The sequence below is a fragment of the Gymnodraco acuticeps genome, unplaced genomic scaffold (genome assembly GCF_902827175.1).
Source record: "Gymnodraco acuticeps unplaced genomic scaffold, fGymAcu1.1, whole genome shotgun sequence".
Lineage (NCBI taxonomy): Eukaryota > Metazoa > Chordata > Actinopteri > Perciformes > Bathydraconidae > Gymnodraco > Gymnodraco acuticeps.
Window position 1 is genome coordinate 2168363 of NW_022991187.1, and position 136922 is coordinate 2305284.

At 40.1% G+C, this 136922-nt stretch overlaps 3 protein-coding genes across 8 annotated transcripts; 1 reads left to right on the forward strand and 2 right to left on the reverse strand.

The window, feature by feature from the left end:
* Window positions 1–522: 522 nt before the first annotated feature.
* On the reverse strand, window positions 523–62376 carry LOC117561005 (phosphatidylethanolamine-binding protein 4). Its single transcript, XM_034238169.1, has 4 exons — window positions 62316–62376; window positions 39868–39966; window positions 4527–4572; window positions 523–3872 (listed from the first exon to the last, which is right to left on the reverse strand). The coding sequence occupies exons 1-4, from the start codon at window positions 62316–62318 to the stop codon at window positions 3691–3693; spliced, it is 330 nt and encodes a 109-aa protein (XP_034094060.1). The 5' UTR covers window positions 62319–62376; the 3' UTR covers window positions 523–3690.
* Window positions 62377–62929: 553 nt separating this feature from the next.
* On the reverse strand, window positions 62930–78114 carry LOC117561003 (rho-related BTB domain-containing protein 2-like). 4 transcript variants are annotated; one of them, XM_034238162.1, is made up of 10 exons: window positions 77821–78114; window positions 75838–76039; window positions 75539–75642; window positions 75263–75448; window positions 74233–75173; window positions 74033–74151; window positions 73193–73343; window positions 73009–73097; window positions 66990–67095; window positions 62930–66670 (listed from the first exon to the last, which is right to left on the reverse strand). In XM_034238162.1, exons 1-10 carry the CDS (start codon window positions 77880–77882, stop codon window positions 66465–66467), a joined length of 2166 nt encoding a protein of 721 aa, XP_034094053.1. In that variant the 5' UTR covers window positions 77883–78114; the 3' UTR covers window positions 62930–66464. The 4 variants fall into 4 exon arrangements, with proteins under 4 accessions (XP_034094053.1, XP_034094054.1, XP_034094056.1 ...); XM_034238163.1 differs by lacking the exon at window positions 77821–78114 and adding an exon at window positions 77625–77720; XM_034238165.1 differs by lacking the exon at window positions 77821–78114 and adding an exon at window positions 77044–77608.
* A 5799-nt stretch (window positions 78115–83913) lies between these two features.
* Window positions 83914–87188, forward strand: ido1 (indoleamine 2,3-dioxygenase 1). Of its 3 annotated transcripts, none has more exons than XM_034238369.1 (10): window positions 83914–84074; window positions 84511–84606; window positions 84684–84803; window positions 85216–85334; window positions 85438–85452; window positions 85533–85632; window positions 85766–85883; window positions 85962–86013; window positions 86112–86260; window positions 86343–87188. In XM_034238369.1, exons 1-10 carry the CDS (start codon window positions 83988–83990, stop codon window positions 86738–86740), a joined length of 1254 nt encoding a protein of 417 aa, XP_034094260.1. In that variant the 5' UTR covers window positions 83914–83987; the 3' UTR covers window positions 86741–87188. The 3 variants fall into 3 exon arrangements, with proteins under 3 accessions (XP_034094260.1, XP_034094261.1, XP_034094262.1); XM_034238370.1 differs by having other exon boundaries at window positions 85219–85334; XM_034238371.1 differs by having other exon boundaries at window positions 83940–84074; window positions 85295–85334.
* The last annotated feature ends 49734 nt before the right edge of the window (window positions 87189–136922 follow it).

Below are 136922 nucleotides of genomic sequence, written 5' to 3' on the forward strand. Positions count from 1 at the left end.
CCCCCCCCCCCTTAGGGGAATTCATCCACAAAAAAAACACTGGACGCTGCACTAGGTCAGAAACCAGAGGAGACTGAAGTCCACCATAGACGGACCACTTTTGGACAAACGGTTCTTTCCATAAAAGGCAGCTCATTGTGGAATAGCCTCCCAACTAAGACACGGGATTGTCCCACTCAACAGTTTTAAAGGTCAACTCAAAGAAGGGTTGAGAAACACACAGACGTGCAATCACCGCTAAATGCACTTTAACACAGGGGTAACTCATCTTGCTCTTGTATCTTCTCTTGCACTTTATATGTCGTTGCTGCTATATTGTACTGCCATGTGGTAAATACTTGTGTGTGCTGCTCTTGCTCTTTTGCATATCATGTATTTGTTTTTGCTATGTTTGTAAAATGTAATTTTCTTAAATGTTTTATGTGAGCGACTGCGGATGGAAATGAGCTCAAAGCTAAATCTGGCATATTTACGCTTGACACATTTGATCCTTTTAAGTGTTCATTTATGTGCATTGTCCCTGCTAAACAAACGATAAAAAAGTGACTTTCATTACAGATGAATTTTTCCAACAGTCCAAGGTTACGTCATTGATTTCCATATTTTATCTATCTGACATTTCAAAACTGAAAGTTGTGTTACCCTTCACGTATGTCAAGAAAAGCAACAAATGGAAGATAAACAAAAAAATTAAATATAATGTAAAGATGTAGTCGGTTATCCTCTTGCCGAGTGATTGACTGATTGTCTCGGCTCTACTTTGAGTTTTCATTTCAGCAGTAATTACCAATACTTTGAATATGGATGAGTTTAGTTAGAGGGAAACATCGAAAAACTTTTACCTCAAACCTGACAAGCATCTGTTAAAAAAAACGAATAAATAACCTAAAAGCAGCCAAAATTCAAAACGTCAAAGTGTTCCTTTAAGGCAGCCGACTCCTGGCTGAAACTCAGGCCTGCTGTAGCAACCAAATCCTGGCTCTCTTGACTCCACGCAGCTCTGATTAATGGTAGAGGCTGTGGGTGGGTGGTAGACATGGATCTGCCCATTACCACACTGCAACATTGCAAATGGCTTCAATTACTGTGGAGTGTGCTGAGCTGGCAGTAGGGGCTCTAGGAGGCAAGATGAGCAACGTGCAGCATCCAGCAGCTAACCCCACTGTGATCCATTCATTCACACAGCATCATCATCACCGCGGACATCCTCTGTAATTCACTTCAGCACAATAAAAGGTAGAAAAAGACAATAACTGCTCCCTTTTTTGTATTTTTAGCCGATAATTCTGATGCTGTTCTTCTTTTGTTTCTAATCAATCCACAATAGAGGAGACATGTCATGAGAGAGGGGGCTGGATGTGTGAATGTAGGCTGAAACAACACTACATGGCCTCTCCCAAGGCCTCAGTTTCCCTACCAGGGAAAACGCTAACACTGTTTCCCTTGACAAACTGACTCGGCAGCACTTAACAGTAGCAGGACAAACTGAGGGGCTTGCCAAGTGGCTGACAAGTATCACAAGGGCCTGTGTGCCCACGCCTGCCCCCCACCCTGGCACCGGGGCAGCAGCGAGTCAGGGACAGCCTTCCTGAGCCAGAGCGAAGGGGATTCCCTACGATCACGCCCCTGTGTCCGGTGCCAAGAGAGCAGCCCCCCTGTAGCTCCTCTTGTAACGAACCAGCTGTCTCCATCAGTTCACTGACCCACATTCATAACCTTATCACAGGAGGCAACACCAGACTCCCACAACAGCCCTGCTCCACCTCTCATTGTTCACCTCCTTTACAACTTAAGTGATGGGCAGAGATGAAAGCAAAAAACGACGACGAATTTGCGATCAAATTGAGTCAATGACTGCACTACTGGAAGTGGAAACTGATCATTAGGAGTCTCCCACCCACGACTAAATGCTCTCCCTTCGCAAATCACATCAATTAATGTCATGGGCTATGAAAAATGCTCTCTGTGTCATACCACATGGAGGGAGGACAGACGCTAATAAGTGAACATACTTAACGGAGGAGGTGGGGAGACATGGGATTCCCTCCGTTCCTCTTGTCAGTACGGGAATATCGCGCTCATGATCAAGTGAAGGCCATAAATAATACAGCAGGTACATTGGATTCAACCAAACCAATAATAACTGTAAAATGTATTATTTTACCATCTATAAACCCTTACTACATGGAGGTTTTCATTCTTAATATGTCACAAGGAGTCTATTACGCTCTTCACAAGGGCTGTTATCCTCTTCACAATTGACCCATCAATCGAGACATTTGATTATCCAAGAGTGCATTTCTTAATTTCATTTCCCGTTGAATAGAACAACAGTGTGCAGGAGAGAGGAAGTGAAACAGCGGGAGTTAAACTCATGCAGTGAATTAAGGATGGGTGGATCCACTCAGTTCAATCACTTCATAATGTGGGGGCAATGTGTATTGGAGCCGGTAGCTGAAAATGCTCCGGTTTGTTTTGTTCAAAAAATATATTCAAATATTCTAAATAGCTGACTATTATTCATGCCTCAGCTTAACTAGTTCTGACACTGTGTATACCCTGACAATACCTTCCCAAATGTGAGTTCTGATACCCAAAGAAATACTCCGAAATACATCTATTCTTTTTCCAGAGATTTCAACATCAAACAGACATCAGCCTAATATGCCCCGATTGTTTGCTGACATAGCTGTCAAAACTTCAAACGGCGGAGACTGGCAACATCGCTCATTCACGGACGTGGCGCTTGAAGTCTCACACCGCCCTGATCTCCCCTCAAATCACCGGCTGTGACCCGGAGTACAACAGACAGACGGGCACGCCTCCTGTGAGGTAACGTACTGTACATCCAAGAGCGGTCGCCCACGTCCCACCAGGGGAGGAAAAGTCAGAAAAACCCTGAAGTATAAACAAAACAAAAACTCTGCTTTCTGCAAGACAAACAATGCTGTCTTTTGAGAGACAAACTTAGAGAATTATCTGGTGAAAACTATCAACAGTAATGAAAGTTTATTTAGACTGCTTCTGGTTGATAAGGATTTCAGGCGAACTAGACGAAGGTCAGGCAGACTCGTGCAGGTGTGCGTGGGAGCCAGCCAACAACACTCGCCTTGACCCCGCAGGCATTGAAACTGCAGCAGACTTACGCGCTAACCTCATTAACATATCCCTTGTTAAGTTGAAGCACAAATTATCTTTCTAAGGCAACTCTGAATGCTTCGATTAAATGCTCGTAATTGTTTGTGAATTATGCTTAATGACGTGTCCTGAGAAAACACAAGTCCGCAGACCAAAAGCTTAAAGGTGATTAGATGGTGGAGCATCTTGGGACATTATATAATAAATCAAATCACTAATAATAGAAGCTTCCGTCTAGGACACATTTGTTGATGCCTTACATGGAAACATTTCAACCTAAAGGATGGGTTTAGCCCACTCAAACAAATGAGGCAATACCAATTAAATATTGTAAAATGACACAACTTCCTCCTCAGGAAAAAGAATAATCTACTTGCTCGTGATAACAAATATATGTGCAGTAGCCGATATAGGGTCCTGAAACAGAAAACCCAAAACAACAAAAACTTGTAAAGTGGTTAATTAGAGCTTAAATGTTTTGAGTTTGAATGCCTTGGTGTAATCTTTCTATTGCTGATTCAACAACTACAGTAAATGTGGCAGTTGTGTTGATCAGTGTTGGTATATGATAGATGATACTGCAGTGCTGTGAAGATGCTGAGGAGCGGGGTCGTTACCGCGGGACGACTTCTCCCCCTCACTGAGAGACACCGGTGCGTCTGGAAGCTGCTCAAACAACAGGAACTGGTAGCGGTGATAGCCAGATTTCTGAGGCGGGGTCGGAGGATGATAGTCTGCGTGGAAAAATAAAGACTTAAAATCAGGAGAGCTGAGATTAGAAAACAATATGCTGTATGCATGTGATTATCCCAATGATGCAACTCAAATCTATCAGTGGGATAACCAAGTGATGAAATCCCAATTATTTACATTCATTCATCCTCTTAGTGCATTTGGCTTATTTTCTACATACAAATAAAACAATGGTAGCTGTGGTTCTGTCAAACTGTAACCATTAATTCCTCGTGTTCTTCAGTCACTGTGGCTTGTGGGTATTAAGTGGGCTTCAGTTTTTCATTTGGATCAAATAAACACCAACGCTTGAATACAGTAACAACAGCAAACTTCACGTGTTTTAGGGTTCAGGTCTGACTCTCTAATCTACTGTTCTTAATCCCTTTTCACTCACTCGTAAATGTTTGCAGAGTGGTAGAATTATACATTGGGTCATTAAGGGGTGAATAAAGGTAACTTAAACAGGATAACAAATACATGGAATTGAAGTTAAATAGCTGAAAAAGGCAATGAAATGGAAACAAATGACACCAAATTTAAATTGACTTACCAAGCCAAACTAAAAAACAGCTTACACAACATCAATGCGTCACTTCATTCAAATACAATCAATCATGAGATAGTGAAGGGTCGAAATCTAAACGTATACTTACCAGTCAGGGTCGCCCCCTGTGTCTGTCCTTCCCTGAGTGCACTGCCCTGTAAATCAGACAGTTTGTCAGTCAAGGTATTTTTAAGAAATGTATGAAGGATAGGTAATTTCACCAACATTTGAAATACTAATACAGTGGGTCGTTACATTGCTTTCTACAGCACAATAAAATGCCCCTTTTTAGTTTTGTGCTACCACAGACAAATATTGTGCACCCCAACTAGAGAACGTGTAGTTTTGTTAGAGTCTAACCAGCTGAGATTTGGCAAATTAGACATATATTGTGATGAGCGATTTTTTGCAAGCACATATCCAAAAAACAGAGACTTTGGTGATGATTCGAAAAAGACAATCATGTCTCGCTAGTAATCTAAAAATATAAAAAGACAGTTCCCATGCAAATTAAACAACCGAGTGGATTTCCAAGTAGCAATTTCCCATATTATTAATTGTATATTAGCTTCCTGTTGCCTAGAAACAGCCACATGTCACTCGATGTGAAGCGCAGATATTTTCACAAGGATTTTCTTCTGTATATTTGTCAGGTTAAACTCCCTCATCTCCAGAAACAGCACACAGTCAGGCACCTCACGCTGCAAATTGCTCACAGGGATGTTTGTTTAATAGACTGCGAACCGGCTGCATCCTTGAGTAGGAGGAAAGGGACTAAATATGTTGTCTGTGAAACGGCCCAAAACCCACTTGAGGTAAGCGTGGAAGTCCCCATCACAGGCATCAAATAACTGCTCTCAGCACCTATTTCTGTTCTCCTTTCTGCACACACAGGCTCCCCCCACAGGGGGACAGAGGTACTGCGTTGCTAGACAGCATGCAGGGACAAAAGACATGCAGGACAATATTAAGTTGTATTTCTTTTTAGAGATGTAGACCTGAACAACTAAAAACACACAATGGTATTTTGTAGAGTTGAGCTTTTATCACTGGGACCAGCTGAAACATATTTTGCATTAAAAAATGTTTTTTTAAAGGGAATGACATTTTGTATTTGTTAGAGAAAAAATGTGATCTAAATTTCAATAATACTCTGCGTTTAGTTTTATTGACAGTAAGATGTACAGCTTGTTTGCTTCCTAGTAATATGAGGAGCACAAGGAGTCCAGCAAATGCAGTTTGGAGTCGGTACAAAGTGCCAATTAAAATGTTTCAACCCAATTTCCAAAAGTACAGTGTGTCTGTGAATCTGCACCAGAATGAGTGAGATGCACTTTGTAATGCATTATAATTTTAGCATTTATATTTGACTGTTTTATAAAAAAAAGTAGCTGCAGCAAAGCATGTGTCTTCTGTTGTGCATCATCTCATCTGTAATCCTGCTGTTTAGGAGGTGAAGCATCGAGTCTTAGAGAGCAGAGCACCAGCGTTTACACAGACTGGTAACATTCAGAAGATTAGCTTCGACTGTGAGCATCTTCATCCACTGATCAGTGAGAAAAAAAGCTTTATTTAGAAATAGCGAGAGTCCTGCAGCCTGCAGGATCCAAACCCATTGCCATAGCAACAGGTAGTCAACATTTGAGCGTGCAACATTTTCCTACATCTTAACGCTCGGCTCTCGCTCGCTCTGCACGGCACCCTCTGCCCTTTTTATTTCATTATGATACATAGAATAAAAACAACAGAAAATTAATGCAGAATTGAAATTCAGCCAAACAATAAAAGACAAGTCAATCATGTGCAGAGCTCGCGGAGAATCACGTCTTTGAGAAATAATAATCAGTTCGATGGTGATGGGGGTTTTATCTGTGCTCTGTCACAAGAGGTGGGAAGTAGTGGATTACAAATACTTCGTTACAGTACTTAAGTACATTTTTCTGGTATCAGTACTTTACTCCACTACTTATTTTTCTGACAACTTTTTACTTTTACTTCTTACATGTTGAACACAAACACCTGTACTTTCTACTTCTCACATGTTGAACACTAATACCTGTACTTTCTACTTCTTACATGTTGAACACTAATACCTGTACTTTCTACTTCTTACATGTTGAACACAAATACCTGTACTTTCTACTTCTTACATGTTGAACACTAATACCTGTACTTTCTACTTCTTACATGTTGAACTCAAATACCTGTACTTTCTACTTCTTACATGTTGAACACAAATACCTGTACTTTCTACTTCTTACATGTTGAACACAAATACCTGTACTTTCTACTTCTTACATGTTGAACACACATACCTGTACTTTCTACTTCTTACATGTTGAACACTAATACCTGTACTTTCTACTTCTTACATGTTGAACACTAATACCTGTACTTTCTACTTCTTACATGTTGAACACTAATACCTGTACTTTCTACTTCTTACATGTTGAACACAAATACCTGTACTTTCTACTTCTTACATGTTGAACTCAAATACCTGTACTTTCTACTTCTTACATGTTGAACACAAATACCTGTACTTTCTACTTCTTACATGTTGAACACAAATACCTGTACTTTCTACTTCTTACATGTTGAACTCAAATACCTGTACTTTCTACTTCTTACATGTTGAACACTAATACCTGTACTTTCTACTTCTTACATGTTGAACACAAATACCTGTACTTTCTACTTCTTACATGTTGAACACAAATACCTGTACTTTCTACTTCTTACATGTTGAACACAAATACCTGTACTTTCTACTTCTTACATGTTGAACACAAATACCTGTACTTTCTACTTCTTACATGTTGAACACAAATACCTGTACTTTCTACTTCTTACATGTTGAACTCAAATACCTGTACTTTCTACTTCTTACATGTTGAACACTAATACCTGTACTTTCTACTTCTTACATGTTGAACACAAATACCTGTACTTTCTACTTCTTACATGTTGAACTCAAATACCTGTACTTTCTACTTCTTACATGTTGAACACAAATACCTGTACTTTCTACTTCTTACATGTTGAACTCAAATACCTGTACTTTCTACTTCTTACATGTTGAACACTAATACCTGTACTTTCTACTTCTTACATGTTGAACACTAATACCTGTACTTTCTACTTCTTACATGTTGAACACAAATACCTGTACTTTCTACTTCTTACATGTTGAACACTAATACCTGTACTTTCTACTTCTTACATGTTGAACTCAAATACCTGTACTTTCTACTTCTTACATGTTGAACCCAAATACCTGTACTTTCTACTTCTTACATGTTGAACACAAATACCTGTACTTTCTACTTCTTACATGTTGAACACAAATACCTGTACTTTCTACTTCTTACATGTTGAACACACATACCTGTACTTTCTACTTCTTACATGTTGAACACTAATACCTGTACTTTCTACTTCTTACATGTTGAACACTAATACCTGTACTTTCTACTTCTTACATGTTGAACACTAATACCTGTACTTTCTACTTCTTACATGTTGAACACAAATACCTGTACTTTCTACTTCTTACATGTTGAACACAAATACCTGTACTTTCTACTTCTTACATGTTGAACACAAATACCTGTACTTTCTACTTCTTACATGTTGAACACAAATACCTGTACTTTCTACTTCTTACATGTTGAACTCAAATACCTGTACTTTCTACTTCTTACATGTTGAACTAAAATACCTGTACTTTCTACTTCTTACATGTTGAACACAAATACCTGTACTTTCTACTTCTTACATGTTGAACACAAATACCTGTACTTTCTACTTCTTACATGTTGAACACAAATACCTGTACTTTCTACTTCTTACATGTTGAACACAAATACCTGTACTTTCTACTTCTTACATGTTGAACACTAATACCTGTACTTTCTACTTCTCACATGTTGAACACAAATACCTGTACTTTCTACTTCTTACATGTTGAACACAAATACCTGTACTTTCTACTTCTTACATGTTGAACACAAATACCTGTACTTTCTACTTCTTACATGTTGAACACTAATACCTGTACTTTCTACTTCTTACATGTTGAACACAAATACCTGTACTTTCTACTTCTTACATGTTGAACACAAATACCTGTACTTTCTACTTCTTACATGTTGAACACTAATACCTGTACTTTCTACTTCTTACATGTTGAACACTAATACCTGTACTTTCTACTTCTTACATGTTGAACACAAATACCTGTACTTTCTACTTCTTACATGTTGAACACTAATACCTGTACTTTCTACTTCTTACATGTTGAACTCAAATACCTGTACTTTCTACTTCTTACATGTTGAACCCAAATACCTGTACTTTCTACTTCTTACATGTTGAACACAAATACCTGTACTTTCTACTTCTTACATGTTGAACACAAATACCTGTACTTTCTACTTCTTACATGTTGAACACACATACCTGTACTTTCTACTTCTTACATGTTGAACACTAATACCTGTACTTTCTACTTCTTACATGTTGAACACTAATACCTGTACTTTCTACTTCTTACATGTTGAACACTAATACCTGTACTTTCTACTTCTTACATGTTGAACACAAATACCTGTACTTTCTACTTCTTACATGTTGAACACAAATACCTGTACTTTCTACTTCTTACATGTTGAACACAAATACCTGTACTTTCTACTTCTTACATGTTGAACTCAAATACCTGTACTTTCTACTTCTTACATGTTGAACACTAATACCTGTACTTTCTACTTCTTACATGTTGAACACAAATACCTGTACTTTCTACTTCTTACATGTTGAACTCAAATACCTGTACTTTCTACTTCTTACATGTTGAACACAAATACCTGTACTTTCTACTTCTTACATGTTGAACTCAAATACCTGTACTTTCTACTTCTTACATTTCCCAAACAGCTGGTTCCTTTAGTTTGAATGTGTGTTTGGTGGCGTGATCATTATTCTTTAGAGTCATTGCGTGCCTATTGATTTGAACACGATCCGTGTATCCATCATTTCCTGGTCTTCTCTAAAGAAGAGGGACCAATGGAAACGTTGTCATGTTGCCGTTGTTCAGCATGGAAACATTCATTAGCTAACAATGACATTATTGTTCTATTAATATAAAGGGAGGTCAGGTCCTCTTTAAAACAGCTGCTAGTTATGGGTACTTTTTACTGAAGTACATTTCAAAGCTCATACTTCTTTACTTTTACTTGAATAAAGAAGTTTAGTCCGTACTTCTACTACTTAAACACGATCTGTACTTCTACTTGAGTAAAGGATGTGTGTACCTCTGCCATTTCTGCCCGTCACAGGAGCTGACGGGGCGTGTCGAGGTCGCTGACTCCTGATGTTCACCGGGGACTCACACTAATCTACAGGACATTTTCACATGGTGGGCGGCCCCCCCCTCAGGGACCCTGCTGTGGGGGCGGGACACAAGTTCTGACCACTAAGTGATTGACAGCCGCTTGCTGTGTTAATTGTGTTTTGTGGATTAGGAACGGTTCAGCTAAAAGCATGGTCTTGAATACATACAAAAAACTGCATCTCTATAAAAAGAAATATAATTGCAAAGTTGAAATATTCAGTTGCATGGATACATTTGTTGACAAAAACAAACAGCTTATATAATAAATGAGATTTGAGATGACTGCAATGGTGCATTATTTGAACAGTTGGATTTATCATAGTTTGATCTATTGCATCTTGACCCTGTTGAATGGTTTTCTTGGTAACCCCACCCTTGCAAAATGTGGAAATGATGATGAAATAGATTAGGGATATAATACAATTACAAGGATCACACAATGTACCCGCTAAGGAGCTGCCTAACAAGCACTCACACGGGTTTCTCCTCTAAAATACATTTCTCTCTGCATGGATGGTAGATGTCATGTCATGGCTGCTTGCATCCCTGAAAGTTGTTTATGTAGTGAATCTATCACAGCTTTGTTAGTGGGAATCACAAGCCACAAAGCGTATTGATGAAGGTAATCTAAGATCAATGATATCCTCAGATAGGTAGATACTCTGAGCTCAGGGTTAGAAAAGTCAAAAGCGCTGAGACTCCACACCCCGGACAGCAAAGCTCCCCAGTAAAAACAGCACTAATTCACCTTTAGCAGAGATAACTATCTTAACAATGGGTACATGATGTATGTAATGAAACAAAGTATGTGCTATACTTTGTTTCATTACTGTTTCATTTCATTTGTTTTCATTAATGTATACATATATAGTTAAATGACTACATGACCATACCATCACTGTTTATATTCTTGTTTTGTATTCTATTTATGAATTTGTGTTTGTATGAATTTGTGTATGTACATATGTATATATATATATATATATAAATATATATATATATATATAAATATATAGAGACCATTCTCCTAACTTACCTGTATATATTATATGAATGATTATATAAATTATTCAAGGTTAAAGTATACATTGATATTGTATGTTAACATATATTAAGAAAAAGGGAGAAGGGGTCGGATTAAATCAGTGTAAACTTCTTCCGACCCCTTTTCGGACGTGTAATTAGCTAAAGCTTTGTCGTTTATTGATATCAGACAATGATACTACAGATTATTCAATTATTAATTAAATATTTCGTTTTGTTATTGCATTCATTTGTATAGTACTGTATCATGTCTGTATCATCTTTTGTTTCATTTGTATTTTCTTTGGTTTTACAAGCTCGAAAAAATAAATAAATAAATAAACTAAACATGTATTAAAGGGTTTGGTGAAAATGTGATGCAAGGCAAGTAAGATGATTACACGTTAGTTCTTATTAAGTGTATTCTGAAGTATATAATGGGATATATATGGGAGGCGTGTGGCGCAATGGACTGCGTTGGTGTGCAGGTTCAAACCCCACTGCAGTCAGCATGTCGTTGTGTCCCTGAGACACTTCACCCCAAGTTGCTCCCGTGGGGATTGTCCACAGTATTGAGTATGTAAGTCGCTTTGGATAAAAGCGTCTAACAAGTACCATGTAATGTAATGTAATATAATACCAGTGTCCAAACAATAAGGATCAATATTATACAATTCCACAACAAATTGTGTAACTCTCTTGCAGTACAATACATACTGACCAACTGCGAACGGTTTTATTTTTGGATTATCTGTGCTGGCCTCAAGCTGAGGATCAAACTTACATTACATAAGGCAGATGGTAGAGGGAAAAGTAGCTTAGAATAAATGTTACAGTATTGTTTCCTTATAATACAATTGCAAAGCATAGCATATAGACACTAAGTCTAAATCCACTATTCTCTGTAAACAATGTGTTTCATCTGAAGCACTCAAATGAAAAGCAGTAAATATAAAAATATGTATATTTACCACGGCTGCTCTATAGCGTACTCCCGGCTGCTGTCTTAGTGTTTCATCTGTTGGAAAATGTGCACATTGTCATTTCAACAGATGAAAGTTGTAAACTAAGAGCCGCTTCATCATCTATGTCCTGGATGGATATCGTCGTGGATTCATCTTCCTATTATACACACATGCATTTCCAAACATTTGGACTACCTATGTTGCAAATGTATTATCTATTCAATTTACACACGGCATCTATTGCACGTCTGTCCGTCCTGGGAGAGGGATCCCTCCTCTGTTGCTCTCCCTGAGGTTTCTCCCATTTTTCCCTTTAAACTGTGGGTTTTCTCCGGAAGTGTTTCCTTGTACGATGTGAGGGTCTAAGGACAGAGGGTGTCGTATTGTCATACTGATATTCTGTACACACTGTGAAGACCACTGAGACAAATGTAACATTTGTGATATTGGGCTATATAAATAAACATTGATTGATTGATTGATTGATTGACTATGCAGTTACCAAGGAGCCCACTATCAGTGTTTCTAAATATCTCTATAATCGCTAGATTTTTAATTAATATGTTCATCAGTATGAAATTCAACATGTTGTCTAGTTTCAATCATTAACAGAGATTCATCTATACAATACTGCCTCATTTTATGGTCAGATTGTATATTTTGGAAAGTTCTGCAGTCATTTTTATTATTTATGATAATTTATTTGTATTGATTTAGGTTTTTTACCAAGAGAGTTTTCTTTCAATTCTGTTTTATTTAACTGTGAATTAAGCAAAAGGAGAATAACACAAATGACCTTCATGGAGTTCATGTGAGAGTTATTCAGTCAAACAAAATGTGACAATGTTTTGCATCCTTGTACGAGGGGAATACCCATTCTCGTGGCTGTGGTAGTGAATCATGCTCCGAGCAGTGTGGGAGAGGCAGAAACTGACGGAGATAGAAACACTGAGGGCATCAAAATGGCTGTGTATTATTTTACATTCTTAACAGGAAAGAACAACGTAGTCGGAAGGATTGAGTTGTGTCATTTGTATGAACAATGAACTCGACTGGGAGACATATTATGGCACTTGAATAGGAGGAAGGTTGAACTCTATATAAGTCCTTGTTTCAGCTGTTAATTCACACACAAATATCTGATAAAAGACACAATCCAGACCGAACTATTGGCTTCGTATTGGTTGTACTGTGTTGACACTGCTGGAAACTTTCCAAACCTCTTTGTGGCAGCAGAGGGTGCAGAGAGTAGGGACGCCACCTTTCAAATAGAGGGTCTGAGTTCAAGACTCTGCAACAGGAAGCTTGTGGTCTGGGAATGAATCAATGAATGGTCCACGAAAAGACAAAGTCTCCACAAGCTGCTGACCGTGATCTCTGATCTGTCTGAGGAGGGCAATCATGGCGAACCACAGTGTGCCTCTGAAATCTAAAAATAAGCGTACCATGAATCGGTTACATTTATCACCCATTGCTAAATGGTACATTTATTCATTTTTCTCTGTTCTGTTCAAAAGTAGAAGCAATCTACCTCTTTAGACATCAGATGTAACTAATGTGAGTTCAGCTGCGAACACATTATCCTCCCTGTTGTTAATCGTGGCCCAGCTTGCCTTCATGTTTTACTGACTTTGTTTCACACTGTGACTCAGACAAAAGCAGAAAGGACCCTGCACAACCTACACGTTAAGAGTGATATATAATTCGAAAAAAATCTGTAAAAAGCAATGCAGCAGAGCTTTTTTCTGTGGGTCACGTAAAAGCCTGACACTCCAACCACTGATATTCAGCCCAAACAACTCGTGCTCTCTGTGCCAAGTGAAGCACAACCAAGGATGATCCGAAACTACTAATGTATCAGCATCGACTTTACATCAGAGTTATCATGAGATTCTTGGAAATGATTATTGACGAGACATTAACCTCCCTCGGGTCTTAAAAGCAGTGGTGGATGAAGTACTCAGATTTCTTACTTAAGTAAAGGTAGCAATACTAAATTGTTAAAGTACTCAGTTACAAGTAAAAGTCCTGCATTCAAAATCTTACTTAAGTTTAAGTACAAAAGTATCAACATCAAGTTACTATTTTATCCGTTTTATTTGTTCTACGTCCTATACAGTATATATATATATTCACGTTGCACTGTTGGAGGAGCCTGTGACCTACGTTTTTCATTGCCATATCTACACTGTAGCTAATAGACAATAAAGCCCTGAATCTTGAATCTTATACTTAAAGTACCAAAAGTAAAAGTACTTGTCATGCGGCCCCTTTCAGAATCATATATATTAATTAACTGGATTATAATCAGTGGTGAAAGAAGTACTCGGATTAATAATATTGTTACATCAATTAGCATTTTACTGTTGCAGACAAACAAACGTTTGATGTTAAGAACTTTTTGTATGATCTTGTATAATTTTACTTTTTTGTACCTTAAATGGTTAGTCCACTAATTTACTCTGAGATGCATTATGATATACATTAAGTTTATCACATGTTCTTTAATGCAAAATATTCATCTGAAAAGTCACTAAAGCTTGATAAATAATACATTAATGAAAAAATGTAGTGGAGTAAATTACCTACATTTCCTTTAAAAGTAGTGGAGTCAAAGTACAATTAGCATTACATTGAAATACTTGAGTACTGTGTTACTTTCCACCACTGCTTAAAAGTGGCAATGTATCAGGGTGAACTGGCCCAATTGAGCTCAATACTGTACACACACTGTTAACTTCTCCAGGCTTTGAAGATGAGCTGTGAGTTTGTATAATGCGTCAACATAACTTCCGCTGGGAATCCTCTGACAGGAGGTAGGAGTCCACGAGGAGGTGGTGAGTAGGTACCGGGGTGCGGTTTCACCAGGAATACCCGCTCGCCCAACAACCCTTCTCCTTCTCTGTGTGGGTGAGTGCTTCCCTTTGTCAGTTACTCATGCACCTCCTTGTATATACACACCACTTCCCTCCTCCTCCTCTTCTTGCACACCCTGTAAACCCACACCTACGACGATCCGCAGCCCACGTCCTTCTAATGCAGTTCTGAGAGCATCATTCTCCCTTTTACTTGCAGTCAGGCTAACAGACGGGGAGAGAGAGCATGACAGATGGTGTTCACAGCTCTATTTCTGAGGCTGGACTTGTACCGCCACAGCCACCCCTCCCCTCCCCCCTCGTCTATTCCACTCAAGCCAAGTGCTTATGACTGCCTCCTCATCTTCGCCTCGGTAATCAGCCCATTCATTTGCAGGGTTATTGTGAATTAAAAGTCTGTGTCTCACAAGGAACATCGCCGTTTACAGGTTAAACAGTTTCTTTTTTATACCACAGAGAATCACATCACGGCTCAACTAGCAGACTTGGTTATTTTGAGGAAGAGAAAGACAATGAATTCATGTTTTTAAAAATGTCATTTCTTCTAGGATTGCAGTGTATTCTGCCACTTGTGAATTTAAAATCACTATATTGTCTTATTAGTGAAAAGAGACCTGTATGATGACCTGCGTTTACATTTTATCACACAGTATGCAAGATGTTCCTGTGAAAAGAGTTAGTTACTCATATAACACATGAGAGTAATTAGATACTCATGATTTCATTGTTTTGTCCTCTCATATCAATAACTGCCACCCACTGTCTTACCAGGATATCCTGTTCCTGTTCATATCCAGGCTTTTCCCAGTGTAGAGAAGTTAAACTTGTATGCCGTCACAGGTGTACAATTTCAACCGGTGCCCACATTTTGAGGTTCATCTTAAGTGCACATCCAAAAGTTATTCCTTTAAATGCATTGATGTTGTACAGTACACTTTCCCTTGGTGTTGCCTATGTGTGCAAGAAGCAACTGGTGCAGTGTTAACTGATGTTAAATGCAGTTTTGTTACAAGTGGAGTTGTTCTCTAGTGCCAGAAACTCACTGCCTACACTATAGAGTGGTGCAGTGATGGCATATTCTAGCAGGCCGACCATGAAGTAAGAAACGCAAGGGGGTAGCAATGGGATTTTCTATTGGATTTTGTAACATTGCAGAAAATAAGGTCTCTTCAAGATCAATATGTGATACTCGTTCAACATGATAATCTCTGCATTTTAACACATCTTTAATGATTGAGAGTGTAAAAGCAATCGTGGCTTCAGTTCACCAGCGCTAAGCTAAAGGCGGCTAATGTTCGCTTTAGTAATCGCTTTCTTATGACACAGAAACTTCGAACATTCACCAGCGGGGTAGTTACCACTAGTGCTGGGGGGAAACGATTATTTTGAAAACGATTAATCGGGCGATTATTTGATCGATTAGTCGACTAATCTAACGATTATTTTTCTGTTGTTCAATTCATAAAAAACGTAATGTAAAAAAAACGTAATGTAAAAAAAAATGTTTTCACGATACTGTGTCTTAATATTAAGAACCTATTAATGTGTTATACCAGATTAACGGAAATAATCTCAGCTAACTGACGATACAAACCATGTTTACCAAAACAAAACACAAGTCTCATAAGAAGCATCTAAATGACCCCTGAGCGAAAAATGCTAACGGACATTGGCACAGAACTCAAGATAAAAGTACCCTTATTACTTATCGTAGCTGCACATACAATATATCCGATTAAAGCTGAGACTCCACAGATTATGTAGGTATATAGTATTATCACTGAGTGATCCGGACTTGCGACAGGGGAAGCAAATACAGTCATCACAACACGTACCTTTACAGAGCTTCTAGGGAGATCGTCTCACCACCGTAGCTGTCAATCTGATCAAAAGACGTGTTCAATGCTATGGTTCAATGGCATTAAAATGAGAAAAAACGCGGCTGAATCGGTTAATCCATAGGTTTTTAACGTCTATGTATAAAAAAATGATTGAATTTATAATCCATAATTCCATTTTTATGTAAAAATCGGAGAGCAAATGCTAGCTGCTAATGGTAGCCACCACAGCTAGCTGCTGCTTCCGGCCTAGGCTATGCAGCAGTCTCAGTGAGATATAAATATATAAATATCTTTGCGTTTTGGACTAACTTTAAAATATTCCCATGCTTTTGAAGACCTAGGGCGATATGTTTTCGTTTGGGGGCTTCGTGCGCAATCCTGTGAGGAGGAGGTGGTAGCCGTTTCAGTCTCCATTGTGTTTGAAGTGCGATTGCGAACTGCTTGTTGCTTTGGGTGACCCACGTGTGTGTAGTGATGCGTCGACGCGGAAATATGTCGTTGACGATATTTTGAAGTCGACGCGTCGACGGTCGCTACAGCACTAGTTACCACTATTTTGTTTTAACCACAGATGTTATTTTAGGCATCTTTCCAAAAACACATTCAGAAAACCATTCAAGGCCATGGAACTTGAAGTAATATAAATGCTAACCCATTTACTGGTTTTAAGACTCATTCCTGCACCACTATATAGTCCTAAAAGACGACAGGAACTCTAATCTGGTGTAGTTGGTACTGTGAGCTTTGCATTGCATGAGCTATGTCTTCATCGTAGCAGAGCCATGCTGTACAATAGAGTGGAAATGCCCCATTTTATCTCTTCTTCTCCTACACTTCCAACTGACCTTCAACCAGCTCCTTGCTATGTGGTCTTCAAAGATCTCAAAACATCTAGTCAGGTTCTCCATGAACTTCTGAACCGAAGTAAAATCTGTATGGCCTTAGAGCAGGGGTCTCCAACCTTTCTTCATCTGAGAGCTACTTTGAAAAAATGAAAGTGGCCAAGAGCTACTCATCAGTTGAATACTTTTGTACACGTGTGAAATTGCAATACCTAAAGCTTATCAACAATCTTAACTTCACATCAAGGTCCAAGAAAACAACACTTTCTCACATATCATTATGGCCCACATAGTAAGTACATCACTGAGAATTCACATAAATGTCCTTAATCACCACCTTACAAGCATCTTATGGCACATGTGTAAAATAAGTGCATTCACTATTTTTCAGTTAGTGAGATGAATGGCACTGCATGAGTCCACCATAGAGGTGTATGCTGGAGTGCACTCACTTAGGTTCACTCTAATGGAGTCATTTAAATGGTCATCAGTCAGCCTTGTTCTGTATTTAGATGTCATTCATGTCAGAAAAAGCCAAATAAAGCAGACATGTTCAGTGCTGCTTGGTGAATGTTCTTAGAGTTTTCTGGAGGCTCCAGAAATGTTGTGAGTTTTGCTGAGACTTAAGCTAAACATGATTTTGGAGATTTATAACCTCCATCTCCATCTCCACAGGATTGACACTGAACAGTTCAGCCATCTTTTTCTTCTTCTTCTTCGTCTTGACATTAAATTATAAACCATAATTAATCAATTGTATAGGTCTAGCCTCCCTATATCTGTGTGTGAAATTGTTCCATCCTCAACAACTAAAAACGAATACTTCTGTAGTCTAGCTGCAGCTTCTAGCTACGGTCTTCTGTTAAAAAAAGGACACTGAAGGTCCTCCTGAATGTGGCATCACTAACATGACTTAAGTCTGAACACAGTAGACAACAGGAGTACAACAGCATTATAAAAACAAAAATAGTGCATGTGGGTGCACACTTACATTATCTGTTTTACTGTTACATAAATCCCATGAATGTATGACATTAAGAGCTTCATCATATCTCAATCAGTGATTTAGTGATCAGGTTACTATCAGCCTGTCACTCGTAATTTTCAGGAGGGGGGGGCGGGGTTTGGAGGAACAGTGGACTGAAATATCAAGAGGACATTCATACTCTGCAAACCAAGACTTGATTAAATCTACCAAAAACCTGACATGACAATAGTGTTTTTCAAAAAACACAAATCTCTGCTGTGTGTCTCTGAGCCGCAGCGACGCGGACTGATTCAGAGTGGGTCATTCTGCTGTTGGTTCTAGACTGGTGTTGCTGGTGTTAGTGGATAAAGCAGATTGCCCCGTGTGTGGTGTCGCTGTCACGTCTGTTCCTTGATTTCTGCGTCACCGACCAATTTGATATTCGTGTGACAAAAACATTCTAAAATAAAAAAACGTTATTGTCCGGCCGCGGCCGAAAAATCATGAAGCAACGTTACTACACTATAATCGATAATCGAGCGGCGAGCTACTGAAAAGCTGCCCGCGAGCTACCGGTAGCTCGCGATCGACGTGTTGGAGACCCCTGTAGCAGAGTAATGCCGTACGATGCAGTGGAAATACCCCATTTTATCTTTTCTTCTCCTACACTTCCTACTGGCCTTCAACTAGCTAATCTTGCTATGTGGTCTTCAAAGATCTCAAAACAGCTAGTCAGGTTCTCCATGAACTTCTGAACCAAAGTAAAATCTGCATGGCCTTAGAGAGTGTGCATCAGCTGCAAAAATACATGCATCTCCAGGCTGATGGAGGTCAGCAAGGCATTATAAAGTTGAACAGTGATGGTATGGTGTTCTCATGCCATTATGGGGAGCCACCTTCCTACCAGGACCTGGGAGAGCATGAGACCACTTTCACAGGGAGCTCGATGGTGTAAAATACCACCAGCTTTTCTGTGTGACTTTCACACTTAGAAGGCTATAGGGGGTCTCTGTGAACTCTGCATAGTCACAGATACTTTTTCTTGCTGATTTCTATTACCATAGATAGACAATGGCCCACAGTTCATCCCTGAAATGCACTGAGTAAAGGGGAATCAAACCCATATGGCTCTGTAACTGAGGCAAAATAAGTGTGAAGAGGTTGAACCAGGTGCTGAAGAATGACAGCGAACATATGGCTCAACCTTTTGAACTGCAATGCAAACCCAAGCTATCATCTCTGCAGAAGATGATTTGTGGCCTTTGCAGGTCACACAGAACTTGGCAAAGACAAGTGCTGCATGCACTGGGAGAAACAACAGCCTTTATTTTTATAACGGGCAACCTTTACTGCGCCATTGAGCAGCTGGTAGATGTGTATGGCATTATAGCATGCACGTACAAGGTATGTTTTATTCATGTTTTCAAGTTGTGATGTCAACAAACATAGGGACATTTAAAAATACCAATGAATCAAACTTCAATTATTACATAAGTTAACATGTAAAGTAAATAATATTTTATTGGTTGATTCCAAATTTCACACACATTTGCTAGTCATTTTAAATCACCAAAATAATCAGTTAAATGTCTTATTTTGGCCCGTGCATAATTTGTAGTCTGTTTTGTAGTGCGGCAGACCACAGTTCAAATCTCTTTAATGAAGGCTAAACTTGCCAAACAAAAATCTGTAAAACTGATTACATTGAACCCTATTAGATTCAACATAACCCCTAACAATCCTTTCTCTCTCTCGATACGGTACATGAGCCCGTGTTATGAAAAAGCCTAATGGGCTCGAGTCCGAGTTGATTGGTTGGTGGAGCGACCTAATGGTGATCAGCTGAGCGGGTGGATTGGCCTCTGCAGGACAGGGTGAAAGCCAGTGGGGGAGTCACCAGGATCTGCTTCAGTGCCTCAACAAATTAACCCACTTAACAATGGCCATGCTGGACTAATGGCTTTAGTAAAGAAGCTCATTTGGCGTTGGTAATGAACTGAGTTGGAAACATAAACAGTCCAGTTATTAAGTGAACTCCAGCCATCACTGACATCACCCGACACACTGCGACGCACCAAACCTACACTTCTCCTGCCGTGCTCATTAGTAAGGGAGCATACCATTACTCAAATCACTGATTTAAGAAACTAGCCACCAAAACTCATTATCACCCTCATCTATTCAGTCTTAATTTGCATAAATTACACATTTTCCTTAACAAAGTGGCCGTGCTGGGCTGGTCATCTTATTCTTGTGGAGCAGATTGGGCCTAACGGGGCAGAGTACAGGCCACGGTGAGAGCGATTTAATAAGATAATTTAATCCAACATGGGTGCTGCTTCACTTACACCTCCTGTGTGTGTATGGGTGCTGATGAGTCTCTACTTTAGTACTGTTGAGGGAAGCCCAAGCCTGAGTTCCCAAGGTAACAGTCGGTTTGAGTGGGGGCTGGCTGACTCATTTGGAGGGAATCCTGGAACCTGAACAAGGCTGCCCACTCGCCCCCACCCCCAGCTTCATCAGCACAACAAGCAAACAAGGCGCTGACATGTCCCCATAAAGGGCTTCCCACTGACGGGGGTGGCACTGGAAAATCCCAGCCTACCGGTAGCATCAAAAGACACACAGAAACACGAGGCCTCGCTGCTCCATGCACAGCAACTCAAATCCATGGAGATAGTGAATTAATATAGGCTATAATGGAGCTGTATGAAGACAAATAAATCCAGGCAAGTGCTGGATTTTGATTAATACATGAGAGGATGGGGGTGGAAGAGGAATAGGACGATTACATTTATTAAAACAGTCGATGACATAGTTTGAGTGTGAACGGTGACACAAAATAAATGAGTATTGAAACCTTGTAGGCCTGGGAGTGGAGGAGGAGGAGAAAGAGAAGTGAGAGGATGAAGGAGGAGTAGGTGGACAATGGAACGAACTCTTTGCCCACACAAGTAATCTAATTATTGAGAAATTAAAAGAGATCAACAGGCGTGTAATTGACCAGTTAATTAGTTCAAGGTCAGTCTTTTACTTTTTGATTTGGAAGGACGTTGGTGCAACTAGACGGGGATATTTTAGTGAAATATCCTGATATTTGCCCTGATTTTTAAACTACGGTAATAAACAGCTAACCATACAAAAGCTGGATTGTTATCCATTATAGTTTTATGTAACTTTAATCCAGTATTGGGGTATTCATAGAAAACAAAGACAATTCAAAAGCTGAATCATTATTTTGAACAAAGTAAAATCAGGCCATCAAACAAAAAGAGAGCATGTAGTCGGTAATGCCGGCTGATAAGAGCAGCCATTTGATATGCTTCTGTCCGCGGTTATATCTGTTGATAAATCCATAGTTCATTCAGTGTCTTTAGTCATTAACAACTGAGAGCTGGTACAAAGGGATTTAAGAGGCAGCATTACTGTTTTGAATAGTTGGATGTTTAATTCTTCTATTATAATTGAGGTAGGAGCGAGACAGAGGTTATGGTAACTGCTGGAAACCTGTCCCACTTCACAGAAAGGTTAATGAACCTTACAAGTCCTATGGGAGATGGAGTATGCTGTTAATTTGACAAACGTGGGAAATAAATGCTTTTATGCTTTTATTGACGGTGACCAATAGCGGCCTTTGCTGAAATGAAAGGTTTTAGTCTTTTGGGTGCTTTGCTATGAGGCAAAACAATAATGTGGAATGCATTTGTTGGAAGAAACTAAGTACATAATTGTTTGAATAGCAATTTCAGGCCAAAAAAGCATCTTCATTATTAATTCCTACTTTTGTGGAACATATAATGCGCAAAATGTACAGTAACCTAATTCACGTTATGAAACATCTGCCTTTATTCTGAATACATTAATGGCAATGGGGGATTTTAAAAGCTGCATTTTAAAATCTACATATTTCCACAATCCATTTTATACACCGCTGGTCTGGGTTTTAACAGGGCACCGAGGGTATTTTATACTGACAGCTGGAAGAAGAACATGTGCAACAATGTTGGTGCTAACCTGAATTGGTCTGTGGGTTAGAGGATATCATCGTAAAAGGTGGTTGTATTACATATGAACAGAACAAGGGTTTTAGGCACAGGTCCAACTATGTATACAGTGTGCATGATTAAGAGATTAAATGGATAATCTCCTTCCCATTCAATGAGCCTGACGGAGGCAGGGATCTGGTTTCTCCAAGATAGACCTTCACCAAGGCTTACATCAAACCAACAGTTCACATAGACATTCGTCGGTTATTTAAAGCTGTGAAGATTTAAAGAATCTTAGGTGAAACAAATGTGGTGTGTATTGGAATATCCAGGTAAATTATATAGCTCTCTTTTTGTTTTGATGGCCGTTGTGTCCTTGGGCAAGACACTTCACCCGAATTTGCTCCTGTGGGTATTGTCCACAGTAGATGACCATTACATATCTGTATGTGTAATGTGTATTTGTAAAAGCGCTTTGAGAGTCATTGATAAAGCGCTATAATAAATATAAGGATTATTATTATTATTACATAGAAATCTTCCTTGCAGAATTAAACAATACATTCACAAACAACTAATTGTTATGATCTGCTGCCCTTATGATTATGAGATAACATAATTGTGTGTGGGATTGTAACAAAGCACATGCACTGAAGTACTGTACTTAGATATACTATTGAAGTACTTGTATCTAACTTGAGTATTTTCATTTTCTGCAACTTTGTATTTGTATTGAATGCAGACTGAAGTATTTTACATTGTGGTATTGCTAATTAAATTAATTTGGAAATGTTTTGAAATCGCAATGTACAATATCCAAATTTAGGAGCTGCAACATTTTTACAAGGCAAATGATGTTACAATATACCACTCTCAATGAAGTGGTGGGGTAGTACAAATATGCCCTGGCCTCAAAAGTGTATTCTACAGACTTAAGAACAAATTGTTGTTTGGAAAAACACCCTAGGATGATTATATTATTCAATTAAAATTAGAATATTAATGCAAAAATGATCATTCCCTCCAATGTCGTGACTCACATCACACCTGGAACGTCAGTCAAAAACGCATGTAGACATGTTTGCCAAATCCGGTACCCCATATTCACTTTTGATTTGCATCAAGCTTTTCAACTTCAGCTTTAATATATTTGCCTTTTTTTAACGTGCTGTGATCGCCATTTCCCTTGGATGAGTGGTTATGATCTGGCACAGTGAACAATGAGAATACAATCAGAAGGCCTCTGCAGGTACAGACACCACCACACATGTCGAGTAGGTCATAAGTAAAAATTGAGACAGGATATTTATGTTTGAGCCTATACATAGTTTTTTAGGATAATCACTCTGCCTTTAGAGAAAACATCTAAAGGCACCTCTGATTTTAGTCATGATTTAGTTAACCCATACCGGCTGATCAGAAAACGCCATAGCTCACTTAATTCGGGAAAGATTCAGAAAAGTACCATACTTTAAAAAAGGAGACATAAAGATGGGTCATTCAAATGTTTAAAATAGACTAACAATGCTGTCAAAGATTGCATCAGTTGTCAGCAGTTGCCATAGGAAAGACAGCGTCCTAATATCAGTCTTTATTCTGCAGCTGTATAACTGGTATTGAAGTCGTCTAAGAGCAACATTAAGACTGTCCTAACCTTATAGGCCAGTCTAGCATATCTTCGTGAAACCTGTCTTGTTCTTTGATACCCCTTCTCTCCCGAGCCAACTCTCTCTCTCTGTCTCTCACTCCTTTCTTTCTCGCAGCGATACTATGGGCACTGCTTCCTGTGCGCCAGAGGAACACACAAGAATCCGAGCTCCACAATCCCTCTTAACCTTTGACCTTGGCTTATTGTTACCTGTGAGCAGCACTGTGGCAAACATGTTGTACAAGTACTGCACAGCCCTGCAAGCTGTTTGTGTTCTGCAAGTATGGAGGGCAGGGGAGGAGGGAGGGAAGAGAGGGAGCTATTTAATCCCCCCCAAAGGAACTCCCCTCTCAACCCGTATCGTGAACTCACAGGCAAATCGCGTTGCTTGAAGGCACACCACACACACACTGCTGTCTTTTTAATTTCATCAGCTGAAAGAAATCTATACAGTGCTTTGGAATCAGACTGAGCTGCGGAGAGACGTGAACTATACAGCACCCTGGAATGTAAACAGGTTTCTCACCAAGTGTAGCATAAAAATACCACAATGTAAAAAAACCTCTTGGCTATGATATTGGTCAATAGTACAGATCAGAGGTCTTAGTAGATGTTACAGTTGTTAGTCCTACAGCATATCAATAAGAAGAAGAACAAGTTGAACAAATCGGGAGAACAATTCAGAGGAAATGCAGCAACGCTACACAAATTATTCAACTGATACAATTCTGGCTTCTACTGCAAAGCATTGTCTTGATGGTGGCTTTTTCGCTTGCCATTATGAAAAGCATTATCTACTGAGAATATGATGAACGCTGTTATTAAATCCCATGCAGTCAGCTGCTTGATTAGGAACAGATATGGGCAGAGAATGTACTCATCTCTTGTCCAATTGTAATTGTCAACTGAAAAATACTCACAAAAACAGGAACAATTGTAATTAAATATTCATAAAACTGTGCAAATATCTACATATAATTATCAAACCATTAGCTAAGTTTGGAAACGGTGATGGCCAGAGTTATGTGTTCTGGTATGTGAACGCTCTTTGTTTTATTATACAGAATCTAATTATTTGTTCAATAACAATAAAGTTCTTTGTCATATCCTGTAGCTTTCTAATTTTATAGTTTGCTATAACTTTTGGAATACAAACAATCCTAATAAGTACGTACAGTTAGACAGGCCACCATAATATCTGCCAACTTTGCATTCATAGCTGTCACACTTAATTATCGTGCCAAAAAAAAGAAAATACATTGGCTGCAGGAGGTCTTTTGTGAAGTCTTTGTTTTTGTGTACAATTAACTGGCAAGCATGCTATATACTTAAGTAAGGGCTATTTTAGGTGTGCATAATTGTTAGTGAGTTGTTTTTATCAGCATGCCTCACTCCCCCTTCACCGCACCCTATCAGGAGACACCCCTAAGAGGAAGCGTTTTCCACAGCCGCAGCCCCAGCAACCCCCCACTAACCCTGACATTTGTCATTTTCCCGCCCCTCTCTCCCCCCCCCCCCTTCTGCTTTCCATGCCTGCTTTGTTTCCTCCTTGTCCATGTCTGTCAAAATTGACCAGTTTACAGGTAGGTAGGCAGACTCCGGCAAGCCCCCCACCTGTACCCTGAAACGCATGAATTTGCACACAGGGCTGACTGCCAGAGATCCTGCTTTACTGACTGAAGTGGAGGGTGAGGAGAGAGAGGGGGGGTATGACAAAGACGACAGCTTGTGTGGGGGAACATTGTCTGCGGCTGCGACTAGAAATCTTTTCAGGAAAAACAGGATTTTATACACAATGGTCGTGGGTGTGAAGAAAGGGGCACATATTAAAAGAAGCGCTTTATGTGTGCAGAGCTACTGGTTTTAAAAATGCATTTAGATGGAGAAGGTCCAATCTGTTCTTTTTTTCTCCCTACTAGGCTATAGTGTGACAGACTGGATCAAAGGGGCTTTCTAGGATGTCCTTGTTTTTTTTGGAGACTAATCGGGATACAGTGTGCAAGGTACAATTAATGTAACACACCAACACGCTATAGGCCTACTTCCTTTTTTTTTTTTAAATGTGTGAGAGAATTAATTAATTTATCACGGAGAAGGAAACTAAAAATGTGAAAGCAATATGAATTTAGTCTTTCTTATAAAAAACTATTAAAGGGGATCTATTCTGCTCATTTTCAGGTTCATATTTGTATTCTGACATGTCTCCATGCTTTAATGTTCAAAAAGCGCTTTATTTCTCTCATACTGCCTGTGCTGCAGCACCTCTTTTCACCCTCTGTCTAAAACCAGAGCCCGCTCTGATTGGTTAGCATGGTCGGCTCTGTTGTGATTGGTCAACTGTAAAAAACTGTAAATTATAGTGTCCGTCCAACATTTTTTTTCACTTATAGTGAAAACTACCCTTGGATGATGGTAAGGTAGACTAAAAGCTTTAGGAATCCAAAGTACAACATATAATAAGTACCCTGTATCAAGATTGATGCAAAACAAGTGAAATTTGACCTTTTTAGAGAGGTTTAGTTAAAAAAACTGGAAATTGGCGTTTTTACCGTTTCTCTGGAACCCATTGGTCGATTTTGGTGATTGACATCTCTTCTATACCGTTAGTTAGGGAATTTCCACATACACACACACACTACCTTTGAGAAATGAGAGCTATGCGCACACAGTTTTGCATGAGAGCGAACCTATCTCTCGCTCTGACATCTGGAAAAGGAAAAGCAGGTTTATTGCTCATGGATTATCAGAAATCATTTCAAAGTGACACAGACACATTGGATCAACCTATGGACTAACTTCAGCAGCGTTTTTATCGTTTTAATGCCATTGAAGACCACTTTTGACCAGACAACGACCAAGGTAAGCCATTTTGCCGTTTTTAGCTACCTAGCGCCACATGTTTTGATGTCTGTTCTTGTTAATATCTTTGTGAGTTCTTATCATGGAGTGATGATGTATGTACCTATCGATTCTGTGTCATCTCACGATGCAAATCGATGGGTTGGACGTGCAGCTACGATAAGTAATAAGGGTGTTATGAGCAGTGCTTGAATTGGAATGAAAAAGGTGCCAGTACTCTAAAATCAGCAACTTTTTCAAGTCAATTTTATATATACAGCCCACAAACAAGAATTTGCCTACTATAATGCTGGTGGGTTTGTCTCTTTACTACTGTATATTTTAGAAAGGTTCACTGTACTTAACATTTTTTATGATAGGCAGCGGATATGGCTAAAGCTCAGTAAGGTCAATATTAACTGAAAATATAGCAATCAAAGTCTAGATCTTCTGCTGAAGACACATGAAGCAGAGACCTTTCAGGTGAGAGTCCCTCTGGTGGTGTTCAACATTAATGACAAGGAAACAAAGCTCTGGTCAGAAGCATTTTTTATAAAAAGCTTTAACAAAATTAAGTATTTCTGTACATTTTGAATGCAATCTAACTTTCCAACTCAGAAAACGAAAAACGAAAAAGTGCCAAAAGTCTTCTCACATGGCTGAGCTGCTTTGCAATATACTTCACCACTGAAGAATACAAATATGTATAAAGTAAACTATGATGCAATCTAACTTTCCAACTCAGAAAAATGATAAAGAGCATGAACAAAGAACATGTAAAAACAAGTGCAAAATTTGCACAATCTAAAATGAGAAACTGTAACTGCAAGTAACAAAGTCTGAGCCATGGTAAAGTGTTACATTGAACACCAAGCTGATCAGATAACTCCCTGGTTGGTCTGAAGTCCTTCTATCTCCAGGATCTGTACAAATCGGCACATTATGCCAAAAGTCTTCTCACTGGGTGAGCTGCTTTGCAATATACTTCACATTGTTAGAAAAGGCTCCAGAAGGCCTTGGGGACATCAGTATCAGGGGCTGGAGCTGGACAGGCTCTTTCATCAGCACTTCTCCTTCCCTTTGCCAGCCAGGACCTCACATACTGTTCCGGATTGAACTGTCCTAGTGATGGTCCATTACATTTAATGAAAACCAGGCTGGACAGTCGGCTGACAGAGAGAGCATTCCTTTTTGCAGTAAGGATATCGTTCATGCAGCTGAATGCCCGCTCACACTCACTAGTGGAGACAGCGATGGTTCGGACTGCTTTCAGTAGAGGCTCCATGGCAGCAGGTGTACGGGATGCCCTGGTTTCCTTGTATTCGCGAAAGCCTTGAACAGTCTCTCTTCTGTCCACTTTCAGCACTTCGCACAAACGTAGCACCTCTACGTCCCCATACTGTACGTCTAACTCCTCTTCAGGCCAACTTCCAGGATGGATAACTTTCATGTCCTGGATTAGCTGATTGTCCCGGGCCTCCCGGCCATGTAATGGGATTTCTCTTGTGCTGACATGAGAGGAGGTTGTGGAAGTCATTCTGTGTCTCAGATTCTCTACCATACTGCGGAAAAAACTGACCTGCATGAATCTGTACAAGCCTGCCATTCTCACGCAGGGCAACACCCTTGAAGGACTTCTCAGCTAGAGCTGTATGAACTGTAGTCATGTGTGGGCCAGGCATGGTGACCATGGATTCAAAAACTCGTATTTCTCGAGTTAAGAGCCTATCTGCTGTAGGCAGTGTCATCTCTCTTTTTTGGAGTTGCCGAGAGAGGTCGCTGAGCTCTGTGAGCGCATCGTACATCAGTCCCAGATTGCTGACAAACGTTGCAGATGTGAGCACATCATCCAGGCCCTTGTACTTTGCTCTGTCTCTGGAATCCCTGCTCGTGTCGTTTGCAGCATTTGTGAAGTGATCATGAAGCACTCGGTAGTTTTCCCAGACTGCTCTGACTCTCCTTTCACTTGAAGCCACCCAGCGGATGGACAAAACACGCCCTATCACCAGGAGACGCTGTCCGACTGCTTGCGCACACTGCGCTAACTGCCTCTGATTTTTGGGGGAGGCATGGAACAAGGAATAGAGTTTGTCAAAAAAGATCTGGAAATGATTGAGCCCTGAGACCTCCTTGACCACATCCCCAACTGCCAGCTCTAGACGATGATTGGAGCAGTGCCACACAAACAGGCTTGGGAATTTACTACACAACTGGGTAGCAACGCCTGTTCTCTTCCCTAGCATGACTGAAGCCCCATCACATGCAAAAGAAACGAAACACTGACCTAAAAAGTCCTCGTTAAAATCTCTTCCAAGACACTCCATTAACGCCTTTGTGATGTCATCAGCCGTTGTTCCATCCAACTCGATCAGCTCCCAAAAAAACGTTTCGGGCTCAGCATCAGCTAATGCTGAGCGTAGACACACAACAAGCACCGTTTTACCACTAATAGTGGTAGATTCATCGACCAAAACACAGAGTTTTCTTTGGTTTTCTGTAATGTCTTTTGCCATTTTTTTCTTCAGCTCATGAGCTATGTGGTCGATGATTTCGCCACAGGTTTTATTGGAGTGCAAAACCCTGCCCACGTTCAGCCCATTCAGTTTCTGTACATTCAAATCAATTGGCATGTCTGTGAATGGCCGGCTATGTTTGCCAATTTTATATGCCGTTCGAAAAACTCTGATAGTGGTGTCTAATTCGGATTTATGCATAGACTGCACTTGATGTTGAATAGTTTCACGTGAAGCAGATGTAAGGATGTCAGCAGCTTTTACATGGGCTTGTGATTCTTTATGTTCTTTGATTTTTTTTCTCAGGCTAGCTTGTTGTTTGCCCTTGTCAACACCGAAATGAGACACTGCACACTCACCCCATTCAGTTGACAGTTTCAGTCCTTGTCCAGTGTGTATTCCCAAAGATTTGACATCTCTGCATATCCGACATCCTAGCTTCTTATCTTTAAGAAGGAGCCATGCATTGGTCTTGCAAAAATATTGCACCTGGTCCGTTGTCCAGCAGTCAGGTGCATCGCTTTGCCCGGTGTTGGTGGTGGCAGTTGCGCCAGCAGCAGCTAACGTTAGAGGCTCTGGAGGAGGCGGCGGAGCTAGTGCTAATGCTAATGCACTAGAACTTGGAGCAGGAGGATCAACCAAAGAAAGCTCCCCATCAGACACAATTTCCAACACAGGCACAGCATTCTCTGTATTTGAAGTTTCTTCCGGCGACAACCGCTGTCTTTTTGCACTTTTATTAATCCACGCTAACATTTTAGAAATGCTAATTTGTGACGTGACTTGCTTTCCTTCTCTCGGGGGCGTGCCTGCTCTGTTCTATCACTCTACATAGCCACCCACTGGGTGGGAGTTGCACTGCATAAACACAACACACGTGCATCTAGGTATGTAAATTGTAAAGCATTAAAACATGGTTTTACTAACAGTTTTCAGTATGTTGTTACTTCGGCATTATTATTATTATTATTATTTTGAAACGTGTATTACTATTAAATCACGGTCAAATAGGTTAATTTTGACATAGTCGTTTCCACCACAGTATGTACATGGAGAAGATAAGCCCCCGCCCCCTCTCCAGCACGTTCTGTTTGAATGACAGGAGTAAACAGCTGACAGCCGCTGTGAAACTCCAGCGGTTTAGAGCGATGAGAATGTCCGTTCGGCACCTCATGACGCATCTACTGAGTACCGGGCGGCTGTATATATATATATGGATGTATAATAAGAACGGCGGGAGAGTGTTGAGTACTGGCACGGTGCATGAGTACCGGAGTACCGCCAGCATGCCGGTACTGAGCAAGAAGTGCCGGTACTCCATGGGTCAGAACCAGAAGTGCCGGTACTGCGTACCGGTGAGTACCGGCCCAATTCCAGCACTGGTTATGAGTGAGTTTCTGTGCAGTAAAGCGTTAGCATTTTTTCGCTCGTGGCTAATTCAGAGGCAGAACGTTAGCTTTGTGGGTTTAAAAAAAAAGAAAGAAAGATCAGTTAGCTGAGTTTTTTCCCGTTACATGGATATAAAACATTCATACTTTATTGAATATTAAGATGCCCTCAGACGCTGCTTCCTGCAGATGACGTGTTTTTCCCCCCCGGTATCGGGGGGGCGGTGTAGAACAGGTTAATAAGTCTCCCCCTGGCCCACCTACATTTCTCCAGGCCCACCCACACAATAATTCCTGGCTACGCTACTGCCTCAATCATCTCACCACGGCAACCACAGCAGGAAGGTCAGTTGTAATAGAGATAGCAAAAGGCTTGGTAGGTTATCAGATACAGAATTGTGTGTGTGTGTGTGTGTTTGTTGTATGTGGACGGGGGATGGTGCTGACAATTGAGTGGAGGATTCTTATGTAATTCTCCCTTTAGGTGGCAGAGAACAGTGAGAGCAGCAGCCCACACTGAAGACTGGAGAAGAGCCTGTTTGCTAATAAGCTGCAAGTGAGTATTAGTAGTTAGAAACGTTTTTAACAGGCTGTTGGACCAGGAGGAGTCCAGATGTAGCAAAGCGTTAGACACAAATCAATGTGACAGCAAATTTAAGTTCCTGTTTTGCACTAAGATCCATACACACTGACAACACCTAGACTACTAAAAAGTATGTTCCCATACAAAGAAACTGAATTGAAAGAAAGAAACAACTACTTTCGGGGGAAAGTTAAAGTTAAATTTGGACATTTTACAAATACAGTTATAATCGAAGTTTGTGTAGAGAGGAGATTGGGATGGACGGATGTGCTTCACCATGGGGATCGCTGTTAGTGACCTATTTTAAACGAAAAGTAAACGCTTACTCATGTAATAAATGTACTTAATTTAGGCCAAAAAAATCTTTGACTAAATTTCACCAAGTAGTTTTGTTGCCTTTTTGTTTTGTTTCAAATCAAGTTAAAGGGGCCCTATTACGCTCATTTTGAGGTTTCATGATTGTATTTTGGTTCACTTACATGCACAAAAACGTCTAACCCAGGGGTGCCCAATAAGTCGATCGCAAGGATAGTGTGGGTAGATCGCATGGCATTGAAAAAAAACAAAAAAACAATTGTTGGTATTGTTCAACTAAAATTGGTTACGCGGCTGGCAATACATCAAACTTGCACACTCATTTGAAAAGGCATCACCCGAACGTGAATATCACCGGTACCAAAAGAAAAAAGACTGAAGTGCAAACCCAACTCCCGCTAGCATTTAAGCCTCCACCACTCGCAAAAAGTTCAGACCGAGCCAAAGCTATTACAAACGCCAAATATCCTTAGGTTGCCATGTTAGCAAAGCGCTACCTGGCTGTGTCTGCTACCTCTGTCCCTAGCGAGAGGGTGTTCTCCACAGCAGGAGACATTGTTAGTGCCAGCAGATCTGCCCTTTCGGCAAGCAATGTGGACGAGTTAATTTTTCTTTTTTAGCAAGTCCTAATGTCAAACTAGTACAGTACAGTCAAAGTACAGATTATTTCAGTTCATCGAAATGCTGCACTTTAATGTTTTTTATTTTTCAGTTTAAGATTCCCCCTGTAATAGATGCAAAACATGTGATGGAGCATTACTAACCTGACTCAGAGGGTTTGTTTCACCAAACCATCTAGGAGAGCTCCATTGGAAGCCATTTGGAAAAGTATTTCAAAAATACTTGGCAGGTGATTGGATCAATCTGTCTATCACCTTCTATCATGGGCCACTTCTGATTGGTTAACAATGACTGGTTCATGTGGAGCACAGCACTTCTGATTGGTGTGGATGACTGAGACAAAAGAAGAACCAAAAAATAAATAAATCGCAGGCTTTGCGATTTCATAATTGCATCATTTCATAATTGCATCATTTCAAATTGCGATTTCGATTTAAAATCGATTAATCGTTTAGCCCTAGAAGAAATACAATTCCCTCAATTGCGAATGAAGCTTAGTTGTATTGGAACACCATTTTAAGATTAGCAGACAGCAAACACATACTGCCACACATAAACCTTAAAAAGGAAAAAGAAAAGACGAGCCAGGCTAAAACCAAAAAAAGCCAAACTAACAAACACTAGTGTCCTAGGGAAGCTGAGAGGCTGTGAGGAGAGTCAGATGAGCTTTAGTGAGGGAATGACTTCCACAGGCTGAACTCCATGCAGTAGCACCTCTGACATTTGTCTGGCTGTAGCTGACAGCAGGATGAGCACCGCTCTAAATGTTAAGCACCTCCAGCTGAGCCTCCATGTTAAGGGCTATTGTTGACTTGTACCGAGGGAGGTTTTTGGATAATTTATGAAAAAAGCATAAATGACCTGCGTGTAAACTTTATCCGGCTCAAAACATTTCAAGCTGCAATATAAAAAGTACAAAATACAAGTTTTCTGACTTCTTGCTCATTTACTAAAACATTTTTGTAAGTTCTGGCACAACTCCTAATCACATAAACACAATCACTTAGTTTACTTACTCCTCACACATATCATTAAGAACAATCTGTTCTAATTATTTAAGCACTGCACACAATGAACATGTGTTCATGCTGTCAGTTTAGGTTTAAACAAAAGATGACAACAGGTGCTCAGAGTGGAGTTTAGACACGACTAAAGTTGCTTCATATGACTTGGAGCCTGTGTAAAAGTTTGTGAAACCACAAACAAGCCAACTGTTAACCTGGGTTATGAGCATGTTCAGCAACTTTGGAGGGAAAAAAAATCACATTAAAAAAGGAAAATTGTTCAATTCCTTTGCGCCCACCCCCTTGTCATAAGATATGGATGTCCCGTAAGGTTATTTGTGTTTGCTGGGATATGAAGTGCTCAACTGGATTAAAAACATACTGCATATGTTTGGAAATCTGTTTCCCTGGGCGTATGAGTGGAGTGAGCGAGCGTGAAGCAGCAGCTTGCGTCTCCTCCAAGAGAGAGGGCAGACACTCTCATCATTAGCTGGGCTACAATGTGCTCCTCTACCTGCTCCAATCTGCACAGCCAGGCTCCTCTCTGACGCCAGACAGATGTTCCCAGCACAAGGTGCAAAGTACGGAGAAGGGAAACGAGAGTGAGCAGGAGAGAGGCAGAAGAATGGAAATATTCAGCAGAGTACACAATAAGAGTTTAATTATGAATAATACCAATGCTTCTTTGTTCTCACAATGAAGCTAGCTGTGGTTCGTCTGGCCTTTGGGAAAATGTTTTTGGCTTCCATATGGGGGCAGCTGTCTGTCAAAAAAATAAACGCTTAAATCATAACATCCCACAGTAGGGATAATTACAGGATAAAGAACAATGCAAATGTGTATGTTTATTTGCAATAGGTATGTTTTAAAACAGACTCTTTGACTGCAGAGGTTAAATAGTCATTTCAGGACTGTGTACTATCATCTGCTGCTGCTCCGAAACTAATCACTAATGACTGTTTAATTCATTCTCTATTGTTTACAAGCCAAAGGAGATGTGACATGAGGAAGGACAACGCTTTAGCTAGGTGTCGGAAGAGTGTCGGACTTCATGCCAACAATTCAGAAGTCATAAAGGGAAACAAACTCTGAGTTCTCTAACGAGTTCATCGTGGCCTTCTTCTGAAAGCAGCACATTTTTGTTTCCTTAGTACTGTAAATACTAGTATTTTAAACTTGAGATGAATCCTGAATAATTGTAACTAATCACAGGTGTTTATAGTGATTAACGCAATTTAATTATTTTTAACAATTGACAGCAATACCTTTTTTGTTACTGAACTTCTAAAAACATCCACTGAAAGACTGAAACTACTGAATATTGTCTGAGAACTCACAAAGTAGTGTTGTCTTGTCATATTACAGAGATGTGACTTACATACATTAAGGACTGTTCTGGATGCACTTTTTGAAGATAAAACACATCTTAATATTCCTAAACATCTACCGAAAAGACCTGTAGAAATAAATATATGAAGAGCCATTACATTGGTTGAAACATTGTATTTCTTCATTATAATCAGGCTACACAAACAATACTGTTTTGTGGGGGGGTTGACTTGTCGATGTGGGGAGTTAGGAACAACAAAGAGACCCCTTTTTTAGTAAAAAACATTGAAGGAAATGCAATAAAGGGTTACACGCCTAATAGTTTGCAGTTAAAGGAAATCTTGAGGTGTGGAGCAGACGATCTCTGCAGGCCGCAGAATTCACAAACACAAAGCCAGCTGGTGTGATACCATCACAATACTTCACTGTTTGTATTTGCCTGACCAGCAGTGAACACAGCTCTGCAGCCCCTTTGGGAGCTGCTACAACAGAGAAGGATGTTAAAGCTTACAGGTCCCTCATGCACCATAATAACGAGCACAGCAACTGTCCAACTGGCCTTCAATTAGCCGGGGAGCTAACAAACATGAGGGCTTCCAATCCAAAGACCGTATTGAAGAAATTAGATAGAAAACGGAATGAGCACAGCTTGAACAGATTAAGACTGATCACCAAACTCTTGTTTGTTTTAATAAGATTGCTGCTATCCAGAGGTGGAAAAAGATTATTTACTTAAGTAGAATAACTTATCTTAACACTGTAAAAAATACTGAATTTCAAGTAAAAGTACTGCAATGAGAATGGTACTTGAGTAAAGGTATTTAAGTACGATTAAGACAATGTACTAGGAATAAAAGTATTATTTGGAGAAAAAATGATATAATACAATTATATATTAAATATGTTTACGCAAAAGCAGTATCTTCATATTTAAGAATCTGGAACTACGAAATATATAAAATATAGTTAGCAAAGTGGGTGCCATTCATTTTTCTTTTAACCCACTCATCGTTTTAGTTACTTAATTATAAGTTGGATGGTTTAATCAATACCAAATGATCATATTTTAAACGTTTGTCAGAACTATTTTGTATCAAAACCTGAATGTATAAAGTAAATCAATCTGTAAAATAAATGCAGTTGAGTAAAATGTACTGAATTGAATTCCAAAATGAAGTAGAATAGAATAATAAAGTAGTATAAAATGAAAATACTCAGCTAAAGTACAATGTGTAGAGTACTTCAGTAAATGTACTTAGTTATTTTCCACCACTGCTGCTGCTATCCCACCCATCAGATCCTTGCCTTGTGCTTCTATTCTATATACGCAAATAAAATAAATGTATGTAATGGAAAAAATGTTTCATTTTTACAAATTGAGGCAAACTGTCTGGGAGATAAATCCTCAGCAGAGTAACTTCCTACATCATAAAAAGTAAGAATAAATCCATATGAACCTAAGGCTACACATCAATATTTAAATGGGTTTTCACAGCGATAATGAACACCTTGGCTTTTCTCAGAGCAGAAAAGAGCTTTAGCTGGGGCACACTCTCGCAAGTTCATATTGCATCATTTGGACTCACACACTGCCAAAAGTATAATGAGAGAATAAGTATTAACAACTAAGAGTAAGACCCAGTGCTGCATTTATATAAGCCGCCTCTATTCAGTTACTAATGATTTGCTTGTTACAGTAATCATCGCTGCGAGACCATACCGGAACATCTGCATTGATTCAGACTCTGGGAGCGCAGAGAGGGAGGGAGATGCTCACAATCTGGATCTCAACTTCGAGAGCGAGACAACAAGCTGTTGATGGTTATTTTGGTAATTGTCCATAATTGATGTAAAACACAGAGTGCGTTGAAGAAGATTCTGAATGATGGTTTCTGTAGCTTGAGAGGTCAGGGGAAATGGACAGTTGTGATGAAAATGCACAAACATCTTCTAATAATGTGAGTTTTAAATGCAACAGGACAGCTGGTGGGAGCAAATGAGACACCTAGCAGCAGTTTACTCTTAACTGATGGAGTAAATCGTTCTTGGCAGTCGAAAGCAATGATGTCGTAAATTATACAGTACATCCAGTTAAATGCAAGATTTGACGTCAAACATTAAAATATTATTGTTTTACACATCCAGCTGGGCAGTAATTGTGCATATTTATCAATATGTTGAAGCTTAAATAGATGAAGTTACATAATGTAATGTTTAATTTAATGTATTATATTGTGCACACACATATGCCAAGCACACACTAAAAAGTACAGTTGTAGTGGTTAAACATTTGACTTTACAGCCAAGATGTAGTAACATGGCCCACACATAATACAATTTATTTTAACATTATTAAAGTGCTACAAAAATGCAAAGTAGTTCTTTCAAAAAAAGGTTTTTCCTATATCAATGAGTTAGTTCTGCAAAGTCTTCAGTTTAAATTGACATTAAGATGAAGGTATTACATCCTCTCTATGTAATCAGCCTAACACTTAGATTACATTTTTCTAGTTGCTCTCACCTTTGTAGGGCAAAAAGGTCCATAGAATTTTATATAAAAGATCAAATGTAATCCTCCTGAAACAAGTTCTAACTTTAAAGGCCACCTATTATGCAAAAATAACCATGTGTCCCCTTTGTGTAAAGAGATTCTGAAAGTTTCAGGAACAAAGATTGTCTCTCTTTTTGTCCTGATCCATTTCTATAAAAACCTGTCTGAAAATGAGCTGATCAGATTTTGGCCACTTTATGATGTCATAACGATTTGTTGGCTTGTGTAACCGTTAGCCAATCAGCAACCAAGGTAACCCCCCCCCCCACCTTATCACCTGAATCTCCACCTAGAGCACCTTTATGTTCTTTGTAACCAAATATCTCTCAGAGGGGCGTGGGGAGGGGCTCCTTGTTTTCATCTAAAGTAACAGACAGAGAATCAGCACTTTTGAAACAGGGCTGAAACAGAGAGGATTATGGGTAATGCTGCAATGATCTGTTTGGTATTTGGAGCCAAACACTTCAGAGACATGTTTTGTATATATCTGAGAGCTATAATATATTGATGAAAAACAGTATAATAGGTGACCTTTAAGAATCATGCATCGAGAAATACTCAGCACAAATTTAGAAAACAGTTGCCTGTAACTATACAGTAGCTAATGCTCAATGCTGCTTCACATAAGGCTCCACACTGCAGTTGTGGATGAACACTATATGTAATTGAGACAGTGTACAGTATGTGGCAACAAATATCACTCTCTCACTCTGTGTTTAAAGAGGGTTTTGGCATGGCTGACACAAAGTGAGGAGATCCTGAGCACATGTTTGGATAAGTGAAGAGCGAGCTACATAATTCTGCTCAAAGCAAGGTGAGTGATGACTCTATAACACAAGTCCAGAGTGTCCTTGTTCTGTTGCCATCGCTTCTCTAATGAGACCTCTCTGAAGAACCAGAGTGAATCTCCAGCACCGCGTGGCTCAGTCCAGCTTGACCTCGCTCCACTCTCGGTAGAATTAAAGAAATCTTCTACCTTCTTGACTGTGGCTATGGATAAAGAATACACACTAATTATAGAAACATCTACGAACTAGGGCAAAACTGCATGACCTTGGACTAATGAATATATATGAAGAGAAAATGGCTGCTGCATCTTGTGCTGTTTGACGAGCAGGGATCAAAACGCTGATCCGTTTGACATGAAAGGGCATGACCTCTGACTTCAGCGAAATAAACTCAGTTTTCAAGAACAACCAACACATTGACAGAAATAACAATTGAAATGCTAAACATGTCATGTACAAGCTTCACTAAACAAAATAACAGAGAACCAAAAAGTGTTTCTTATCATATGTCCTCACTAGTTTAGTCTCTATTTTGAGTTTTATATATATCTGCATTGATTCATAAACTGCCCTACATTGCTTTCAAAATCTGCCCTGGAACAAAAACCAATGCATTCACATGGACCCTTGAAAAAACAAAACGCAGGTTGTGGGATGTCACCTCGCCACCCCGGTCAATTAAACACCTCCCACTACAGGTTGGCTTCACTCAAAAGGCTCATTAACCCTTCTGACCAACCACCAGTCACAATCAGAAAAACATCCGTCACATTGGCCAATCCCTACATGGGCAACGCAGGTCAACACCCACACAAGTGACAGGGAATTGAATTGCTGGAGAGAACGTGGTTTGTCCGTGCACTTGAAAGACATTTGTTTATTCACAGCGGGCCACATTGACTTGTTTTTTTGTATATAATTGATATGCGAGTGATATGAGGTAAATATTCTTCCAGGCAAGCATCAATGCGGTTGCATAAATCATCTCTAAAGCTGAATCACTACATTTTAAATTCAAACCCATTGAAAGGTTTACTAAAATAAATATCCCAGATACATCACATTTTGAAATCAATGTGGCATTTACTTTAAAGTACAACTACGCCTTATGAAACTAAACGGGAGCAGCGATACATCTGAAGCGTCTTTGTGTGCTTGTTTTTTTTCAGACCACTAGTCTTAATCTACTGGGTTGATCTCCCGGTTCCCGCGGGATTATAAAATGTCTGCAAACCTCAAAATATTTGAGGCAATCAACAACTCAACACGCATTTGGCGTTAGAATGCAAGAATGTGAAAACACACAAACGAATGGATAAAAAGGAGTGAAATATGAAGAGAAATAAGGGGGATCGGAGCGGTGCCCATTTCGGGGGTGTAAAATATGGAGAAGTGTGGATCATTGGGGGAGCTGCTCTGCCTGGGGGAACAGATGAAGGGAGGACACTCTGCCAAGATCTCTCCACTGGAGGGGGAGCTGAGGGACTGCAGCTCTATGGGAGGAAGAGTGTGCGCCTCGCATGCTGCTCTCCTCAATCTCAGTCTCACACGCCTGCATCGACACGTCGTCCCAGGCTCTCGCAGCAGAGGGAAATTGCCGCTGACAGGGCCTTGCAAACTTTCACAGCCATTTAGAAAGACTTACTCCCACACTTTTGTCACAGGCATTTATTGCACAAGATACATGATATGAAACATTTACATTTTTTGAACTTGGCATCCCTTTTTTTTTTTTTTACCAAGTTAGGCTTAAAAACCATTCATAATTTTTCAGCCTTGCGATCGGGCCCCAGTGCAGATGTAAACACAAGACATGCCAAGTGAGACCCCGAGATAATGAAAATGCAATTTTCAAGAAAGGAAATCCAAATGCTACTTCGTAAATTCGGGCTCCAAATCCAATCATGCTGTCCCGTGTTACTATCACCGAAGTACATGAGGCTGTCTTAAGTGAGATCAGAGGTTATTGTTCTGTACCTTTACGTCCACGAGCAGCCAGTGTCTCCAGAGAGCAGAGGTTGGTTTGGTGCGGCTTGGAGCATGAGGATCAACCATCACCAGAAAATAACTCTTCTTCTGCAAACAGAAGGGTTTTCACATATTATTATTCTAAAACAGACAAAGTGCTTAACTTCACTACCACACACGGTGAGATTGGCCCAGAGGAAGTGAAACAGTAACATCAGTAGCTGATCCCTTTTGCTTTTCTAAATGCAGCCATGTGCTGTTCGTGCATCACTTTGCCCAAGGCTTGAGAGCCATCTCTGCAGCTAACAACACTTTGTTTAATACTTCAAAACAGAAGCTTCATTTCACTTTCTTAGCTTTCACTTATAGTAACTAAAGATGCTGCAAAATGTGATTTTTATTGTGTATTATTGTGGATATTTTTTAAATAGTTACTTGATTTATTGAGTGGGTACACAAAGCTGGGCAACAGTTCATACCAGAAGGTTGGATTTGCCTTTTGTTGGCTTGACGCATTATCTTAACACTGCCTTACTTCAGCTGTCAAGGCTGAAATGTTGCTTGGAAAACAAAAAAATACATGTGGCAATATTGTTGTAAAAAAGCTTGAAATAAAACTGTTATTAAAAGGTGACGATATACATGAGAAAGTGTTGTGTAGCCATGCTGAACACCAAGTACAGCACACTCCTATTGCAAAAATACAGCTATTTTCTTCTGTTATTCCCTAGACTTCATATAATTACTGTGACATCAATAAAAATGACAAGATTTTGGATCGGATACAAAATCTTCTCGTTAACATATTCGCTGTAACTTTCTGCCACTTAACCAGTATCTTTGGACCCCTCAATCTGTCAATAGATAAAGCGAGAGAAAAAGCATCTTAACTAACACTTGATTATTGGACGTTAACTTGGCGGCTTAACTGCTGGAAAATCTTCATTCTGTCTGTCCCTAAAAGTTAGAGAATTATGAGAGCAGATTGAATTATTGCGAGAGCACATTTGTCATCCCTGGTCCTGTGCCCAAAATCTGCCAGACCATATGATGGGCTTTTTTTATTTTGTTCACTTCCTCTACAAACAGAGACATTAATCAAGGCTGTTTCAATCCACGATGTCCTCTTACTGTATATATATATATATATATATATACACTTTCAACTGAAAACCATGATGATAATACATTAAAAACAGATGCAGCGTATCTTACATTCCTACGCTGTCTGCCAACAACACGTCTGTGAAACATTTAATAGAATCAAACGCTCGCATGTAAACATAAACCTCAAATTTATGTTTGTTGTGTCTTATCAAGACATTCTTAAAGGCCTCTGAAAATTATCGTAAGCCGATGTTCTTGAATGAGATAAAGAAATAGTCATGTATTTTTCTGCAGATGCTCAGTTTTCAGAAGGATTCTCTGCCTACCTGACAAGCAGTAATACGCGTAAACAACTAAGCCTAATAATAGGATAATACTGTAGTCTCAGCGATAGTGCCTGCAGGTAGCATCCAGACACACCAGCAACAATAGAGCCTCCTCCACAGCCTGTCAAAAGTGACTCTATATCAGTGACCCCCCCGGGCAGCTTACCAACCATGACCTGTTGCCTTCTCAGGAGTTGTAATCCTCATTTGTACATATTTGCTACCAGGCAAATACACTGTGATAATGTAGTTACACTAATATTCAAGTCAGGCCCCGATGCATTCAGAAATAGCATGGTTTCAAATACCACACACACACACACATGAAATGAGAGCATTTAATTTCAAAATGACCTCCAGTCACAATTATCGCTGAAAGAAATAGCACTTTATTGCATATTTCACGAAAGTTACCACGGATGAAGATAAACTGAATAGGACAGGCTTCCCAAAGCCAAATTTAGAACAAAATTAAGTAGATTTCACATTAATTTCCATCAAAAACAACTGAAACATGGTGTATTTATGGTGGGCACCAGATTTCAATGATTTATGCACACATTTTGTGCTTGAATTTCTACCTGTAAGAATCTGGCGGGTCCAGCTGGCTCGGGCAGCAAATAATACAAGAGGCTCCCTCCATGCTTGCACTTCACACATTGTGGCATGTACCCTTCTCTCTTACATGGACACTTTTTCTCTCCATCTGTCAAAATCCACATTAATTACGCACAGATATGTGTGAAAGACTCCAGGGAAAAACAGATGCATATTCTGCCATCTGAAATAATTTATCATGGCTTGAACAAACTAAATGTATATAAAAACTGGAAACTGAAAGGAACACATTTCCTAAAATATGTTATGAGTACTAACCACTTTTAGTAATGAGATAACATTTGAGCCTTCATGATCATTTGAGATTTAGATCTGCTGCAGTTTAACAATTCTCTGACCAATGACACATCTTTTTTAAAGTTGTATGTCAGACAAAGCTATTAGTAAAGAATTATTTTAATGATTTTCATAAAGAGAATTCACTTTTTTTTAAAAAGAGTTAGAGGTCAGCAGCCCACTCTTTTGAACTCGGTAATGCTATCTAAAGGACTTAGAAAATATCAGAGAAATCTGATAGCAGAAGTGAAATCTGGGTAGGTGTCAGCCACAGACCGCAGAGCTTCATGGGGTTATACAGGAGGTTTCTGGGTGTAGGGTGTGGGCTGGAGGTGGGGGAGATTGAGCCAGCGTTCTCCTGGGATTAACCTCCCACTGCCTGCTTTGATCGCTGCAAAACGGCCCGATGGGAACACACTTCAGACACCAGGCGGCTGGAATAAACCTGCAGCCCACTGGTCGTCTGTATCACCTCACCTTTGGCTGCCAGAAAACTCCCAGCTTCATATTTTCTTTAGTTTTTCCCTTTCAATAACCCTGAACAACTTGCAAATATTGTACTCACACTGACTCACTTTAATTACACTTTCATTTTATTTAAAGGGCACCCAGTATGCTTTTTGGGTTTTCCCTTTCCTGTAGTGAAAAACTATTTGATGTGCATGTAAAGGGTCTGCAGAGGCTAAAATCCCAAAGTTCCTTCCAGAGGGAGTTTCTCTCCCACACACTGCCCCCCTGCCTGAAACGCCTACATTGGACTCCGTAACATAGTGACATCACTATGTAACACAGGTGCTTCTATTGGCAAGCGTTGCAACACATTGTACGTGATAGGCTAAGGGGGCGGGACATCTCTAAGTGGTTGACCAATCACAACAGAGCCGGCCAGCTAACCAATCAGAGCAGACTGAGCTCTGGTTTCAGACGGAGGGTGAAAAGAGGTGCTGCATGAGAAAAATAAAGAGCTTAACATTAAAGGAAGGAGACATGTCACAGGAGAGGAACTAACTACAGCTATGAAACCTGTGAGCATAATGCAACTACTATGCAACTTACTTATATGGTATGATACATTTTAATATTCTTGTTTTTAGAAGTAGGTATTATAGAGTAATTAACTTATTCTGTATATTTTATATTGTGTAACATTTGGATAATATTTTGCTATATTTATTTTCTACTGATGATAAGTATACATTTACAGTTTTTTTATTGTATTCTATAAGTCTTTTTTATTGTAATGATATGTTTAACTAATGTGTAATGCCTGTAGACAAGCTGCTGTAACAAAGGATAATGGAAGTATATCTAATGTACTCCAATTCACTGTTATCTCTGGTCAGTGGTGTTGAAGAAGGGAAAAAGTGAAGAGCTGGCTCTACAGAGTTTAAAGGGGGAATCACTTGCAGTACACATGTTTTGAACTCAATACCTGTTCATGATTATGTATCATAGAAATGCAGGTATCATTTTTCTAAAAAATGTTTATATTCCCAAACAATGACATGAAACTCCCACTCCGTGTCAATAGGAGTAGACTATTTGCAAAACAGAAGACGGTGTAGAACAAAGGCGGAGGAATACCAGTGTCTCTGAGGATGTGAACTACTGGCTTACCTTTGAGTGAACTCTGCTGGGGATGAGAATCAGAGAGATGTCTAATCGCTGCTTTCGTATATCTGCCTGGGCTATCGAGCCCCGCTCTGCTAACTGATGACACCACGAAGGGCGAGAGTGAGTTAGCGAGAGGGAGGGAGGGAGGGAGGAGAGGCCCCTCGGCGAGTTTACAAGTTCATACTTTATCCCTGACCCAATACCAAACAGTGTCATCGGTGCAGCTGCCTATTAATATACCCATTGCTTTATCCTTCCCCGTTATACATCCACGTCAGCCGCTGCGCACAGAACCAACAACGTTTCATTAAATGGTCAACTGTGCTCACCGCTCGACCTGGGGCAACGCATCGATCTCAAATCCCGGTTTAAGTAGCAAAAATATTTGAACTCGTTTGGTAATTAACAGGTATCTGTGTTGTGATTAAGACACAGCGATGGCTTAGCAATCATCGACTGCAGCTTAGAACAAGGTTGGAAGATCGAAAATAAAAACACTAAGAAGAATTTTCTAGATGATGAAAAAGTCTATGTTGGTTGTTTTTGCAGTAAGTTTTGATAATAAACTGAATCTGTCATGTTAATGTTAAATGTATAGCGCAGAGATGTATGACTTTTTATATAAAAGTCAAATTTCTGAGGTAGGATATGAGTAAGATTGGAAGAAGAGAAAGCGATGGGGAAGTGGTTCTACTGTCAGGGTTCATCCTGTTGGAGAGGAGGTCAAAGGTCAGCCAGACAGCAGTAATTGAATCCTGACCGGAGAGTGGGGGGCCGTAGACCCAAAAATGAGATGGAGATAGAAGGGGGGCTGAGGCTCTCACCTAGAGGTCACCATCCTCTCAGGTGAGGAGGTCCTCGTTGGTCATTAATAATAGTCGCTGAAGCTTTGAAACCTCATTGTTCCTCACTACAAGCAGCATTTTAAAACCTTCTTTAAAGAAAGTCTAAAGGGCAGAAGGGTCATCGGCGGACAAAATAAAAAACTGCATTTTTCTGAAAATCTTATCAAACAATATGTCTTTTTATTCCTAAGGTCTTGAATATGGAAACATAAGTCAGCTATGATATCTACAACTGACCAGCAGGTGTACCAAACAGAAAGTAGCTTTGTTACTAAAACAGACTTACATGATGACTAATAGTAGTACTATAGTATTAGTAGTAATCATATTATGTCTTAGTAAAATACAAAAATACTCAGTGCTTTTCAATTGTGAACTAAATGGCTTAACCATTACATAAACTATTTATGAAATCCATTGATATCAGGACAGTCTAAAAAAAAAAAACCTACACATCTACACTGCAGCCTGAAAACCCCAGTTTTCACTTTGCCTTGGCTGATAAGAAAACGAAAATACTTCTGACCGTAGAAACAGTTTGACTTGTACGAAGCCACAATGGTTTGGCTTATTGAATGCTGATGTTCTCGCAGGATTATTGCTTTTGAGTTTGTTTCTTTATTGTTGAACACACTTATTGTAAGTCGCTCTGGATCAGTGTTTCTCAAACTTTTTCAAACCAAGGACCACTTAACCAATAAAAAAACACTCGCGGACCACCTAACTTCACAAATATCCAAAATCACATCGTTTTTCTAGAACAGATTACAAATCGCCTGAATATGGTACAAACAAGTGGCAACATGTGTGATGAAGGTGTTGCGCTGGGCTATATCATGCAATTGAAAGTGAAACTTAAGCTCACTCCATTGCGGAGATATTCCAGCGAGAGTGCGGAAAACTCTAATTAATTAATTAATTTCAAATGTGAAATGTTACCAATATACTCACGGACCACTAGGGGGCGCTCACGGACCACCAGTGGTCCGCGGACCACACTTTGAGAAGCAATGCTCTGGATAACATTAAATTGTTGAAAAGCTAGAAACATGCTATATCTTGATTATATATTATATTAGTCTCGAGATTTGAAATGACAAACATCGGGATAGAAGATTTGGGCCATATCACCCAGCTCTAATCCAACACATCAAATGGCTTCACTCTCAAACGTCACCTTTGGCTTGTAATGTGTGTGTGTGTTTTGTAACATTGTTGGCACTAAGTGTTGAGGGAAATTATAAAGCAAATGAGGTCATTCCTGCTATACACTTAATAGGTTGAAATCTATGCACATAAATATAGAGTAATCAGAATGAGATTGTATTTGACTATATGCTTGTTTTGATTTTGTAACCATGCATTATTAAACTCCATAACACATCATCTCAGTTCTTCTTACCACTTTGGTGCAACTTGAGTCCTATTGCTGCCTCTGAGACGATTATACAAGACGATTCGGGGGATTTCAGAAGAGCCAGTAACAACGACAGTTACTGGTTTAACACATTGATTATTGACACATGTAAATGATATGCAAAGAGAATGCCAATACTCCTCAGTGTGTTCTTAAGCGCCTCACACAGTGCGGGCTGCTCACTACCTCCAAACCTGCCTATTTTTAACTCAGCCTCCCTCCCACACAGGAGTGGAGTGTGAAGTGGCTTATAAATCCACACTTGGAAGAGCCACATGGTCAAAAAAAAAAAGTCACATGTGGATACAAACGCATATTCTAGGCCCAAAGACAACACAGCCACTCGATCCCGGCCAAGGAGCCACACAGAGGAGTGAGCTGCAGCTGAGGAGGCAGCAGTTCACATGGAATCAGAGCAGATATCAAACACAAATTCAGATTATTACATAACCATGAAAAACACAAGATTACAATGCAAAATTAACACACGAAGGTAAGACAGCAATATGTTTCAAAGCTTAATGATTCTGCACTTTCAATACAAATCTTGGTCTATGTGTTACATGCAAGTTCTTCCATACATGTTGGCCAATAAAACCAAAAAAAGAAAGTGCAATGATAAACTTAACACGGGCAGTCTGTCCTGAACTCTGTTTGTAAAGCCTTGTGTGTTCGTGGTGCAGTTTGCCATGAAGCCATAGCTAACATTACGATGGTTCACAGTCTGATTGAAGCTTGAGGGGGGTGAAGGAATTAGCAGCAGCCTAGGGAACCATTTCTGCATTTCTCTCAACATTGAAGACCTCTTTCACCGCGCCATGCTTGCGAACACAGCCGTGCTCATGTTAAGCTTATTAGTCACCCTGGATGCGATCTTGCTAGCTGCGGCTTTCAACACTTTCTAGTGGTGGCTTTACACACCTACTCACTGCCGTGAAAGCATTTCTGCAAATGCACATGCTCAAACACAGTAACTACCACTAACAGGTACTCTAAAGTAGCGAGCAGTCAGGCTAAATGAGGCAAGAGGGAAATATTTGTGTCATGTAGTTTGGCTGCTGAGAACACAACACAGTCACACGGGGCACATTGCAGCACTGGACTCATATCCATAATTAGTCTGTCATGCATGTCAAACACGGAGAGGCACAGATCTGCCGTTTTACCACCAAGTGCAGCCTATAAAAGTTAATGGTGAGCTTATACTAAATACTTCACCAGGATTTGGGAATCTAAATCAACTATTTTGATTCCAAAAGTACATTTTGGAGAAAGAGAGAGAGAGAGAGAGATTTTTTCAGGATGGTTATCAGATTTCATGTGCAACTGAAAACAGGAAGTTGTTCAAAAAGCTGTAAACACCTAAAGCTCATATTTAACATGTGCTCTCCAAATTGACTTTATCTGGGTCATTACATTTTATTCTGGCAGCTTCTTCATTCTTGTGGAAAGCAATAGTTTGATTTTTTTTGTTTGGAGTGAGAAGAAAAGCTTGAGCTAAATAATCGGTTATTTTAATAGGAACATAATTGCTATTGTTGCATCTGTTTTGACACTTACTGCCGTCTATAATGTAATATGTGAAAGGCTTGCAACAGTTACACTTCCTGGGGAACCATCATGCAACACAATTCGGAGGACGGTGGGATACATGCTGCCATGACGGGAGCTTAGTTGTAAGCACTCTGACACTCATTCCTATTTGGCCACCAGAGCTGTTAAAGGTGTCAGGCCTGTTCACAGGCACTGTGTGTCTCACCAGCCAAGATGGCTTCCACATTTTTTCTATCATGATTAATTATGGTTTCTGATGGTAGTACAGTGAGAAAGTGTAAATTATTCCCACATTTTCCTGTGCCCTCCGTTCAGTCACTGTTGTGTAGGAAGATGCTATTGACGCCATTCATGGATGGCGACCAAAAGGCATCTACATGGGGTGGCAAACTCTAGAGCTTATTAAGGGGTGGGATTTTTGAAGGGAGGAGGGGCGCTTGGCGTGTGGGCTGAACCTAGTCAAGACTGCCAGTTGACAGGGCCAGATTTTCCAGTATGGAAGAGTCTTGTTTCAGTGGGCGAAGCTGGGTGTTGGGAGACTGGGAGAGAGGACTGCCCAGGGCTTGGAAGCTCGAAACTGAATATTTCAAACAGACAAGCACCGTCTGTGTTCCAGTGTCACCAGCCCACCCGTCTGACAATCAGGGCCATGTCATCAAACGGCTCTGAGTAATGCAGGGAGCACTCTTACCACCTTACAAGTTGTGGCAAACTAAGATGTCAGAGCAGTCTGAGGTCCCAGCAGCAGGAAAGAGGCTGTGAAAGATATACAGCACAAGGTATGAAAGACAGAAAAGAACAGTCAACATGTTCACCTACAGGCAAAACATTAAGAGCATGAATAGCAACGCTGGGAGAAACACAACCACTATACTGCGCTTGGATTTGAATCCTTAACAAAATCCACAATATGTCCTAAAAAATGCACACTGCACACACAGCATTGAAAATCCTTAGTTTTGGAGAACTGGTTTAAATAAAATAATTCGTCTGACAGATCATTTTGTGTGCGTAGATATATTTAGTGCTGTCAGAGAGGACATCACAGAGAATGGCACTTGTATCACAATGCGGAAACTGTTATCAGAGGAGGTACAGGTTTATGGTTCAAGGGCTCGTCCATTCATAGAGAACAAGCTCAGCCTCTCTGCCTGACACCCTGATAAAGACGGCACAAATAAAACAGCTCCACAGCTCCATCTTTGCCTCTCCCCAAGGGAATAATATATCATCCATCTGAATGTGGCACATATTGAATCATTTCCAGCGTTGATGATTCATTTGAATAAATCAGCCTTTTTTATTTTGCCAACTTAAAATGATACTGAATTAAGGAAACTGGAGTCACATTGTGTGATATGAGGAAGGACAGGTGTTGCCAGTCTTCTATAGGACTGGTAATCCTAATCCCCCTTTCAAGAACCAATTAATGACTACAGCAATAATCTTCGCATATATGTTGTTGCAATTCCTTTTTTGACTGTCAACCATAACCTGCCTAGCTCACATAGAACAAATCCAGGGGGATATGTCGCTGCAGGCAGATAGGATCTTATCCTGGATTTGCATAGATAAACGTACAGCAATAATTCAAGAAGCACACGGGACAGATGTAGTTCTGACCCAAGATATATTCTCAATCTGACCGTACACTATTGACAGGACCTGCTCTCGGGAGCTTCATTATTATATATGGTTGATCCAGAGAGGTCCTCTTGTTATGCATTAACTCTTAACAAATATCAAATACTGCCGGGGAAGAAAATTAAATATGGAGGCTTTCTTAACAAAAAACTTTCAATGTCTTGAAAAAAAAGAAGAAGCTACGGATGTACAGAATCAGCCTATCGGCAAATTTGAGAAATCAGAAGCTTGTGCAATGAAAGGGTTATATCCGCATTCAAGCTAAGAGACATATACACAGACACAAATCCTGTTGAGCTGAGCCGAGCAGAGATACCCTACCAGCCCTCCAAGGCACAATTAGGATTTCACGGGGGGAAGAAATCTACATTCCTGCACACATGAAAAAAGTCCTTTCTCCCTCCCCACAACAATATCAACTTTTTACTCAAGGAAAAAACCTGAAGCACCACTCGATAGGATTTGGACAAAGAAATATAAAAACAAAGCCAGGAGAAAAAGATCTAAATTTAAGCTGCAGTTGTTAAAGAAAAAATATTATGGTTGAGGAAAATCCAGTCCTAAGCCTCCCAGTTCCAATCAATTTCCCCTATTCTCTGTGATATGAAAAGAAGCAACCACTCATAGTTTGTTTGAAGTGCTCGTCTGTGTGGAGCTGCGCTGCGTTCAACAACATTTTGTGTGGACAGCCTCAGTGTATGATTTTAACACCTGGAAATTCAGTCCGAGTACAGCAGGTCAAGTACCTCCGTTTGAATAGGAGGATGGATAGAGCAATTCATTTTACGAGGTGTCCTAATAAGTGGACGCATTTACAGAAACACATCGTAGTTAAACCATTACGGGACAGCAGACACAATATATGTTTATCGACAGTATGTTTTCTGCAACTCTGTGCTGTTTGCAGGTTGTTATGTTGACCAGTTCGCAGCATTTCCTGCAAACAGAATCCAATGCAGAATAAATGATGTCTCTATCTACCAAGGTTGGATGTATAGGATGTGGAACACATTTTCTTACTTCAATAAAGTATATCGTATCGGTTCAGTGATGCAAAAGTAAGGGACTAAGATTTCATTAAAAGAATCTATTATGCGTAAAACAACTACCATTATTTAGTCAGATTAATAACTGTATTTTTTTCCTATCTGCAAATAGGGTAATTTCAAGCACAAATATATTTGATCAGGTTCTCAATGCATTTGTTGTTCCTACAATGACAGTAGTCTGAATATTATCAACAAATCAAGCAAAGATAAGATGGTACCCTGCGCTTTAGGTCATTAGGATACTGTAGACATTTTAAAATAGTTTCTGATATTTTAAGGACAAAACTATTCATTGGATAATCAAGATCATGTTACTTGATTATAAAAATACATAAAGATTATCACGGTAACAGACGAGTCCATGGCCCTAGTGTTGAGCTCCTTTGCTCTGTTGTGTTATTTTTGATGCTTAACTCTTAAACATGGTTTTCTTTCTTTTAATTATTTTGTGTGTTTTTGTATTTCTTCTCACTTTGACCATCGTAAAAATGTATTGTGTTTTATCTGTTTGATCCTGTAAAGCACTTTGAAATGCATCACTGTATGAATTGTGCTATACAAATAAATTGCCTTGCCTTGCCTGGATGCATCTCAAAGTTAATGATCTTAAAGCCACTAATGATCTTAAAGCCACTAATTAGAGTCATAACAGACTAATATTTCAACAGTGATCAAGCCAATAATTGTGAAAAAGTGAAAAAACAGCTAGGTGGCAAATACACTGAACACAAGTCACATTAGACATTGAGAATGAATAATATGCGTGGCTTGACATTGCCGTCTTAATTTGGTATCGCTTTGAAACTACTCATTTATCCATGAAATAAAACATATGAAAACAAATGCCTTCATAGTTCAAACAACTCTTCAAAGTCTCATGAAACAAAGTGAATCATGGTTGTAGCAGAGCCACATTTACTTTGACCCCTTCATGTCTGATTTAACTTTGAAAGACACTAAGCTAAATACCATGGAGACAATAAATGGACTCAGGCTTCAGCCAGAATAAATGTTTCCAAGTTTGAACGTACAGTTCCACTGATGCAATCTGGCAAAGCTAATGCCCTGAAGCTCATCCATAGAGCATTATGCCAAATAAAGACATTATCACTACTTGAGCTTGAACAAGACCTTTAGCTGCCCGGCCTGTGAAGTGGTGTTTTAAGGAAAAACACATTGTAACCGTCACTACTGATTCTCAGATTTGTGTCGCGTCTGAAGAAAAGGTTAAGCACATCATCTCTCTGAAAATGCCCAGATCTGCAGTCAGGCATAAAGTTGGCGCCCAGATAAATCGTGCCATCACTGAGCTTCAGTGTTCTCATTATCCATACCTCTCATGACATTCACAGAAAGAAACAAAGCATCCTGCCAACACCTACCCTGAGAGAGAGCTCTTTCAGTTCAGCTCTAAAGCTGAGAGCTGCAAACCTCCACACCACAGTGTGGGCAGTGCTGGCAGAGCCACGTGCCTAAGAACACTGACTGAGCGCAACAGTTGGACTAATAACAGAACAAAAAAATAAAATGGACACACAGCGGGGACAGCCAGAGCTCCACAGCTGAGTAGCAGGTTGACTTCTGCCCACTCCCCTCTTATTCCAGAGCGAAAGACGTCCACAATGCCTCTGGGGTCTTAGTGCCATGAGGGGCGTTGAGCTCACAGCTTCAGCCACTTCAGGGTAAAGCAAATCACTTTAATATGTTAAGAAGATTAAGCTGGATAAATGTCTAGATAATTTTTTTTGAAAAGCCACGTAAATCTGTAGTGTTTTTATTCGGGGAGGAGCGGTGTGTGAGTCAGCTGAGACGATCAACACAAGCCCACCAAAATGCGACGCGATTGGCTAAAAGGAAATTGGGTTTATTTGAGATTTTGCATTTTAAGCTTCTTGAATCTAAGACCATCCCACCTCTTTCTTATTATTTTTAACACCAACCTTTGGGACAACAAAACTATGGGAAAAAAAACAGTGGTCACACTTGCATGTGCCACAGCTTTCTCAGCTTAGACTTAAGACTCAAACACAAAGAAGAAATGTTAAAGTTGAAGGTTTTCAAAGTGAAGGGTTTTTAAATGTCTTGGTGCATTCTTCAGGTATATCAATCAGGTCAAATGCTTTAATTGAATCAAGTTTATATTACATTTTTAAAACGAAAAAATCTTAAAATGAAAGAATCTGAGGGTGTCCGCCTGTCAGCTCGCTGTGCTAGAAATTGAGTGTGAAAGCGAAAGGGAGAAATGGAACAAATAATGTAAAGGGATTAACAAATCATTTGCATAACATTTTCTCTCTGCTTCCAAACTACAGGATCAGGAAGGCAGCATTATGATCCCCTGTTCTCAGATCAATCAAGCATCAATGGACCTGATCGCAGCTACCATTAGTGACAAGCTTTTAAAGAGAAAAGGGAAATGAATCACCGGTAGCATATCTTGAAAAACAGACCCATGAGGTAACGAAAGCTGAAAGGTAACACAAATCATCTGATGAAAAGCATTCACTAAAGAAGAGGAACTTGCATCTTTGAAAAGATACTTTACTTCCAGCGTGCCAAACGTGTTTTTTCTTAACACTCTGTCTCTCCATCCAGAGTTAAGACAATAAGACCACTGAGGAGATGAAGGGGATGGCATTATGGAGAGTTAAGCATTATGAGCAGCCCTGAAGCTGTTCCTAAAGAAGGTGAATCAGAGGATTGGGACACAAGTGTAACTAAACCCTGCGCCGGACCACAAATGTGAAGCACAAAACATTTTGGGCAATGTGCCACTAAGCCATGGCATCTGGGTCTTAAGTAAACTTCAAATCATCACTCACTTACTTAGTTCTAAAAGAAAAGAAGCTGTCAAAGAGAAAATAAGTTAATTACCTCAGTTTAAAACTTAAGCACCACAGTAATCCTGTCCATAAAGTCCTTAAGAGTTTCTATATCAAAACTCTTATTTAAGGGAAATTATAGAATCTTAAAGAAAGTTTAGATATCCATTTTTCTATCCTGAACTTTCTTACAAACAAAGAAACTTGGTGAAAGCCCGGAGATTTCTTGCAATCATAACATTTCATTTTGAAATGTTGTTGTTTCCGCCCATGTAGGTGACTTTTTTGTATTGTTTGGAATTTCTTTATCTTTCAGTTTGTAGTAATTTTGTGGTCATATTTGAGACCTTTGACCAGGGCGTGATTTAGTAACTCAAAGGAGAGCAATTTTTTAAAATAATATAGGCGTTTTGCTTTAGAACTTACATTGTTCTCTTGTAACTAGTCTGTTTAAACTGTCTATATTACTATTCAATTAGTCTCATACTCCCTGTGCTGCAGCACCTCTTTTCACCCTCTGTCTGAAACCAGAGCCCAGTCTGCTCTGATTGGTTAGCTGGTCGACTCCGTTGTGATTGGTCAACCACTTAGAAATGTCCTGCCACGTACAATGTGTTAACCAATGGAAACGCGAATGTTACATAGTGATGTCACGGAAACGCATACAAACGGGAGAAAACAAAGGAGTCTAATGTAGTCGTTTCAGGAAGGGGGGGGGGGGCTAAAAACCATAAAAGGGGCTCTTTAAGTGTAGGTGTCTATCTTCACCTGACAAAAACACAAGTATGGGTATTGGCTTTCAGGCAAATTGTTAATTTAAAAGTAGGTAACATAATTGCTGGACACATCTCATTATGGGAGGCTGTGGCTCAGTGGATAGTGTGCTGGACTTGGAATCAGGGGGGTAGCAAGTTCAAGTCCCACTGCAGTCAGCATGTCGTTGTGTCCCTGGGAAAGACACTTCACACTTGTCCACAGTACTGAATGTATGTAAGTTGCTTTGGATAAAAGCGTCTAACAAATTACATGTTATAATAATAATAATTATTAAAATGCACAGGTTTCATACAGTGCAAGGTGCGGCCGAGTCTTCCCCAGATCTTACAATGACTCCATGGTAAATGTTAGGTTTCTGTGGCTCATATAAATAGAAATGTAATCTTGTATGTTTGTCTAAGTATCCATAGCAGCAGATGCACTTCCCATGCAGATTATGAATCTCTGTTTGAACAGATCTCGCCGTCAATGTATATGAACTGACAAGATAGAATCTCTGTGTGAATACTGAATAATAATCAGGTTTATTAAAGACCCGCTGCTACTCTAAGTCTTTGTTATTGCCTCTGTGCTGGAGCTTCTTTGCACATTTGGATCTAATTGAGGAATTTTACAATTGTAATGCATGTGTCAAGTTTGGAACCCGTTTCCAAACATTTTAACAATGTATGATGCATTTTTATGACTTTGGCAGAATGTAGGTGAAGTTGACCTTTCCATTTATACTTTAAAAAAGTTTCAATGCATTACAGCAAAGATTTGAAACATATCCGGGTCTTTTGAATCGGCTTTACATGTTGAACCACCTCCTTTCCTCATTTTCTCCTATACCGCTGTTTTCATAGAAACCTGACCATTGTCATCCATAAGAGCATCTCAGAGCTCCCTTAATCTGCCCTTATCCTCCCATTGATAATACAATGCATGTTCATGGTAATTGAAATCATATTTTACACACATCCACAGAGTAAAAAAAGTATTGCTGCCTACGCTCTTCAACGAAATGAAAGGTGAAGGAATACCATGCTACTGCGACAACAGGGCACAAAAGGGTCGCTTTAAAGAATACATATAGACAGTCGGTGTTGTGTGAACACATGGAAGGGGGAGGGAAGAAGAAAACAGGCAAAAGAGATTAGAGGAATAAGAACATGTACAAATACAGTGACTTATATACATTTTTCAGGCGCAATCTCACTTATGCACAAGAGACGTTTGCACATATCCTTTCGAGCACCTGCCCCAGTAGTGGTCAGTGTCCCATAGCCATGCTTCACAGAGTGCAAATGATTATTCTCCTGTGTGGAAAGGTGGCTTAGCCTTTTCCACGCAGAAGAATAATCATTTAGGTTTATTGCCTCTCTTCATTCCACTGAATATGCATAATCAATCCAGCTCCTGGTAGCAGAAGGGTTGTAATTCTTCCCTCTTCAGGAAGCTTGCATGAATCACATATGTTGTGTAGCAATGGGCAACGACTGAATGGAGCGGGACACGGGTCAGCTTAACAGGGTGTTATAATGACAAAGGGGAACATTAGCTAAGGAAATAAACTCCCTGAATCTCGGCCAAACACGCTTATTTAATCCGGCGCTGCCATAAACACCCACCTGATGACACTGAATATGCAATTAATGGATATTACAGAACATGCTTCACTTGTTGACCCTCACTGTCAGTCAAAGGCTCAAAGAAGCGTCTCCTCTGTTAATCTAAATATACATCCGTTTGAATGGAGTCTATCGCCTACTGAAATAAAAATCCCTATCTTTGCACTCTCACATCCCCAACATGAAGACCTATCAGGAATCCTGCATGGGTGGACATGTAGGCTTTCCTAGGAATGACAGGGTCTTCTGAAGAGGAACCCCACCCTCGCGTTCTCCAGCATGCCAACCCAGAGGAGAGTGGGCAGCGCTGAGACGGCAGCCTGCCGTGGGCACTGCCAGGCTTAAATCTGCCCTGTCGTCATCATAGGCTTGCAGAAAAGAACGCTGAGATTCACCAAAAAAAAAAAAAAGAGGAGGTGGATCGTTGCATTTAAATCCTCTCTCAACGCCCCCACATGTTTTAGCAAAGCATAAAAATCATTCACAGAGAGAGAAAGCAAAAGAGAAAAAGATAGAGGGAAATAGAGAGGAAACAGCTATTAGCAGCAGTAAGCAAGCTCAAGAGATCATAGTGAGGCAGCTCTAATCGCAGTAATGGTTAAACCCTCATTCCATCCACCCAGATGCAAGAAACGTCTACCCAAAAACAAGGCTTTGAAATCCCCCATGTCTAAGAATGTGCCCTGTGGCTATGGTCCTTACTAAAAAGAAATAAGTCAACAACAACTACAGAACTGCCTCCACTTCTGGAGTAAACTGTGAGGTAAAGATAGCTCCTGTGGCCTGTGTTGTTTTACAACTACATTGAGGAATGACGAGCATGCTTGGGTTCAAATAAAAACAGTCGCGATCTGAGGATTAAACATGATAATGTACACAAGAACAAGAATGTCAATATTTAGTTGATTGTATATATAGACATTGCTTTTAGTTAAAGAGGTGGCTTACTTTTGTATAGCAGGCCAAGAGGCTTTTGAAGCACATATCTGTTTTAAACAGATTGTTGTTCTTTTGAAAGGTTTGTATAATTGAATTGCTTAAAATGGTGTAATGAAATGCTGAAGCCCTTGAAAACACTTCATTGTATTGAAATGAAGGTGCCACAAAACACATATTACAAACAAAAACATCGGTGGGTTTTGGCGTTCAACCACATTTGTAATTTAAACATCAGTAAAAATAGGCGAATCCATAAATGAAACATTCTTTGGTTGAGCCAGAAGCACACCTAGATGAGCTTCTGTGTGAGCACAAAACTAACATGCTTTTTAATCCTTTCCTCCAGGAGTTCAGAGTTCTTTGGTTATTTCTGGATTTTCTTAATCTCCTAATTTCTTTGATTATTTTCTGCAGGTGAAGCAGTGCACCCGACAGCTTTTCTGTCCAGCAGCCAAGTTTAACAATTGATAATCAAAAGTAAAGTTGTTATGGTCGAACACAGAAAAAAATGGTTTCATGTTTCACAGCAATTCGATTTTCTGATCCCTGAAACCCAATTTACGGTATAATAACACGAGGTTGTGATTGAAGATATTTGTCTTGTGATAGTCCAGTTAGAGCTTTAGCTAGAAGTGTATTTACAGACTAACGGTAAGACACTTATCACCAGATATATGTTCTTCTTTGTAAAGGTCAGAGGTTATTTCATTCATAAAAATGGGTCTTTTAAAATTCCGCTATCTGTACCTTTAACTTATTACGAACATTTCTTAATATGTTCCCATTAAATAATATTCTCAGGTCTGCTTAGTTTCCAATCCTTATTACACTTACTTTATATTGATGATACTAACTGTAGCCATTAGCCAATAGATGTCCCACTTGTTTTGAAGGCTTTGAAGTATAAATAGTATTTCTAAAAATGCATCACCAGTACACATGCCAGGTTTTGCTAACACATAAGTTTGAGTGTCAAATCACTGCTCTGAAGTTTGAACACAGTAATGTGCAGTTTCTGTGGCCTTTTGCTTTTGTTTTTGGTTACGAACACCTATTTAGAGGCGGGTTTATGGGATTACTGCCCATTGCGCTCCATTACAATTACTCAGCAGGCATGCATCCCGTCCCCGTAATGAAGTGGGTGTTGCAGTGGGTGGATTTGAAACTGAGCGGCCACTATTCTGTATTCTAGCTACTGGGTACACGGGCTGAGTGGCAGAGAATAGCAGCAGCGATGGCAAGCGTGGCACGGGACAGAAAGCGTGGTGGACCAGAAGACCAACCGCAGAACCAGAGGCAACAATCTGATCCTTCAAACGGCGCACGCTTATATAAGTGTCAGGAGAAATGGAGAATTACATTTCAAAGCCCAGTAAATAAAGTTGTATTGATTTAATCCAAACATGTAATCTGTTTTGCTGTCTGACACTGATGCTGGCAATAAAAGAGAATCATGTAAGACAGCATTATAGATAATACGACCATAGATCAAATGGAGTTTGGGCAACAGAAGGGCAATAGATCATGTTCAAGCTAGAGTGCTTAGCTGTGGAATTCATAAACTACCTCCTAAATCGAGGTGGCTTTCAATTTAAGTTTTCAATTTACAGAGAGAGGATATAGTGTGCGCTTGATGCAATTTTATCGTCAACTTCAGCAGGGGGTCTGCAGATTGGGAACTGTGTCTCTCTCAATTTGTCCCTCAACCGTAAAAGAACATGATGCACTAAAAAAAATGCACGTATGAAAAACTATACATGCGAGTAAATCTCGGTGAAAATGTGATATGTGGCATAAAAAGACTTAGTACTTTTAGAAGAGAATACTACATGTTATTAAAGCCTGACTACATGTACTGTAAACCCATTTTCCACACGGTTTTTTTTCTCTGTTGACATGGTATACAAGTTTTCGTAATGTAAATGCCATTCTGTTCTCGAAAAAAAAAATACGTTTGTCCTCATCATCAGCAAATATCATTCTGACATTGCAATGTATTTCTTTTAAATCATATTTTTGCACTCTGAGCGTCTAATCTAAATCTAATATTGTAACGCAGAATGTAAACCTCAAACTGTAGTTTCACTGTATTGCTTTCAGTTAAACCAAACCTTTACAAATAAAAAGGTATGGTTTAATAATTATGATTAGTAGTGTATTTTTGTTTAAGGGTCATTGTTTGAGTTTCTACATAAATAAGAAATAATTCATTAAACGTGAGTAAGCACTAAGAAATACTAATTCACACACTGGTTTATTAAAGCACACACACCTTATTGCGCTTCCTGATGAAATTAATAACAGTTTTGACTCCTAAGGATGCAGATGGTTTGCCTGTAGCTTTACTTGTTTGAAAGAGTCATTACTGTGGAGGAAACTTCTGTGTAGCAATGCAGTGGGAGTCACCGACTCATGAAGGAGACACGGGATGAGCAGGAGCTTTGATGTCAAACACTGATGGTTTATTTGGAGTTTCGGCCGGAGAGTTGACAAGACATGTGTTGTGTCACGAGTTGACACAGCGGTTGCCAAACCAATTCTGAAGAACTATTCTGCAGCTCGAGGTTTTAACTAGTTTGGAGTGTAATAATCAACATTCTTCATCAGTGAGACTAAACAAAATATGGACCCTGAATCTAACTAGAGCCCTCGTCCATAGAAAAGAATGTGTGCCAGGGAACCTTCGTCCCTGAACAGTAAACTACCTCATAGCGGCTTGTGCTCTGTCATAGACTGGCAACAACAATGTGCCCAAGCTGCTCCTCCTTAAGAGAGATAGCAGCAATACCCAAGGCCGTAGACCTATGCCATGGGAAAGGAGACAGTGAGAGGAGAAAATGATGAACTGTGTCGAAGGTTGAATACCTAAGCAAATTATTTCCCTAACAATTACAATAGTTATAATTCAAAATCAGTAAGTAAATAAAAAACTTAGCTGAAATCGTTTTTTTACTTTATAATTGATGTTATCTGATTTTCTGAATTGTATAAACTGTAGCTTCGTTTATCAGTTGCTTCTTAAAGGGCTGCAAGTATGATGTGCTAGCACCCCCCTGTGGTGGAAACGTTCACATGTGTGTCAGTAATAGAGCTACATAAGATAATGCAGGGGTGTCAAACTCAAATACACAGTGGGCCAAAATTAAAAGATGGGTACTAGTCGAGGGCCGGACTGGTTCAATGTTCAGTGCAGAACGTATTGAGATGAACTCATTGCACATATTAAACCTGGAACTAACAAAGCTTAAATTATTGCCTATAAAAACAACATTAAACATTAAATAATCAGTTGCATTCATTTCTTATGGCTCTATCTGCAGAGTCATTTCTTATGATTAAATTTCTCCACAGGCCAACAACAGCTTCAACAAAACTATTTCCCTCAAAGAACAAAACAAACACTCCCTGTTGTCTCAAGAAACAAAGTGCAGAAGGAAACATCCATTAAACTCAGTTTGCTCTGTGATGCTAGTTCAAGCAGATACTTGGCATCTCATCTTGGGTGCAAGGTCATCAATGTTTGGGCTCAGGCTCTGAGCTGAGGAAACCCTCAGGGTTGAGTGAAGGTGTGCGTGCAATATACCGGCGGACCAGATCTAATAGTATTTAGAAATTATCCTGCGGGCCGAAATTAAATCCACCAAGGGCCTGATTTGGCTCCCGGGCCTTGAGTTTGACACATGTAAGGTATAGAATATAGAAGCATAGACTCAAAACTTAAGCTGATATTTAAAATATTGCTGAAAATATATTTAATGTTTATACGTTTTCTAAATGCTCTGAACCTTTTGTTCCTTGTGCCAATAAGTTATGATCTGTTGAGGTTTAGATGCAGCTTGTTTTATGTATTACTGCACTCTAGTGTTAAAAATAAGCACATGCACTACACAACGGAAAAAAATTACACTGAAAATCCAACACAAAATGGAATACAAACTCTTGTCTGAGGTTTGAGGAGTATGTTTTTGTTTAAAAAGAGACAAGGGGATGATAATCAGAAACATAAAGACGAGGATTTATTATAAAAACTGACTAAAATCTGCTGTGCAGGGCTACAGTATCAAAGACGTCCGGATCACTTTGGAATTTGTATAATTTGTTGGTTCTGGTTCAGTTCGGTCTACTATTTAATAACAAAAAGGTGGGAAATCTTATATTTTTAAACACACATCCATCTCTTACCTCCAGGGAAGTAAATCATGGCGCTTTCCAAACTGTGCTAACTTTTTCTCTCAGGTCCTTTGGAATTACCAGGCAATTGTCAATCTGCAGTGGTGGACAGATGACCTCTAATCTACCACTTTATTGAAAAGAGATACAAAGTTAAATGTAGTCTACATAGTTTTGGATTACATTCTGTATTGAGGGCTAAGTGGACTAACATCCTGAAAGGTACAGATGCTGCCATTAGAAATAAAGGTGGTTATAGGTTGGAGTCTGCAGAGTGAGGAAATGTCAAAACAAACAAGAAACTGTATTGGCTTAATCGCAGACTCCACCTATACGTGGACTGTAAAATATAATCTGACTGTAACAAAGCCAGCTGTCACTCAAGGTTAAAGGAGGCTTGTCCACACTGACAGCTTGTGAAGAATGTATTACAAATTGTCCTTTATATTGAATGAGTAACATGTCATGCATCTTTCAAACAGTACAGTTCTTGAACATTAGGCTAAATAAAAAACATGTTCAATGGAGGATAATAACTTTGACTGAAATGCTTCTTACGTACAGCTTTTATTAAGCATCTGTTGAGTCTATGTGTCTAAATAGTCAAACAAAATTCCCTAAAAAATGTCCCTCGGAAAAATATGTGTTCTTTAAATGTGGTATGTATTTCTATCCGACAACAAAATGATTTTAATATAATATCATATATGTAAAACAAAAGCAAGGACACTTACTGTTTAAGAACTGGACTTACTAGGACATAGTACACATTCCTGTCTTAAAGGTCCCATGTCATGGCCATTTCTACTGATTATAATTCCATTGTTGAGGTCTACTAGAATAGATTTACATTGTTCAATGTTCCACAAATGACATTGGTTTCTCATACAGCATCTCTGTATAGTATATGTATTCACTCTCTGTCCTACAAGGCTTGTTGGAGCTCCTGCCCCAAAATGTGTTGATGTTGATTAGTCTGTTCAATCTAATAAATAATGTGTGCACTTGAGTATAATATCATATACAGTATGTCAAAGAGACATTAGAGAAGCTATATCTTTTGTAGAACAATATACAGCTTAAATAAAAATGATATACTGTATTACACCTAGTGTGCAGTGTCTTATTTACACACCTGTCCCTGCCTAAACCTGACTGACTGGAGTCTGAACCACAGACAAATTAAGTCTAGACGACAGCTGCAGCAAACGTGATGAGAGGAATCCTGGTTTACTTAACAGAAATAGAGCTAATTAAACAATGTCCCTACTAAATTACCATATGTAAATGTGTGTCACGAGTTCCTATTTTACTTTAAATTAAGGAGAAACGCAGCAAAAATAATGTATTGTGCTGCTAATGCGTTACTATATTTAACAACATTCGGTTTATGGCAACGCTTGACTACATTGTTTATTTTTAACTGACTTATCTATGGTTGCACAGACAAGACACAACGCTCTCATTTAACTTGGGAAGACATTTTTAGAAGTAGCACATTAGCTTAAAGTTAGCCTGCACTTGTTTTAGCTTGTTTATATGTAGGCCTATGCACTGTCACGCGCTTTACACGTCGACACACAGATGGTGCAATTTAGGAAGTGTACGTTAAGATAGCGAGCAGACATTAAATATATTCAGTCTTGCAGTTTTCATAGTTCAGCTACATGAATATGTTGTGAACATTACCATTTCTCAGGAGTTTTCCACTTGTGTTTTCTGCAGGTGTCTTCCTCTGGTTCATGCGCAGTTGCGTCTGTGAGGCTGCACAAGTTTCATACAGCTAAAAGAGGTGAAGTACCAGAGTGTAGGAATACTATGTCAGAAGTAAAAGTCCTGCAATCATAGTTACTCAAATAAAAGTACAAAAGTATCATAATACACTTAAAGTACCAAAAGTACAAGTACTCATTATGCAGATTAGTCCATTTTAGAAAAGTATATTACATGTTTTGATTAGAATTATTGATGCATTAAAGTGTTATCGAACTGGTAAAGGTGCAGGGTAGCTTGTGAATTTACTCCAGGTGTAACTAAAGTGTTATTTAAGTGTTAATTATGGCCCACATTATTTATCCAAATATGTGAAATAACTAAAAGGTATTTATAAATGTAGTGGAGTAAAAGTACACTATTTATCTCTGAATTGTAGTAGACTAGAAGTACAAACTAGCAAACATTTAAATACTTAAAGTACAAGTAGGCTACTCAAAATGTACTTAAGTACAGTAGGCTACTTGAGTAAATCTCCTTTGTTTTTTACACCACTGCTGAAAGGGCTTTTAAAAAGACTGACGCAAATGCACACGTTGCTTCTTTTTATTTAGTAAATATTATTTACACATTTTCAAGAACACATGCTACAGAATCTCAGATTTACAGCTTCTAAACAATAAAAACAGCTCTTGAGAACAAAGATACCTGACGACTAAGGAAAACGTCATCCAGGCTTTGAACACTGAGAAAACATTCAAGTTTTTTTCTTTTGATTTATCGTATGTTTTTTAATTTAATTTTCAACCATTTCTGAACAAGGCCTCTTAAACTATGCAGTAGTGATTGTGCAGCATATTTAATATATTCCTGGTGCTGCTAAAGCTCCCTTTGGTTTGTGCTTCTTTGCAGCGGTGAAATTAGCACCCAAACATGGAAAAGGACCCCAGTGACAACTTCTTTGTAATTTACGATCTAATTTTTTTTACCTGATGTTGTCTACATATCTAATAATGATGTTGCTATACCATCTAATGCAATTTGAGTAGAACCTGGTGCTACAAAGCAGTGCAAGTTTGTAATTTCAAAGTCATTTCAGTATGCATAGTACAAAAAACATTATATGTTAAACTATGCAATAGCTTATATCAATTGCTAGGCCAAAGTTGAATTGCAAGTCATCACACATTTGCTATTTACATGTTTGAGTGACAATCTAATTTCCAATGACCACCCTGTCCAAGCAGTTTGTAATTATGCAGACCCCAAAGTTGGAGATCATTAGCATAAAGCAAAGTTAAAATAATGTAACAGATTGGAAATCCCTGCAAACATTTCGTGGGTAATGTCACACATTAATGGTTTGTCATTATGTCAGTCTAGTGTTGCCTTCATGGTCAGAGTGTTACATTAGTTTGGTGTTTAAAAAAGGACATAAACCCTCCGCAGTGTTCAAAGTAAAGCACACTCATCGAATTGATCGTACATCGATTCCTTTTACATCCAAATGATGGATTATGTACATTTACAGGTACACACATACAACCTAGAGAGCACCCTGGTAACTGAACACAGAGGACAAAGTAACACTCTCAAAGTAACACTACTTTACATTCAATACCATACACTACACTGTACATTAAGGCATGAGGTGTCGTTGATGCTAAACATCAGCAGAAGACTCATTAAGAAATGCAATGCACTGAGGAATGAAATGCATGTTTATGAAATGTATCACTTACAGCAGCAAATTATAACAATATATAGACCCTCCTGCTGTTAAACATAGACAAATAAAGTGTATTTTGTGTGACATTTTTATCATAAGACAATTAAAACATTCTTAATTAGAAAGCTGGCTCTAAATTAAGTTCACCCTTCACTCTAATGTCTGACCATGTGTGCCAAAAATATTTAATCAATCCAGATGTTTAAAATGACAGCTCTTATATTTAATTAGCTAGACAACAGTAAATGTAATTGAGAACAATTTAAAGCTACTGCTTAGAGCACTAACACCACTACTCTATATCTTACTCTTTAAATGACAAGGAATACACTTCATCTATTTTGGCGAGCCTTGTTCATGCAGTGTAGTTATTAGGGAATAAATATATTTTATGAATTGATTCTTAACACTGAATCATTTTAAACTCTTTGTTGGGCTCTACATTTTGGTATAGTCAAAAACTGTATGGAGAAGTCTAACCAATCATATGCAGGATTAAAGCTAACCTTTCTTTAATATATGCTGCCATCAGAATATACTCTTTTGCTTTTAATAACAATGGCATGTTTTATGGATGTGCCGTAAGTCTTTATATCATACATTTGTTCTACTTTTTTTCAATTTTTCACTGTAATCCTAGTTTACTTTATATAACAGATGTATCAGGAAGTCAGCACAATGGGAATCCACTTATTTTCAGCAACCGTTTGTAGCTGCACAGTAACTGAATGCAAGTCAAGTCTATATTTAGTATATGTATAACTCAGTAATACTGTACAATTTTGCTCACTGCCTGCAGTGCACAATATTAAATAACAGCACATTTGAGTTATGCAAGTTACTTGCAGTTGGTCTAATATGTTGTACAATTTACAATACTACTCATCACTGAGCACTATGCTTAACACTGCAGACCATCCTCCAATCAGGTATAATCAACAGTAGATGACAATCTTGAACACGCACTGTGAGGTGTGCCAAGCAGGTCAAGAAACATGATTTGTTTTCAAACTCTTCACAACCTCTTTTTTTAAACATTTTAAATATCATGTTTTGGTATCCTCCCAAGTTCCCTTTTTTAAATTTGCAGCAGTGTGTCATGTCACCATACTGTCTTTAGGTGCCGTTCACCAGGATGCTGCCACTGGAGGTTCTTGTGTGTGTCTCTGTGGAGAAGAGTCGGACAAAGTGCTTGGGGTGTGGATTACTGCACCATGCCATGAGGAAGCCTCCTGCATGCACAAGTCTGACACAGCCAACTGCAGGCATTCAGCGGGCATCCTCTGATCCACTAAGAAAGGAAATCTCCAAAAGCCAAATCACCAGCAGTGACATGTCATACACACCATCACAGAGGGATGATGTACACGATGAACATGTGGTGTTTTCAGCTCCGGAAATGCTGCCATTAGCCCAGAAATGCATTATGTGTTGCTTTCCAGTATGACAGTGATCAAGCTGATGGAATCATTCAATGTGAAACCGAGGAAATGTGTGCTAGAAAGCAGCAGCAAGCATAGGAAATAATAGCGACCTGGTCTGTAATTGCTGGCATTTTACAGAAATGACCTATGCTTGCTTGATTCGGGATCTCTTGTGTCTCAGGACACTGAATCTTTCATGTAAACTAAAGCCTCTTTGTTTGACAAGAAGCCACAAATCCCAAGATCACAATACGTGAATGCTGATCTATATTCACCGCATTTTAAGCTGTGCAAGCCGTGCACAAAAATCAAATACAATGACTGTACACAAATGAACAGGAGCAGCTTGCCAGTATTTTTCCTTTATGCTTACACGGTCATAATCAGCATGGTTAGAGTGAATGACTTCAATAATTCATTCCTGTCAGACCATACTATCCTTACATCCTGTTGGTAAGATCATACTATACACATAGTTTGGTAGATTGTACAAACACTTAAGGGCAAAGTCTTATATCTCTGAGACGGAGGAGTTCTGTGTTGGTTTGCTGGTTGTTGCAGCTGATAGGCAGCACTTAGTTATCAGTTCAGGTTGGTTGAACATGGTTATGAACATCTGTGGAAAGTTCTGTGCCACCAGAGTCCTGTTTTCAAACGTAAATCTCAGGTGGTGGAACAGTCAGTATGAGTTAGTATTTACGCCAGTTACACTGTGCCATTTGTCAACAAGATTCATATCACCGAGTCTAAAAATCTAAAGGAACAAAACTCTTACTTTCACCACTAGATTGGGCTGACCTTGCAGATCGGGAGGAGTGCTGTTTGACTGCAGCGGCAAACAAACGGGAGGAGAGCCTGAGTGCCTGAATAATTGGGGCGTAGCTAGCCAGCAGTGCTTATCTTCTATTAATACTTTTACAACCCGCATCCACACTGATGTACTTCAGAGTGGACCTGGCCTTACCCACGTGGTCAGATGACAGCGGAGGAGCCAGAAGAAGGAGAGTGTGAGTTAGGAGAGGAAGGAACGTTCCAGAAGAGCCACTTGCGTTTACACTGCCGTCTCTGGTACAGGTAGTCCTCCTTGTCGCGCTCTTTGCGGGCTCTTTGGTAGTGGTCGTCCTCTTTCAGGAACCACACTGGTGGCCAGCGATGTTTCTCAAAATACTCTTGGTTGTCTGCATCAGAATACACTGTCTTAGGAATCTCAAAAAGATATCTAGGCATTTCAATTGCCCATTTTCAATATCGCATTTACCACAATGGTTAGTCCAACATTGTCAAGAAAACTAATTGCAGCACATATAGCATAGATCTTATTGATATTTGCATACATCTTACAACAACAATTTTGCTAGAAAGGCATTACAGAGGATACATTTATACAGTGTATACATTTATACAAATATTTTTTAACCTAAAAACTCATATACTATAAGTAGACCTGAGGGTCAAAATGTAATCTAAATGTGTGTTGCCAGATTACATGCATGTTACCTGTAGACTTGGACTTCATCTCTCGGGGAAACTTGCGACAGACACTGTTGTAGTTGGTGCAGATGTGGTGAAGACACCAGCCAGTGAGCTGTTGGGCGCCGTGGAACTGTCAACATACCAATTATTATTATTCATTTATGTATCTGTACATTTAAGATGGTCTTTGTTAGCTGTATTTAATACATTTCAGGTATTGCTGCACTGGAGTTTCACCTATACTTTAACAGGGTTGCCAACTTTGGGTACCTGGCTGGAGTGAGATTTTGATATCATGGGTTTAATTACATATGCGCACGAAATGACTGCTATCGTGTCAGCAGCAGGACCTTAGCATAGCCTATATATAGGATATATATACAATATATACAAATACACAATATTGGACACAGACTATAAAAGGCACAAAGTTTCATTCACTAATGAAAGTCAAACACATGTTTGTTTCCACTGTTTTATTGTGTGCCTGTCGCGATAAGCAATGCATTGACGTATCGTACGATAAATAAAAATGAACTCGATAAATTGCCATTTACATGAGGATGTGACTAGCAGTTTGAAAGGATGTACTTGAATTATTATTATATATTATCGTTATGTCAGTGGTCTAAAATGGTCATACAACGGTGCCGACAATATTATCGTTTATCGCAATAATTTCCGGGAAAATGTATCCAACACAATTAATTATCGTGAGAGGCCTACACATGAAACACACACACAAACAAATCTACAGACTTACTCCAAACTGCCAAATATGTTAATTAACACACTCTCACTCTCATATACTCTTTGACTCTATTTTGGCCTAGTAGAACAATAAGCAGCAGACTTTAACATTTTTATAATTTCTACTGGTTCTTAGATCTGAGCATGCGCAATACGGGTCGGCAGTTGCGAGAGAGTATTTTTGTTGGGTAATCTATGGTAGGGCTAACCCATACAGTGGTGGGGCTCATGTCAGTATTTGCAATGTAATTACATACACGCTCCCCTTGACAGTGAAACGCCACGCGTGAGGTTTAGATTATTTCCCTGTCTCAATCCAAATTGAACTGTATGAAATAAAAAGGCACAGTTGTCTTGTAGTAAATAAAAAGGGCGACCTGGAGCCAATCCTGCAATCTCTCCACAGGTGAAAGAGTTGACATGCTGAAAACCCAACCCCTGCAGGGTGGTCTGGGGGGATTCTCCCCCAGGAGATTTTTTTTGTTTTAGTTTTGAAATAGGTTACTAACATAAAATACACATTCTGGTAGCCTACTCTCTTGAGAAGAAACATAAATAAATCTATTACTACACGACATATTTTAAAAAGTAATGCCATTTTAGTTTTGTGTTACTTTGTTCTGAAAGCTGAACCTGCTGCTCCTCACAGAGAGAAGAGGGAAGAGGCTGTGTGAATTACTTTACATTGTGGATAAGGGTGGATAGGCCCCATTGTTCTTTGTGTCAAAATGAAAGACAGCCCACACACCTATCCAGGGACGTGCACAGACATTTGGAGGGGCTATTGCTCTAAACTGGAAAAAGGGCCTCCCGTTCACTAAGCGGAAAAACATAAGACCTTTTTTTAATGTAAAATAAACCAAATGATTATTACATCAACTAAATTGAACAGTAATTCACATCTTATAACAAAATAAGCTAAGGCGACTACTTAATTTCAAAAATGAAAATCAGGGACATTTTTTGTTTTGCGGTCCATATCTCATTAAAATATCTAATGTTAGTAACTATTAAAGACAAAATGGGGACAATTCTGTTCTAATGTAGTTTGACTATTGTAACTGCTGTGCAGTCCAGACATACTGATAAAATAGGGCCTCTAACCAGGGGTTAAATTGGGCCGGGGCTGTCCAGGGCTGTCCGGGGCTCAGCCCCGGCACATAGGACGATGCTCTGACGTCATCGCCCTCGCTCATTTGTTTAAGCCATAATGTCAAAACATCTCTCGTTCTTAATATAGACTTTATTTAGGGTCGATATGTGTTGACTTTAAAATTTAAAATAGCAGATCTCTGTGACAGGATATCGTTTTTCCGCTTAGTGAACGTATGTCTCTGCTCCGATCAGGAGCTGCAGCACCGTGGCTCCTTCGTGCAGAGAGTCTGCAGCAGTGTGTGTGTGTGTGCAGAGAGTCTGCAGTGGTACCGCCAAACCCCCGACCCGTCTTGTAACACGGAGCCCGTTTCCTACACCATCAGGGCCGGTTCTAACCAATTTGTTGCCCTAGGCGAGATTTTAGCTGGCGCCCCCCCCCCTGCCAGAAAATCGTTCAGTAGAACAAATAAAAGTATCCAAGGAATACACAATAGAATATATAAAAAGTAAATGAAAAATCTCTACAAAAGACCAATGCACTACAAAAACAGAAATGTATTGACATAAGTCATATACATCAAAGGCTTCAAATGTATTCAGTATTATATGAACATGTTTTAATTGGGGTGAGGACATCACATCCTCTAGGCCGGGGGGTCCGGGGGTATGCCCCCCCGGGAAGAAATGTTTGAACATTTAAAGTAAAATTCTTCAATCTGGTGCACTTAGAGCACACATTACTAGAGACCTGATCTAGGGGGTACAACTCTAACGGCCCGTCCACACAGCGGCGTGCGTTGAAGCTTGCCGGCGGGCGTGTCTGAAACTCGACCAACAACCAATCACATGAATCTCCCGCCCCTGACATACAAGCAGCGGTTTGATTGGCTAGAGCTTGTACTGGCATATGATTCGATTGGCTGACGCTTCTGCCGTGGCTTCAAAACTTGAACATTGCTCAACTTTTGCAGCGAGCCACGCCAGCAAAGTGACGTCACCCCATTCAAAGTGAATGGTGAAGCTTTCAACGCACGCTGCTGTGTGGACGGGCCGTAAAACACCCATATGAAAAAGATTGGTTTACATTTTAATAATCAAATAAGTATGTGAACATAACCAATAGCAAATAAATGCAACTTATTTTATTTTTGTTGTTCATTCATATCTTATTTGACCTAGTTAACATTTATTTATGCATATTTTTGTATCTCTCAAGTTTTAAAACAATATTTTTGGTTTACTGTCCTATAGTATACATTGAAATGATTTCAAACCTGTTTACCCCAATAATTATAAAAGAGTGCCTTGGAAATATGTGTTTACATAAATTGCATTTATCTCACTCGCTCGATCCCACACCCACTTTGGCTGTGAGCTGCGGACGCCTGATAAGCCAACACCCCCCACTTTCATCAATTACAGCGCCCATCGTACAGGGCAAATGAAAAGTGTAACCCGGGGTGAAAAGGGTGTTACCTTGACTTAATTATGAATGCTGTTACATCAAGGCCGAAAATTAGGATGAGCGCAAACAGTCAAAATGTTTTTTTCCCTCCCAGAGCTGCCAGCGCAGCGCCCCCCCCCCCAGATCTGGCGCCCTAGGCGACCACCTATGTCGCCTATGCCAAAAACCGGCCCTGACTTAACCTAACAACTTATTTAATTTGTTTTCACAATTACTAATGTCATGTTTTTTTTTATTCTTGAAGAAAATGTCTTTTTTTCTGGCATTCTTCCAGGATTAACAAAAATAAGAATAACATTGCGAACTATCTTTGAAGTAAATGGCTGTTGTTAAACGCTTCCCACATTTACTTCAATCATACAATAGAAAAGCTAAAAGTACCCAAGGAATACACAATAGAATATATAAAGAATAAATGAAAAATCTCTACAAAAGACCAATATACTACAAAAACAGAAACGTATTGACATGTTGGTAATATACATCAAAAAGGCTTCAAATGTATTCGGTATTGTATGAACATGTTTGAATTGGGGTGTGGACGTCACATCCTCTAGGGGGGACCGGGGGTATGCCCCCCCAGGAAGAAATGTTTGAACATTTTAAGTAAAATGCTTCAATCGGGTGCACTTTGAGCACACATTACTAGAGACCTGACCTATGGGGTACAACTCTAAACACCCATATGAAAAAGATTGGTTTACATTTTAATAATCAAATAAGTATGTGAACATAACCAATAACCTACCATAGCCAATAGCAAATAAATGCAACTTATTTTATTGTTGTTGTTCATTCATATCTTATTTTACCTAGTTAACGTTTATTTATGCATATTTTTGTATCTCAAGTTTTAAACGATATGTTTGGTTTTCTGTCCTATAGTATACATTGAAATGATTTCAAACCTGTTTACCCCAATAATTATAAAAGAGTGCCTTGGAAATATTTGTTTACATAAATTGCATTTATCTCTCTCGCTCGATCCCACACCCACTTTGGCTGTGAGCTGCGGACGCCTGATAAGCCAACACCCCCCACTTTCATCACTTAAAGCGTCCATCGTACAGGGCAAATGAAAAGTGTAACCGGGGTGAAAAGGGTGTTACCTTGACTTAATTATGAATGTTGTTACATCAAGGCCGAAAATTAGGATGAGCGCAAACAGTAAAAATGTTTTTTTCCCTCCCAGAGCTGCCAGCGCAGCGCCCCCCCCCAGATCTGGCGCCCTAGGCGACCGCCTATGTCGCCTATGCCAAGAAGCGGCCCTGTACACCATGCTAAATATGTCTGCATAAAGCTGAGTTATGATCGGTCATAATAACACAGAATTTGGTGATGATTAAATAGTTTACAGTGAGATTTACTCCCATACTTTTGGCCATACTCATGCAGCCCTACAAATGAATTGAGATTTCCAGACAAATGTTCTTTAGCAAGTGTGCAGAGCAGTGTTGATTTAAAAAAGCAATTTGAAGGTTGGATATTTGTAAACCTTTTTTTTGTGTATATATATATATTCATAATTTAAGATGTAAATGAATTCCAGTTTATTTGTAGTAGGCCTACTTTCTATTTTTATTTTTGACATTTGGTGGCATCAATGTCTGCATTTGATACAGATAATGGAGCAGTTGCTTTAGGGCCACAGTGTAGGCCTATATCCCTTAAGGTCAAACAATGAGATCCTCGATCATGTTGATTCGGCCACAACAGAAAAAATAAAAATAAACTCTCGCTCTTTCCAGAGGGGCAGGTCAGCCAAAAAGGCCAAACGGGCCGTTGCCCTGGCAACATTAGCCCGTACCTGTGCACGTCCCTGCACCTATCAATCATCAAACCGTGGGGTCTTATTTCATTACGTGTTGATTTCTATCAACACGTAATGTTGTATCGATGTATATAGTCTATAGAGATGTACTACAGCAAAAGTATTCTCCGTCGGGACTTCCTGGAACAACACCACGCCGTTATCTTGATTCTGATTGGCCAGAAGACATTATCAAAGATGTTCTATTGAGAAGACGATCACTACCTGACAAAAGTTTTCAAAACCGTTTCTAGTCTTCGGAATTCTTGTTTTTGGCGTGAGAATAGTTTGGGCAGCGTGAGAGCGTGAGATTGAGAGTGAAAGCGTGTGTCACACGCCAGATGCGTGAGAGTTGGCAACCCTGACTTTAACCTTCATACTAACATTAGCATGCTAATTTGAGCATGCTAGAATAAGTATGCCATATGAGTACATATATGGTTCTTCTATAAGACAATGCTTCAAGATTAGATAGAAATGCAGTGCACAAAAAACACCTTCTTCAATTGTATGTAATGTTTGTGCTTTAGTGGTGCATATTACCAGATTAATCAAATGAACATGTGGCTCCTGAGCATCTTTGCACAGATGATAATCTAGCCTTGCATATGACACTGAAATGCTGAAGCTAAAGATAAAATACAGCTGAATGATTAAATGAATCATTCAGTGCTGAGCCTGACTCGGTATATCCAAAATGCCCACTGGCCCAAAGATCCTGTCCCATTCATTCTGCCTGAGAGCTGACTTGCACTCTGAGAAACATAGCTTTTTTGGCTCCACCTTTAAGGAGTAAACATTATGCCAACCTTCAGCGCAGCTCTTTCTGAGAAATGCCCGTGAATCAAATCCCAATTGGCCAAATAATTATATAAGCGCTTTAAGTGGAGCCTTGTTTCCTGCTGATTGACAGGTCACACTACCTGGGCCATGTCCAAGTACACCAGCACGTCTCCATCAATGTCAGCCCCAATCATCCCAGCCTCTGTCAAGACTGTAACTGTGTAGAGCTCTGAAAGAAACATAAAAGGCTGGTCACTGTATGCATTACCACAATGGCTTTGTGTAATACAACCCTGAGGGTAATAACTATATCAAATGTACTACCTGTAAGTGCAACCAGGTGGGGGAGGCAAAGACGATTGGCGAGAACAATGAGCTCCATTGCATCCAAGTCAGTCCGAGAACAAAACCGCCCCGTATAGAGATACTCCAGCACGGCCCTCATACAGCTGCGAGTTGTGTTTGGAAACAGCACCTTAGAAACAGGAACATGTGACCCATTCATGACCGAGCATTTCACTGTATTTTGCATTTAATAGGTAACAGAGAATAAATCTAGTTTACACTCTTATATTTATATAATGTAATAGTAATATATATAACAAAATATAGTTATTTACAAAATCTTGGTTCATTTTTTAATGCATGAGCAGTTAGAATAGCCACGAATAAAGAAAGAAAAACATATTGTGTTTACATACAGTATTGGTTGAAAATGAAAAAAAGGTTTTAGGAACCATATGATTTTTGATCATTTGAAATGAACGTGTCTTAACTATCTGCAAAAGTAAGTGTAATATTTTCGTAGTATTATTTTATGCTAGGTAGACAAACTGAGCGGACAGAACAACAACATGTTTGCTGACTTAATTGTATTACATCAGACTTGCAATCCTCTAATTGAATTACATTTTGTAAACAGACCAAATACATCACAGGTGCTCTTCATGGGTCAGTAATGATCGCTGCTGGACTGCTGCGTTTTGCCAATCAAGAAATAATTACATTTACATGCTTCAACTTTATAAATCGACTTGCAATAAGAATGCCATGGAAAATTACAAGAAACATGGACACATTTTCTATCCAGTACTCACTTTGGTCTGTACTCTAGTTCTGTTTGTCTTTTTTCACAGCTGAACAAAGTGATACATGTTGACTTACCTCTTTTGTGCAGCTCTCCACAAAAGGCCCACCAAACATAGCTGCCATCCAATCACAACTAGAGATGAGCAAAGGTTTGTGGGCCTTGATGGTCCCATCATCTAACTTGAATACTACATCTGTAATAAAGAGATGAGACAAAGATAACACCTGTGTTCTATTTTAGGCTAAACAAATAAGTGTTAAATATTTCCACTCACCAGAAAAGGTCCCTTTGGCCAAGCACTCTTTGACTCTGTTTGTGCGCCGTACATGGAAGGCTTTGGTGATTTCTTGGTTCATGAAGGCTTCATTGTTTAGTATGTTTGCCACCATCATCCGCAGGTCAAAGACCTCCAGCAGCTCAGCAATGTGTGCAATGTGCATTAGCTCCTTCTCATTCTCGTCCAGCTGACCTGTGTACAGGTAGCGAAGCACTGCTCGGAAAGGCCCGAGCTGCATGGACTGGTCCATGTGCACCACAGTTATGGGCCTGGGGCTGTATGAGACGGGGTCGTCTACCACCTCCTCCTGGATGCTGGCGAAGGCTCGGCTCCACGAAGAGAGGAGTCTGCCCCGTCGCCCTGCGTCGAAATCTTTTAACGTCCCATCACTAGTGCAGGCCCTCAGGTTGGCCCTGTCTCCATCGTCACTACTTTCGCAAACATCAAAGCTAGCAGCACGCATCAGCAGCTCTCTTCCGGAGAGAGGACCACGAGAGGGCCTTTCAGTCTCCTCGCTATGTGCGTCCATGATAAAGAGGTCATAGAACTTTGAAGACGATGTCGACAAGTATATCTTGTGTGCAAAGATTTTCTGTCGCTCCTGCAGGATCAGGATGACGTCAGCACAGTGTGGGTCCTCGAGGAGACCGACCGGATGCTCCTCTGTGGTTGTGGGAGGAGGAGGCACAGTGATTATAGGTGGGGGAGGTTTCGGTGGCAGGAAGGGTGCCTGAAGGAGAGGCCGCTGTACATTTCTCAGGTGGGATTTCCAAAACTGCAGGTGTCGGCGCGAGATGAGCGCAGCTCGGATAGCATTATCAAAGACGTCCTTGACTCCAAATTGAGCAACAACACTGGTTTCATAATATGGCACTCCCAGCTCTTTGGCCACCTCCCGGCCTCTCTCTGGAGCAAGAATCTCATTGGATTTAATGGGTCTGAAAACAAGAACATTTATCAAATACCATTCTGCCATTAAGAAGGGTAGACCTCAAACAATCTCTTGTTTAAAAATGAATCCCTCTACCTAGCTAAAGGCCTCCGTGCCCTGTTCACTGCGTCCAGGTCTGCATAGCGCAGGTCCAGCTGACAGCCCACCAAGATGACAGGAGCACGGGGGCAGAAGTGCTTGATCTCAGGGTACCACATGGTCTTCACGTGGTAAAGAGAGTTGGGGTTGGCAATTGAGAAGCACAATACCACCACATCAGACCTGAAGGAATGACACGGGACAAATTCACTAAACTCAGGAAGCACCAGAGCACTTAGTGGCAGATTAACATGGAATTTCACAATATCTCACCTGCCGTAAGCGAAACGCCGGTCCTTATGATGGTCTCCAAAAGTATCCCAGAGACGAAGGGACACGCTGACATCATCCACCACATCTCTGGAGCGCTCTAATACCTAATTAGAGATTACACATTCAAGGACTTTTAATCTCTGTAAATCACTGGTGTGAATGCTAACAGCTTAATGTGCAAATGAGGCGCCTTTAGTATTTTATTCCTTTATAGATTTAGTTTAGTTGAGCAATCAGAGATTTGAATCCTGAAAAAGCACATCCATGCAATCTTATGAGTAATTACTTTGCATACTTACCTCCTGGCATACTCTGTACTGGTCGATGGCCCATACTGTGGGCACATGTGTAGCGAGTAACTGGTACTGAGTCAGCGTAGCATTGCAGGCCCGGGCGCAGATGAGGCGGGTCTTTCCGACTGCATTGTCTCCCACCACAACACACTTGATAGTCTCAACGTTTGGCCTCTCATAGTCCATATCAGAATCTTTCAGCTGGGACCTGTCCAAACACAAAGGAGGCCAGAAAGCCGCATCAGCACCTAAAATCCTAAACTATTGTCCTGAACAGTACAGGAACATAGATCAATAAGGATAATAGACACTGTGTCTACTCCTTATGTGCTCCGCTCCTTCTGCCTGCAGAGCTATCAATGGACGGTCCCGTGACTTCCCAGAGCCCATTCACAAGTTCCCTGTCCTGGCTGCTGATATAGAGAAAATTTAAAGGGACAAGCTAAAAAAAAAAAGGCACATTTTTGATCCATAATGGTTGCAACACGCCCCATAGTGTAAAAATAATATGCCATTTTTCCTAATCTTAGTTGAAATATAAAAGAAACGATGTTCAGTTTTAAAACAACAAACCAATTCAAATAAATAAACTGTTTGGTTTGTCCACTGAGGGTTAATAAAGGCTGATGTAATCCCATCAACCATCTGCAAGCCTAAAATACCTTCCCCTGTGTATGGTTCTTACGCAAGAATCCAAACAACCTTACCTTCACCCATCATTCATAACCCCTAAGTTAAATAAATATGACATTCATAAACTCACTTTCATTTAATGAAATGGAGGAAATAGGTAAACATACTCATTTTTGTTGCTGATGATTTAGCTGAACGACTGGTTTCCAAGGGAACTGTAGCCTGTGTCTCTGTGTGTCACGGTTTATATCAAACTCCATCACACTGATCATGACGTTTTTCTCAAAAAAGCTCAAACATGACAGTTACTGTAAAACTGTTTCATAGGCTAGTGTCATGCTAGTGCTGTTGCTTTATTTTAGATCCAACATGAGTCACCACAACACACATAACATCAAATTATGTTCACTGTCATGTCATATCATTGACCAGATCTCTACTCTACACATGCATGCTCAACTGTCAGACCACCATCTATGTTTTGTCCCAGCATCTTTCCCTTTGAAAGTCTCCCTCCACTGGGAATAACAGGCTTGCTTCAATAGAGGCATTCATATTTAGACTATCAGTTAATGTTACCTTGTTGTGAATGAGGTCAGATGCTTCCTGTGCCTGCCTCCACCCCAAAGGACCTGCTGTAAAGAAATAACTGGCCCACTCCCTGAAGCATCACTTTTGGTCACCTGCACACTACAGATTCCTCTCTAGGATGAAAATCAGGATATCATATGTCTTCTTTCTTGCAGTATTTAGACTATTTTAATGTAGCCTTTCCTTGTATACAACGCCCTGTAGATTACTACGGTTTACTAGGATTTCAGCCTGACGGTCATTATGCAGCCATTCATAAAATCAGCCATTCATTGACTGCATAATCTGCAGGCGAGCAGTCATCTGCATTTATTTACAAAACATCTGACCTTAGGCTGGGCGTGCATGACATTATAGAGATACACCGCCTCTAATGTTGCTCATTCATATGCCCTTTACGGTTCGTCTACACTGCGCAACTCCCGAATTAATTCAACATTTTGTATACGGTCAGACACTGAAAATAACCCATCGCCTTAGCACTATCCTCCAGAGTAAAATATCATTAAATAATATTGCAGCCTCAGTTATCATCCACAGCAAAGATGATAAAAGAATGCATATCCTACCAGAAGGACCGAGCAGTCCCACCACCACCGAGACACTAGTCATGAGGCTGTGCTGCATTACACCTTATGTAATACCCCGTCACTGACTCTTGAGTCTGTTTATCTGGCTCTGCGTTCATTGCATGCAGAAAACCCCACAGAGATACCAAATAAACCCAGTTTTCCTTTAGCAGGGAATGTGAAGCGTCCCTCTTACCGCAACATAAGGAAGTGAGGCATCGGGTTGGCCGATGAACGAGATGAAAAGGAGGGCTCCATCGGATGCGGCTTGCACCTGTCTGCAGCTCGTATTTAACTTCATCTTAAAGACAAGGTAAACCAGGCTTGAAAAAGAGGCGGTGGGACCAGCAAACTTCCCCCTGGATCAGCGCGATAAGTCCGATTGCATTCCTAAAAATACAACGCTGATCTGAAGCCTGTCGGTGCCAAGCAGAGCTGCAGCCCTGCCGTCCTGGATCCACCTCCACTTACTGTAGGCCTCCACAGCTAATAATAGACAGGCACCGGCTGGGAAAAAACATTCATTACAAAACACTGATCCACTTTAAAGTCACACAAATCTCGCTCCACTGACCCTCAGTAGCCTGGGTTGACTTGTTTTCCCTCCACCACGTGTTGTTTTGTTTGTTTACCTCTTAAAACTAATATAGGCTACAATCATTTGCATTTTTTGTAATGTTTTGAGTGTGATCAAATATACATTATTCACCCCTCATGGATTCATACTGGGTTGAAAAACACAGTACTGCACTATACAGACTTATCAATATGTGAAAAGTAGGAGGGCAAGATGAAATAAATCACTCAGGTGTGTGTGTGTGTGTGTGTGTGTGTGTGTGTGTGTGTGTGTGTGTGTGTGTGTGTGTGTGTGTGTGTGTGTGTGTGTGTGTGTGTGTGTGTGTGTGTGTGTGTGTGTGTGTGTGTGTGTGTGTGTGTGGTGTTGTGTGTGTGTGTGTGTGTGTGTGTGTGGTGTGCGCGTGTTGCAAGTACAGTATGGCTGCATGTGTGGCATGGGGAGGCTGCATGACACAAATTCTTAAAAACATAAATAAAACAATAACAGGAATCCGATGTCTGACACATAGCTATTTAAATGGATCCAGTGCTGCACAAATAAAGATGCATGAGTCATCATAGCCGTTGAGTTTTTTATAAATGATGAGCTGTTGCTTGGTACTAATTTTACTCCTTTGGCTGTATACCAATCAGTCCCTCTGATGTGTATTAAGTCATTAATACATTTAAAACTAAACCTTATTCACAATCATACATTTAGATAATAAACAAGTCTAAAACGTATAAGTGCCATTTTGGATTTGCTTTTATTAAGTTCATTTGCTCAATTGAGTGCTGCACTCTAGTGGAAAATATAACAAACTACTTGTTTAAATGCATAGTAATAATTCAAGTAGAGGCAGAGATTATGACTTCTAATTCCTGTAGATCCAGCTCCAGAAACAATTCATCCTATACTTCCCATGATGCAACAGTTGCATAGTATCTTTGTCAGACAAGACATGAGAGATAAGACATCATCATCCCTGTAATGCAGCATTTGTTCTACTGCAGATGTATTATAGTCTGATTAAATTACATTGAATTCCTGTTTTGGTAATAAACTTGTTCTCAATACTGAAAAGGTGTGTTTGAAAATAACTCAATGTCATTTTCCAATTATTGAACTGGTACCTGAGTTGAATCTACTTAGTGTGCATTAGATTCAAATGTGTCATGGTTATCACACTTAAGCTATAAGGCGATTATTTGCAGTGTTCATGATAGAATAGCTGATAACAGCGTTGACACACGCAGCAATTGCTCTTGTTGGCAGTCAGTTTAGTCGTTTAGCACTTTGCAGAAAGCTATTACTGCTGTGATAACTTAACATCAGGATGCACAGCAAATAAAGGACCTGCCATGGTTTGGTTTGTGATAAATGAAAGGCAACTCACAGGTACTGATGTGTTCAGAGCCTCAGATCATGTGTTTTATGAAGGATTTAAATATACAGTAAACTGAATTTCCGTTGAGTTGGTTTACAAAAATACATACATCTTTACTCTGTTACTTTGTGTTTCTCTGAACTGTGCCATTCCCATTAAATATGAACAATGCAATCCAGTGTTTGCACCTTCTGTCTTTGTCCCAGGACCAAGTGGGTCACATTACATTTGACCTTTATTCTTGCCAATTGTAGAGCACATGTATGTCAAAGTTGTACTGCTTTTATTGTGGGAGAAATAACTTAAAACAACACAAACATCATTCTAAAAAAATGCATCTACAGATAACTATTTTGTTACATTTCTATGTCATGGTTGTCTCAGACATAGTCTTACCATATCTGAATTACTGTGCTGAAATCTGGGGCAATAACTACAAAAGTTCTATACATGCAGTATCTATTCTACAAAAAAAGCCATACACAAATACCTTGATCACACTAACAAATTGTTCCTGCAGTCAAAATTGTTAAAATGTACAGACCTGGTAGAATTCCAAACGGCACAAATCATGTTTGAAGCAAATAATAACGTTTTACCAGGAAACATCCAAAAAGTATTCACTCAACGAGTGGGGGGATATAGTTCAAGGAGACAATTTCAATTCGAAATTCATAGGGTCCGTACAACCAGAAGAACTTTGTGTATCTCAGCCTGTGGAGTGAGACTATGGAACAGTGTGAACGTGGAGTGAGACTATGGAACAGTGTGAACGTGGAGTGAGACTATGGAACAGTGTGAACGTGGAGTGAGACTATGGAACAGTGTGAACGTGGAGTGAGACTATGGAACAGTGTGAACGTGGAGTGAGACTATGGAACAGTGTGAACGTGGAGTGAGACTATGGAACAGTGTGAAACGTGGAGTGAGACTATGGAACAGTGTGAACGTGGAGTGAGACTATGGAACAGTGTGAACGTGGAGTGAGACTATGGAACAGTGTGAACGTGGAGTGAGACTATGGAACAGTGTGAGCGTGGAGTGAGACTATGGAACAGTGTGAATGTGGAGTGAGACTATGGAACAGTGTGAGCGTGGAGTGAGACTATGGAACAGTGTGAATGTGGAGTGAGACTATGGAACAGTGTGAACGTGGAGTGAGACTATGGAACAGTGTGAATGTGGAGTGAGACTATGGAACAGTGTGAATGTGAAGTGAGACTATGGAACAGTGTGAACGTAGAGTGAGACTATGGAACAGTGTGAATGTGGAGTGAGACTATGGAACAGTGTGAACGTGGAGTGAGACTATGGAACAGTGTGAACGTGGAGTGAGACTATGGAACAGTGTGAATGTGGAGTGAGACTATGGAACAGTGTGAATGTGGAGTGAGACTATGGAACAGTGTGAATGTGGAGTGAGACTATGGAACAGTGTGAACGTGGAGTGAGACTATGGAACAGTGTGAACGTGGAGTGAGACTATGGAACAGTGTGAACGTGGAGTGAGACTATGGAACAGTGTGAACGTGGAGTGAGACTATGGAACAGTGTGAACGTGGAGTGAGACTATGGAACAGTGTGAACGTGGAGTGAGACTATGGGAACAGTGTGAACGTGGAGTGAGACTATGGAACAGTGTGAATGTGGAGTGAGACTATGGAACAGTGTGAACGTGGAGTGAGACTATGGAACAGTGTGAAGGTGGAGTGAGACTATGGAACAGTGTGAACGTGGAGTGAGACTATGGAACAGTGTGAACGGTGGAGTGGAGACTATGGAACAGTGTGAATGTGAGGAGACTATGGAAACAGTGTGAATGTGAGAGTGAGACTATGGAACAGTGTGAACGTGGAGTGAGACTATGGAACAGTGTGAACGTGGAGTGAGACTATGGAACAGTGTGAACGTGGAGTGAGACTATGGAACAGTGTGAACGTGGAGTGAGACTATGGAGGACAGTGTGAATGTGGAGGGAGACTATGGAACAGTGTGATGTGGAGTGAGACTATGGAACAGTGGAACGTTGGATGAGACTATGTGAACATGTGAACGTGGAGGGAGACTAGGGACAGTGTGAACGTGGAGTGAGACTATGGAACAGTGTGAACGTGGAGTGAGACTATGGAGTGAGACTATGGAACAGTGTGAACGTGGAGTGAGACTATGGAACAGTGTGAACGTGGAGTGAGACTATGGAACAGTGTGAACGTGGAGTGAGACTATGGAACAGTGTGAACGTGGAGTGAGACTATGGAACAGTGTGAATGTGGAGCTAAAGCGATGTCCAGACATTAACCAGTTCAAGAGGAAATACAGAGAAATTATTTTCTCGAGGTACAGGGATGGGGAAGGTGTTTGTGTATATGTGTGAGTATGTAGGTGTGTATATGTGCATATATGTATATATGTGTATGTATAGATGTGTATATGTCAAACAGGTAAAGCAGATTAATAATAATAATAAAAACAATAATTAATAATAATGATAATTATTGCAGATTATAGATTATAAATAAATCATTTAGGGACAAGGGGGTGAGATTAAATACATTATACTTCTTCTCACTCCTTTTCGAACACTAGATGTGGCACTGTTTATGTTGCTAATGCTGTTGTTGTTGTAAATGTCATTTTTTGTTTTGATTTCTCTTACATGACTATGCACTGCAACATTTGTTTTGTTTTGTAATTATTTATTTTACTGGTTCGAAATAAAATGTATCAATCAATCAATCAATCAATCAATGAATCCTCAGACAGTAGACACAGCATGTTACCTTGCTAAATTGATATCAACCGGTTCAGTTATCGTTAAATGCTCTGTGGTTCTAACTGGTTCTTTTTATGCTAAATGTGCTTTACTGTAACTCCTGTAATGTGCAGTCTGATCCACCAGGTGAGGCTGGCAGTCTAAACATCCTTCAGTCCTCTCTTTAATCTTGAGCCACAACATATAAAACATGGCAAAGGGTGGAACAAGTTCCCTTCAAAATAGGAAGAGATGTAAACTGAAATTATGCATTGGACTAAAGCACATAAAATGAATGATAAAAGGACATGAAGTATATTTGTTTTTCTAAGTGAGGGTCTACTAAGTTTAAAGGAGTCAATGGATATTAAAAAAGAAAAAGCTTTGATATGTTTAAGCTATGTAGATATCAGATATTTGAATGAGAGAAATCGAAATAAAAATGTAAGAATTTTGGTATTTAGCCTCTTTTCAGTTAACTATGTTGTTTGCACGTTTGTACTGTTATACAAAGCAAAGGTCATACTGCAAAATCAATTTAGAATTGATTCATTGATCTAAACCAGACATTTTCAAAGGTTGTGGTATGTAGGTGAGGGAAGTGAAAAAGATCACCTTAGTCATGAACCTAAATGTGCATGATTAGGGTAGGTAAGAATGGAGAAACCAGCTTGAGTAAGCTAGAATTTGAAAGTACACAACCTTCCTTCAGTCTTCCTTACAGAGCCCCTCCTCCAACACACACAAATGCGCATGACCAGGGCACAAGATAAGTTTGTGCACGAGATGGAAGGCTGACAGGCAGGTAGCCATCCAGTTATCTGCTGCGGGCCGGGGAAGATACTTGCTTTTTACAGCGCCACGGCTTCCACAGATAAAATATTTGTATGTATTTATTGTCAAAGCATTTAATGTATTCATTGCTATCGGGATGTTAAGAGCATTCCATGGAATATAACAAAAAGTGTTTCTGAAGTGAATTACCTACCCTACCTTTAAAGAGATAGTACAAAGATACAATTTGTGGGAATTTCTTTGCCAACTTTCCCAGAGTCAGTAAATAAAAAATGCCTTGTGCCATACCTTTTTAAAAAAAAATGTATTTGGTGTAATAACATTATGTCAAATAGCAATGTCATGATACCATAGTATCAAAGGATTGCAAGCTAACTACCTGGGAGTGAGAGGGCAAAGGCTTTTCCTACGAAGAGGCCAGCAGAACACAACGTTAAAAGACCCTGTCCTAACCTAGTGCCACACTGTCACACATTCACACCTGCCTGATAAATTGTAAAAGGTCTTTTTTCTACCACCACAAATTCAGATGTATACAAATGTTTTTGGAATGAGCAAGTTAAATAAAATAAAAAGAAAGTAAAAGTCAGTCCAGCAGTTTATTTCAAATTGGCTGGTCAAATGCAGCCTCAATGTGGAGCAAACCCTTTCTTTTTATAAATACTTGTGGAAGTTGAGTAACGATAAGAGTTATTTGCCACTCTAAGCTTGCGCAATAGCAGAAGTGAGGAGTAAATGTTTTGTAACCAATAAACATTATTGATAGCAGCTTCACAGTGAACTCTGGGCCAGAGTCCAGGCAGGTTAGGGTCTCTAGAAACATTCAGAGAGTCAGAGGATTGCTGCTGTCAGTCGGTTTATTTTTATTTCTCCATGGCGGCTCCTGAATCCGAATGTCTTTTCTCTCTGGACCCCTACCATGTCTCTGAGGAACTTGGCTTCATCCTCCCTGACCCTCTGGTAAGTGATACAGCCCAATAAATGTAACTTTCTTGGCAGTAAGTACGTTTTACCTTATACACAATCAGTCAAGCTGCATGAAGTAGCTCAATGTCAGGGCAACTTTAATTCAACTTTAAATGCAATTCACATTAAATGAAAATTGTTCCCACTGTTATAAAGCTGGTGGTATTGATTGAGACCATTTATCTCAGGGAAGTTGGCATGGTTCCTGTTTGCTTTGTGTGATGAACTTTATTCCTACAGCAACAAAATCACACTGTGTCCGAGGCCACTTTGCATGTAGCAATATAAAGCAATGAAATGCAAATAGGAATAAAAACAAAACATATTCAAATGTCATTGCAACATTGTACCTCCACATCTGTGCTCCACCGATCCTCCTGTCATTTTTCATTACAAGCGTCATTTTCTTATGATACTTTAACTTTCAAAGGAAGAGCTTCCACCGTACTACCAGCCATGGATGGATATTGCCCTGCACGTCCCGGAGCTGGTGCACTCTCACAAGTTGCGGCTGCATATAAACGAAGTAAGTGGGGACAATAAACCGACAAGGACATTTCACTTTATAGAGGCATGCTTCATTGTTGCTCCTCTGCTGTCCAGATGCCGCTGCTGAGCATCCAGTTTCTGCAGAAACACTCAGAGTTACGTCTGGCACACCTGGCCCTCAGCGCGATGACCATGGGCTACGTCTGGCAGGAGGGGGAGAACGACACAGTGGAGGTATCTCTGGGTCTATAGACCACCTGTGCATTACATTAACACACATCTTGTACTCCTTATTGGGACATTTTGCACATAACTAATGTTGCACAATTCTGCACAATAAAACCACTGTTAAAACTGCACAGGATTTTTCTGTATTTTTCCAGTTCTTTTTTCTGATCATAGTTGTTACAATAGTTATTGTAACATGTATATATTTGCTCTTATTTTATAATTTCTGATACTGTGTATGAATTCACCACACCAGAGCAAATTCCTTGTATTTTAAAACCTATTCGGCAATAAACCTGATACTGTTTCTATTCCATCTTTTTGTCATACTGACCATTCCCAGTTGCTTAGTTACTCTACAGTTTACAATTTACAATTTATGTATAATTATTTTCATTTTCAACAATTTTCCTCTAAGAAGCTGCCACATAACCTAGCGGTCCCATACTGGGAGGTGTCACAGCGTTTAGGACTCCCCCCAATTCTCACCCATGCAGATGCAGTCCTGGCTAACTGGAAGAAGAAGGATCCAGACGGGTAACACCATTATCTTCTGCATGTGGTTTGGTTTCCTCCCGAACAAGTCTAAGCTCTCTGTTTTCTCTCTTTCTTATGTTCACCTTCACTGCTCTTGTACCAGGCCCTTTGACATGGAGTAAGTACAATACAACTCAAATGCTGGTTCCATTACATACCTGATGTGTGAAAAGCTGATTGGTAAACGTCTGCATGCAGGAACCTGGAGCTGCTGGTCAGCCTCCCGGGTGGAGACAGTGTGAGAGGTTTCTTCATGGTCACTCTGCTGGTGGAGCTGGCTGCAGTTCCTGCACTGAGGGTGAATCTAAAATCCCAAATACATTATGTAGAAAAGAAAAAACAAAATTATGATAAACTGTAAATTAGAAATGCCACCAAAAAACTGCAATTATATCAAGGACATTGTCTTTGTTTCTGGACCTGTGTTGCAGAACATTCCCACTGTGATCAACGGTGTCAGGTGTGGAGACACAGAGGCTGTGGCCACAGCTCTGGAGGAGATCAGCCAGTCCATGCAGGACATGACAGACGCACTCAAACTGATGCACGGTAATCACTCGAACATAATTTATAAGTTAGACTATTTCCCTATCGCCAAGTATTTTGATCACTGTGTTTTTTCTTAAGACTACGTGGATCCATCCGTCTTCTATGGAATTATGAGGATCTACCTGTCTGGGTAAGAAATATCTCTTTGTTTTCATAAGACCTATTAGACATTTATTTGTAAAGTAGAACTTGATTTTTAAATGTTGGTTTGTGGATTTGTTTGTATAGGTGGAAAGACAACACCTCTATGCCAAAGGGGCTTGTTTATGAAGGGGTGCAGGAGGAGCCGATGGAGTATTCAGGAGGGAGCGCTGCACAGAGCAGTCTGCTGCACTGCTTTGATGAACTTCTGGGAATCAAACATGAAGAAACAAGTGGTATGTGTTTCCTTGACTACAACACTGTCAGAAAGGTTTGCAAAGGATTTATTGTTATGATACTTCCCCTAACTTTATACAGGAGAGTTTCTAACCCGCATGAGGAACTACATGCCACCTGCCCACAAGCAGCTGATCCAGGACATCTCACTGCAACCCTCCCTTAAGGGTTTCATCCAGCAGCAAGCCAGCGAGAGGCTAAACCAGGCCTTTCAGCGCTGTGTCAAAAAACTCGTGGTTTTGCGCAGCTATCACATCAAAGTCGTCAGCCGCTACATCACTGTACCTGCTGCACGTGCCCGACAACTGAGAAAGCAGTACCGGGAGTCAGAGCAGGAGATGATCAGCAGAGCACCCACAGCGTTAGAGGAGAGAGGCACCGGGGGCTCTGGCATCATGTCCTTCCTTAAGACTGTGAGGAACCAAACAAAAGACACTTTGCTTCCTGAGACAGGCAAAACAAAATTGCACCATAGCTAATGTGCTGTCAATACTTATTAGCAGCAGTGTCAACTACATGGTATATAACAATGGCTGCAACGGATATTTCACACAACATTGAAATATAGAGGATGAGTTGTGACAGAATGAGCGTGAGAGACCTTCATCGCATATCTTATATGTATCTGTGTTGTGTCTGTACATAAAACTCAGCTTATCATAATGAAACCCATTGATGTTGCTTTCAACTACATTCAACCAATAATTCCGTCTTTAATCTGAACTGGAATGCAACAATTTCATCAGACATCTGCTCCAGACCCACATATCTAGAGGACATTAGGACATTAGGCAACTGAAGTCATTGCTTAACCCCCTCTTACTTATTCTGTTTAAACGCAGTAAAGAAATAACAAAGTTTGTCTTCTATAGCTTTAAAATGTAGCAGCATTGTTTTTTCTGTTAATAAAATGTTGAAGGTTACCCGTACTGGTTTAAAAGTAAGAATGATCATTGAAAAAGCTCACAATAATTGATTATGTGAAAACATTTACACTGCAATACCCTGGGAAACCATGGCAAGGCGCTAAAGGGAAGCATTATAATTCCCACCAAAAGCAGCTTTTACAAGGTGTGTCTTTAAGAAGCTGAAACTGTGAGAAATTAATGCACCATATACATCCAAGCCTTTGATTTGTGACAAATAAAATCTGATGAAATTAGGTATTTTTCATTAATAAAAGTCATTTAAAGTAGTAGTAGTAGTAGAACCTTTATTTATCCAGGAAAATCAATTAAGAACAAATTCTTATTTACAATGATGAATTCTTATTTACAATGATGAGAGATGAAAAGAGGTGTGACATCCACACCAGCCTCTAAAGTAAGAACCTGACCTTTACCTCTCAGAACATAATCAGTTGATCTCTCCTGACAATGGGGTTGTCATGTGAAAGTACAATGCACAATGCAGAGCAGAGATGCATCACTTATCAGAGTGGTTACCTCAGCAGTCCTCCAGCCCACATCTAGCCCTCACATGCCCCGCTATACTTCCTGGACAAAGTGTGGAAATCCCAGAGCAATGAAGGGATGGATTGTGCGTTGAATGGCTCACGCTGTGTAATCTTCACCTTTCCCTGGCTCATCTCCGCCGGTGTTTCATTACAAAAACAGCCTTGCAAGATCAGATAAGACAAAAGATGTGACAATTAGACATGACAATTCCCCCCCCCCCCCCCCACACACACACACACATACACACACACACACACACACACACACACACACACACGCACACACACACACACACACACACACACACACACACACACACACTGTGCTGAGTGATTTTCTTCCTCTTGCCCTCCTACTTTTCACATACTGGGTAGCAAGGAAGACAATGGAAGAGCAAATAAGAGTAAACGGTTAACAATTAAACCGTTTTAAGAAAAATGTTTGGAGCCATTTTATCCTGATTAATTGTACAGAAAATACATTAAGAGGTTTTCTTTTTACTATAGTGTGTTATATCGTTTTGTTGTGCATGTAAATGGTTTGCAAAGGCTAAAATGCCTGTATTCCATCCAGAGAGAGTCTCTCTCCTCCTGCCTGTAACACCTCGATTGGACTCCTTTGTTTACTTCCTTAACTTAAGGACATCACTATGTAACACGTGCTTCCATTGGCTTGCGCTCAAACACGTCTCTAAGCGGTTGACCAATTATAACAGAGCCAGACGGCTAACCATTCAGAGCAGACTGGGCTCTGGTTTCAGACAGAGGGTGAAAAGAGGAGCTGCAGCACAGGCAATATGAGACAAATAAAGAGCTTTTTGAACATTAAAGCATGGAGACATGTCACAGTGGAGACACACAATACAAATATGAACCTGAACAAAATAGCGTTATACGGCCCCTTTAAAAGTGGAGTCACTGTGTTCACATGTTGAAAGTCATTCATGGTTTCATTCCACACACACAGAGCCTTTTTCCACAGCAAAAGAAAATAATCCCCTTCCTTATTGCCTGAATGTGTTTACTGCCTGACAACCCGGCAGTAAACACATGCCGTCTCTAAGGATGTCTTCATTGTGTAGTCGGGGCTGGGCCTGCACCGCGGCTGAAGTTTCACCTCGGATCACAACAGTGGCTGGTTTCAGTGTAGGATATGACACACGTATGCATGCACAAACTCGCTTGTTTTGTACCGACAATGCTGTGAGATGGTTTACAAAATAAAGCTGTAAAAGGCGTCACCTTTTATTGTTATCTATCTTTGTGATATTATGTCTTACATTTTCCAAATGATATTCTATGAAGGATCACCTGAGCTAAATATAGATTCATCCTGAAGGCAAAGGGCGTCAGGATTCACTCTTGTTTTCATGAAACCTCCTAAAACATTCATGTTTCATCCGTCAGAGCAGAAAGGATTACAGGTGTGGGTTCTCCTTTCGGTTAGACAATCTGTGCCTTTGTGGTTGGCCACAGGATATCCTGGATTATGTTGTTTTGAAATCAAATGTATGATGCTGCTCATCTCAAGCCAAGACCTTTTTCTCACCCTGAGAGCGAGCCACCATGGAAGAAGCTATGTTGATTGTCTTTGGCTTGCACATGATGGGTGTAGCAGGTCATTATGTGCTGTGTGTGAAGTACAGCAGGTGACTCTGGGCGTTTCACCACTTTCTTCTCATCGGGACATCACTATCCAACATCCATGAACACACACCCACCGGTCGAATTCGTCTACATCATTCACTTTTAACCCAGTGCCCAGTTTGGGCACACCCTCAGTTAAATTTGAGCACTATATATAACAAATAATCTGCTCTCATCCCTATTCCTTTTCAATCAATGTTACAAATGTTCAGTACATATGACAAACTGCTTTAAAGGGGCCCTATCATATTCATTTTCAGGTTTCATATTTGTAATGTGTTCCTCTACTGTGACATGTCTCCATCCTTTAATGTTCAAAAAGCTCTTTATTTTTCTGATACTGCCTGTGCTGCAGCACCTCTTTTCACCCTCTGTCTGAAACCAGAGCCCAGTCTGCTCTGATTGGTTAGCTGGTCGGCTCTGTTGTGATAGGTAAATCGCCTAGACATGTCCTTTAGCCTATCACGCTCAATGTGTTGGAGCGCTAGCCAATAGAAGTGGGAATGTTACATCGTGATGTCATTATGTTACGAAAGTAAACAAAGGACTTCAATGGAGGCGGACAGGGGGTGAGTGTGTGGGAGAGAAACTTTGCAGACCATTTACATGCACAAAAACCTATACAACACGCTAAAGGAAAGGGAAAACTCTAGAAGGGCCCTTTCATTTTGGGATCTAAATTGCATCACCCTGACTCCCTCTCCCACAGAGCATCCATTTAGTGGTATAAAAGAATTTAAAGAAGTATGTGACAATTAACCCCATGGGCAAAGTTGTCTTTTAGTGTTCTTAGTACTTACTAACGGCATGATCATCTCCAGACTGGTGAATCATCCTTTCTAAAGTACCCCCATTTGGATGGTTTCCATAGAAGCATTTCTAAACACAAGCAAACGTATCCGACTTTCACTGTGTTGCGGGTTCTCAGTCTTTGCTTTTCTGCCTACTTGTCACCGGTAAACAAGAAGCTCATCTTTCATCATCTCCATTTTTCAAGTCCTTTTTTTTTTTTAAACCCCTTGTTCCCCTTTGTTCATCACTTGTGCGGTCTGCTTGGGCAGGTTACAGGCTTTTGATGTAGTCATCTTACAGCAAGTTTATCCCTTCCTTACCACTGACTCAACTGAAACGGCATGCCCACATGAAAAACGGGAAAAAAAGAAGCTGTCTTGTTCACAGCCAGTTTGAAAGTCTGCTTTTTCAGGTGTAGGATTACTGCTGCTGACGTCACATTGCAGGCTTTATTATTCCAGGGGAAAACTTGGCCCCTGTTATCAAGACATCATCGTGCTGCTTTGTGCGGTGAAGGTATCCTTTCGACTTTGCATCTGATGGAGTCTTACATTCCACCCTTCCTTAGCTGGATGAACATTGCTGTTGTCAGTGTTCAGATGTATTTGTGCCAGTTTTGTTGAGGTACCTTGTGAAGCTTTCTCAGCCTGCCATTGCTTTTTACCTATAGGTCTATAGCTAAATGTTAACAGTAGCGTGCCAGCACTCTAACAATGACAATATAAACTATAGCAGGTATATTGTTAACCATAACAGGTTTGAGCTGGTTTATTGTTAACCGTGTTCAACATCGTAGTGTGGTATTAATCACACAGTACAAAACTGAGTGTATTGTAAGAATATCAAACTGAACAAGATGATGTTATATGCAGTGGCGGTTCTAGACCAATTTGACTGGGGGGGCCACTGGGGGGCCAGTTATTTTCTGAGGGGGGCACAATAAATGCAGGACGAAAAAGAGAACTAGACAGTATGAAGTAATTGCGCATAAGAAAACAATGCAATACAGTTATTGGTATTTGTTTCAGTACACTTATTTATTTCAGATAGATCTTATAGTTATTACTGTTAGCTTCAGCTTAAGTTATAGTGCAATGTTTGCACTAACACCATATTTATATAAAAATAAAGGCAATGAACAGTTACATCTCTACTTTACATAAGGGTGTCTGCACAATCTCACATTACAGCAACAAAATCCTGCAGTTTTTGGCAAACCGAGTACCAGAAAATATACATTTAAAAAAATAAATAATTTTTTTGTCATTGTTAGGGGGGCCACAGGGGGGTCAGAGGTCAGTGTTAGGGGGGCACTGGCCCCCTGGTCCCCCCTAGAACCGCCCCTGGTATATGCTATGCTATATTACATTTGAATAACTGTTTGTTCATATCTGAACAAAAAAGATATCAACAGTGTTCACAAATGTTTGTCTGTGGCACTAGAGCAAAAGTGAGAGGTCATACGGTACATTAAGAGGGATCTAATGTTTATGTACATAATGTTGTAGATGTTGCTTATGTTGTCTATCAGCAAACGAATGATCAGCATTGCCATTCGTGGAGCCATTCCACTAGCTTGGCAATAAAAGGTCAAATTAAGTGATGAACAAAAGTTTCCTTCCCTCTTAGAACATCATACTTTTGTGTTTTTTGTCTCGCTTGATTCTGAACTCTTTTGATGGCCATCTAAAATCTTTTTCTATGCAAAAACTTTGCAGGGTTGAGATAATGTCCTAGAAAACACTTTCACGAGCTGTCCCTGTTCCACTCGTGTTTCAGCGAAAGATTTAGCCTCTTTCAAAGAAATGTAATTATGCAGTAGGAAAAAAACTCTTGTGTTTTCCTTTTTCATTTATTCTGTGAAATCTGCTTTGACAAGGTTAATGAAACAAAGAAATGCGGCCACTTTGCAATGTAACTCATGTGATCTGCATCATGCTCTCATTGTCTTCTTGCTTTGTAGTGGAAGCTGGCCTGACAGTGAATTCAAGGTCAATATATTTTAACTTATTATCAAAATCTGTTAAGAACTTCAGATTTTTTACACTGTCAGTCTTATCTCCTTTAAACTCTCAACACTTGTGGAAAGTAATGAAGAGAAGTTAGGAAAGATGAGGAACGTACACATGAGCATGACTCTTACTCATAATTCATTAATAATTCTAAAGTAGTTTGGTTTAATTTTTTTATTTTAAGCCTTATGCTTATCACAAATACTTTTGTTAGCACAACTTTCAGTTGACTTGAAATAATGAAAGAAGGCCAAACTAAAAGCAACATTTTCTTCTTTGTTATGTGTGCTGTATCCTTCTAATCAAACTTTAGCCTAAGTGTTGTCAGAGCAGGAAGACTCACAGTGACCAAAACGCCCTTAAAATTCATTATACTTGCTGAATTGTTTCCCCAGAGACCTCAACCACACATATTAAATCAGACTCTGATGGCATCTAGAAGAATACCTGACATTCAGATGGTTTTCCTCACAGGATTAGCAGAAGCCCACACACGTCACAGCCTTTTGTTTTAAAGGTTAACACAACTTTGAGCTTTGTGACAGGGAATACAGCTCAACCTCTCACCAGCTGACTCACTACTAACCCCGCCAGGTGTGAAACAGACAACTGTGTGATCCCACATACACACTCCAACACACACACATGCAAATGCACTTAAATGCGCAGACACACGCCATGCACAAATGAGCACACGCGCATGCACGTGCAGATGCAGCACCTCATTGCCTCTGACCTGCAGACAGAGATACTAGTGTGTGTTTACTCCCACTTTCCCCACTTGGCTTTCCTCTCATGCCACATAGCTATTGTCCTCCTCTGCTGATTGACTTCCTCTTCCTCTGAGTTGTCGCTAATGTCACCTTCCCTGCTGGCGCCCACACGCTCGTGTTATCAACAGCTTCTCATCCGGGTTGCAAAAATACAGGAAGTTCCCCGGGGGTCTCCTGTGTGGAAAATAAATGTCCATCTCTCTGTGTCATACAATCCTCCGTATCCCATGCTACATGTCACATTGCATGTCAGGTGTTAGAAGATAATACTGGTGACCTCAGGAACTGGAGATAATATCTGAACAGGGATCTCCACTTCTCTATATTCAACATCCTGAGCTTTAATGACAAACAACTTGAATGACAAATAGGAGAGAATTTAAACATTGTTACACAGACTAAAAAGGACAAACACTGGCAGAGTCCCTTATTAATATAGACTTCCAAGCAGTGAAGTGAAAAGTGCTGTAATTCACAAGGAAATTGTTTCATGGCAGCTAATCAATGGGCAGCAGAGAGAGAAGAGTCTTTCTTTCCCAGACCCCGCCGGACACTCTGTACTGCAATTTTTGGACACACTGTTTGCTTTTTCTGCATGGGATAAAGCTCATTATCCCCATTGGCGATGGCTCACTTATGTAAGGGAAAAAAAGGGAGCTTCCTTTGGAGTGCAGCTACCGAGAGATGGAATGAAAATCCTGCAATGGTCGTCTAATCCCAAACTTCCCAGTGAAAACATTCCACTTCCTCCCAGGCGAGATCCAGACTTGTTCGCATGCAGAGCTGAGCAGGCAGAGGGTGGGCTGCTCTGAACGGGGACACGCTGGAGACAGACGGGGTCAGGCAGATGGGAGGAGCGGTAAGGTGCAACTCACTTACAAGCCTGGGGAGACCACTGACATGAGGCTCCACTGTTGTACCATCAACAGGAGGAAGTACTGTAGCCTACTGTATGACCACTTTGAAATGTGTCGAATGGAGGACAGGATCTTATTGTACTATAACTCCAGATTAAAATGTAAGTCTTTAAAAGTCACCTATTATGCAAAATACACTTTTTCATGTATGTTATACATAAACACGTGTCCCCTTTGTGTAAAGAGATTCTGAAGGTTTCAGGAACAAAGATTCTCTCACTTTTTGTCCTGATCCATTTCTATAAAAACCTGTCTGAAAATGAGCTGTCATAATTAATGACAGCCCCCCCCCCCCCCCACCTTATCACCTGAATCTCCTCCTAGAGCACCATTGTGTTCTTTGTAACCAAATGTCTCTCAGAGGGGCGTGGGGAGGGGCTCCTTATTTTCATCTAAAGTAACAGACAGAGAATCAGCACTTTGGAAACAGGGCTGAAACAGAGGGGATTATGGGTAATGCTGCAATGATCTGTTTGGTGTTTGGAGCCAAACACTTCAGAGACATGTTTGTATATATCTGAGACCTATAATATATTGATGAAAAACAGTATAATAGGTGACCTTTAAAAGTCAAAGACTGTGCTTTTGCTGTGTCTCAATTTGCATACGCTTAGTTTTTCTGTGTGCAATAGTAGCCTAGCTTCACAATGAGAAGTATGGCAAAACGCAGTGCACTACAAGTAGTCAGATGGTGCACTTTTAACAAGCAAAAAGAAAGATGGAAACATCTAACTGTAAAAGATCACCATTTTGGATACAGCATTACAGATAAAAGTAATGCATGTGCATGTACATGTATATGAGCAGTCTGTAAGGATTTGGAACCAATAACGCTAACGTTGAAGTTTGAAATTCAAGACAACGTTACCCGGTCTAAATTCACACACTGCACGTGTTCACAGTTTACAACATGGCAGTGTACTAAGGGAAGTATCCTAATTAAGACACAGCAATGTTCTCCCAGATTCCACAATTAACAGAAAACATGGCCACACTTTTATGCATAATCACTTTACAGGCTTTTAAAAGAGTTTATTAGCACTAAACAGAAACCACAGCAGAGTCTGAAGGGAATAATTAATAGTTTTACAGGGATTTGGTCATAAACAAAGGAATTGGACTACAAAAATGTGATCAGATGGCCCAAGAGGAAATATTAATTCACAGAGAGGGATATGAATGTTTAAACTTGATTTCATAATCCATTGAACAGGTTTCGAGATATTTTACTTTTGGATCAGCCAACATTGCTATTCATGGTTAATTACCCTGGATTGGTTGCTTCGGAAAAATAAAATCACTATAAATAAAATGTAATTATGTAATTGTGTGAGGTTAATATCGCACAAGGCTTGATGGTGCTTTTACGTTCTTGTTAAAGCACATTGAGACCTTTTGTCTTCCCTTTGCTGCCCACACAGCGTGAACCCACTCTGCTCGTCTCCACTCCCAAGGCACCAAGTCCTGAAAAACAGTATTCATAAAACAAACTATTACAATTTGTTCTGCCAAAACATGTTCACCTAAGCCAAAAACAACCAAATTTAGATTTAGACGTTTCACTTCCTGCCATGTAATTTACCAAATTGGGGAAGCCAATAGTGTTAGTTTCCGCAGTGGGCTTAATTCAAAAATATATAAATAAATGCCGGCCAAATGTTCAGAATTTTCATGGATAAAATTAGTTTCTGAGAACTGAAATAATTTTCATTGCAAAAATCAGGAAATCCAAAAAATTATTGTTCCAACTCTGGGAACTTCTTATGTGGTGTCATCTGAATTACTACTGCGGTGTACAAATATACAGGAGAGGGGCTAAAAGTTATTTCTCATTACTGTTGTGTAATTATATAATCTAGTCTGCTGCTGTACAATCAAATAACTGAGCTTGTTTTTAAAAACTTTGAGAGGGCTTTTGTGCGCAGATATTTATATTAATCACTGCAGAGCTATAACAAACCGAAACAAGTAAAGAAAGAAACCTGACTTTTCACTACAGTTTTTCATTCCTGAAGTACCTTGGCAGTCTTGGGCACTTACTTCAGGTTTTATACATTTATTGTCATTCCTATTCATTTGTAACTTCCAGGAATGTCATTCTGTCTGCGTACACACACTGCTCTCCACTAAATGAAACCTTTCTCCAAAAACAATTCAGTTAAATTATTCTCTTCTGTGTCAAGACAGTATGTCTGGCCAGAGCTAATGCAATAACTTTAAACAGGCTTTGTTTTAATAATAAGATGACAAATTATAGTGTTTGGCATTTTCTCATTTTCTTTTTCGGAGACATGAGAGTGAAGAGTGTACGCGGGAAAGAAAATCCTCCACAGCAGGGGCCGAATCTTCTTCTTTTAACTCCAGTATCCAAAGCAAGGGAGGTCTATCAAAAGTAATCACCCTCAACAACACACTCTCACTCCATAATCGTCCAGGAGCGACGTTTGGTCAGTGTCCGTGGCGTGCAGTTGTGACGCTCCTAGGCTCCTTCAGCTTCATAAAGGGACGCAAATAGCTTTCAACTGATTGCAATGTATTCCCATCTGCGGCGGGATTTGACGCTCATGGAAGCACGGCATTCGTTTGTGTCGGCTGCCCTTAAAGGCAATGTGAGCGTCCATTCTCATTGGATAACGGAGAATTGTACACTCGGATGTAAGTATTCCCCTTACTGTCGATTGATTTTACAGTGATATCTGCACTACTCATCGACTAAAAAACACCAGATTATCCTTGTTAATTACACAACATTGATTGGTTTAAATTGTATACAATACTTTTTTTATTTTTCCCCTTCGATTCGGAGAAACAAATATTTTTTCGGAGTAAAGGATGGCAGAAGACACTACACTACCCAGAATCCCCAGCTATCGTTTGGACTACACCATGTGCTCTGTTTGACAAACCCCGTGATAGTCCTCAAGCTCTGTGATTGGAGAGTGTGCTCCGAGGGTTACGCCAAGCCTCGAACAGCACTTGAAATGGGATGGAACCACGGCAGACTGTCCAAAACTGGATTTGAACGGGTCCACCGCGTGAACATGGTTTATTGAACATGGTAAAAAACTGTAAATTATAGTGTCCGTCCAAAAAATATTTTGTACTTATAGTGAAAATTAACCTTGGATGATGGGTTAGTAGACTAAAAGCTTTAGGAATCCAAAGTACAACATATAATAAGTACCCTGTATCAAGATTGATGCAAAACAAGTGATATTTGACATTTTTAGACAGATTTAGCAAAATGGGGCCATTTGGGTGAATTTTCCTTATCTCTGGCCCCCTTGTTCAATTTTGACATGTGACATCTCTTTCTGACCGTTAGAGCCAATAGAATCGAAGGGGAATATGTAAAAAAAAAAATGGCGTCTTTGCGTAAGCAGTTTTGCTCCAGAGTGAAGCTGTCTTTAGGTCTGACATCTCAAAACCGAAAAGCAGATTTATTGCTCATGGATTATCAGAAATCATTCAAAGTGACACAGACACATTGGATTAACCTATGGATTAACTTCAGCATCGTTTTTTTTAATCGTTTTAATGCCATTGAAGACCACTTTTGACCAGACTACCACACAGGTGAGCCATTTTGCCGTTTTTGGCTAACTAGCTCCATATATTTTGATGTGTGTTCTTGTTATTATCTCCGAGAGTTCGTATGATTGAGTGATAATGAGGATAACCATCGATTCTGTGTCCCCTCACGATGTGAAACGATGGGTTGAGATGTGCAGCAAAGATAAATAATAAGTTATGTGAGTGAATTTCGGTGCAGTCATCTGTTAGCATTTTTCGCTCGTTGCTAATTCAGAGGCTCAGCATTGTGGGTTTTTTTTAGGTTTTTTTTTTTTTAAATGATCAGTTAGATGAGTTTCTTTCCGTTACATGGATATAAAACATTCATAGTTTATTAAATGAACATGCCCTCAGACACTGTTTTCTGCAAGATATTGCAGGAGGCCCCCGGAACCGGGGTCTGTCGGGCTTAACAGGTTGATCATTGAGTTCACTTGTGATGCAATGTGATTTATATGCCTTGTATTGTCTTGGAAAATGGATGTTGATACAGTGTCACTGTTGCCATGGAAGTAAAACAAAAAAATGTACAAGAAATCTACAGACAGCACTGTCCATGAACATGACAAGCAATTCCCTTTTCCTTTGACTTCAAAAACCCAACGATAAAGGACAAAACCACGCTCAGAGGGATGGATTAGTGTTCATCCTCCAGCATGGAAATATTTGTCAAAAGGAGCGACACATAAAACAGGACATTGTGTCCCTGTGCAGTCCCAGTACACAGCAGTGTGAGAGGCAGATGTACTTTTATTGAGCTGATTATCCCGGAGCACATTGCCCCGCTGTGTGGGATGCTTGTACCCCAGCTCCACTGTAGCAGTACGCCGAGTCATGTTTACGAGGTTCAGTGACTTTTGGTCTCTCTCTCAGCTCAGTACGTAGTGTATCGTGCGTTGTAGTGAAGTGCTGAGTTTGATTCTGGCTGACGACATTGATTGCGTCACTTTATCTTCTCTTTTTATATCTGCTGCAGAAATGTTGTAAAATTAATCAGGGGGGTTTTACAGGATAGATAAAACACATTGTTTTTTTGTTTAAAGGGGCCCTATTATGGTGTAGGTTCTTATTTGTATTATGTTTCTCCACTGTGACATGTCTCCATGCTTTAAAGGTGACATGTCATGCTTTTCCGGTTATTACCCGTCCCCTTGTGTGTTATGAAGGTTTTTATGCATGTAAACGGTGTGCAGAGTCAAAACCCTCAAAGTACACCCTGTAGCAAGTAAAACTCTAACACAGAAAATACCTCCCCAAAACGCCTCGTTGGAGATACGTCATTGTCCATTTGATTCTTCCGGGTACATCATGATGCCATGTCGTCCCCGGAACGAAATGGACCAATCCGTGGAGCCGTTACGTTACGTCCGCGGAGCCTCACACACTCAGTGCAGGCAGCTCTGCTGATTTCTCCTCCCTGCCTGCAGGCTGATAACAGACAGTTGGGATCGCGGCGAAATTCTCTCCGCAGACCCATTCTCTCTGCAGACCCATTCTCTCTGCAGACCCATTCTCTCTGCAGACCCATTCTCTCTGCAGACCCATTCTCACAGCGTTTATCAACCTTTTTCTTACTCAATATCAAGCCACACTTATTGTTTTTACTTCGGCTGTGACTTTGTGTGTGCTCAGGATGAGTTTGGCTGTGTTTCGCTGTGTATCGCTAAACAAGGAAACAACACCTCCACGGAGCTCAGCGCAATTCACAACGTCCCGACTGGTTCCGACCAATCGGAGCACACTGGGCTCACAGGAAGGGGGGGGGCGAGAGCTGCAACGAGCCGTTTAGTGGAGAGAGTGAATACTGCTGAATACTAGAGATGTTAAGATTCACCGATTCGCATCGGTGCACCGGCATAAACGTTCAAGATGCGAGTGCACCGGTTGAAAGAGTGCACATCGGCTACAGTTTGGGTTGAACCGGGTTGAACTCGCGATGCATCGATTGCGTAGCGTCTTTGCATCGGTAAAAAACCGATTCATTCATATAAAATCCCCTCATCTTGTCAACGCTCAGCAGAGACGATCTTTGATAATTGCTTCGCCACTCCGGAGGCCGAGAGTCTCAGTTATCAACACACACGGAAGTCGAGGAGAAAGAGAAACACAGCGCACCGAAAAATACCTACAAATCAAACGTTTGGCAACACTTCGGATTGTTCAAGAAAGACGGTGTAACAGCCATGATACATAGATCCGTCCTAGATGCGGGCTTGCATACACACAGTATCACTCCGCAGCCGCACCCCATCAGTAACGTCCTGATGGTATATGTGCGCGGCACTATATACTACAGACGGTCAAGTTGAAAAATCGCTCACAAATTGTTAACGATGCCGAGCCGCTTTAAAGTACACAAGTAGTACGAGGAACTTAGCGACGCACATAAAGAGGCGACATGGGGTCTGCGGCTGAAAAGAGAAACCTGAAAGTTAGACATAGGCTATGAGTTAAATCACTCAGTGAGGTGTTCTGTCAGAGAGAGTGGTGTTTAGTTTACAGCAGCCTGTGACTGCCAATAATAGTTTAAATGTAAGCAGTTATGAAATACCTGTTTGTGAAAGGTTATTTGTATTCTTTATTGTTCATATAGAACCCACCGCTTTCTGCTCACTGGTGAGTTAGCCTCTGAATGAGTGTTAAGCACATCAGGCTGGTAGCTGTATGGGCATTGCACTATGGTAGCTGTTATTTGCACATTGTTAATCCTGAGCAATGCATCCTTGCATTGTTTAACTGTGAGGTGTTATACAATTGTACTGTAGCCTACTCTGGAGAGTTTTTAAAGGTAACAAAATAAACGGCATGATGGGATGTGCAGTACCAAATATGTAAATCACTTTTTTGTTAATGTATGATTTGCTGCATATAAGGAATAAAACAAAAATCCTCTGTCGTACCATATTGAAGTATCATTATTTTTTAATCGTATCGTATCGCACCGAATCGCATAATGTTGAATCAAATCGTATCGAACTGTATCGCAACAGGGGTGAATCGTATCGTATCGCATCGCCTGGTCTTTCAAATGTATCGTTAATGTATCGTATCGTGGCAACGTATCGAGATGCGCATCGCATCGGCCTCAGTGATGGAGATGCACATCCCTACTGAATACACATACTATACAGAGATGCTGTATGCGAAACCAATGTGAGTTTGGAAAATTGCACAATGTAAATCTATTCTAGTAGACCTCAACAATGGAATTATGATCAGTGGAAATGGCCATGACATGGGACCTTTAATGTTCAAAAAGCTCTTTATTTTTCTCATACTGCCTATGCTGCAAAGAAAAGGTGCTGAAAAGAGGTGCCTGCAGCACCTCTTTTCACCCTCTGTCTGAAACCAGATCCTAGTCTGCTCTGATTGGTTAGCTGGCCGGCTCTGTTGTGATTGGTCAACCGCTCAGAGATGTGCATCGTGTTGGAGCACTAGCCAATAGAGTGCCGCAGTGACGCGTCCTAAAACCCGGAAGTAAACTCCTTCCGGTTCCTTCGACAAAAAGCAATGCAATTTCTCCATAGGATTTTGGAAAATAGCTCGAAATAAGGTCTGTGGGTGAGACACATTGAAGAGACAGATCACGTTTTGTTCAGCCGGATAATATCCACATGTCTACTCTACTTTTATAATTTTCGAATCATAAATCTATCGATCATAAATCTATTGATTAGAAGGAACCGGAAGTGGTCAAATGCTAACTTACTTCCGGGTTTAGGTCGCGTCACTGTGGCACTCTATAGAAGCACAAGGGTTACATAGTGATGTCACTATGTTATTGTAGTTAACAAAGGAGTGCAATTAAATGGAGTTGGTTCAGGCAGGGTGTGAGTGTGGGGGGGGGGGAACTGAGGGAACTTTGGGATTTTAGCCTTTGCAGACCATTTACAACACACTACAGTAAAAGGGAAACCTGCAAAAAGCGTGATAAGGCCTCTTTTAATACAAATCAGCTCAAATGCACAAGCCACCATTTGAACTGTTGTTTCTCATCTTTAAAGAATTTCCACTTTCAAAATGACTTAATAGTTGTATGTTATTATAATTCGAAACAAATCTGGAAACTGTAAGCTATTTCCCCTTAACAATAAATGAAATCCTGTGCGTTTGAAGAGACTTCTGAGAAATTATGAAAGAAAAATGTTGTGGGAACCAGAGTTAAGGTCCTGTCTGGATAATGGGGCAGGATGTCCTCACCTGCTGGCCTGGCACCAAGCAGACCCAGAAGAAATTATCACGCAGCAGCTTGAATTAAATGGTCTCATGCAGACAAGCTTGTTCCATTAGCAGAGGACCACGGAGACAGGCTTGTTTCGCCGTGCTCCTGTTGTGTCTGAAGTTTTAGGGTGCAAAGCTGGATGCCAATTAGAGGCTTTGTAATGTGACTGAGGTGGAAGGGCTCTGACGTTCAGGGGAGAGTGTGGTGCGGCAGATAGCACCATTACATTTGTCAAAAGTTATGGATGTATGAACTGTTTTAAACTGGTTAATTTATTATAATTATAATCTCTTTCCCAACCTCTACATCAGTTATATTACCCACAATGCCTCAGGACCATAGGAGAAGCATTCTTCTGTACAATTACAAGCCATAGTTTTTTTTTATTCGAAAAAGTCGACCCCACAAGGTCCCACATTTATCATTCACGTCTTAAGTTACATAATTATGTTACTATTTATTATATTAAAACATTAGACTAGGGTGACCTTTAAAACTCACTGCTGAAAACCGCGGATCACTTTTTAAGTAGCATTAACACATGTTTGTTTTCCTTTAGGGGTCAGCAGAATAGCTAAAAACGAATGAGCTACATTTGTACGAGTTGTATCAGATCAAGCAATTTTATGACTTCAAATATCTAGAGCAGTATTTCTTTGGGTTTTGGCAAATTGCTCACACAGGATATCGACATATGACCACCTCATGAAGTTTTTGGGACACATTTGTTAACAAAAGGCGCTTTCACACCGGAGTACTTTTCCCCGTACTTTACCCGTTTAGTTCCGATAGTTCCTGGGATTTTGCGTTAACACCAAAAAGAGAACTTAGTTTATGAGAACTTTTACCCCCTTTTTACTGCCTGCTAGAAAGGTGGTACTTTCATGGGAGAAAAAAGTTCCAATTTCTGATTGGCTGGGCGAATTGCAAACCATGCCCCGTAAAACTCGGAAAAGTTGTTTGAAGCCGCCATTGTATTTGCTGGCATTAGCATTATTATCATTAGCATTAGCCCCGCGCACCAACGGAGAGAGAATAACTTATGGCAACACAAAAAAAAACATGGGAGCGGTGGAGTGATGAGGAGGTGTCGGCGTTCTGGCGATTTACTCGGAAGGCTTCAGTAGAAGCTGCTGGGAGTCCCGGCAGCAGTAAACCCAAAGCAGAAGAAGAAGAAGAAGTGACGTCAGCGGCTTCATTTGCGTAATCTTCCCTCAGGGAATTTATTCCGGTGTGAACGCGATCGGCTCTTAGTTCCATGGGGGTACTAAGTGCTGGGAACTAAGTACGGCAAAGTACTTGGTGTGAAAGCGGCTAAAGAGTTTTCAATTTACACATGTATCAGTAAGCAGCAACATGTTTGTATTTCAAAATTGTATTTTGGCATCCTGTTCAATGTTCTTGAGGCTCTGTTTTGTTTTTCCCAACTTCTGAGAAAGGCATAAGGTTATTCTGCAGTCATGTGCTGGTAACATTCAATGGGAATATTTAAGCTTTTCTTTTCTTTTTTTTATGAAAACAGCTGCCCACTGAGGCTAAATCTGACGAGAAGGTGATTTAAAACCGTAAAGTTAGAAAGGCTTCGGATGGCAATTTAATGCACGTTGGTGTAGTTATATGAATCATTGTCATAATATAAATGACTATAGCTGCTTTTAACTCATATTGAAATATAGATAATAGAAAAAGTGCTGATACACTTTTTTGAAAGGAAATTAAAACAGTCCACCAAGCATTAAAAAGTGGACATCCCCTAATTTCTTCTCATGCTGTGAATCATTTACTTTAGTATATTTAGTGTGAGCCACAAGAACATCAGACAATACACAGACTCTGTGAGATAAAACCCAGACCCAGAGGAGCCAGTCCAGGTAATTACAGCTCCAACAAGTACCAACATGTACGAGCAAAAACTTAAGGTAATGATTAAGTTCTTGAGGATGATACGGTGGTCCATGTTTGTCACTTTTTCCTGAAACATTACTCTATCTTTGTACAGTCTGATTACAATTACAATGTGACCTAAAAAGAATTCCCTGTAGGGACACTAACCAAGAACCTAACAAGAGTGTATGTCTCCAAAAACCTGAGACCTTGGAGACCTTTTATCTGCATGATAAAACACTATTCTCATTTGTCCCGGTCACTTTCTAGACACATGACTGGCTTTTTGTATCCATGTCTGAAAAGTTTGCTTTAGTCATTCTGCCAAAGACGCAGTAAATGGACTCATATTCAAAATTGAGTCATTGAATCTTGCAGCTGATGTCAAGAGTAAGATAGAAGGCTATTAGATCTCTCAAGGGAAAATAATGCAAAGTAAAGAGACTGCAGCACTAAGGGAGCTGATAGCATTTTTCCTGTGGATAGGAAAATGGAGCAGCCTCTGTCCTACACCGCTGGTGGGAACGTCTGTCAGCAAGCCACAGCCGGGTCACATTAACTAACAGTTTTCCCACAATCTGGCCTTTATTAGAAGGGCTAATAGCAACCTTAGAATCAGGTAGATCTGAACTGCCCCACAGAGAACAGCGAACACTGCTTAATTCATACAGGACGGCCTAAAAATATCCCCCTGTGTGCGACATGATGCCAAGGAAAGCAGGCAGTTCCTCAGCTATCACAAAGGATGTTGTGCCTGGACGGTGGGTAGAGCAAAAACCTCCAGTTAATGTCAGTCAGGTTAATAAAAGGTGGTTGGTTTGAACTTTTTATTCTTTAAAATACAAGCATTGATCCAGACACAGAGCTGCACGGTGGGCTACAGCGAGGCTTTAAATCTCATTTGTACATGGCCTCATTCCCGTTTGGTTTGGAAAAGGATCTGTGACTCAACAAGAACACACACCAAACTCCTGCACTAATAACCCGGAGGAAAGCACCGTTCCCCGTTGCCTCGTACCACTTCCACCGAATTCATGTTGAGTCACAAAGCCGAAAAAGGGAAGGATATTGCCCACTTTACAAGGAACTCATTGTGGTTTTCTTGGAAGCAATGTTTGACCAAGATAAAGTAAACTCCAAACTGTACCACTTCCACACTTTCTTTATATCTGGTGCCAATTGTAAAGTGGCACATGGTCAAATTAACAGCTCCATATTTGCCAAATTACCAGCCTGAGTAACTTTTAAAAAACACATAAATATCGGTTCCTTCACTGCGAAAACCTAAAACAGCAGGAGAAACAGGACAGATCATTTACAGATGTATATAATCTTAGCATGGTCCAGACACCATTAAGTCTAAATGAGCTTTGTGGCATCCTTTTCTGCATCAGTTACAGCAAGGGTTCAGAATACCTAAATGTCATTTGGCACCACCCAGCACCATGTGAGGGTATGTTTTTGAAAAAATTCACATTTAGGATTAAGATGTAGAATTAAGATGCAGACAATTCATGCGCACTCTTGAGGAGATGCACAGATGACACTAAACATGTAATTTAGCATTCAGTATTTTGAGCTACTAAAGGATCCAGTTATTTAAACTTTGACCTTGCTCAACGCTTTTGATGCGCAACCAATCAGATGACAGCTGTATGACAGAGTACAAGCTAGCTAACCTTTCGAAACGTAACTTACTAGCCGCTTTCACCGCAAGGCTCTCATCAAACCTCGTGGCATGCAAAAAGCAAATCGCTTATAATGTGAATGCAGCTTTATATGTAGATTTTCTTTATTGAAATGCAGTTATTCAGTTCAGTTGTTTAAATTGCCATTTCATTAGTTTCTATTTAGGGATACATTTTGCAACAACAACAAAAACAAAAAAGCTATAAAAAGGCAAAATTACTGTAAACTATGAACTTAGTTATTTTGAATGGTGTTTTGGAACTACATATGGCAAACAATATGTATACTAAGTGCCTTACATGGACTGAATTTGGGACAAAATAGAAACAATCAAGCTGCTTTGAGTTTTTGCAGTTAAGACTATTTCTAAATAAAAACTGATATTAGTTTTTAAAAAAACTCCAAACTAATTCTGAAAGTAGTTATGTAAGATCTGTGCAGACAAACAAAAGATACCTTTGACTTTTACCAAATGCATTCCTTGTCAACAAGACAGTCAGTTTGTTGGTTTTGATGACTTTAGAGGAAATAACCTTTCACACAGATCTAATTCCGCCCTGCAGTCTCTCTTCAGCAGGTAGGACAGTGTTATCCTCCGCCCTTTACCACCAGAGACCCTGACAGCTCCAGATACAATGGTTCAGTCATCAGCAGTGAGTAAACAGGGAATGTAGCTAATATTATCTGCACAGAAATAGACTTTCCAGCAAGTGGAGCGCAGAAAAGCAGCTGTGCATCCTGGGAGGACTGCAGAGAGGATCTCTGGGATGCTGATGAGCAAGTGAGGATTGAACTGCTTTGCAAACACATGGGAACCAACTTAAGTGTGAAAGTGGGAAAGACTATTTGGTGCAGACTGAAGGGCAAGGCGTTTGAAGTGTTCACAAGCGATAGACTCGTAGAGGAAGAAACACAGGATAAACAATGCAGTATACAACAACAGGAGGAAATTAAGTCAAGTGAACAGGAAGCTGCCCTGTTTCCCATTCAAGAGGTGAATAACTGGTGTTAATGATTCTGAGTACTTAGAGGGCAGTCATTCACAGCTTCTTGGTATTTGCGCACATCTATCAGTTATGCGCTCACACATAACAATGTAACACTTTGTCATTTAATCGACTTGTTGACTATTACACAAGAAATACTTTTAATTTTCTCCCCTATGCATTTGCTGTTTTTACTCCTTTGGATTGTTGCAAAAATAATCTTTATTCTTGATCATAATATTTTTTCCACAGAACGCAAATTAGGACGCACTAAAGTGAGGAACACTAACTCATATTTCAACCCAGTCTCATGGCATTTCGTGTTCACCAACACGATTTTTAATCTATTGATTCGTGTTCACCAACACGATTTTCCCCTTTTTTTCGTGTTGCACAGCACGATTTTAAAAGCAATGTATTTCTACTGGTAGTAGGCTTGTTTGAGACGCGTTGCGGCTCGCCTCGAAAGTAGACGAGAATAGCCGATCGCAGCCGGGGGAGGTCTCAAAAAGCTCGCCTGAAGTCGGACAGCTCGGAGTCGGCTAGGTCTTCTTCTTCTTCTTCTCTCGTTTTTTTGGCGGATTGCAAACAACTTTAAGGTGCATACCGCCACCTCCGGAGTCGGCTTGACTCGGTTTGCATTTATAAAGAATGCACACATGTGTTTAATCGTTAATGTCAGATATGTACTAAGTAAATACATTTGTTCCTGCTCAAGATTAGATTCAACTTTATTGTTATTGCACATATTACAGGTACTGAGACAACGAAATGCAGTTTAGCTTCTAACCAGGAGTGCAACAAGCAGTAAAGTGAAAAGTAATGCACACAATAAACAGAATAAAATATAGAATGAATTGAATGATGAATAAACAGTGAGGGGTATGAATACACTAGATATACACAGCATCCTGTGAGCAGTATGAACAGTGTGTATGAATATGCTAAGATATATAAAGTATGAAAACGGTAAGCAGTGCAAGTATAGTATAAAATATATGGATATTAATTTAATGATGATAAATATTGTGGAACAATGATGAAAAATGTGAATGGAAGTGGCGACGTAAAACTGACACAAAACAACAACAAACTTTTGCCCAGCCAATTGGAGAGTTTCATCACCAGCACGTGGTAAAAACCACCAATGAGCGCTCAGCTCGAGATACCAGCGAGTCGTTTCCCATCAAGCATTTCGCTTCCGCAGCCCGTGGAGAGGAACTGCGCCGCCCCGCCGCGCCTCGCTCTCAAGGCTGCGGTCGTCTTTGTCCCGCGAGATTTCAACGTCTCATGTAGGCGAGCCTCCAGAGCAAGTCGGACAAAATGACTAACCATCATGCAACGCACTAGCAAGACGTTGATCGAAATTGCGCAGGTCTGCGCAGGTCTCGCTTGTCTCAAACAAGCCTAATGACGCTCATGGAAGCACGGCATTCGTTTGTGTCGGCTGCCCTTAAAGGCAATAGGCTTGTTTGAGACGCGTTGCGGCTCGCCTCGAAAGTAGACGAGAATAGCCAATCGCAGCCGGGGGAGGTCTCAAAAAGCTCGCCTGAAGTCGGACAGCTCGGAGTCGGTTTCGTCTTCTTCTTCTTCTTCTTCTCTCGGTTTTTTGGAGGATTGCAAACAACTTTAAGGTGCATACCGCCACCTCCGGAGTCGGCTTGACTCGGTTTGCATTTATAAAGAATGCACACATGTGTTTAATCGTTAATGTCAGATATGTACTAAGTAAATACATTTGTTCCTGCTCAAGATTAGATTCAACTTTATTGTTATTGCACATATTACAGGTGAGACAACGAAATGTTTAGCTTCTAACCAGGTGCAACAAGCAGTAAAGTGAAAAGTAATGTACACAATCTACAGAATAAAATATAGAATGAATTGAATGATGAATAAACAGTGAGGGGTATGTGAATACACTAGATATCAGCCTGTGAGCAGTATGAACAGTGTGTATGAATATGCTAAGATATATAAAGTATGAAAACGGTAAGCAGTGCAAGTATAGTATAAAATATATAGATATTAATGTCATGATGATAAACATTGTGGAACAATGATGAAAAATGGGAATGGATGTGGCGACGTAAAACTGACACAAAACAACAACAAACTTTTGCTGAGCCAATTGGAGAGTTTCATCACCAGCACGGGGTAAAAACCACCAATGAGCGCTCAGCACGAGATACCAGCAAGTCGTTTCCCATCAAGCATTTCGCTTCCGCAGCCCGTGGAGAGGAACTGCGCCGCCTCGCCACGCCTCGCTCTCAAGGCTGCGGGCGTCTTTGTCCGGCGAGATTTCAACGTCTCATGTAGGCGAGCCTCCAGAGCAAGTCGGACAAAATGACTAACCATCATGCTACGCACTAGCAAGACGTTGATCGCAACTGCGCAGGTCTCGCTTGTCTCAAACAAGCCTAATGTGAGCGTCCATTCTCATTGGATAACGGAGAATTGTACAACCGGAAGTAAGTATTCCCTTACTGTCGATTGATGTTACAGTGATATCTGCACTACTCATCGACTAAAAAACACCAGATTATCCTTGTTAATTACACAACATTGATTGGTTTAAATTGTGTGCAATGCTTTTGTATTTTTCCCCTTCGATTCGGAGAAACAAATATTTTTTCGGAGTAAAGGATGGCAGAAGACACTACACTACCCAGAATCCCCAGCTATCGTTTGGACTACACCATGTGCTCTGTTTTCACCATTCATTCCAATGGCTGGCGTCTATGTCACGTGATCTTCAAATTTCTCCCTGCAGAAAAAAAAACATGGCCGAACTTCGTTTTATTCTCGGTGGAAAATGCCTATTTTAAAGTTATTTTGGCCATTAAAATGCGTTTTGATGTCATTTGATGCGAGAAATATGAGTTGTTATTTCAGATTATGTGTGCAGTGGATGTACATGATCTTTAGTTTGCTAGTTATTACGAAGATTACTTCAGGAAGTTTTCATTGTTACCAAGGTGGTTGCTAGGGACGCTGCTATCGATATTATTTCTGTTATGTTGTGTAACTGTTTAATGGTGTTATCTTTATTGCTACCCCCTTCCCCGTCAATGTATAGAGAGGCGAAGTCCCTCCCCTTCCGGGAGCCTCCATGGGACCCCGGAAGCGGAAAATTATACATTGAAGTCAATGGAGAGAGAAAGGTTATCTTTTGATCCCGTTTGAATTGTGCCACGAATGACACATATGATGTTTGTCAATTTAAAAGAACATTTTACAAGTCAAAAAAATAAAAATGTGTCGTAAAACTGTGAAGTTACACATTTTTTTGTATGAAACCGCTCAGTGAACTACAGGTCTCTGGTCTCGCACAAAACGCGTCACCATCACAAAGACGGCCGTCACGTTAGCAAATTTCACCTGTTTCTTTCAGAATGAGGCGAAAAGTATAAAACGAGGTGAACATCACTACAAGTCTGGGCATGTTGAGAGCTGTACATACACGAAAGGGGAGTTAGTCGGTTCTGTAAGAGCCAGCATGCGGGACCGGCTTTACAAGGTTTCGGTGAGTAATATGAGTGCAATGTGTAACGTTAATGTCAGCTAGCTAACATTAGCTAACAAGGGTACACTAACGTGTTTTGTTTTAGTAACTAGTTTTCTCCTTAAGACATTTGTGGTCTCTGTGTATGCTGTGGATAACATTAGTGTTCACAAGAACAAGGTACACTCCCGTGTTTTGTTTTAGTTGCTCTTCAGATTGAAGCGGCCAGTTTTATATCGACTACTGTATGTGTGATCTCCTTTTTCTCGTTGTGTCATTTGAGTTTATTTGCTGTGTGTAGATTCAAGGATTTTGGTTATCTAGGCACAGCTGTGTGTGACTCCCTCTGGTACACTAGTATGTGTTTTCCTAATGTAGAGAGCATTGATTAATTAATAAACTACACACTGAGTCTAGATCCTGACCAAATCCTTTTTTATTGTTGATCAAATGTTTTTCAAAACACACATTTAGAAAAATACAATGTACAATCACAACCAATACAGCACAAATTACAAAAAATACAGAAAAAACAAACAATAACAACAATCAGACAAGAGGACAAAACTATGGAAAAATAAACCCTCCCACCCCCAGATCCGGACCATCCTTGTATTATTGCTCATTCAATCTATTATAGCATGCTAACAAATGGTACTTACTTTATTTTTACAGATCTGCATGGGAGACGATGGCGCGATGCAGAGCACTGTCTGTGATTGTGCACAGGGGATGTACAAATGCAGCCACGCTGCAGCATTGGCAATATTTGCCATGTGGCAGATCAGCTCCACAGATGTTGAGTGCCAGTGGAGGAAGCCTGGCACTTAAAAAGTAGTCCAGCCGGTGTCTCAACTTTACCAACAGCGAGAGGAGACATACAACCCACTGGCCAGAGACATCGCCAACTGTCAACTGGGGGGTTGTAAACGAGGCCGAAGGGGTGAAGGCTTTTGTGGAGGCCTATCAAGTGACAGTGTTCGAATCGAGTCTGGTCTCTTTGTGAGTGAGTCGGGTGTTTTGAGAGCATCACCCGATGGACTTGTGCAGCCATCTGCCCTGCTGGAGGTGAAGTGTCCACACAGCCAGAGGAACATGACCATCGCGGAGGCAGTCCAGTTACCATCCTTCTGTCTTCGTGAGGAGGGTGGGTCATATATTCTCAAGGAGAATCACCCATACTGGCACCAGGTCCAAGGGCAGCTGCACATCACAGACCGGAGTCTCTGCTACTTTGTTGTGTGGACCACAAAGGAGGCGATCATCATCCCCATCCCCAAAGACCCTGCATGGCATGGAAATCTCCTCCTCCTGGAAAAATTCTACACAGGAGGACATTTAAATAAACATACTCTTAACACCCTCGGACTCTGCGTTGTGTTTCGTATGTGTGATGGGGTGTTATGCAGAGGAGAGGAAAACAGGACACAGCAGATTGGGATTGTGGTGGAGATGCTGAGCAGTTATTTAATTGTTGCATGTAATTATTATTATACTGCGTGCTTCTTAGTTATTCCATCTTTTGCTGTAACATGGATCTGTAATGTAACTCTATATTTACTTGTTATCTACCACACTTCCTTCTACATCATACACCATCATTATACATGATGGTGTATATAGGATATATATATTTGTATACATATCTGTAAATTGTATAATTTTATTTAAACGTCTTTTTGATCTCTGTCTATAAACACAAACTGAGTAAGATTGACAATAAAGTTGACTTTGAAAAAAAAATTTTTAAAAAATGAATCCAAATGAAACGTTGGACTGAACTACAACTACGCCTTTAAATCTCTACGGACTGTTTTTCAGTGGGATGGCAAGTTCCTATCTTTAAACATTTATTAGTTTTTTCTCAGAACAGATTTGATTTTCTGAAGTTAATTTAACTTTGCCGACCATGTAAGGTCATTATTAAAAGGCACAATCAATTTGTTTAGGGTTGACTAAAATAATGAAAAACATTTCATTTGGATAATTTACTGACAGAATAAGAAACTCAATGATGCTCTACTCACCTGTTCCCTTTTTATAAAGTGAAACAGTTGAAACGATAGATTTTAGTAAACTTAAAAACAACCTTCTCCAAAAGCTATCAAGGAATATACCGAATACTTGTTTTAGAACTTTATTACATATTTTTATATAAATAGTTTGAATGATCCATAATTGACAGAAGCTTGTGTTTACACTGACCTGTTACTCATATATTAATGTCTTTGTAACTTCAGTAAACCACTACCTCACTAATTTCTTTCATTCATCACGGTTCAGTAAACTAAGTGATACATGAACCAGTTTAATCATTATAATAACGTAGGATTGCAACTCTTTGAAACTGTAGGTGGCTCTTAAAAGAGCCGTTGTGTTTGGGTGTGCTGGTCTCAGGTCAGTCTAAGCCCTCTCTCCGCGGATGCGGCGGGCCAGCTGGATGTCCTTGGGCATGATGGTGACCCTCTTTGCTTGGTTCATCTTACTGGGGGGCAGCTACATGGATGTCGGTGCAGTCCACAATCATTGTGCAGTTGAAGGCAGAATGAATTTATTATTGACTCCGAATGAAGCACAACTTCATGTCATACAATACAATGACTTTATTTGTAATTGTGTAAAAAAATATGAGCATTGATTAGCAAGCAGGACCTGCAGGAACAGAGAATGGTGATGGATGGAGCTGGGAAGAGAGAAGAATAAAGAAAACAGATCAACTTTATTATCGGATATTAAAAATTCAATTTCAAAACAAGTTGCCGCTCCTACAGTTTTCTAGTATGTAAAGATGATTTCACATGACCTATGCAAAATATCACACTCAATACATGTGGTGTCTCTGGGGGGTGCATTGTGCCTTTGATGTATATAAATAATATACCATAACCAATACTATTACGTACAGTTTAAATCAGGTTGCCAGAGCAGGTCAGTGTGCATGTTCCTCAACGTCTCAGCAGTTACAGGTGAGGTAAAGAAAATAAAAGAGAAAAAGGTCAGTAACAACACTTTAAAGTAACAACACTTTGAATAATTATCTCTTCTAACAATTTTCTCTCAATAAGCACACAACGACTGTCTTTCCAACAAACAGATTGACTCACCCTCACTGTCATCACAATGAAACACGTCCAGAAGAATGTCATGCAAAGCTCCCTGCCTGCCTTCGACTCTCCCTGAACTGCTTCCTTAGCACCCGGTGGAGGGCGCAGTAGGCTACTCTTCAAAAGTTTCACGAAATACTTACCATCATGTTTGGTTACTTTTTAACATTTTGGTTTACTTCATGTAATAAAATAATAACTTCATGGTAAAGCTACTAAAAATGACAAGGCTAAGTAATGTAATGCTAACTAATGTGCTCGCTACTCGTCGCTACTAGCTAGGTAGCTAACTTGACTATGTTCCATGCACAACATGTATATTACCTATGATATTACCTGATATGTCTGATCCAGCGACTCCTGGTCCTTTCATCAGACGGGAAGCGATAGAACGAGCAAGTGGTATGATCACTTTTGTGATTACAACCTGGTACAAAGCACACAGGCATCTTGTAAAAGTGAACCAACCACTTGGAGCATTATCGCCGGTGACATCACTTACGCGACCCAGAATGGGATTTGGGATTTGTAGTCTTTGTAGTCACGTATTTTTCATAGTCTTATATTTCAACAGTTTTACGACAAAATGTGACTTTTTTTACATGGAAATGATTGTTTAAGATTGACAAACATCATATGTGTAGTTCGTGGCACAATTCAAACGGGATCAAAAGATACGTTTTCTCTCTTCATTGAATTCAATGTATAATTTTTCGCTTCCGGGATCCCATGGACCGGAAGTAGATGGGCGTGACTTCGCCTCTCTATTGTGTTGGTCCACAGCGCAAACATATTCGTTTAACAAAATCCGCATCTAAAGATAGCCTACGTTATTTTCCCCTGTGCAATTCCAGTCTCACATCTCACAGCACATCGTCATTAACAAATACCGGAAACAGACCGAAAACATTTAAAAAAAAAATAATAATACTTTATTCCGAGTGTGCTTGCTTTTCTCTTTGAAAGTCATCACATACCGGCATTGTAATACACGGTTCGGCTGCATTAAATATGACATATCTGCCGTAGTTCTGTATTTATAGAGCCCTGATGAGAAGACTTCTAGACAAACATGAGGAACTGAAAACGTGACGTGGATCATAAATATATCAGCTATTAAACAACATCTTACATTTATTTTTCACACAATACGTCTCCTTGCAGTATCAACACTAATTCGGCTGACTTTTATATTTGATCCAATTGGTAGATAGGCTGTATTTACACCATAAAGGTGCACAGCTGATATAAAGGGACACCTAGTGGTTAAAGCATGTTATTGAATTTCATTATTTTTATTATTAGATATGAATAGGATCCCTATAAAGTATATTCATTACTCGTTATTCTCTACTAATAGTTAATTAAAGACTGTATATAATGACTATTTTGCACATCCCTTTCAAGATTTCAAGATTTTCTAAGGTTTATTGACATATCATATAGGCCCACACAACTATGGTGTTGTTATGCATTGAATGAAAAACTTGGGTCGCAGGTTCCTCAATAGTGCATTACAAGACATCTATCAATATTTGTGCATACCTCCAGCAATGTTAACTATGTTGCACTTATTTTAACTGATATTATACATAATGTATTATACTCTTATAAGATGTATGTAGATATTTCATCTCCGGCCTTGTCAGGTATTGAACAATCAATAAATAAAGAACACAGAATTGTTAAATATAAAACACAGAATTTGTGTGATTATACTAAATGGGGGAGGGGGGGACGCGGTGGACCCGTTCAAATCCAGTTTTGGACAGTCTGCCATGGTTCCATCCATAGACTGTATATATAAATGGACGTAGGGTCCGTGACGTCACCCATAGGATTCTGCAGAGTTGCCGTGAAGCCCTTAGTAGGCGGAGTCGGCCACTAACGGCTCGACAGTGACGCCAGAGTTCAACTCCCGCCATCTCCAAATAAGGGCAAAGAGGCGGAGCCGAGGCGGGACCTGCTGCCACCGAGCTGGAAGTTCCAGAGCTAGCTGAAGCTACCAAGCTAAGCTAACATGCTCCCCATCTGCACGCTGCCGTCGCATTTTACGTTTCTAAGGTAAGCGGACATGAAACTATTCAGCAAAACTATAAATAATAATCTAAGTTATTGAATTTTTAGCATAATACTTCAGAATCTTAAAACCCCTTAACGTTTGTATGCAATTGTGCTAAATTCAACACTGGAATCAAGCAAATATTAATATGTTTGCATGACATTAGTTATTTATATTTTGATATCACTTAACTATACGTTTAATACATTTAAGTCAAGCTAAGGTACATGTGATGGTAGCTAGTTAGCGCTCTTACCTGTGAGGCCTCCTCCAAACAGCATAATAACCAGACTGTATCATTAAAACTAAGTACCAGTTCTAGGTCCTTGACTTTAGACAAACAATTCAAAAGATAAAATGTATTTAAAGACCAATCTTTATTTGAATGTGCCTCTTAACCTGATATATTAGTTATACAGTAATAGTATTGACAATCTAAAAAAAACTGAGCAACTCAACAGTCAACTTTATGTTTCTTATTGTCTAAAGCATTTATTATTTTCATTTTCCCAATCTCATATTCAGTGTGGACGGATTGAGACAGCATGGTGTCCAGAGAGCTGCAGAGACTTCAGGGAGAAACCTCCGTGTGATGGACGTCCTGTCTGTTGGTTTGGAGAGGACTGAGGGTCTTTCCTCTGCGAGGAGGACCAGGGCTGATGAAGGAGCCCATGCTGGGCAAAGCTGATACCAACTGCACAGGCCTAGTCTGTCAATGTATTTGACTAAATGTGTTTAATACATTTAATAGGTTTACACCTTCTGTCCATATGTGCTTTTTATTTAAAACATTTGATTAACTTTTGGTTCACATTTCAATCAATTGTATTTGTATTTGCACTCCTGTTGTCCATTATTCTTACTGAAAATGTTAGATTACACATTCACATCTGACTGAAGATTGGCCCCATTTATTTGTGACATTGCAAAACAAGGTACATGTTGTGAAGCTCATAAAGTGAGGCAAATAGAAATAATCAGCTGATGGAGTGTAGATGTGGAAATAGCTGCATTCGATCAGCTGACTGTTTTTGCAATAAAAGTAGTTTCTTAGTGAATGTCCTGTACTGGTCTTAACATCTCATAACATCAGCTTTTAATGTTCCTCTTGGATGTTCTTCTTGACCCTCAGAGAAGGAGAAAATGTCCTGTCTTTCAGGCATGTCCTTTCCTAACAAAAATGACAGGAAACATAAAACATATTATTGCAGAACAAGTGTATTATTTATGAAAGAGGTGTGTTTGTGTGTTTAGGGGCTGTAGATATAATTATTTTGTAATTGTAATTTTTTTTTTTATTTCAACAATGATCTACAAAGACAATCAGATTATGAATGAACAGTATGAAGTTCATCAACATTGAAATATATGTTATTATCAAAATAATATTTAACTGTTATCAAAACGTAGTGCAACTGTAGAAGCTTGCTCTGTTGTCTCACTGAAAGAATCACTTTTACCACGTTTTTTACAGACAATATTGAGAGATAAATAGTAGCAGTTCTCACTATGTGTTAAATATCTTTGCCTTCAATACATTACATTAGAAAGCTGACAAAGTCATATTGCTTGTTATCATCTAAATGTAACTTTTTGCATGGAAAAAACCCTCAACTTAACTGATGTGTAGGTGATCTAGTATTGTTTAATGGAATGCATATCAGTGTATTCAAGTCAATACTTCATTCATTTAAACCAATATCTTTCTTGATTCTTTGTACAGTATGAAAAAAGAGTCTTTGTACCTGTGCTGAAGTTCACTGCTGTGAGGAGTCCAGTTCTGTCTCTCACTCTCTGGTCCAGCCTGTCTGCATCACCTGGACACCTTAAACAAACAGATATATATATATATATATAGATATAGATATATATATAGATATAGATATATATATATATATATATATATATATATATATATATATATATATATATATATATATATATATATATATATATATGTAAAGTACCATGTGTACAAACAATATAACTGATTCTCTTCTGTTGAACATGTTGGATTGTGTATTGTCCGAGTCAGGGTCCTTTTTATTTTACTGTAACTTTGGAAGTTGTGTTACCAATGCTTACTGTTTATTTGATACCCATTTGGTAATGCAATTAATAAAAAACAACAAGGTTTGGGTTCGTTCTTCAGATGACTGTGACGTTAACGTGTAAGCTCAATAATGAACTCCAGCTCAACCAACCATATTGTAATATCTAAGTAATCATCTTGAAATATGACATTAATAATTGTAATATACACACATCTTATTGTGAGGTTGATTTCAAATACACTACTTCGACATTAGCTTGTCTACATACTTGAGCATAGCCAATTTAAATTAACCTTAGATGCATACAGTTCTACCTACATAATAAAATATCTCTAAGTTACAAGGATGTAACCTTATTTTATCAACCTCAAACAGAAGCCGTTTGTTCAACAGTATTATCCCACTTAACACTTGTCTATTTCATTGTAACCTTTATATATACAGTCTATGATTTTAACTTGGAGGCTACGATTACAATCGTTAGCACCGATGTAGCTACCACTAGCTTACATGCTAACCCAAGCCTTACCATTCATTACGTAACTGATTAAAATCATTAACACATAAATAAAGCACTAGAATTTCACTTACCGCAAAACCGCATTCATGCACCGTCTGTTTTAACCGCAGAGCGAGTCACAATAGTCCGATATATAAGCATGAAGAACAAACAACCACGGCCGGCTACAAGTTGTGTTTCCTGGATGAGCTGAGCAGGCAGAGTCCCTGTAGCTAGCTTCACGGAGCAGCTAGCAGAGAGACAAGAAGCTAACAGCGGCAGGCACTTGACAGAGCCGTCACTCAATGTGACCACGCCCTAATTTATGCACATACTTTAAGACCTAATATAAATAAAAGGGTCGCGTTAGAAAACAATTCACTCACAGATCCATAATCATGAAGGTGGAATCTAACTATATCGATAATAAAATGTATGGAGCCAGGGGTAGAAACATGTTTTTTTCTGCTGTAAAGTTGGGCATTTTAACATGGGGGTCTATGGAAATTGCTCCTTTCTGCAGCCATCGCCTATCGGCCAATATATGAACTGCAGTGTGTGGCACTTCCGTATTGGCTTCCCGGCTCTACCCCACAGTTTGCCGCTTGGTTCCATCCCATTTCAAGGGCTGTTCGAGGCTCGGCGTAACCCTCGGAGCACACTCTCCAATCACAGAGCTTGAGGACTATCACGGGGTTTGTCAAACAGAGCACATGGTGTAGTCCTAAACGATAGCTGGGGATTCTGGGTAGTGTAGTGTCTTCTGCTATCCTTTACTCCGAAAAAATATTTGTTTCTCCGAATCGAAGGGGAAAAATACAAAAGCATTGCACACAATTTAAACCAATCAATGTTGTGTAATTAAGAAGGATAATCTGGTGTTTTTTAGTCGATGAGTAGTGCAGATATCACTGTAAAATCAATCGACAGTAAGGGGAATACTTCCGGGTGTACAATTATCCGTTATCCAATGAGAATGGACGCTCACATTGCCTTTAAGGGCAGCCGACACAAACGAATGCCGTGCTTCCATGAGCGTCATTACCAGTAGAAATACATTGCTTTTAAAATCGTGCTTTGCAACACGAAAAAAAAAGGGGAAAATCGTGTTGGTGAACACGAATCAATAGATTAAAAATCGTGTTGGTGAACACGAAATGCCATGAGACTGGGTTGCATATTTAGCAAAACAACCAATAACTTTCAGCAAGGTTGAAAACCCTGGCACCACACATGGCGATGGGAACAGAAAATGAATGCCAGACTTTTACACCCAGTTAAAGCGTAAAACAAAGAGATCAAATATAGTATTCAAATATCCACTAGAATAAGTAATTACTCTCTAATGCAGACTTGTTTTTGATCCAGAGTTAGACCTTGCGTTATCATCCTTTATGGAGCTATTCTAATGTCCCAACAGGGCATACGTGAGTAATCACTTTCAGTAAAGACTGTGAGCACGAGGACTTTAGGCATTTTAATGGCCCACAACTTTCCTAATGTGCTTTATTTTATGTTTGCGCCTTTTACGTCTCTTAGTTGGATCTTTTTTAATTAGCACTGACCCTGGTAATTATTCCCCACCCAAATCAAAACTCTGGTGGGCTTGTTTTAAGTATCAAACTGAGAGAATCTATTGCGTGCAAGCAGAGAAGACGTCATCCGCAGACGAGGGGGAATTATTACCGTGATGTTAGCATCAGTCACAGCGAGCAGTGTCCCCTCACAGTGCTATGCCAAAGATGAAAACATGAGAAATGCGAGTGGAGCATGGCGGAACTCGGTTGGCACAATGGCCGCTTTATGGCTGTTCACAGGTGGCCCTTTAAAGTTTGCAAACATCCTCTATAAAGCAGCTAAGTGACTATGCACTGACTCATCTTCACCAGCACGCGGCCCTGTGTGCACCTGCATGCTCACACGCAGGCAGAGGTTGCCAAGCAGTAAAAGAAAAGTAGTTACTGTGTGTGTGTGCATGATCATACACACAGTAACACTCACTTTATCTGTAATCTACTGAAGAAGTTTGAACAAATGTTGGATCGGAGGTGATTTCTGGGCCAGGAACCTCTACAGAGCAGCAGGATTAGTGAAGGCTTATTGCCAGGGCTGCACATAACTGGTGCGCAGGTGCGCATGCGTGCCCCTCGCCAAAAAAGGAGCACCGGATCATTTGAAAAAAAGCTCATCTGTGCACCAACATTGAGAGAGAGAGAGAGAGAAGAGATAAGAGAGAGTATAATTCGCGAGCCATTTAGGTTTAATTTTTTTGATCCGCCCGCACGGCATCTGCGATCCCTCGCTTTACCCCTCGCTATCGCGTGAAGGGTCTGCTTTATGCGCTCCGCACAGTAACCCTGCTGCGAGGCATACAGTGAACAGCGAACACTTCATGAGCGTGCTCACTAGCGCACCCCCCCCCAGTTCATAAAGTCAATTACCCCTCAAAAGGTCCGGTTTATTTCATTTTAAGGATGCGCACCAAGCAACATCTCCAGGTGCTCCTTTGAGAACCAGGGCAAATAAGTTATGTGCACCCCTGCTTATTGCAGAGCAAGCCGGGAGCTGTTCTTGTGCTGAAACAAGGGGTATGTCAATGAAAACAAAATGAGTAGTATTTTATCCAAACAGGCTGGTTATCATGCCTGATGTGCCATGCTTCCCAGGACCTGAGCTGTTTACAAGCTCATGAATTTCTTAATGGAAAATATTCGCCCCCAACAAAGTCACCGCCAGAGTTGTTGGATGTGTTACTAAGTGCACGCCTCTCCTTTTCCACATAAAACCGCCGTCTCTGAATTGTGCAGTTTTCAATCAAACCTCCTTTGAATGATCATGTCTCCTCCCTAGCCAGTGCAAATTGGAGTTGAAGAAAAAGAGGAGAAAAACTTGGGCTGCTAATCAAAAGCTTAATTCATGCTATTTGAATGAAATACCCTTACCTTAGACTCTACAAGGTCCTTTTCCACTGTGATCTAATACACAGTTTCAAAAGAGCCTTGCAAATATAGACAAGATGAATACGCAGTTTCTTTTTATGTAGACTCTACGTGACATCAGTGAACTTAATAACATTTGCTTCTAAATCCACCCTAGCTTTTTTATGAATTCAAGTATCTTATAAAAGCTTTAATAACCCCAATGTTACGAAAAGAAGAACAGATTTATGATTGCTTTAACTAACAGAAAATGGAAAGATGCTCTCCTGATCAGGATTTGTTTTTCCTATTTTGGGTTTACTATATTACAGAGTAAAGGCATCGATTTTATATATTCAGTATGACATTTCAAACCATTGTTGTCTTGCGAACTCTGAAAGAAATGTAAGAAGATTATGATTATTACCATAAAAACAAAGGCCTCCTACCAAGCATCGCTGTATATAAATAACGAGAAGAACATCCACTTGCTTCCAATCAAATCCAACCATGAATGATGGCCTGCTGCACTGCCAGCTGCGTATGTAAACCATTACATCTTAAAACGGCAGGGACCCGAAACACGTCACCGAGGTCCAGTGAGGACATTTAGAGACACTGTGGTTTACACATTCCCCACTGTGCACAAAGCTATCCTTCAATGCTGCTTTCCATGCGGGTTTATCTGTCATCCTAGACAAGAATGCAAACACACTCACTAACACATACCAGGAGAGAACACAGAGAACATTACTGGTTTGGTCTTGAAGACTATTAATTAACAGAGCATTTTAACTGGTCAGAGTTGAGTTCATGCATCTCACTGCTTTATCAATCTTTTTCTGGGCATTTTTGGTAGGTAGGAGCAAATAAGTGACACCCTATTTCTCGCAATAACACACCTTTAAATCTGCAATTATGACTATTAAAGCACACGGAAGTCAGCACCGCCCACGTGCTTCTGAGTAATACAGGAGCCAATTAATGCATCATAGCTCCAGCCCTTTCAAGAGCTGTCCAACTGGGCAGCTGCAATTCAAAATGTCTCTATAAGTGGAAATGGATTTGCCAAGAATGCTCACATGAAAGGTTACCAGGACCCCACTTGTTTTCGTTTTCGTCCCACTCACTGTGAGTGTTCGATGTGGTTTATTCTGCAATGTTATATATAAACCCATGGGACCAAAGTGCTACAGAAAAATAAGTCGTAAAAATAGCACTCAATTTTATTCCCTTTGACTCACACCAGCCATGCAAGAAAATACCTTTAGCAAGACTTCCTGGTACCCTTTCTTCTAAATCTAATGCTTATGGACAGTAAGGAGTAAACTTCTCTCAAACTTTCCAAAACAGGACTGATGAAAAGAAGTTGTGAATTTGCGCCAAAGCCACTAAACGCATGGTTTTAAATTCCTGAAAAGGCATCTCCGCTGGACACGCTATACTTCAAACTGAAAGAAATAAAACAAAAAAAACATTCACTGATTATTACTCGATGTGCTTTTTTCCCTTCTCATCTCTCATTAAACATAACATGTTGCATGTTGAGCGTCTCAACTCTTTAAAACTGAAGTACATGAGATATCTACGTTGGCTGGCAAACCAAAACACTTCTATTAGGAGAAACGCACAGCAGTTTCAGAAATAATGCAAATAAAAAATCACAAAAGTGCCAAAACGAGGAAATGAGGAAACATCTTCACCAACTTGACAACACAAGGAAGTATTTTGAGCCGTTGTAGATATCCGACCCGTAAAGAAATACATGTCGATTCACCTATTCAAGTTGTCTCAACCGTTATTGTTTGGATTTTGGAATTTGCATCCATGTTCCCCATAGGACCAACTAACTATAACAAATTAAAATATAAAACTTTGTTTGTCTAATACAATTTTAAATGACCAAATGGATAAAACTATTGAAACTCCCATTAGCCTTAGCTGTGTGTTGTGTTTAGGGCCAATAAGCAGACGAAACCTTGCCAATACTTGCAACTAAGTTGTTGAAAATTGCACACATTTTAACAGCTGATTTAACTGGAGTTATGCATCTTCATAAATTAACATACATTGGGGCAAAAAAGTATTTAGTCAGCCACCAATTGTGCAAGTTCTCCCACTTAAAAAGATGAGAGAGGCCTGTAATTTTCATCCTAGGTACACTTCAACTATGAGAGACAGAATGGGGGGAAAGAATCCAGGAAATCACATTGTAGGATTTTTAATGAATTAATTGGTAAATTCCTCGGTAAAATAAGTATTTGGTCACCTACAAACAAACAAGATTTCTGGCTCTCACAGACCTGTAACTTCTTCTTTAAGAGCCTCCTCTGTCCTCCACTTGTTAACTGTATTAATGGCACCTGTTTGAACTCGTTATCAGTATAAAAGACACCTGTCCACAACCTTAAACAGTCACACTCCAAACTGCACTATGGCCAAGACCAAAGAGCTGTCAAAGGACACCAGAAACAAAATTGTAGACCTGCACCAGGCTGGGAAGACTGAATCTGCAATAGGTAAGCAGCTTGGTGTGAAGAAATCAACTGTGGGAGCAATTATTAGAAAATGGAAGACATACAAGACCACTGATAATCTCCCTCGATATGGGGCTCCACGCAAGATCTCACCCCGTGGGGTCAAAATGATCACAAGAACCACACGGGGGGACCTAGTCAATGACCTGCAGAGAGCTGGGACCAAAGTAACAAAGGCTACCATCAGTAACACACTACACCGCCAGGGACTCAAATCCTGCAGTACCAGACGTGTCCCCCTGCTTAAGCCAGTACATGTCCAGGCCCGTCTGAAGTTTGCTAGAGAGCATTTAGATGATCCAGAAGAGGATTGGGAGATTGTCATATGGTCAGATGAAACCAAAATAGAACTTTTTGGTAAAAACTAAACTAGACGTGTTTGGAGGAGAAAGAATGCTGAGTTGCATCCAAAGAACACCATACCTACTGTGAAACATGGGGGTGGAAACATCATGCTTTGGGGCTGTCTTTCTGCAAAGGGACCAGGACGACTGATCCGTGTAAAGGAAAGAATGAATGGGGCCATGTAACGTGAGATTTTGAGTGACAACCTCCTTCCATCAGCAAGGGCATTGAAGATGAAACGTGGCTGGGTCTTTCAGCATGACAATGATCCCAAACACACCGCCCGGGCAACGAAGGAGTGGCTTCGTAAGAAGCATTTCAAGGTCCTGGAGTGGCCTGGCCAGTCTCCAGATCTCAACCCCATAGAAAATCTTTGGAGAGAGTTGAAAGTCCGTGTTGCCCAGCGACAGCCCCAAAACATCACTGCTCTAGAGGAGATCTGCATGGAGGAATTGGCCAAAATACCAGCAACAGTGTGTGAAAACCTTGTGAAGACTTACAGAAAACGTTTGACCTCTGTCATTGCCAACATAGGGCATATTACAAAGTATTGAGATGAACTTTTGTTATTGACCAAATACTTATTTTCCACCATAATTTGCAAATAAATTCTTTAAAAATCAGACAATGTGATTTTCTGGATTTTTTTGTTCTCATTCTGTCTCTCATAGTTGAGGTATACCCAGGATGAAAATTACAGGCCTCTCTCATCTTTTTAAGTGGGAGAACTTGCACAATTGGTGGCTGACTAAATACTTTTTTGCCCCACTGTACATGTCTATTTAGACCAGGGGTGTCAAACTGAATTTCATCCCGGGCCACATCAAGGCAAGGCGAGGCGAGGCGAGGCAAGGCAAGGCGAGGCGAGGCGAGGCAAGGTAAGGCAAGGCAAGGCAAGGCAAGTTTATTTATATAGCACTTTTCAACACAAGGCAATTCAAAGTACTTTACAAAAAATGAAAGAGATTAAGAAAATGGCATTTAAAATCAGTCATTAAAAAGAAAAGCTAATAAAATAAACATTAAAAGAAAAAGTACATGGATAAAAGTTACAGTGCAGTCTAAGATATGAATAGTTCAATTAAAAAGCAGCGACAAAAAGAAAAGTCTTCAGCCTGGATTTAAAAGTAGTCAGAGTTGCAGCGGACCTGCAGGTTTCTGGGAGTTTGTTCCAGATATTTGGAGCATAATAACTGAACGCTGCTTTACCATGTTTAGTTCTGACTCTGGGGACAGAAAGCTGACCAGTCCCTGAAGACCTGAGAGATTTGGATGGTTCATAATTTTAGCAGGAGCTCAGAAATGTATTTTGGGCCTAAACCATTCAGTGCTTTATAAACCAGCAGCAGTATTTTGAAATCTATTCTTTGACACACAGGAAGCCAGTGTAAAGACTTCAGAACAGGAGTGATGTGATCCACTTTCTTAGTGTTAGTGAGGACTCGAGCAGCGGCGTTCTGAATCAGCTGCAGCTTCCTAATAGATTTTAGTGAGACCTGTGAAGACACCATTGCAGTAGTCGAGTCTACTGAAGATAAAAGCATGGACAAGTTTTTCCAAATCCTGCTGTGACATTAGTCTTTTAATCCTAGATATATTCTTTAGGTGATAGTAGGCTGATTTAGTAACTGTTTTAATGTGACACATCAGCATTATGGTTGCACTCAAAGGGCCGGTTGTAATTTTAATTATATATAAATATACATATGTAAATATATAATATATATTAAATAATGTATTATATTACATTGTTGGCCCTGCATTAGATTATTATCAGTTCTCTTAATAACTTCCTAAATAACTACGTCTGAAAGCAGAAGTCTAGGGCAAATAATTGAAAGTAAATATTCAACAATTACACCAATTGTATTGTATATTATATTCTTTGCAAGCTCTTGCGGGGCCACATAAAATTAGGTCGCGGGCCGGATTTGACCCCGGGCCTTGAGTTTGACACCCCTGATTTAGACTATGTTTAAAACCATATATTTCCCTCAAGTGCAGAGACATAAAACAGAGCATAAAAGGTGACATTTGGATTAACATTCTACAGGTGGACACATTTTGGCTCAATTTCACCTGCTGAATGTCTAAATGAACAACTTATTGCCAATATGACTCCTACATCAACCTAAAACTAACACGATAAAGTGATACAGTCCCAGTATTGTGCTTGTTCCACTGTAAAAGTGTATTAGAAGTGTCTAAACTGATGCTTAAGCCGAGCAATAAACAACTTGTATCACCATGCGTGGATTAACGTGACGAGAAGGTGTATCATTTAGACGCCCTGGAAAATACAACACACCTTCAATAGTGGCCCTTAATCTATTTAAAGAGTAGTAGTTTTTCACGGAGATGAGTGACAAGGGACAAAATAGCTAAGCGTGGGTTTGTTGAAAGTATCTCTTGTCTTTGTATCACCTTTTAATTCGTCTGCCTCATCTCCTATGTGTGTTTTTAATATCCGCCCGTCTGCTGACAGACACAAAGAGGAGAGGCTGCGACTTGTTTGCTCTTCCCTGGCTCTCACAGTTGTATTCCCTTCTTGATGGATCAGTGGAAAATTAAGGGCAACTTCTCAATCTTTTCCAGTTGTTGCAGGAAGATATATTTGGAAGTTGTAAAAAGGCCCGTCAGTAGAGATGATATTGAATAGACTCAGGAAAACAACTACTATATTTAGGGCACACATGCGGGAAATTAACTTTGGCAAATATTGGCCCCACGTTTGTTTCCATTATATGTGAGCAAAGGGGCGAATACAACTTTTAATTAAGCAAATTGGCATCGTGTTGAGTTCGACCTTCGTGGACTTTGAGTAGCGAAGTCGCAACCTTTAACCAATATCAAAAGTGGTTGAAAATATTTCACACTGTCCACAATCAACATGAATACAGCAGCATGTTTTGAAATTGAATTGACTTCATCCATTACCAAGAGGACAATCTTCTCTATATCTTCTTCCCACATGACTAACAATTAACAGATGTTTGGTTGGATACTGCTTTTGCTCTGTGCCTTTTGAGACAATGCATAACTGTCCTTCCACTGAACCGCAAGTTTATCCATATGTCTGCCTACGGTTGTGGGAATTCTTACTTGTGTAAATTAATTTTTTCGTAAATCTGTCGGAAGATTAAAAGAGTATGTATTTACAATTCTGGGAAATCTTCAGACTTTTGTTTTGTGGTAACTATCTGCAGATTTCTGAACATATTTAAAGTGAAACAAAACAGTCTTGTGCTTTCTAGACAAATGTAATACATGCATATGAGTGGATGAAAGGCCAGACAAAGTGAGAAAGCAGCAAGCAGGGAATATGTGGCTTTGTGCAACAGGGCCTTGGAGAACTTCACGAAGGTCGCTCTAGCATTCACCCTGAGGAAAGGAAAAAATGCTTCTATTGACTGACTTTATTTTTAGTCGCAGGAATGAAAGAAGATGAGAAAAGGATTAAAACTTCATACCAAGTACACTAAATTAACAGGCTGTTGACAAAGACTAATTCTGTTGATGTTAGATAATCTCCTCTTTCCCTGAATAGACCTTTATCTAGCTGTGAATGGAAAGTATCTAACCCTCAATGTCCAACTTAAAACGACCATTTTTTATTTGCTACAACCTATGTGCTCTGTATATCACTTGCCCTGTGTTATCTTCAGAGAAAAAACAGAAACCAAAAGCGAGAATATCCTTTTTTTGATAGCATTATCCATTTACGTAGATGGATGGCCATTTCGATCAATATGAAAAACACAATTTTTTTCACTACAAAAAGTAATAACTAAAAGTGACTAAAGTTGGAAACATTGGATTAGGGTTCTGAGGAGAAAGCGGTCGGCAAATTGGATGAAAGTCCGATAATCCCTCTCGTTTTGACTCTGTTTTGGTCTCCACCACCTCTGCCCTGATTTTCGCTGCTGATTACCTGCTAGATGTTCAGTTTGCCTGTGTTTGTGTCATGTTAATTTTATTTCTGCAACTCCCTCCTGGCTGGTCTACCTGCATGTGCCATCCGACCCTCTGCAGCTCATCCAGAATGCAGCGGCTCGTCTGGTCTTCAACCTTCCTAAATTCTCCCCACACCACGCCGCTCCTCCGCTGCCTTCACTGGCTTCCGGTAACTGCTAGAATCCACTTCAAGACAATGGTACTTGCATACCATGCTGCGAATGGATCTAGCCCTTCCTACATCCAGGACATGGTTAAACTGTACACCCCAGCACGTGCACTCCGCTCTGCATCAACCAAACGGCTCGCTGAGCCCTCGCTGCGAAGGGGACCCCAAGTTCCCATCAGCAAAAACAAGTGGGTTTGCTATCCTGGCTCCAAAATGGTGGAATGAGCTCCCCATTGACATCAGGACAGCAGAAAGCTTACACCACCTTCCGGCGCAGACTGAAAACTCATCTCTTTCGACTCCACTTCGAGCGATAGAACTATAACAAGCACTTATATACTAATAAAGGACTGGCTTACCTAAAGCAGCAGTTGAGTAAGCACTTGAAATGTGTTTGCTCTATGAAACCTGATGTACTTATATGATTCTGTTTTCTTCAAGTTTGTATTTTGTTGGTTGAACGCACTTTATTGTAAGTCGCTTTGGATAAAAGCATCAGCTAAATGCAATGTAATGTAATGTCAATGTAATTATCAGAGCTTTTTTTTCTAAAAACAACAAATCATGTTGATGAGGGTGCTGTGGCTGGACTAAAGCATTTTGGGTAATAACATCTGAACAATGAGCAGGAACACTCTTCCCACATGCATGTAGCCAATTGATTCTTAATAATATTGATACCATGAGCTTCAAAACATACAAATAATACAAATTAGAAGTTGGAGCTTACATGTTGCTTTTTTAAATTAACACTTAAAACTCACTTTTTCTCTCTGGCTTTTGTTTAATTATCTATTTATTCATTTATTTAGTTATTTATTTATTCATTTAGTTCTTTATTTTAATATTTATAACATAACATAGGATTTCATAAAGTATTTTTAAAATATTTTATACATTATTCGAATATAGGAATAGTAGATAGGATTACTTAAAATATAGTACCTTATATTTAATATTTTTTTCCCTTTAGACCCTTGCGGTTTATTCTTAAAAACCCCTTACCCTTACCCCACCCCCCATTTTCCCTCTGCTGGTCTATGGCCTTGTAGAGGGTAACGGGGGTACAGAGTCGCTTAGATAAGCGGGGGAGTGCATCTGACGAAGAGATAGGTTGTTGTGCTCCCTCTCTCTGTTTCTTATCCTATATCTAATAGAACTGCTCGGGTCTTGATAGATTGAGTGGGGAAGTTGATGAGATCTTTCTAGAGGGTTATCAAGAATAACTTTCATCCACTGACCTTTTCCCTCTCTGTCTGTGTCTGTGTATTCTCTTGTTCCGATTAACCCAGCCAAATCTTTTTTCTTGTTTTGTATCTATATCTACGCCGGGATCCGGAGTCGAGGCTGATCCTCTTGCTGTAGTCCTGTGTCTTGGATCCTCTATCCTGAGTTCTGGATTAAGTCGTGGACTTCGGGTCGTGGCTGAACCTGTCTCTGCGGTCCTGCCTTGGGTCTCGTCATGCTGCTTCCCTGATGGCTTCCACAGGATTGTAGCTGACATCCTCGTGGATTCATCTTCTTATTACAGACACATGCATTTTCCCTACATTCGGTCTATATGCTGTAAAATGTATTATCTCTTCGATTTACACACGGCATCTATTGCACGTCTGTCCGTCCTGGGAGAGGGATCCCTCCTCTGTTGCTCTCCCTGAGGTTTCTCCCATTTTTTTCCCCTTAAACTGTGGGTTTTCTCTGGAAGTTTTTCCTTGTACGACGTGAGGGTCTAAGGACAGAGGGTGTCGTTTTTCTCATACTGATATTCTGAACAATCTGTGCTGTTGTATTTGCTGTAAGTGTCTCTAATGCAGGCTATTTTTATCTATATGTACAGCACTTTGGCTCGACCAAAAATCGTTTATAAATGTGCTATATAAATAAAACTGATTTGATTTGATTTGATTTTAAATTAGGCCCCTAAATCCAGCTCAAGCATAAATAGAGTGGTGCAGAAAGCATTTTACCACTTCCAGTTCCCTTCGTCTTGAAGTCTATGACATGTGAGTGTGATTTTGGTTAGAAGCCATGAAATAAGTTATGTCGTTAACAGAAGCTTACACACGTTTCACCAATTGGTTCTTACAACATAAAATATGTCAGTGAATACTCCTCCTATGAATGTCTGAAAACTGTCACGTGTCATCAGTTGCTAAAAAGTGACTAAATAAGACTGTTTTATGTAGTCAACGCCGTCACAAGATCGCTTTTTAGCTTAGCGGTGGTGATGTGATGTAGTTCGCTTAAGGCCTGGCTTTAGCTTCTTTATGCCTTTTTATTACGCTTTAAAAGTGGCTGTTCAAATGTGGAGATTATCCTGCTGAACAAAACGTGGCAAGTATCACAAACGTGCGTTGACCACAAGGCTTATTTTCTGCAATTATAATTTTTTTTAAATGTTGTCGAGGGACCACTTGCAATGCTATCTTCAGGACTGGCCTACAAAATACGTCATCACTGCAACCACTCTTTTTACTCTTTGAAATTAAACAATAAATCACCCACCAATTGCACATAAATGGTAAATACAATCTATGAGTTAGCTCAAATTCTTTACTGAACAGCTGATGGCGAATAAAAAAAGCACACTGTTGTGTCTCTTCTGTAAACACCAGTCTTCAGTGTTTTTTTTTTAACTCCAGTCACTGTCAAATACATTGAATGCAGACGCAGCTCCATCTGTAAAAGACGAGCTTATGCCGCTGCCATTCCCAACTAAGCATCTCATCTTCCTGGGTATGTGGTACCTGGGGGTTTAACCTGCAACATGGCATATCATCGTTCTGCTCCCACGTGGAGGGAGTGGCCTGCCATGAGCCCACAGAGGGCCAACACTGCTCCTGGATCTAGGCAAGCTTCCAGCCCCCAGCACGCACACCAGCCCATCTTCCTACCCGCGGGGCATTCTCACTGATGGCTTAGACTGGCTTTTCACTGTGCCATGATGCTTTCATTAAGCTAGTTTATTCCCCGTTTTCCATTGCTGGGCATCTCTCCCATCTGCGTTCACTCACAGCGATCAGCCAAGCTGCTCAGGCTCTGCAAGACATGGAGGCTGTATTTCGGTGAGCATGCACACAGCGCTTTTACTACAAATCCCATTGCTTTCTCCATTATCCATTGCGGCAGTCGTTGTGGTTAGGGTGTCTGCCATGAAACCAGTGGGCTTGTGGCTTCTTCCTTCTATTCGAGCTCACATTTGCAAGGCAGGTCAAGGGTGTACCCGGGCCTGGATCATTGCAGCAGTTGGCCAAGTGGCTTATGCTAGCATTGAGTCACTAATTGTCCTTTTTTAATAACCAACATTGTTGATATCAAATGTTCCTCTCATGAGCACTTTGATAATCCCAAACAAAGTTATGTAATCAATTTTAACTGGCATTGGGAAAGCGAAACCCACACATTTAGCTCAAGCAGCTCAGATACATTAATCAGAGCAATGAAAGATAATTGATTAAAGCAACCGTTAATGGACAAACCGCTACATGCAGAGTCAGCTGCAGTGGGTGCAAGATTGCTTATTTTGGAGCCGCATGTTCCCTGTGTTCTGTTTCCAGCTCATTCGGGCCTAGTCATATTTGTAAAAAGTTTGTTTTGGCTTTTTGAATTCTTTGCTTAAGCTTAATTGTTTACCACAACCTCTTAGACGTTACAGTCTAATTACGCGTAATTTCTGTCGTAAGGTTGGTTTGATGTGTGGTTGCACTCATGCGGACAGAATTCCGATCTTTTAGACGCTGTTAAGATATTATGAAGAGGCTACGCACATCCAAATTCTATAAAATACATTCAATGACAATGTTTTTTTTATGCGAAAGCCAATGTTTTTACGATTATTGCTTTCTCTGACAAAACAAAAGTACACACTGTTTTCTTTGCCAGCATCTGATACAGCGCAGTAATAAATGTACATGATGCATATCACAGCTAACACCAAGTCCAATACTATAAACCGCTGGAGATGTTTTTGACCATAAGGATGCACAGGCCATGGAAAATGTGGCTGCAGCGAGAAACCAATGTTGTGTACACAGCAGCCCACAAAGCAACAACGCCATAAACATCCTGGCATCTGGCTTATATTCCCATCATAAGCTATGCTCAAATTCAATTACCCAGTCAACATTCTCTGAGCGATGTTGAAGGGCTCTTGATGGACTGCTATGTACATAACTCTGATTAGGGATTACGCATAGATGTGATGAATACCGCAAGACCATTGAGAAACACTCCAGCACCATAAATCAAAACCACAGCGATGCTCCAGATTTCAAGCTCTGTTCGGTTCTGGTCATTAGAATTACAGCCGAGTATAAAACACATTTAACAACATGGGAATTAGTGTAATGGTTAGACTCAAGGCTTGTTGGTGTTTAGACGTTATGCACGAGTTCTGCAAAACACACAAATACTCCAGCTCTTGTAGACAACTCGTTTTTTGCATTTTTGCCTATATTTGAGAATAAGGGGGCCAGGAAGCGAGAGGGTGAAGACACGAAACAAATTTCACGATGCGGGAATCGAACCCAGGACGTGGTGGTTATATGGACTGTTGCCACTCAAGGTGCTACTAACAAAAACATTTCAACTCATTAATTAAACAACTGTTTCTGAATGGAAATCAGTTTAATGCAGAGATACTAGGTGTATGCAGACAGGGTTCATATCGAAACGGCAGACTCTCTTGGTATTTTGAGAACATTTGAAGAACAGAGCAAAGCATTCATTTTTCTGAGAGATAATGACAAACCCAGAAGAGTGTTTTACTACCAATTTCTCAAAATGTTGATAGTCCGCAAATATTCCCCTAACTATCTGGATGAAAATATCTGCTGTTTTCTTAATGATTTTCAGAATAACTAAGTGTCGTTTAATTTGTATTTCCAGATCGAGAAATCACATCCACTGTTGATTGATTTGGATGGAACTTTGAGGCACACATTCATGGTCCAAAGATGATGGATCCTGGCTTTTAGGATCACCTGCCTTTCCTTCAGTGCCACCATGATGTTGAAATGTGTACCTTACAAACAACTCTTGGATAGAAAGCAGTGCTCATTTATGAAGACATACATGTTCCCCTCACGATGAATTGTAATACAGTTGATGATCTTGTTAGCCTCTTAAAAACAGGGCAAAAAGATATTGGCAAAAACTTTGGTTTTGTAGAAATACTTGCATGACTCATGACAATCCCATCAGCCTCAGCATTACTTTCTGGTTGCTAATAAAGGAATATTAGCTCAATTTAGATCGATTAGTTCAGCTCAACTGTTCCTAACTACAGCCTCACATATTCTCTAGCATTGCTGCAGACTTGTTTTAAAAAGAACCACATTTATTGTCGAGCAGTGGCTGCATTTTATCTATGGATAATCCAACCAGGGGAGTTTACTGTGCATCTAAGCCTTGTAAATGCTTAACAAGCCGATGCTTGTTTGTATTTCATTGGCCAACAAAGTGGATTGCTGGATGACATTGCACTTTGCTCACAAAAGTTGGGCCAAGATAAACTTTTGTTTGCCTGCATTACTCGGCATTTTTTGACATAGTGCTTGTGTCGTTCTGAATGAGGCCTTACAACATTGCTGCAGGACTAATAAGAAATATGTAAACGATGGGGATTGATGCATGATGGGGAATTTATATGAGGGCTACCACTGTGCCGCTCATGCCAGATTAAATCTGCAGTGGTATTAGCATGCAAATTGAAAAAAGGGGCAGTATTTCCTTTGGATTAACTGCCACTGCCTGCGACAATGTTGGAGTGCTACACCACAGACCTTATCACACAGCTGTGAAATACTGTAGCTCTATGAGTACATGCCCATGGGCATCATGAGGAAGATCGCACTGGCTTAGTCAGAGAAGTCATTAAATCGTGCTCTTGGTCACAATTTAAAATAGATTCAGGTACAAGCGTCACTCTGATACAGCAGAATGAATCAGGGTGGATTCATGTGTGAGGATGTGACGCACGTACTGTACACACACAAACACAACTCTTACAGAAATGGAAAAGTTATTTGTCAGTGGAAGAAAATGCAGCTGGCAAAGAATAACCTTTGGTTTGATGCATGTTAGTTTATTCGCTATCATTATCCTCTTCCCTTGTTGACAAAAGTGTAAGCCATATGAGAAAATACATGATGATATTGATGATTTGTATGAATGCAGCAGATTGGAATAATAAAGCTAATTGATAAAAACCTCAACTACACATAAAGCAAACGTGTTCCTTGAGTTGTGGGAGCATGTGGGATCATCCTGTCAGTTACATATGATGAGGTCTTTGCGTGGCTCTCATCACTTCTCTGCTCTCCAGTTGTTTCATGTCGTCTGGGAGAATATGTGTTATGATCTTGGAGTCTGTAAGATGCGGTTGTTCTTCGGCTTGCTGAGTTGAGCGTTGACAAGCTCCTGCCTGTCATCAAGGTGTAACTCAGTCCACTTTTGTGTCCAGGTCAAGCATTTTCTTTGAAGCAGCTCTTTTAAAGCAGTGTTTACCACCACTGCCGTCATAAAAAAAAAAAGCTCAATCACTTGGGTTTTTAGAGACATTTAAAATTGAGTAATTGAAAACACTTGTCTGTGTGAACGGATGTGGGCACCCCTCCAAAATGTATTCCTGAGATGCCTGAGCTGGAGACCGATCCAGATGGGTCTGAACTGAAACCAGATGGCTATGTGAAGGGAACGTAGCTAGGTACTACTGCAGATGCATACAGACAGACTAATTATGTGTGGGTGTGTGTGTGTGTTGTGTGTGTGTGTGTGTGTGTGTGTGTGTGTGTGTGTGTGTGGTGTGTGTGTGTGTGGTGTGTGTGTGTGTGTGTGTGTGTGTGTGGTGGTGTGTGTGTGTGTGTGTGTGTGGTGTGTGTGGTGTGTGTGTGTGTGTGTGTGGTGTGTGTGTGTTGTGTGGTGTGTGTGTGTGTGTGTGTGTGTGAGTGTTTGTGTGTAGTTAATGCCCATGCTATGCCAAGTGTGTGCTGCTTGGTCGGGGAATGTAAAGACGAATTACACTAATTATCTCAAATCCATTGGATAAACGTAATTTCAAAACATTTATAGAGGTATTACATGGTGTTTACTAAATGATTCAATCATTGTCTTAGTGTTGGCAAACTACGTGACAGAGCTATACAATTATGCATGGATGCTTTAAGTGGAAAAAGAAATAACCATCGGATCATTTTGGCTACAAGAGACACTTACACTTTGTACTGATCCACAAGCATTCAATGTTTAACGGAAGACCTATGACATCGTATTAAACAGGCCTGACACGAATAATAAATTACTTAAAAAGTTGCAGATCTCAAAATGTGCTTTTCATATTTTCCTGGTGCACATTCAAGAAGGTCCAGAAACATCTGTCTTGAACCGTGATACTAAAAGTTTCCTCAGATGTTCTGATCAAGAGGTCTGATCCAAAAGTTGTAAATGGCTATGAAGAATGTTGCCCAGGAAAACTTCAAATATAGTTTTCTGTTTTCAATTGGAAGTAGTGTTGCTGCTGTTGTAAATAGTAGACTGCAAACACACCTGTGCACCACGAGGATATTACACACAAAAACCTACCAGGCGGCAGATGTTACAAACAGGGTAAGAAAAAGTGTTACTGGGAGCGATGAAGCTCTGGGAATGATGTTGTGATGAGTAGTTCGTGTCTAATGAATTAATGCATTTCAAATGTATCTTCAACAGCAGGGCTCACACAAGTCAACAATACTTTCCACCATCTCACTTCAAAAGCATTCCCATTAAAACTGTTTCCAATACTTAGAAAGAAATCAATTGAAAACTGGAGCCAAACACAAACAACAAGCACACGATATCAAAATAGTTTTCTTTGAAAGATGTTCCATGCCACAACAATATGGCGGTCAAAGATGTATTTAAAGGATGTAATATTGAATGTAAGAGGAGGGATGAAGATATGTCGTCTCGGGTATTGAGGACAAACTGAAGCCCAGGCAGAGGGAGATGGTATGTTTCTGCCCAATATGAGCATGATACCCCAAAAGGTACCTAGAATGACACGAAGACTATGCACCAGATGAAATATTAAAGTAGACCTATCATGCTATATTTCAAACATATATTGTAGGGCCATACCTATATAAAACATGTCTGTGAAGTTTGTTTTTCAAAATTCCAAACAGATCACCCATTGTAGCCATCCCTCATACTGCTCAAACCCCTCTTTTGAAGCCCTGTCAGAGAAACTCAGATTTTGGGTCCTTAGCTTGAAAAAAAAAAAAGAGGAGGCAGAGCTAATGCCTGATCAGAAGAGATAAAGTTAAATTCTGCTGTGATAAAACGCCATCCTGTTTAAACCACATCAAGGATTATTTCTGAAACAGTATGGAGCTCAAATGCTTTTTCTCTTGCAGATTTATCACAAGGTGAGTTCTCTTTTTATTTCCTGCTTTTTAAACACATGTGCTCGACAGTACAGGTTAGCTCTGAGTGTTAGCGAGGCTTGCTAATCTGTATCCGCTCGTTGTACACCCGTTTTTAAAAGATTGGGTACGGAGGAAAAGAGAGAGGGTTTTATTTTCTGACGCTGCGTGAGTTCCCCGACGACCGGGCGGGGACACATTTATGTAAAAAGACATCACAAAGTGCATTTTGCATGATAGGTCCCCTTTAAGTAATAAGAGATATCAGGAAGAAGGGATGTAGGGAGGGAGGAAGGTAGCGATGATTGTTGAAAGGTCGAAGGGATGAATGGATGAAGGGATGAAGGGATGTAGGGAACGAGGGATGAAGGGAAGAGAAGAAAGTAGTGATGTCATGTTGAATGGTGGAAGGGATAACAGGTCGTAGTTATGTAGGAAGGATGGATGAAGGGAAGGAAGAAAGTAGTGATGACATGTTGAATGGTGGAAGGGATAACAGGTCGTAGTTATGTAGGAAGGATGGATGAAGGAAGGAAGGAAGAAAGTAGTGATGACATGTTGAATGGTGGAAGGGATAACAGGTCGTAGTTATGTAGGAAGGATGGATGAAGGGAAGGGAAGAAAGTAGTGATGACATGTTGAATGGTGGAAGGGATAACAGGTCGTAGTTATGTAGGAAGGATGGATGAAGGGATTTAGGGAGAGAGGAAAGAATGGATAAAGGGATGTAGGAACTGAGAGATAAAGGGTTGAATGGATGTGGGAGGAAGGGGAGAAATTAAGGAACGAAGAATGAAGGAAGGAAGGAATGAAGGATCGAAGGGATGTGGGAGGAAGGGCTGAGAGTTGAAGGGATGAATGGATGAATGCAAGGAATGAAGGGTCTGAGGGATGTAGGATTGTAGGATTGTGGGAAAGATGAGGTTGGAAGAGGAAGGGATGAATAGAAGGGAAAGGAGGATGGTTGTGAAATGGAGACAAGGCCTGGCGTTTTGACCGGTTATAAGCAGTTTAATAGGGGTGTGGTCGAGGTGTGGCCCCGCTCCTGACCCTTAGTTAACTTCCCACATGTATTTGTTTTTGGCTCTTTTGCATTCATTTGAACGGACCACCATAGGATAGACAGAAAAAGGGTGAGAGAGGGGACAGCATGCAGCA

What these genes read in the sequence shown, in the direction of transcription:
- LOC117561003 (XM_034238162.1), bottom strand. Translation starts at nt 77,882, where the DNA reads ATGGAGCCCTCCTTTTCATCTCGTTCATCGGCCAACCCGATGCCTCAC. An exon ending in AGTACAGAGTATGCCAGGAG is followed by an intron (nt 75,643 to 75,837) that starts GTAAGTATGCAA and finishes ATCTCTAATTAG; the next exon opens with GTATTAGAGCGCTCCAGAGA. An exon ending in GCACGGAGGCCTTTAGCTAG is followed by an intron (nt 75,174 to 75,262) that starts GTAGAGGGATTC and finishes TCTTGTTTTCAG; the next exon opens with ACCCATTAAATCCAATGAGA.
- ido1 (XM_034238369.1), top strand. Translation starts at nt 83,988, where the DNA reads ATGGCGGCTCCTGAATCCGAATGTCTTTTCTCTCTGGACCCCTACCAT. An exon ending in GGGAGAACGACACAGTGGAG is followed by an intron (nt 84,804 to 85,215) that starts GTATCTCTGGGT and finishes TTTTCCTCTAAG; the next exon opens with AAGCTGCCACATAACCTAGC. An exon ending in CAAACATGAAGAAACAAGTG is followed by an intron (nt 86,261 to 86,342) that starts GTATGTGTTTCC and finishes AACTTTATACAG; the next exon opens with GAGAGTTTCTAACCCGCATG.
- LOC117561005 (XM_034238169.1), bottom strand. An exon ending in GGCTGCTCGTGGACGTAAAG is followed by an intron (nt 4,573 to 39,867) that starts GTACAGAACAAT and finishes TCTGATTTACAG; the next exon opens with GGCAGTGCACTCAGGGAAGG. An exon ending in ACAGGGGGCGACCCTGACTG is followed by an intron (nt 3,873 to 4,526) that starts GTAAGTATACGT and finishes TTTTCCACGCAG; the next exon opens with ACTATCATCCTCCGACCCCG.